Source organism: Vanessa cardui, chromosome 5, assembly GCF_905220365.1.
Source record: "Vanessa cardui chromosome 5, ilVanCard2.1, whole genome shotgun sequence".
NCBI lineage: Eukaryota > Metazoa > Arthropoda > Insecta > Lepidoptera > Nymphalidae > Vanessa > Vanessa cardui.
Genome location: NC_061127.1, coordinates 6,154,565 through 6,298,743, shown reverse-complemented (window position 1 = coordinate 6,298,743; position 144,179 = coordinate 6,154,565). Strand labels below are relative to the sequence as shown.

Genomic DNA, 144,179 nt, shown 5'->3' with positions numbered 1-144,179 from the left:
CGAGCTCAGTTGGGAAGAAAAACATCGTGAGGAAATCTGCATGTCTGTATTTTCAACGAAATTCTGCCACATCCACAAACCCGCATTGAAGCAGCAACTCAGCAGTGGGAAATTTAAAAACTATTTCTATTATCATACTATTATTAAAAATTGCCGCGATGACCGAAAACGGTTAAAAGGATAACATCATAATTTTATGAGACAATTCGTGTCAGCTTTTGCTACTCGTCGCTTATATGACCTGTTTTAATTTTAATTATCAGGGCCAAACTCTTATAAATAAAATATCTAACATAACATAATTAAAAAGTTTTTATTATATTTCTGCCACTATTTCGTGGTGTCATTTCTTTTTAATTACTAGATAAAGAAATTGGTAAATTGAGACATTCATTGGTATTATAAGAAATAATAAATATTATTAATATCGTTGCCAATTAAATACCGCTTCCAGTTTTAATTTGGACAAGTGCTGTTGATATTTCTATTATATTATATTACACGATGTTTCTTAAAAGTCCTGAAATTAATATTTGTGCGTACGATAAAATAAGATCGATTATTTGGTTGACGTTGATTGTTTAAAAAAATATTTATTCGATGAATGATCTTTAAAATTATAAATGACAGATTATATATATTTTTTTATATTTTTTAGATTAAAATAAGAGATTTTATTTGATTGATTTTTGTAGCTAGTAGTAATATTATCATATTCTCGGTCTTTCCACGCATAATTAACTACATTATATAAAATATAAAATGACATTTTAACTTAAACTTGTCTACGATACAATATATGAATATAACATAATTAAATCAATATTATGTGTAATCATTGAATTGTTCATATAACATTCTGCATCTATACTAATTGGTCTTTGGCCGGTATGGTAGATAACCCTCACACATCTGTTATTCAAGCGCTAACCAGCACGAGTATGTATTACCGAGATCAAATTAGAATGGTTAGCGAGTCACTGTAATTAAAGACTAAAGCAATTAATAGAACACTCGACTTCGTATCTTAGATCTATTGATTATAATAATCAAAATCAATTACATAATATACTTGAATTAAGTGGTCTAATAAATAAACAAAGTCATTATCCCATGAGGCGGCATGAAACTTAATAATAACACTTTTTACACATAAGATACAAAAAGATTACAGACTATTATTGACAATAGTCCATTATCAACTATAGTCCATTTCACTATTAAACCGCGAAAGAGAGAAAACAACATTTGACATCGAATTGACGCAGTATTTGGTCGAGCGCTTGAATAAAATTTAAGATTTGTGAAGGCGGACAAGTATATGGTCACAACCTCTCATAAACAATGGTGTAAGAAATATTGACCATTCCTTACATCGTCAATGCACCAACCTCTCGTACTATCATGTTATCCCTTGTGCATGTAGTTACACTAATCACTCATCGTTCAAACTGGAACACGACAATACTGAGTACGGCGGCTTAGCGGTAGAATATAATTATGATGATTATGAAATTTATAATTTACACTCAGAATTCTGCTTGCATTATTAACTTGCACAAGGCCCTGACACCAAGTGAGTGGCAGGGCTTAGTGCTAGCCCGTCTGGGTTAGTACCACCCACTAATTAGATTAGTGGGTGGTACTAACCCAGACGGGCTAGCACTAAGCCCTATGTCCAATTGGGACAGTGCTATATTATAAATAAAGACATATGAGTCGTGCATACACCGTGGTCGAGTAGTGTGAACACCGCTTTTCGTTGGTGCACTCCGAGGTCCCGGTTTCAATTCTCGGCCAAGTCAATGTAGAAAAAGTTCATTAGTTTTCTATTTTGTCTTGGGTCTGGGTGTGGTACCGTCGTTACTTCTGATTTTTATAAGTGTTTGTGGTACACACGATTGTTTTAGCTACTTACATTGGGATAAGGACTCTAGCGTAATGTAGGGCGACCTCCGACCCGCTGGTCCGGAGACATTCACAGGATCATCGGAAGAAGCTGGGTGAGGGAAGCAGAGGACCGAGCAACGTAGCGCTCTCTGAGGCCTATGTACAGCATTGGACAGCAGTAGACTGATGATTATGATCAGAGAAATGTATTTGATGTTTTCCATATGTGTACATATATTCACGATTACAATATATGCGTCAGTCCTATTCCATATGATCATCATATCATTTAGTTATCAGTGTGTTCATCGTACGATAAGGGCGTCTATTAACCCGTGTGTTTCCAAATCCTACTTAAGATGTAGCCATCACGGGATGCTCTGTAAATGTGGAACATCAACATGAATTGTTATTGAATGAATTTATGATGCTAGAAAATTGATATATTATTATTAATGAGTATGTCAGTCTTGCCGTTAGTATAATTAAGAATAAGAAGAGAAAGAAAGCTTTTGCCTTATGTCTATGTTTTAGTGTGTTGTGTGTTGCTTTAGTTAAAGAGTTATATTTTCCAAATCTAATAAGTAAAATAAATAATAGATATCATACTAAATCTTCCAAATTTAGTATGATATCTATTATTTTAATCTTCCAGGTTTAGTATGATATCTGTTGATAATACATAGTTCAATTGTAAAGTATATGCAAAAATGGGTCGATTTTGGTCTACAACGAATTTATGCAGATAAATCGGTTTGATGGCGTTTTGCGTACATGTTCGGTGCCAGAGATAGCTCCTAATTTATTGCGTGACTTTATTGCGTCAGTACACGGCATGTACTTCTCTCTAGATTAGCACACATTGCGGTTTAATATTGCTCTTAATGGATTGTTTACGTTATGGCCTTATTAACGTTCTGAAGTTAATGAAAATTTTTACTTTCGTAATTATTTACCTATGTACATATTCAAAAGAGAGTCGAGATGGCCCAGTGGTTAGAACGCGTGCATCTTAACCGATGATTGCGGGTTCAAACCCAGGCAAGCACCGCTGATTCATGTGCTTAATTTGTCTTTATAATTCATCTCGTGCTCAACGGTGAAGGAAAACATCGTGAGGAAACCTGCATGTGACAAATTTTAAAGAAATTCTGCCACATGTGTATTCCACCAACCCGCATGTGAACAGCGTGGTGGAATATGTTCCAAAACCTTCTCCTCAAAGGAAGAGGAGGCCTTTAGCCCAGCAGTGGGAATTTACGTGCTCTTGTTGTTGTTGTATGCAATACTATTCAACTTAGTAGTGCTGTTTTGATTTAAAAATTGAGCGATCGAGTTTTATTTGACAAGTGACATTTGAATCCTTTGGAGGCAATCTGATAGTGTAACAAATGGCTTATCATTAATCCTTACCAAACTATTGTCTTCGAAAAATAATGTTTGCTGGGCTAAATATAAAATTTTAAGCCTCTAAGCCACCATCCGATCTAAACTCGAAATCATTGATGTCACTCGGAAAGCTGAGTGCCTTGAAATGGAACTAGGCTAGATCTATCTGTCCACGATCTTTGGTGATAATTGTCAACGACGATGCGGCGAACTTTGATTGGCATAACAAGAACAGTGGAAAACGAGTAAAGACCTACTTAGTATTCGGATACACTGGCTGATAATAATCTTTACATTAGTATAAAATAACGTCATTTACCGTCTGTCCCTGTGTATACTTCGATCTTGTAAATTACACAACAGATTTTGGTGTGTTTTTTTTTCAATAGGTAGAGTAATTCGAGAAGAAGGCGTTTGTATATAATAAATGGACAATAGAGTTAACACAGAAACAAGACAAAACCTGTCGTATATATAGTTTCACAATCACAGTGTTTTTATGTTACATATCATCATTACATAGTATAAAACAAAGTCGCTCACCGCATTCTGTCCCTATGTGTGCATAATTTTTTAAAATTACACAACAGATTTTGGTGTGGCTTTTTCAATACCTATATTTATTCAAGAGGAAGGTTTATATGTATAATACATGCACACCCCCCGTCCGTCTGGATGCGAGTAGCCCAAGAACGATCTCAGTGGCGTGCAATTGGAGAGGCTTATGTCCAGCAGTGGACGGAAATGGGCTGATGGATTGGATTGTATTGGATACATGCACAATAAACTAGAGAAACACTGATTACTTTAAAGATTTCTAAAAAGATATCGTAAACAAACGCTTTTTTTTTACAGATTAATGACAAAAAGCTGTGAACTATGTAAATGATGAGATTCTGTAGTACATGTGGTGTCAGTCGCTGGTAACCTATGAACTGAAAAACTGATGTCTTAGATAGATAGATAGATAGAATATACTTTATTGTATACCACAAACAATAAACTTTACATGGAAGAAAAAAAAATAATAAATTAAAATGTACAAAAAGGCGGTCTTATCGCTAAGTAGCGATTTCTGCCAGACAACCTTTATTCTTATTAAATACAACAGCGCTAATATAATTATTTTATTTAAGTTTCAACTGCGTAACCCGTTTTTATTTTCAATTATCTGTCCCTGATCTAAGCTCTACGGTAATCAATAATATAGGTATAATTGAAAACCAAACAAATTACGTAATAATATTTCATTTGTTTCCCTGGGAAAGACCTTTTCGTCGGTAAAATTTGATACAATAACGTTTATTTCTCGTATAAAGACAATATCGCGACGCCGCGAGGGAGCCTGATATTTTAATCATCAAGCTATTATATACGTACATTCCCAATGCTCGAGAGCTCGAGAAATATAAATATATCAAGGTGCCTTTGTAATACGAGTTTCGTGAAGTCAAACTCGACGTCATATTTGTACAGGCATTCGAAGTTCTGTGCGCAGTAATACTTGATCATTTAAATCGTTTTGTGTTATTCTTTTTCATTTATGAATGAGCATAATAAATGAATAAGAATTTATGATTAATTGTTTGATTTATATATTATGATAGACCAGCTACCTCGATCGCCGCTCGCCGCCTCGACCGCTTCGCACGGATGCAATGCTCATACTAAGTATACTATAGATTTTTTGTTGCTTTATTATAGGTTTATACAAAAACGTTCCTCTCAAATCACTCTCTATATTAAAACAGCCGTATAAAAATTCGTTGCGTAATTTGAAAGATCTAAGCATACATGGGGTCAGACAGCGGTAAGCGACTTTGTTAAACACTATGTAATGATTTATAAATTACCTATACAATCGTTTATTTGTATTATTATTATTTGTAGAATAAGACATATTTACATACAACCCATTTTATCAATCTTCAGAGAATATTTTGCATTATTTGAGAGATTTAATATTAATATAATATAATTTTTTTTAAAAAAAATGCATTTTTCAATCGCCAAATATTGCATCAATAATGCCCTAACTGAAGAATAAATCCATCTGCCTCTTTGACGGTCGGATAACCGTTTGAATAGATATCTAACTAGATCCGTTTGGGTTAAAGTTATTTCTTCGTTTTACATCTGTGATACCTACATACTTTAACTTTATGGTCTTTCATATTCATATATTCGATAATTGACACAATTTAAAATAAAAATATTTTTTTTCAATCTTTATTAATAACCAGTAACTTTCTTCTTATTTTCAACAACATGTTATGTAAGTCATGTCATGAATCGACTAGACTAACGAACAATTTTACTTAAGCAGTATTTAAATAACTAGAGCATTCGATCACTATAAACTATAAATTCACCACACAACAATTGACGATAAAAAAGAATGATTAGATGAACTGCCCGAAATATCTTTTAATCGTCAAATAAACGAAAGTCGTAGGAGTTGCTGTCCTTTTCTATCATACATTACACTGTATGCATGTTTCTCACTCCCACAAGATTAGGTGGTAGTTGGCAGCTAAAATCCACAGATAGCTTCTAGCAGATTTACGATGACGATTTAGGCAGGATGGCAGGCAGAGGCTGGATGCGAGTAGCCGGAGAAAGACCACAGAGGCGTGCACTTGGAGAGATCTATGTCCAGCAGTCGACAAAAACAGGGTGATGATGATGATGATGATGATGCTGACCTGAACTATTGAAAATACTTAAATTTTATTTATCCTTTTAATAATGAGCCAAATAAATATAGATGCATACTATATAGCTTTATGCTAAATGTAGCTGAGAGCAATTACCCATAACACCAAAAATATAGAATCATAACATTTAACGTTTATAAATACTACATTTAAAATCATAATAGAAGGTGCGTAATTTTATATGATCATTTTACATTTTAAAATATTAAAATAAAAAACGAAACAAAAAATTAACTTCGACACTAATTGAATTTTCACAGATTATAAATAATCACTCACGAAGAAGACTTTGAATATGTCTTCGTTAGCTCATCGTGCTGTAACATATCAATTTCTATACCGTTCAAATAATTGCCATTAAATTGCTTGAATCCAAACATAACAAAATTGCCAAAGGGTCTAGCAGACTTACTATAAGGAAATCGGACATAGTTTAATCTTTTAAGTATTACATCTTCAGTCAGAGTATTTGTACTCGTGACTTTAGATCTCTGGTGCCACTCATAATAATAACAATAACAGCCTCTGAAGGTTTTTTTTTTCCTTAGAAAATATGACAGATATTGAAATGAATCCTACATATAAATAAAAGTTCATAAACAAGAATCTCGATTGCATAAACTTAACGTCAATCATTAAGCATTAAATATATTGACTTCTGAATTGCTTTAAACATTTTTATCCAAATGTATACTGAAACTATTATTGATTGCTTACAAATTAAAAATGTCTAGGTGTTAATTCTGAACTATTGGGTGGGTGAACCAACGATTCGAATGCGCATTCGTGTAAAACATCCATTACAACTTCACTCTTGCGAAGACGCGTCCTGCAAAAGCGTTATACTTCTGAAAGCACGTAGCTAATATAGAATCGTAATGCTCTCTAGCGACTTTAATCCCATTTCATATTATAAATATTTTTGATGTACTTTCAATGTAATTCTTAACATCTATATGTAAATAGTATACATATTTATTGCTTGATTATACTTATTTTGACTTAAATTTTGACTCTGAACATAAATTTTAAATTGAATTATCTATATATATAATAAAATTGTCTGTTTTTACTCAATACATCTGTATGTTGACACGGTACATGTACCAAAATAACATTATTTACGATTTATGTCTGTCTCTCTATCTGTTCGTTCCGGCTAATGTTTTGAACGTCTGAAGCGATTTTGACGAGACTATCACTGGCAGATAGCTGATATAATATGTACCTTAGGCTACAATTTTTTTTTTTTGTTAAATTCAAACGCGTACAGTGTCGCGGGCACAGCTAGTATGGAATATAATTGGATTAATAAATTCACAATATATATCATACATAATTTGTTATGAATAATCAATCAAGGTACGCATTTGAATTAAAATGAAATAAAATCACCAATTATAATATGTATTTCAATGTATTATATAAATTCAACCTGAATCAATAACCTAGATACTATTTAATGAAGAGTTTAATATTTTATACCGGTATGATTAAGAATTAATTCACTTTCATATTTCGGAACGATCGTTGAACATAAATCGGACGTTAAAATTTAAAGTGAATTCCGATATTAATTTTAATATATATTACAGGATAAGCTACCGAATTAATATTATTTAAAGTGCGTCGAGTGCTTATAAAAATAGGGTATATAATTTTAATCTGAAGGCTGGTGCTTAAAACGCAGTTCAACCTATCATTTTTTATTTTAGCTTTGTAATATTTATATACATGATTTAAAGAATAAGTGATCCAGTGTTTTAAAGAGCTTATACATAACACCATAGACCGCGGTTTTCATTGATGGTAAATTAAATGCTACTTTCATTTAGTATCGGCAGAATAGTAGAGTAATAACTAGATGTGCACGCGACTTTGTACCCGTTTGAATTATAAAAAAAAAGTTATTATACAATACGCAGATTTTTATATCACTTATTAATTCTATATAAGGGAGCTTTTGTGCCTTCATATACCTAAAAAAATATGTATACGTAAGCACTTTAGGCTATTATAATGTTGTCTCAACTGATGTTGATAACTGAAAGACTAAACGGGTCTTTACTAACATTTGTAATCCTTACACGTTTTGAAGATTAACCCACACACACAGATCGAAAAAAAGAGTTGTGTTTTTGGTAATTTGTAAAAAAGCATACAATAGATAGACAATTAAATTGCATTTAGTATACACAGTTTGTTATACAGAAAATAGATTGTTTTAATAATTTCCAACGCCATCTCCGCTTTCATTTGTGTCACGTGACCTGTCATTTTTATTTTATTTACTGACAGCATGTGCTACATTCGCTACACGACGTTTTACAACACATTTCAAAAGTAAATTCTCGTTTCTTTGACGTCGTCGTTCATTTCGTAATGCCAGTTTGGTCAACATGAAAAGTTAAACACATTTACGTAGCGTATTCCTAGAAATTCTTACTGGTTAGAGAACTCGTTCAATAGGCAGGTAGTATGGGAGGTAACGAGTCGCGGCTCCTTTGATCCCGGCAGCGTTCGCGTCGTCTTTGCGTTCTTTGAGAGCTGATTGAGCGCAGCACTCTGTGTGCATACGAAAACGTCTGCGCCCAACTCTTGGAGATTTACTCTATTCCTCTATCAAAGAAACTGTTTACTTTTCGGCGATTTTCGTGCCGAAGTTTTGGCGCAAAGTGTTTCTTATATTCGTGTAATTGTAGCTTATAGGCTAAGGCAGATTGTTTTTGGAATGCAAGAATCGACTTCGTATGCTCTTTGAGTATGAAGTGAACTTTAAAATTTTCGTATCCTTTAGTATTATAAAAGTTTTTAGTCAAAGTTTCTGGAATCACATTTAATACTATGATACAAATTACAAAATAAGTATTTTCATCCTATTATGTTGAAAAATACCCTTTGGTGATCACGTTAAGTTGGCTGCGTAGATTTAAAAATCAATTACTTACTTTATATATACGTACGTACGTACATATAATATATTTTATTATACATACGTACGTATAATATATTTTATTTTATATATACGATACGATATCAAGAACTCTCTCGACGGAACCTTCAAGAAAAGAGGTTTATCATTTCTTAAAGGTAACTCCTAAAAGGGGGCTTGCAAACAATCTGCACGTTTCCGGGGAGCGTGCAGATTTCCATAGGTAGAAGTCAATTTCTCGAAAACGTCAAAGTATTGCATCTAACATCTTATTAAATTATGAGAATGTTGAAATAGAGAGTGCATACATGGCTACAGCGTACATAATATGTTATGTCGTATGTAATTGTCTAGGCCGGCGTAGCTGTAGTCGGTCAGACCATTTTTTTCTATATAATAAAAAATTAAATTAAATTGTTAACATGTTTAAATATCCTGTGTGAAAGCGAACTAATACCTACGATTTACAAAACTATATACACGAGAGTAGTGGGACGTAATCAAGTCTCCTAGTTATAGCGACTTGTAACAGCTCCATTATCCATCACAAACTGAGATCGTCTGAAATTAACTTGCTCAGTTTCATTCTGTTCTTTGTTAATTGGTCTGATATTCTCCTTGTTATGTAACTTTATATATTATACCTTCATTAAGAGCTTAGTAGTCTTGAAGATTATTTACTGAAATATCTTAACTATTAAATATTATATAAAGATTATTAAAAAACTGATCAAATACATCTACAAAACAATTTTTCAGTGTGTAAAATGCGAAACGCATTTGCTTATATTTATATGAGTATAGTAAAACCTTCTCGAAACGCGATTAATCGTCTAGTTTAATATTAATGTATATGTTTTTAAATCGATAAGTTTTTTATTTTATTTATTTTCAGTTATGCATTACAAAACAAACGTTCTCTTTTACTAGTGTTTTTTAGTTCCAATGATCTTTGACGTCTTCCACAACTGCAATACTATATACGAGTATTTATAAATTTATATATTTCCAATTTTAAAGCTAACAAATAGTGTAGTATTTAATATAGTTTATGTTTATCTAATTGCGTCAACATATAGTGATACTCTTGACTTAAGTACTTTTTTATTCCCTTAAAACCTCTCTAATAATATGTGTAATGTTTGATGTGATTGATAACTTATGTTTGAAGCAAATTTTAAACCTAAAATATTCCTAAAAAAGATCAAAATCGTTTAGTAAAGGAATAATATTAACGCGAAATAAGTGAAATCCGTTGTTAATATTTTAATTCACTTAACGCAAAATCCCATTTTACTTACTCTCTTTAAGTTTATTTATATGTTTACTTTAAGGATAAGGTTGAAATATTAAGCGGTCTTATCCCTTATCTACAAAACATTAAATTTAACATGTGAACGGTAAGGTTTATAATAGATTTCGGAGAGCTTTTAAGTAACTATTTTCAATTTGAACAAGCAAATTTTAATACGCCATATTGTATAATATACTAGAGAACAAAATTTGTTAATTTCGCAATTTTCAATTACATAGCATATGTATAACTTTGTAAAAGACATTTACAAATACCTTCCTATGTTTTATTTATGTGATATTCAAAAAGAAAGCAGTGGGCTCAGGCTTTGCAATTTACTTTTTTTTATATAAATTAGGCCGGCAAACTGGCAGTTTGATCGTCTGATGGTAAGTGGGTGGTAAATAATTCAAAGTTGTCTCGTTCTTTTTACAATTACTTTTTATTTAATCATGAACTTTTTTTATTCTCATAATGTTGCCACACCACTATTTCACGGCCAAGCAAACGAGTTATCACCATCGCCTATCTATGTATACATAATAGTACAACTACATTAAGAAGTATTTATCATTGACAACCAAACTTGTCAGCTAAGATGTTTTATCGATTGTGCCTATGTTTACACTGTTTATCACAAAGGTGAGTGCACCTTTCAAACGCGAATAGAATAAATCTAATATAGGTATTTGGCTTGGTGGCTCCCAGGCGGGATTTCATAAAGTCCTAAAACTAAGTAAATAAATAAATACTTGGTGGTAGGGTTTTGTGCAAGCCCACCTGGGGAGGTACCACCCACTCATCAGATATTCTACCGCTAAACAACAGTACTCAGTATAGTTGTGTTCCGGTTTGAAGGGTGAGTGAGCCAGAGTAACTACCGGCACAAGGGACATAACATCTTAGTTCCCAAAGTTGGTGGCGCATTGACGATGTAAGGAATAGTTAATATTTCTTACAGCGTCATTGTGTATGGGTGATGGTGACCACTTACCATCACGTAGCCCATATGTCCGCCAACCTATTCTATAAAAAAAAAATATTGATATGATTTTATTATAATGACATAAAAATATTTATTCAAATCCTAGGTAATTTATTTGACCCAGAATTTGACATTTATAACCCCTTTTCCATCTGAGATCCTACGTCAGAGGTTGAGATATAAGCACAACTTGCCTTCTCCATTGCGCTTTACATATATAATTATTTTTAATAAGCGAGTGCTACATATGTTAGCTTTAGACAATTTAATTATAAATAATTATTTATGTGGGTACATACACCAGATTACATATATTCGACCGTATAGACGATTATTTAATTTTTGTAGGTGGACCTTTTGAGTCGGGTTTCAGAAATCCATAAAATTATATAAGTGACATGTACATATAACATTTAATTATATAAACTATAACCATTTTTTTCTACAACTAAGCTACTACCATCCTAAATATATACCAATAGATATAACATTAGAAACCGGAAGTAGGAAGAAATAAAAATAAACAACACTCGACTAATCTTACAACTCTTACAAAAAAGTAAAGTAACAGCCTGTAAACTTTCTATTGCTGGGATATGGCCTCCTCTTCCATTAAGAAGAGGGTTTGGAACATATTCCACCACGCTGTTCCAATGCGGGTTGGTGGAATGCACATGTGGCAGAATTTCGAAGAAATTAGTCACATGCAGGTCTCCACACGATGTTTTCCTTCACCTCCGAGCACGAGATGAATTACAAACACAAATTAAGCACATATATATACATATTGGTCCTTGCCTAGATTTGAACCCGCAATCATCGGTTGAGATGCACGCGATCTAAAAGCTGGGCCATCTCAGCTGGGCTATCTCTTATAATTCAGTAAAATAAAAATACGCTATTAACAGGTTAACACTATTTCTCACCGCCACATGTGTAAGCAACATGACTATTTAATAAATTAAAATTATTACGAATTACGGAGGATTACATTTATAAATACATACCATTCGTGATAACTTACCAAGATAACACGGGATACAAACTTCCGATTTCCAGACTGGGATGCTACTGAGAATGTTTCGACTGAAAACCCCGAAACCTTTCAGACTTATCGGTCCAACTGAATCTATGACGTCGGAATCGGCAGACTTTAGACCAATGATACGATTTTAATGAAAAACAAAGATAAAACAAAAATCTATTTATATCTATATTTTCATCTGTATCGTCTGTTCTGTTTTTTTGTTTTCTACACTACTGTCGAAAATATATCCATTTATAATATCTATTTAATTTAATTGGTCTTATCAGAGTTGCAAAGACTGTGAGAAAAACTCAAAATTTTCTGTACGAATTACGGTGAGTAATATTTCCAAGCATACCTCACTCAACGGACTTCATATCCAGTTCTTATCATTTGTTCCAAGATTTGAAAATAATCTTCACAGGATGTTCGATTTGACAATTTAAATGACGGAAAACGTGTCATGAATTTAGACTGTATGAAAAATTCTTGGTTGACAGCGTTAAAAATAATTTCTACCTTGGGATAAATATATTGAATTTTTTGGAAATCATATGAAATATATAGCAAACTTACCAACTTACTTACTTAAACTTTGGGATAAGGATGGGTGTTTATTACGATAATTAGTATATATATATATTATTGCTATGATTGCAATTAAAGTCCAAAAAACCCCCATTAATACTTAAAATGTAAACATAATGACTTTGAGTAGTATTGTGGGCTATTTATTACTAAATATTAAATAATAGATTTTCGTATAAATTCGTACCAATTCTTGATAAACGAGATAAGATCGAAATAAGAACACGGGAAGTTACAAAGAACTTGATAAAGAAATCGAAGACACAGTAAGACGGGCTGAGCATATATTCTGAACTGCTTTATAGAAAAATATTTCATTCAAAATTCTTTCAAAGTAAATAAAAGCGGCTTAAGATCTCGTCAGATTCCTAAGAATGCTTTGCTCTGACATTTCATTCTTTGAGAACATAGCGGTTCCATTTTGTTTACATTTATTTATTATTTTCACTTTACAAACAGATAATACAATATACAAGGCTGGATTAAGTCTTGGTGACGGCTCTAAATAATGCAAGACTAGACCAGACTCTTCCCCATTAAAAGACATTTTTATCTGTAATGTATTTTTTTAACATTTCTATACAATATTATGACACAATGCTTCAATTTAGGATTAAAGGGGCGTCTATAGATTTCATTTCGAAATTTCGATCAGATTAGGAAAGAGTGTTATAGACCCGGCATTGTTTCATAGATATTTTATTTTGCTTAGGCCGCGAGTCCCCCGAGGGAGGCGGGGCCCATAGGCATTTGCCTACTTTGTCTAAGGGATAATCCGACTCTGGCAATATGTCCACATGAGCGCAAACCTGAAGTTTTAACTTATACACTTGTGTATATACTGTTGTATTTTCAGTCCAAACGTAAAGTACAAAAAGGGAAATCAGTAATATGATAACTACACGTTCCAGGAACTTAACATCTTGGATCCTAAGGATGATAATGGATTGGGGATGTAAGCAAAGATTAAGATAATGGCGAAAATCTCTATGAGCAGCAGTGATCTTTCGTCATCAGGTGGCTTATGTGCTCGTAAGCCAACCATGGTGAAATCAAAAAAACACACCTATTTTCTAGATTAGGACAGCATATAAAAGTAAAATTAATGTTTATTTAATTATTAAGTTTAGAGACCCTTGTTCACCCTTGTTGTTATGAATAGTTGTATATATTCACATAAATATATCACGGCTCAAATATAGCCTAGGCAAGTACCAATTAAAACCAAAATCTTGTCAAAAAACAAAACTTAATTTACATTTTTATTCTTCTGAGACACATAAAATATACATTTATGTAAACAAAAATATGTTATTTTTATACTATAAGGTTAATAATTACATCTAGCAGAATTTAATAAGGTATCAGTTCGGCTTATTGTGTAAATGTTTCTTTATAGTTTCACAAATTGTCGACATATTCTGGTAATCCTGATTTCATTCGAACTGTTACACATTTACAAGTATATTTCTTAATTAACTTGTGAATGTCTCACTCGTTATGCATACAATGCAACATCGCCCGATATTCTCATATTATAAAACCAATTTTAATCAAATACATGCAAATCCACGAACAGTAAATGCAAATACTATTCGTAATTGGAAAATTAGTGAAATCAACATTAACGTTTTGTCTGTGTTCCTAGTAATCTTCGCTAATTGTAAATCGGTGCTAAGTTAGATTAGGTGTTTGTGGAAAATTATCTTTGTTTAATGAGTGCTGTACAACATATGAAGCTCGCTAGGAAGAGTTTGATCATGCAAATGCATGTTACAATTTTTTTTAACAAAAACTTATTTTCACAACTTTAATGATAACTAAATTTTAAATATTATATTCTCGAGCAAAACCAACATCAATCACAGATACACACAAAATGTACTAAAATTTTTGGAAGAAAGCCTCTTTTAACGATAGAGTTTCTGTATGAAAAGGTTTCGATGAACTGTTATGCTTATAGTGATATTTCACGTAACAAGAGTCTCGTTGATTGTCAATTCTCGACACATTATAATTTATAATGTTGTTATTATAATATGAATACTACTACAAAAATGCAAAGTTTCATTATACATATAATTGTACAATAACAAGACATAGCAAATATACATATATTTGTTTATAAGTCATGTATAGCCGAAAATCATGCATTATACTATTTAGTTCAATGTTGTTGAGTAAAAACGAAATGTGATTTATCAACACAGTAAAACTACAAATACGTATCTTAGTAACTCATACCGATAACGGTAAATGGGTTTTGATATTATAAGGAAATTGAAGCCGGCGGCTGTGGTACAGAGACGTGAGAATCTGCTCAGATAATTATCCATCTGGGAACTGCTAGCAACATCAATGTAGCCTTAGGTATTTAAGCTCGTGAACACTGTTTTATTTACTTTTTTTGCATAATTATATTTCAAATAGTTTATCGTGATAATCATTTAAATAAAATGTGTAAATTTATTCGTTTTATTTTTTAGTTAGAAGTGGCCCATTAGTTAGTTACTAATGACCATTAATATTGGTACTTTAAGAAATGTAAATATTTCCTTATTTTAGCAATGTACTAACCACTTCGGGGAAATAAGATGTTATACCTCTTGTGCCCTTTGTTTCACTGGCTAACTCACCATTCAAACTAAAACACAACAATAGATACATATAAATTATAATAAGTGGATTGCATTTGCACAGCAGACTTGCACAAAACTGTACCACTAAGTAATTACGAAATTGTAAATATTTTCGTCATAATAAATGCGATGAAATACTCGTGAAACACAGGTTGTATCGTTGTTAAATATTTATAAAGTTCCTTTGTTTTCAATTAGGAATTAGTGGTAATTTTAAAATTACCACTAATTTCTAAACGCCATTGTTTCTGTTTAATCACTAATAATTAAGCCGATACGATGGCGCATACCTATATGACTCAATAGTTTATCATTTTCTATTTACCTCTGATGGTATTATAGTGAAATTATTTAATATAATAATGGCCATAATTGTAATGGTATTAAGTAGGTTAGTCAATTAAGTTAGTTTAAGGTTACAAGAAAATAGAAACTAATTTAATATTTACTTGAGAAATTTATGACCAGAGAATACTTAATTGTTCGCTGCGAAAATATTCTTACACCTGGTGTCGAAGAACGAAATTTGGAAATTTTGTAAAATTCGCATTCGACCAAGTGAGTTGTAGTCAATTGTCCGTAACTTAGTGAGCGAACTCTCAATACCAAACAGCGCGTCTAGTAGCATACATATAAGACGATGTTATTACTTCAGTTTTATGTGACCAGTGAAATATAAAATTGAAATTAGAAAAATTTTGTCAATTCGATTTTTTCTTTAGCTAATGAATCGATTCGATATTTGATTTATTAATATCGAATTCCAAAAAGTGCCCTCTCTTGTTTATTCGAGTTTTATTCTTTTGTAAATTAAGTATCGAAAATGTTTTAGAATTCAACGATTAGTTTAAATAACCCGATTAGATTTTAAATGTGGCTAACTTCGACTAGTTTGTGGTTAGGAATTACCCGTAAATTTATTTGAAACTAAATAAATATAGTGTTGTAAATTTTGTGATATATTATTTTTATAAATGTGTTTTTTGTTGTGCTTTAGTTTGGTGAAGGAGCGTACGGGTTACCTGATGGTAAATGGCCACCATCGCCCATAGACAATGGCGCTGTAAGAAACATTAACCATTCTTCACATCGCCAATGTACCACCAACCTTGAGAACTAAGATGCTATGTCCCTTGTGCCTGAATGAGCCAATGTAACTAAAATTGGCTCATTCACCCTTTAAGCTGGAACACAACAATACTGAGTACTGTTGTTTAGCGGTAGAATATCTGATGAGTGGGTGGTACCTACCTTTCTGGCTTGCACGATTCTTTCCAACTCATAATCGTCACTGAGGAAATTCGAATTAAAAAATAAAAAAAAACAGCAACTACAACTTTGATTGTTACACTACCTACACTCAACATTATTCTTAATCTTCAGAACTGGCACGAACGATTTCACACATTGAAACGGTAATCACGCATTTCCGTTTCTAATTGTGTTTGAAAAGAGAACCCAATGAAACAAAATATCGATTTCTAACAATCATCTATCATTCCATCACTACTGTGTATTAGTAGTAAGAGTTGAAATTGGCATGCCAAGTATGAAATTATTTTATTATGAAAATAATCGTCCCACAATAATAATTGGTTTATTTGCATTAACTTTTTATTAAATGTTTTAACCTAAGATCCGACTTGTGACTTCAATCATCGGGCAACCAAATTATAAATATTTTTGGAATTTATCGATAAAGGATTATTCTAACTTTATCCGAGAATTTTCGTTATTTTTTTTTTATAAATTTGGTAGGTTCTCATTCTATCAGATTCTGCAAACAAGAAACCCAGATAGAATATGTCCATCGAGGTTTTACTTGATTGTGAGTTTTATATTTCACACTCCATTTTTATACTCAAATATATGCTCCAAATGAAATAAAATTGTAAAGAAAAAATTGAAATATCTTCATTTTTGTTTTAATTTGAAATATTTCAGGCAAGATTTACTTAAACTTTGTTGAAGTTAATCTTATTAGAAATATTATTGAGAGACCATCTAAAACTTTGCTTGAACATCTTGTCCCTTTTTGGGCTAATGAAAAGCCAGTTTCGGGTGATAAGCTTATCAACATTTAATCCATTTCACATCTTGTATCAGATGCCGCTCAAAGCTTCAAACACAGCTCTGCTTCCGAAGATTCCATAGAAGGATTAGATACAACAGATATTGAATATAATTACGTTAATTCATACTTTTCTTTTTTGTTTTTGTTGTTTTGATCATAATTTAATGTAAGTTCAATAAAACTAATTTCAATACGACCTTTTTTTTAATATTACCGACGACGACTTATTTTTTATTACTCGCAAACATCCGAACACAAAATCCTTCACATACATAGATAAAATATTTGTGGAATAAATGGTTCTTTTTGGTTTATGTGATACCTTGTAAATAGTTTGATGTAAAATAAAACCAAGGATGGTTATATAAGGTAAGTATGTATTGCTTTTAAAAAGACAGTCAATATTGTAAGTAAATATTGGTCTATAATATTGAAATGTTTTTTTTTATGATGTGACTATCACCGTGCTGGACTTTGCACCACCGGGGGTAAATGAACGAGTCTAACTACAAACCAAAGTAAAATAAAATAGTTCCCAAGTTTTATTGCGGATTGGCGTTTTAAGGTTTGCTTAATACTCCTTAACAAAATCCTTGAACAATGCCTACGTAATTTAAAAAATAATAAAGAAAGAAATATTAGCCGTCTCTCAATATCAAGATAATTTAATTGCAATTTTTTTTATGAATACTTTATTGTTGTAAAAAATAGTATAGGAGATGCGTAGAACTAATTTAGTTGTAGAACGAGGAGCAGTTTCATGGTTAGTGCGACATTTGATTCAGTCAATCAAGTCTATCGACTTGATAAAAGATACATTAAAACAGAGACTGTGTAGGTGGTAATATACAAATGAATACATATGCAGTAACGACTAATAAATATTCCAAAAGCATCGTATCAACTGCTTTACATATATAATGACAAAAATAACGTAATAATAAAACTTTCAATAGCAATCGAAACTGTTAACGACTTCGAAATATATATGTACATATTCATCAAAATTAAATAATTATTCATGTAAACGACTATACTTTAAACTTGGTAAAGAAAGGACATTTAATCAAAATCTTAATTATTTCCTAGACTAGTCGAAAACCGACGCAGCCTTAGAAGTTAATTAAATGACTTTCATTGGGTACGTCTTCATTATTGCTTCGACGCGGCTTCGCTAATAGCCGACTTTAGTGCCCAAGTTTTACTTTCAAACAATTTGACTTCTAATCCCGCGTCGCTATTTATATCATCTTGCGTCATTCGCAAGTGCGAGGGCAGTTTGTTCTCAATGAATTTTACAGCTTAAACGCAATTAATGATATCAAAAATCAAAACATTCTTTTTTCAAAAATGCTCATAAAACGTTTAAATTAAATGTAAAGCTAGCGCCGAAAAGTAGATTATACCAAAATGAACCGACAAGAAACTCAAAGGTAATTCTTTCCTGCTATATGATTTTAAATTTTTTAATCGTATTAATTCATGGCTAACGATTTGCTCACTAATTGATTTTTTCAATAAGACGATAATATTGTCCTGATCGACTTCAGTTACGGCTAATCTTAAGGAGGAACATTTATATTTCATAAGTATGTGGTGCACTTTTGATTTTGATTTGAGGAGGAAAAGGCGCTACGCGCACCTTCTCCCACCGCCTCAATAGGCGCCGCAGGGACTAGGGGGGTCCCAGTACCCCGGGAATCACCCCTAGGTGTTAGAGGTCCGCATAGGTGGGCCGACCGTCAGGGCGTCACGGTAGCATGCGTAAGCGATCCCGTGGCGTCCATCGAAAGACGGAGAGGGTACCGCTGGTTTTTTAGTGGGTATACCCGGCTAACTTGGGCGCACTCGGCGTCCAGGGCTCCGGGGAGTCCCACACACCCCCCCACTTTCCATCACGTGGGGGAAGGGCGTAATGCGTTTTTCCAGCGAGAAAAAAAAAGGTGCACTTTTGATTGCCAAGCTCATAACTCGATAGGACGTCAAATTCAACACGACCAGATCTTTAATAGCTTTAGCTGTAGCAAAATGTAACAAATAATCTGAATAGGATCATTTAAATTGTCAGATCTCGAAATAAACGATACTCTGCTAAAGGCAGTTGACATCAGACGATGAGAAGTTGGAAACTTCGATTAACGAGTTCGAAGATTTAGTGGCGTCGTAATCGCACAAGAATTACGCCCTTTTTCACTTCAAAGGTCATTACGTTCAGTTAACAAATTAATATAAAAATAAATCAGTTACGTATATATTTCATTGTATCTTTTTTGTGGTATAGGTTGGCGGACGAGCATATGGGCCACCTGATGGTAAGTGGTCACCATCGCCCATAAACAATGACGCTGTAAGGGACTCGGGTTACAGCGTCATTGTCTATGGGTGATGGTGACCACTTACCATCAGGTGGCCCATATGCTCGTCCGCCAAACTATACCATAAAAATAAAATAAAAATAAAAATGTAAGAAATATTAACTATTCCTTACATTGTCAAAGTGCCACCAACCTTGGGAACTAAGATTTTATGTCTCTTGTGTCTGTAGTTACACTGGCTCACTCACCCTTCAAACCGGAACACAACAATACTGAGTTCTGTTATTTGGCGGTAGAATAACTGATGAGTGGGTGGTACCTACCCAGGCGGACTTGCACAAAGCCCTACCACCAAGTATCTCTACAAAAATGACACAGAACCGTAACTACGACAGTTTGACTGAACTCAATTGCTAAATATGTTACATCATTGCTGCCGACTATTTAAAAAAAAAAAACATACATGAAAATTGCGAGCATTATCTATAATAACACACTTCCTCGCTTTATACCTAAATTTTTTATTTATTATTCGGTTTGCTGACAAACACTTAAACCAAACATATTTATATAAGGATAAGACAAATGTAGTGAATAAGTTAAAGTCATGGATACAATATTAAAAATATTAAACGTCACAGATATAATATAGAAAATAATAAAGTTAAAATACTGCGAATCTGAAAAGCAGTAATAACTGAAAATAAATAAATATTTTACGTTACATTGCTTCAAAACATATAAAACTTTACGAATTGTTTTATTACCGCGCAAAGAAAAGTAACAGTCTACAAATGTCATAGTGTTAGGCTGAGGGATTTCCTGTTGACAAGGCTTGGACCTAATTCCACCGAGCTGAGCTATCGCGGTTCGCTCAATAATTCCGTGTCAGAATTTCCCACACATGTATATTTCTTCACGATGTGTTACTCCACTCCGATTCACTGGCCGGATTTGAACCTGAAATCTTCTGAAACACATGTTGTAAATTGTAATCGCTTGTTAAATAAAATAAATAAATATATATGAGACATCATCACATACATTATTCCCAATTTGAGTAGCTAAAGAACTTGTGGTAAGGAAAATCAGAAGTAACGACAAGCACCCAAACCCAAAACAACATAAAAATCTAATTATAATTTGCATCGACTCGGTCGGGAATCGAACCCGGGATCTCGAAGTGGCGTACCCATGAAAACCAGTGTACCCACCACTCGACCTTGATATTATGGAGCTCTTAATAGATATATAATCATATATGTATATAATGTAATATAAAAAAAATCACCTGCTTAAAATATTCTCCGGACAAGTTAAACTAATACATATTAATCACACGAGATTGCTTCCATGTGTAATAAAAACTAATTGTTAAGTTAATTTCGACTAATTCCTTAACTCCGGTCTTAGACTATCTCATACCAACGCAATGCTTTGTCATAATTATGAGGGAAATTCATATTCGTACGACTCTATTCTTGTAATAAATTTAACACTGGTTAATTAGTTTATATATTTTAAGAAATATTTTCCCAACACGAGTAATTTATTAATGCACATTATTTTTGTCATTTTTATTATTTAATACATAATAAATGGCGAAAGCAAATTCGTTAGCACCAGGTGTCCTGCGATACCTACCGTTTTTAATTTACTTTAAAAACATATTTACATTTTTTTCATATGAACACGAGAAACAAATTTCAACTTCAAAATCGACGAATCCACGAAATCCTTGGTTTTTCATCGGCTGTTCCGGATTCTAATAATTACTGACGATTAAATATTTTCGAGAATTTTAAAAATAAATCTTGTTATCAAATGTTAATAAATAGAGTGAAAAATTAAATAAAAATTCACACTATTTTCATCTACTAGTTAATTCTGAATATTAAATAACTTCATACATTACTTGAACTCAGAAATTATTGTATATTTATAACAAGAGATGCAGAGTCAAACTAAATAAATCGTCTTATATATAATATACTATCTAAACAGTATTATATAACAAACATATTATATAAGAACCTATATTACATAATAAACATTTTTATCAATGTACTATTGACAAAAATTTAGAGAAACAGCATTTCAAAACGAACTTGTGATACGATTTTGATATTTCTTTACTGTAAGTCTTACATAAGTTTTCTTATTATGTAAATAAGATAATTTGGGTCGAATGATATCAATAAATTAAAAAATATTGGCTTCGCATGACGAATATAACAGAAATCCAAGATATTTATTTTGTGGTAGTTAACATTTAAACATGAAAAAACAAAAAACATTTAATAATTGTTTGAACATAGACATTATAATAATGTTTTATAAAACCACTCTTTCAATAATACTTTTATTGTAAGTAAATATTTACGCGGCTAAAGTCGTTAGTATAAGCCTGTAACATTATAACAACCATAGTAGTTACTTTTATAATTAATATTCAATATATAATATACAGAAATACTTTTATCTTAACACCATAAACAACACATTAGAATATGCATATTAAAATATTTTAAATGCTATATTTTTTTCTATTTGTATGGAATGTTACAAATTCTCATTACGAAGAATGTGTTTCATATATTTAATTACATATATACATGACACAACCTATAAATATACAATTAAACTTCAAGGCACCTCAATTCGTTATTTGTTTAATGCGAGAATAGCAAAAAATATTTTAACAATAATTGTATTTTATGTACAATATTTCGTAAATGCAATTATAACAATTTATTCCAAAATTCGAACAAAAAATAATTAGCTCGAATAATAAAAACGGTAAACAAGATACAATTCATAAACATTCATTATTATCAGTGCTGTGTTTATGTGTCATTGCTTGTTACAATGCGATAAAAGTGCACGCTATTAAACAAATACCTAATTATTTGAACATAAAAATAGTGTTAATCAATTATGGTTAAACAGCGTGACTAATCCAGAGAAATAGTTTCGTATAATTTGCTTTTATAATCATTTAAAAAAAAATGTAACTTCTAACATGGGCAAGCCATATAGATGAACAGGCATGAATAAAATCTTGTTAAGATTTTAAATTAATGTGGTTATATTTATTATGACAGTTATTTACCATGTTTTTTATTTTTATCCGTCGATATTTCGACATTATCTACGAATGTCTTGTTCACGAAAAACAAATATCCCATAATTAATAACTATAATAACAAAAATCTTGTTAAATTATGCAAAAACATATTTAAAAAGTTCTCTTGTCTTATAGAAATTATTATTAAAATTTATAATAGTCTTATTATATGGAAAACTCTCCAGTAATATTTTGTGAACTATTGACCGATGTCAATGAATAAACATATTATTATTTCTATATCAAAAGCCATCACCTTACGTAGGTGAAAGTTCAACAACAACTGCACAATATTTTAATTCATTCGGTATATGAATAGGTTAGTAACTCTTGTAAATAAACAATTACATAATATATATTTATTATGAGATATTATTATACTGATACTTAATTAACATGTCTGTTTTACTTTCATTTAATTACGGAACGGAATTTGATGAAATTTTGATATAAAGCAAAGTCGAAAGGACATTCTATACCTAAAACCTGTGATCGGCTCCCTAAAGCGTTAAGGCTAAAATATAAAATAAATCGCGACCCGCTCCGGCTTCGCACGGTTGCAATACTTATACTAAACATTCTACAGAATTTGTTTATCATATTACAAACATCTCAAATTATCAGTGTTTCTTATTATAGTGTCCATGTATTATACACATAAACATTCCACTAGAATCATTCTATGTAAAAAAAACGCATACAAATCCGTTAATTAATTTTTAAGATCTACGATATATATATAGGGACAGACAGCGGTAAGCGTCTTTGTTTTATACTATGTAATGATATGACGATATCGTCCTGACTGACAAATCCAGACCAAACCACTAAAGTCATATCATATTGCACATATACATATGTTCGCAAAACAGATGCTCTAATTATTATCTTACTGACATCACTTACGAAAAGTCGGGTCGGATTTGCCGTCCAATTAAATGATGAATTCAGGCTAAGAACCAAAGATTTTAAGTACTTTCCGAGATACGGAAGACGACACTCTTCAAGCAACAATCTTTGAAGGACAGCAATAACTTATTAAAGCCCTAATCTGTTCCTTGAACCCAGAACCAGGATTTGTGGTGATATAGCTACTAGACGAACATTCAAATAACATACTTACTAAACAACTTAAGAAAATTTAAATCATATACAAATACTGGCGGACTAACGGGGGTGAGAAGGGGGATACCCACTCTGATCCTTTGGGTTTCCATACGCCTCCATGATCCCTTGATCACATCTTAATACTTTAAACATATGCTTATTACCTAGAGATAGTCAAGAGTTGGCAGGTCTGTTCACATATCATTCCATAAGTGGATAAACAAATAACAGCCTGAACAACTACGATTTCAAAATAGTATTTTTAAATTGTAGTCGTAGGTTCAAGCTACAAAAGTGAGTCAAGCTACAATGAATGGTGAATAATGTGAAAGGTAACCAATTTAAACTTACACCTACAAATGTTATAAAACAAGAATCTTTCTGATGCCTACAAAGTTCTAGTTCAAGTTTCACTTACTCGTATGCATTGCGCTTTGAATTTTTACTTACTTTAACTAAATATTATTTTGTCGATTCATATGTTTTTCCCTCATCCACATCTTTTTTTTGTGTACGTTTAATTAAACTGAATTAAAATTTAGTTCTAACTATATAAATTTTCAATAAATACTAATATATATGAATTAGACGTAAATATAGTAGGTACTTGTAAATTTAATCTTATTCAAATTTGTTTTGCGGCCCCGAGCCTCTGCTACCAAACACGATAGGATAGGGCATATACCAAGGACTATAATTAACTGTTTAATAATTCAATGTACTATAAAGATTAGTTGTTTTTTTATTCCAACATCGTGCATAAATAGGCCAGGCGACATCAATACTTTTTTCTAGTTGAAGCGCACAACAGCCCGGCGACCTGATGTGAGCGTTTCTCGAGCCACCCACAGAAGAGTGCCACTATATGCAGTGATTTCAAATATAGAACAACATTTCATTTTAAAATGATGACGTAACACCTACTGATACGAGCATCTTAACGGATGTACCTAATTTGTTTCAATCAGATATGCATTCAGAATTTCTGATATACCACTTACTTCACATCAATTTACCAATTTAAAAATCCGAATATGTGCCTATAGTATAAGTTCATTACTTTCCTTAATGAATAAAAAAAATGATTCAATTAAAGAAGAAAACTATTGGCTTTGCGCTCTTCGAGGAAATGCTGACAATACTACATAAAGACTTACTGAGAAGTTGATGAGCAAAATGTTTCCATAAAAACAAACGATCTTTTATATATAAGAGACAGTGCCCTTTTATATTCGAAGAAAACAAAGAAAAAAAACAGTAGGTAACTCATCAGTATATATTACGTAGCTATTTAAAAGATCTGTTGAAAACAATTACCAAACACTGTTTATTTTAGAGCAGTGCTGTTGGGGAAAACCTCATACAATATGTACGAATAAATAAAGGAGCTAAAGTGATTCATAGTTAAGTGAATAAACGAGACTGAAATGAAGATCATTTTCATTAATCAATTCTTCTTCTTATTCAAAAGTCTTAACAACAACAAATAAAATGTAAATTGTAACAGTAAATTTCCACTGCTGGGCTTTCCACTCCTCTCCCTTTGAGGAGAAAGCTTGGAACATATTCCACCACGCTGTTCCAATGCGGGTTGGTGGAATACACATGTGGCAGAATTTCTATGAAATTTGTCACATGCGGTTTCCTCGCGATGTTTTCCTTCACCGCTGAGCACGAGATGAATTATAAAGACAAATTAAGCACATGAATCATCGGTGCTTGCCTGGGTTCGAACCCGCAATCATCGGTTAAGATGCACGCGTTCTAACCACTGGGCCATTTCGACTCGTCAAAAGTCTTAATTTGAGTTTATATTGTGAGAGACTTGGTATCCGATACATGCACTGCATAATGGTAATTATCTGGTAATGCCAAATTTCTACATTTGAATCTAACAAGTGTAGGACAGTCTCAGGGACGGTGGAGTGACGATTTACGCAAGACGGCAGGCAGGAACTGGATGCGAGTAGCCGGAGAACGACAGTGGCGTGAACTTGGAGAGGCGTTGGAACGTAAGAAATGAGGGTGATCTGTGCATAATTAAAAGGTTTACCTACGAAAACATCGATAATAGATGAAAAAAATTTTAAACCTAACTTTTAACTTCAAGTTATATTATTCCTTTCAGGCAATATATCACATTATTTACAAATTTTGTCTTATAATAATGATTCTATATTTCATTGCCAGACAGCATCACAGTATGAATCATTGGATTGCAAATTAATGTTGGAAAGTTTGCTTTGATATTTACGAAGAAGATTACTTCATTGACTCTGTTGAACCACTTTTGTTATATTAATCTTCGTGGTTCTATATTCCTTGCTTGTCTGGATGACATTCGGTCAGTTCCTCCATGATCTGGTCATATTTATCGCCATTCTGAAAATGCAATCCAGAAACTCCCCAATGCTTCCCACTTATAGCGTCATATTAAACTTTTTAATTGAAATCTCTGAGTAACAATGAACATTAGGTACATCGTTTGGGAGATGTGTACCTCCCGTAGTTATCAGTGTTATATGAGACATAAATAACATTTTTGTGACGAAATATTTACTGTATATAATAAAACTACACAATATTTCATTTAAAACTGTTTCTTTTTACTTTTCATACAACTTATTTTTAGCTAGAACATCGCAGTAGATTTTAATATTAAAGTATAAACCTAGCCATTTTAAAGATCATTTGTTATAAGTTCTAAACAATAAAAAATATCGAGCTGGCTCTTCAGTATGCCGCCTCGCCTCGACAGCAACTGTTATTGACTTATTTCAAAGCATCATAAAGAACCGCATATTTAATACAGCACAGGCTTTTACTATGTTCAAGTTTTAAAAAGCAATATAAATTATATTAAATATTGCAATAACATAAGCATTAATTTAAAATTTAATCATATTGTTAATTTAAATCGTTACCAAATATCCGTAACTATAATGAGAAATGTGAAACTAAGAAAATTATGACAATAATGTATATTTACACAAAAAAAAACATAATTATTACATCCAAAGCTTGCACAAAACTAAGACATACTCTTTTATAAGCTGTTGAATAAAATTAATTAGTTATCGAACAAATTTTACAGAAATTTTACGATCAGTTTTAAAATCATCATAAAATTCTGTCGATCAGTTTTTTTTTACTTACGAGAATTTAATCTACTTTTATTGAATATATCTACGTAATCTTATCAACCTATTTCCTTCCATTGTTCTTATAACAGTTACAACAAACGACTCAATACAATCCAACGAGCAAAAGTCTCACACAATTGTACTTAGTTCAAATAATGGAGGGGCAAATTGAAAATCTATCTAGAACATGAATCGTCCAGTTTGATCCATCAGACTAAATTATTTCGATTCCTTGTTCTATTCTGTGAATAACTTCGAAATTCAAAATACGTGTCGGTATTAGACCTCTAGTACTGAGAACCGTTACAGACATGACGTCATAAAATATTTATTACATGCAAAACCGGTGGCAGACGTCAGCCGTGTGTTCTTATATTGGTTTAGTAGTTTTTTCCTTCAGGGAACACAAAAGCTCTTCCAATTTATTAATATGCCATATGGTAATATTGTTTTGTTTGGGAAATATGGAAGTATTTAATATTTTATATTAATTATATTTTTTTATTCTGCGGCTTTTAACGTTCGAAATTTAGAATTTTTTCCCATAGTACACAAACCGTCACCGCTCATTTCAATCCCTCAAGAATTAAAAAGTCGCCAATGTTCCTTCCGAGGACTCGAACTATCTCCATACGAAATTTCATCAAAATAAAAGCGATTTAAGCATGAATAGGTATTATGAGTATATAAACTCTTAGGTTCTATTTATACTTATACTACAAACACAAAATTAACTCAGTCGTTCTATTTACAATACAAGTTTAATGTAAAAATACTCAGTAAAGTAGTAAAAACTAAAAAAATGTAGTATATACTAAACTACTAGTTATATGAGGAATATTATAAAAATAAAAACAATTTATTGTACTTTTTAATTACTGCTCAAAAGTCTCCCTTCCTTTAAAGGATAATATTTTAAGGCTTATTCCAACACATGTGAATTCCATACAATAGTATGTACGTTTCGCTGCTAAACTCAAAATGAAAAACTAAATCAAATTGTAATTATATATTTAAGGCGTAAAAACTCAGCTGTGTTTACCCAGACTTCGAATACAAATCTAAATTAAGATTCATGCAGTCCAGGCACTGAGTCACCTCAACTCTTGAATCACTACAATGAGATTAATATGTTGCAATCTATTTTTTGATTGTATAGTAATGAAGTGAATTAGTCTCACTTATTAAAAAAATATTATCTGCAAGTGTCGTTTTTATTTTCAAATTGCATGTTAAATTACGAAATATATATTGAATTTTGAATAAGTGGGTTAATTAACATTGTTAGTCATTGGCGTTTCTTTGCTAAAACAATTAAAATCTCCCATATATATCTATGTGTAATATATTTCTTGTTCACATTTTCCTTAAGCGCTATAGCGCTTAAATTCAAATTTAATCATTATATTAAAAGAATCACATTTCACTATTATTGATAGTGGAAAATAAATAATATAAAGAAATAAGAATTTCCGATTTTCGATTCGAATTTTAAATAAAAAAAAAGTAATCGAAAACTAATAATGTAAATTATTTATCTGTGGGCATGCAGTTACGAAGCAAGTGTGTGTATATTTTGTTTGTACGTGTGCAAGGCCTGTATGAGTTATCATCGGCAATGTTATTAACTGCTTTTACATAGCTGATAACGTTTGTCATACAAAATAGCAATTGCCTAATGAATTGTGTTCTACATTACATTAATATGTTTCATTTATAAAATTATTTTTTTTGTCGCATAATAATAATAAAATAAAACAAATACAGGATATTAAAACTTTAATACAATTTTACATTTTTAATATTAAATAGCACTGTCATTATATCGTATTCTCCTCTTAAAGCCCGTCCTTATTCTTTCTTTTTTTCTGAAATAAAACAACATATTTTTAAAAATATGTAGTACAAATTTAAACTTTATAAATATATCCAAACAAAATGTGAATATACAAAATGTAATTGTTTAGAACGATTTGGTTAAGCTATAACGGTCAATTGTATATTATTATCGTTTCGAATATAACGAAAAATTCATCAGTCTATTATTTTTTTTATTTGTTTTCAAAACGCTCGTTAAATAAACAAAGTAACAAATAACTACGAAATTATTTAATTACTAAACGATGTAATTTAGACGCAAGAATATTTTTTAATAATAATTGTAATATATAATGCAACTCACCTGGCAATCTTAAACCGAAGAGATGTTTCTTTTCATCCGGCGTGTAATCCGCTAAGTGGTTTATATCGAACGTCGCAGTGGACTGTTGCGCATTCGCCTTATTTATTGTCTCTAAGGACTTCACGAACGCCTCGTAATGGACAGCCTTATCCGCTTCATCTTTGTATTGTTTGTTAAAATCTTTAATAAACTTCTCGAAGAGAGCCGGCGCGTCGGTCAATTGATACTGCGGTCCGTTCCCGCTCGCCATTGCGACGACGACAAACAGTGCAACGCAACTGATCAGTCTCATCGCGTGTTTTGTTTTCCTCGTAACGGTCAACCGGTTCGTAATGAAGGTTGGAATGACCAATGCGATTATCATTCTAGCCTTATATAGCTCATCGTCTACGTTACTACATAGATATGATAATATATATACAACTTTTAAGACATGTTTATTATGATATTGTATATTTTATTTTTGTTTTATAAACAGATGATATATTAAGGTGTCTTAAAATACATTATAATTTTTCCTTATCCGATTGTTTGAGGAATAAATTAACACACTTATTTTATTGACGTGCGTTTTATTTACTAATGTAATATTATTATTTATATAAATTTATGTATGTATGTAAATTTTTTCTTACATAGAACCTTCTTTAGAATCGTCATATCGAATGAAAAAAAAACAAGGAAACGTATATTATATTAAAAAAAATCACATATATTGTGCGACATTATTTAAAATATATGACATGGATACCATAGGAAGCGACCATTTCTATTTTGCCATAAATATATTTAAACATATAATATATTAATTAAATATTAACATAAACAAAAAAATAGAATTAGCAATAAAAACCAGTTGACATCCGGTGTGAACATACGACCGTACATCGACTCATAATCACTTATATTATGTAAGTTTTGATATTAAAATTATTTAAATTATAAAACATCATAAATAAAGCCTGTCAATCCGTCTTTAAAAAAATCCTTTACAGTAGATCACGCCTAAATATACCCATTTCGAAATCCCAAACTCAAAAGGCCTAGTAGTAGTTTAGTACTGATTTAGTCGTGCTATTGTAATCAGTGTGAATTACCAAAGGCGTATCTACCGTAATAATTTATTTTCAACGTAACGCAATCAAATCTAACATGATATTGAAAACATTTTCTTAATCGTTAAAATACAAGTTGAAATTTAATGTACGTAGTAATTTCGTTCATTTTCAAATAAATCACACTTAATCATAATCAATCAATTTCACGTTTGTGTTTTTCATTTTTGGCTTGACTAATTTAGTTTCCAGATCGAAATCCATTAAAAGAATTAAATTAGAGAAACAGGCTAAGTAATACTCTTTTAATGTGTACAATATTCGTCATGCGTACGTTTGGTGTACTGATACGCACACAAAGAAAAAAAAATACAAATACATGCTTACATGCCTACAATACCAGTTTTATCGCTTATTTTATTTGTATTGTCTGTAAAAAAAAAAAAAACATTTAAAACTTGCGGTTGACCCTGCAAATTCCCGTTGTTCAAAAATGTATGCATTTGTTTTGTTTTTTCCTCTTAGAGTTAAAACATTTTTTTGGAACATTCATTATCGTTATTAATATAAAAAATGTAATGTTAGTATACATAACCTAAAAATAATTAAATCGTACTCAAATAATAATCAGTATATTACTTATGAGGGTCAGAGGTTTACAAATAGCACGTCATTTGATAGGATTTTGCGAATAGAAACCTTTCAGTTTCTAGAACATTTTACGAGGGTATCACAAATCCCCGGAATGGTCTCTTCGGTGATCAAACTTGCCGATTCTCGCCCCAAGCTCGACTTCAATTTACCCTCTCGTCGCTTGTATCGATGTAAACTGATACTTTTATTTTTCAACATTGAATGCTATATTTGTTACGATTCCTGGTACTCTTGGAATATTGATCACATTACAGAAATATTTGTATATATTGTTTAATTTATCCTGACATAAGAACTTAATAGAAAAATGTTTAATATAATTAAATATTTTCTCCTATTATATTGTCTCATGTTAAATTAAAAATCAAGTGGTATTCAAAATTAATAAATGAAATTAATATTATTTGTACTGAAAAGATATTATTATGTTTCAATTTACTGTTCATTCAAGCAAATAGCTTTACATGCTAAGTATTCTTTGAGTGTAAAGCTAAAGTAAGTTATAGTCTAATAAATAGCTTTAATATAACCATAGGTTTATCTTGCTGCTTGACAAATGACAAATTCGTTAATTGGCATACAAAGTGTAGGATAATTTAATCTTTTATAAGCGTTTATCATTTAGTATAAATTAAAAGATTAAAACCTAAATGAAGCTTAACTAGGATTGAAAATAAAAATGAATATTTCGTTTTTTTATATTCAATAAGCTACTTATTTTTAATACGGGATTTATGCTGAGTTTGTTAAACATATATGTATATAATAATATTTATTTATTTGTAATCGATAACATTTACAATTACATGTTCGAATTTAGGATTAACAATTTTAATGTTTTCATAGACTATGCTATTTTGATAAAAGAAAAAATATCTATATATAATAACAGGTAGATCGATATAGGCTTTTTTTGCCAGTTAAAAGTACGTATTATATCCTTCATAATTCATAATACATTATTTGGTTAAATGGATACATATGCTTCATAAATTCCATAATACTTAATAAAATGTGATTCCATACGTAATCTCACATCTCATGAATTAAAGAACCAAACCTTTTAAATAAACGTCATCGGATTTTAGCTCAAGTTTTAACTAAAAACACAGACCACGTTCGCTTCACGAAAAGTTTAGTTTGAGTTAAAATTTAATTATTTCTCTTAAGTTTATCTAAGAATAAGGTCACTGCAAATCAGTTCGTGACATCCGTCCATTCGACAATCTCCGGGCTCATTATTATTTCTCGTCACAAACTCTAAGCCCATCCACCGCAGGATCATTTTCAAGTAAATTTAATGGTTCCCATCGACGTCTTCATTATTGCCTCTACGCGGTATCGTTCTTAGACAACAGCTTCAATACTGAAGTTTTACTTAAGAAGTTGACTTGTCTGCCGGCGGCACTAAGTGTTCCATCGTCTATATATTACAGAACTACTGTTAGTTAACGGACTAAAGTTCATGTTAATGAACTAATTTGATAGACGTATTTTAATACGTATGTAATACAGTTAAATGTCTGTTTGAGTTAACATTGTTATAGTTCACATCGTTTATATTCCACATTTAAACTTTTTCCACAGGTTTGTTTTAAATGATGGCAACTAATAAAAGTTAAAATTACTGGCTCAACAATTCTTTAGCAAAAATATTGTAGAATTCTAATTATTATAGATATTTTTGAATACGAATCTTACTAAATTTTAATTTTTAATTTTTTAATTTAATTTTTTTTAATTTTATTGTATAGGTTGGCAGACGAGCATATGGGCCACGTGATGGTAAGTGGTCACCATAACCCATAGACAATGACGCTGTAAGAAATATCAACTATTCCTTACATCGTCAATGTGCCACCAACCTTGGGAACTAAGATGTTATGTCTCTTGTGCCTGTAGTTACACTGGCTCACTCACCCTTCAAACCGGAACACAACAATACTAAGTACTGTTATTTGGCGGTAGAATAACTGATGAGTGGGTGGTACCTACCCAGACGGGCTTGCACAAAGCCCTACCACCAAGAGACTAAATATTTAAATCACGAGAAAAATAACCAACCACATCGCTCTATTTATAACGGATAGAGTAAGGAATTAAGACATAAGAGGAAGTGTAAGAGTGGAACTGACAACCGAGAAGCTATGTATAAGCCGGCTGTTATGATATGAGTATGTTATGCGGAGGAATGCAGACCATGCTATGAGCAAGGACTTGAAAATGGACGTTGATGGATATATAGAAGTGGGGACAACCAAGGAAACGATATATGGATTGTGAGAAAGACAATATGGCTGGAACGAATGTTGCTTGTAAGATGGCGTCAGACAGAGAAGTACCTATGGTAGGTGAAGACATGCTGCGCGGATCCCAATTAAATTTGGAAAAAGGCGGGAGGATGATCATCACTTATAATATTAGATGAAAATCATTTGTGACTTAATTGAGTAATTAAATAACAATTATCCATAACCTTCATGTTTTCATCGTATGTGGTGTAATTTATAAATATAAAATAAAGATCATATTTGTATATTGTGTAGGTTTATTTATATGAGCAGCAGTGTAAAACATTAATTAAAATACAACACCTCACCTTATTACCTGGCGACAGTAGTTGCTTCTTATCTGTAAATAGTTAAGTCCTTCATGTTCATAAAAAGTAATAATAGAGTGTCTTATATATAGCAAATTATTATTATTTAAAATATTAACAATACTCGTACTTTATATCTGTATGATATGACAGCAAAATCCAAAGGCCTATACAATAGAACAGCAATTGTATCAAATATAACGATTTCACGAATGTATTATCCAAACCCATCCAATTAATCCTAAGTTAAATTGGAAAGTAAATACTAAATTATTTTAATTCAAAATTAATGAAGATATAACGGCCAGTGTCATCAGGCCAGGCATAATTTTGTCGTTAATTGAACGAGACCATCGTCGTGATTGCCTCCACACAACCTCATCGCGAAATTCGATTATGGTATCCTAAATTTTAAACACCAAACTAAAAGATAAATATAAAATTAAAACAAATTGTTAAAATAAGAAATACTTTTTTAACTAGATTTTTTAGTAAATCAATTCAAAGATAAGAAAATGATAATTTATATTTCGTCCATTAGTGTACCTGCATAAATAAATTTACGTAATAGGTTTTTTTTTAATTATTCAATGACAGCCATCATCGTACATCACAAAGTAGAAACCTCCTTTCTTAAAAAAGACGATATAATATTAACACGTAAAAAAGTAAGGAAATATAAGTTACTTTTATTTGACAGTTGTCAATACGTATTAAAAATCCGTTAAATATTTAATGAAACATTTGTCGTTTTAAATGTATTTGATTGTTTAAAAGTATAATATATTCTATAATAAATCATATATTAGTACACGAAGAAGAAGTTTTTGTGCATAAGGACACTCTTGATTAAATGTTATATTATGGAGTAACATCATGATATTTCCTAAACACATATTATAATATGATAATTTTTTTCGACTTCATGTACTTTACAGAATATAAGATTTTAAATTAACATGGTTATTTTTATTATTACTATTATTAATTTCGGGATATTTAGTTCAATCTCGTGAACAAGACATTCGTAGATAATGTCAAAGTATCAAGCTCCACCGGACAAAAATAAAAAACATGGTAAATATCCCGAAATTAATAACTTTAAATTCATTACAGAAGTCTGGCTTATCCTTAAACACTGATGTGTCGACTAGCTTTCTCCAGACCACTCTGTCCTATCTGGACAGGCGTAATGTTGAGCCCTGTTATAGTCTGGATCTAGTCGGACCAGTTAGTAGGTAATCGACCGCGTGATATTTTACCTTAGATTATCCCTAATGAAACCAGTTTATCCAGACTGTCTGTTATCTCCGTATGCATGAACAAAATAACTTAGGATTTGTAGCATATAGTAGACAGTCTGATGCAGCGAAGATCTGCTGATGTTAAGTAAACATATAAAATATAAGTGTGAATGTTGTAAATTAAAAAAAAAGTAGACGGTCCCATAGTAATATTCAATTGGTTGACAATAGACTTGGTTCTTTTAGCTATCCACGTTATACGCAACATTTTTCTATGACATCACATTTTGAAAGTCTCGGTCCCTTCATTCGATCAGCAAGGTTGACCATGATTCGGAGCCGTACAAAAATATTTAGAATACCAAAGCTCGTATGAGTAAGTTAAGTTATAGATGATTTGTCGAAACCTGATTGCTTATAAGTGATCCCCGTTACACAATTACATGATTATCATTTACAATTTGATAATCATGATAATAGCACTTTATTGCACTTACTCTAAGATAGGTTTTTGTGCATGCCTTTGGGTTCCGTACCACCCAGTCATCATAAATTGTACAGCCAAACAGCAGTATCGTTATGTTTGAAGGGTTAGTGGGCCAACGTAACTGTGGTAAGGTAATGTGTGGAATCATTAATATTTCTTATAGTACCAATACCTATGAGCAGTGTTGACCGGTTACCATTAGGTGACCAATTTACCAGTCCTCCTACATGAATTAAGAAAAATGTTACACATCTAACATAACTCATTGCTCGGAAAGTCGAGGCTATATTTGATTGAGAAAACTTTAACCATCCATTTGAACTTGAAAAAAATTAAAAAGTTTTTATTGTAATATTTAAAATACTTTTCTAAATTTCCTAGTTTCAAGATATAATGTTTTAGCTCCCATTAATATATACGTGTAAAAATATATCATTTAAACGAGTTTATTATGTAGTATGTAGGTATATCGAATGGGTACAATGTAAATCACATTTGTATAGCCTATTACTATCAACGTTTACAGCCTCATTTTTCATTATAAATTTAATTTTACATTTGACCAATTACTTCAGCTTTCAGTAATTTTCGGCTAATTTAATTATAATAACGACAATTAGTCATACGACGCGTGAAATATATTCAGTCTACAGCGTGCTGCTTTTATATATTTTTACAAAGTTATGTTAATTAATCTAGGAAAAAAAAGGTATATACACTCAACTAAGAATTTTCGTCATGAACTCCGTAAATTTAGATGGTTCACTAGTTTTTTTATACAAATTTGACTCATCTGATATTAAAAGCAAGTAGCATATATTTTATTAATCTCGATACAAATTAACAAAGTATGTCCTAAAGGTGACGGGGAATACGCGTATGAATTGTATATAGCTTAAATTTTAATAAATATCATATAACTATCCCTTACATCACCAATGTACAACTAACCTGAAGGAGTAAGATGTAATGTTACTTATGCTTGTTGGTACATTGGCTCACAGATCAACAGCAATAATAAGTATTGCTGTAGAATATTTCAGAGTGATAACGCCGACTAAGCTCTACCACCCAGTCAGTAGGATTAATTTGTTACATCATCTATATTATTGTATACGCGTATCACTCGATAACCCACAGCCACGCTAACCTAACATAAAACAAATACGCCGAACGGATTTAAAGCGACGCGACGTGACTGACATAATTGGCTTACATAAATATAGAATTAATTTACAGGACAATAACAATACGAAAATAGTACGATAATGCAGCTAGTTGTGTGTTCGCATCAGGTCAATGCGAACCGCAGACCGCGACTCAAATCACATGCATGTTGATATCGAGACCGCAGCCCGTTTTAATTTTCGCCTTTATTCCACAGGTCTGAATAACGATCGCGATGTGCGCTTACCGAAATCATGGAAAACTACGCTATTATTGACTTTATTGAGAGAACAATAGATTGTTTATTCAATGTTCGGTTTAAAGTAAGTGCCTTCATTGTTTTGAGGTTTAACAGTTTTATTATATTGTAATTAAGTGTGACATTTTATATTGAAAATAATGTACGAGCTACCACTGATTTAAATGTTTATTTATATTATTGTAATTTTTAGGAGAACTATTTGATATAATACTATATCATAGGTAGAAATATATCTATCTCCCTCTATCTCTCATATCTCATCTAATTTCATAGTGTAAGCCCTCATGTTGTGCGCCTAAATCGCCTAACAGGCGATTAAACCTCAGTCTATTTCTTTGTAAATTATGTTTTACTTTTATACAAAGGTTTCTAGCTAGAAGCTAAGTATCTGAACAGATGTCAAGAGAAACAAAAATTAACATGAGAAATTATTTTAACACGATTTTAATGCCCTTATAAATTAGATAAAGATAATAGAACTAAGTAATAACTAGACTTCACAGGACAAAAAGACAAACCCACGAAGAGAGTATTTCAATTACGTTCATTATTTGAGAATAGCAGCCGTATAGACGTATATAAAAAATAATTTTGACGACAAAGGAAACCCTATTTCTCGATGTTTCAGCCTAAAAACCCTTTCCACAGAAAACGTACCTTAGTTATTGTTCCCTATAACGGATTTATGTTTTCCTTTACGAGAGCACAACTCTGTTAGAGAAATTAAAAAATAACAATAACGATAGATGTTTTTTTAGGGCGAAAATACAAAAGGTTCTTTGTTAATGGAATTTATTAAGCGATGGAAAATCTTTTGAAGCCATTTCCCAGCTGGTGCAAGTGTAAAGTTTTCTAATGATGGTGTGCCCGAGACTTTGTTTCTCGCTACTCGAATTTTCTGAGAATCGAATAATCTACGAGTAGGCGGTATATTGATTTAAGCTACAATTCTGTCATTATTCAATCGCCAGCCTTAACTAGTTCGTCGGAGAGGAACTGTTTATTTATTATTTTCTATTCAACTTACTCGAATTCATTGAAATTTGACAATCATACAATATTTCGTAAATACTACAGTAGTATTTTAGTATTAAAAAAAATAGAAGTGGTCTATGGTCATTGCCGATTTGTTTGTCATTTGTTGCCCACGTTCGTAACTCGTCGAAGACAAGCTGGTGATAGGTTTTCAGCCTATCCTTTCATACCTCTACTTATACATTCTATATGTATACGACACGTGTATATATGTATAATGTACATATAAATTGTATATGCATGATATAACTTATCATGCTAAAAGAAATTTTTTATTGTAGAATTGCTGAAATAGCTACAGACAATAATAGATTTTGGAGATCACAAATACAGCGACACAGGAAACAATGAAAAATCATAACGTGAAATTGGCAACGTGTTGTTACAAAGGAAAGTTTCGTTGATGACGCATTACTCACTCGTTGACGCTTTGTTGTCAACAGAGGGCCATCGGGTATAATCGCCTTGTTGATAGTGAACTAAATGTTTCAGTTCGAACGGTGTTGGGTTGGAGTCTGCGTCTGTGAAGACGTTAATTCCTGTGACATGAATTCACTTTCCTGATTTGTCTGAGCCGAGAGCGAGTGGAGTGAATGGTCTTGGAGTCAAAAACGGAATCTCTAAAATACCTTATCACACTTGAACTTACTATACTTATAAAATCATACTCCGAAGGTTGGTGGCGCATTAGTGATGTAAGGAATGGTTATTAATTCTTACAGCGCCAATGTCTTTGGGTGGTAGTGATAATTACCATATGGTAACCCATTTGCCCATGCACTTACCCAATATTAAATTAAAGTTAAATTATGTTCAAAATTTCACTCAATATTGAGAATATTAATAATGGTAATTTCAATTTTTGTTGTTTCAATAATAGAATCAATCATACATACATACAATCATACGTAGCACACGAATACATGCATAGCACAGATAAAAGCAAAGGTAATAATTGATGATTATAAAGAGTAGATGTACGAATACATCATTTATAAATTAGTACATTACAAAATTTTTAAAGGACAAAAACGAAGAAAAGAGTACGCTCTTTTCTTAAAGATATGTTAGGTCAGTAGCTACATTTAAGTACTTTACTTCTCCTAGCCTTTACTTATAAAGATTCATGTTTTAACTACGAGCAAGCACTACCGAACATACATAAAAAAAATTCCATTTCATTCATCCTGCTCTTGTACATAGAGAAGAATATGGAATAACATAACATAAAATCTGTAACATGTATATTCAACCTGCATTAAAACAGACTTATGAAATGAGCTTCTACATTGCAGTAATCTTAATATGTTTTTGATTTGTACCTCTCTCTCTCTCTCTCTCCTGTGCATTTATTATTCCCATCTGATGGTGGGGTCTGCCTTCCTAATCTTTTGCTCCCACTTCGCTCTATTTGACGTGTCGTTTTCAGTAACATTGAAGGAACTAAATTTTTTTCTCTGGTTTTTTATCTGGTTTTTGGTCGCCCTCTGGGTCTTGGACCCTGTAACGTTAAGATTGGTCACTAAATTTCGTATGTACGCTGGAGATTTTCTTCTGATGTGCCCAAACCAATGCAGTCTGATTTTTTGGAGCTTGTCGGCAATTTGGGAGTACGTGAAAAGGCTCTGCACATCCACCGAAGCATCTTCATTTCAGCCACTTCCAAGCACTGGACATGGCGATGAGTCAAGGTTATTTAATGTTTTTCATTTGTACCATTTCGCATTATATATTGTAAATCAGACTTGTTTTCAATTGAATTTGCCGGCACAATACAAATGCCATACCAACAAGCAAATTATATAGCTGTTTCTAAAATTAAACATGCAAAACCGTGAGCATAAGTAGGTATAAGAAAAATAATAATAACTAGCGACCCCGAGCCCCGACTTCGCACGGGTACAATAAATATATTAAATATACTACATAAATTGTTAATTTTGCAACATCACATTACTAACTTCTAAAATTATTCATATATCTTTACCATATTGTCCATGTATTACATACAAAGCCTTCTTCTCAAATGACTTTATCAAAAAGTCAAAATTAAAATAAACTTTATTCAAGTGTGCTTTTACAAGCAATTTTGAATCGTCATTCCAGTTCGGAAAGTAGATTCTACCGAGAAGAACCGACAAGAAACTCAGTAGTTACTCTATTTCAACATTTAAAAAAAATACAGTCATTTCAATTAATACAATTATTTAAATTATTATATCCTGCCTGGAAGTCAATTCCACGCCTCTTTATTATCTACAAAATGTTGTTTCGAATAATATGCCTTTTTTTATAAACGATTTGAATTTACGAAACGGCAAAATTAAAAATATCTATTAAAAAAACCCACATCAAAATCCGTTGCGTAGTTTTAAAGATTTAAGCATACAAAGGAACATAGGGACAGAGAAAGCGACTTTGTTTTATACTACGTAGTGTATAAAGCGCATTAGTTATGAGCATGCAAGTTGGAATTAATTGAGGAAAATTCTGAACAAATTATGACTTGTTTAATATGCTTAGGACAATACTTTGTTTAATTTATGATAATCATAAATCATTTTTTATTATTGAGTACTTCAACGAACAATACTTAGTTTTAAAGTTATTGTATGTTATAACTTATCTATACTTATAATAAATCTGTAGAGTTGTCAATTCTGTACATGAAATATTTTTACAAAATAACTAACAGGGGGTGATCAGGAGTCGATACTGATGGCAAAAATGCAATCAGTAAAATTTTTGTCTGTCTGTCTGTCCATATAACCGTTATAGAAACAAACACTACTACTCGACGAATTCTAACGAAACTTGGTGCAATTATTTTTCATACTCCTGAGCTGGTTATAGTATACATTTCATCACGTTAAAGTCCATAGGAGCAGAGCAGTGAAGGTAAATGTCTGAAAAACGGGAGAAGTTACCCCATATTTTGAGCTTCCGTCGCGTGTTTAGCCTTAATGGTTAAAGCTACACAGAAATCACGTACTACGAAAATGTTCTCCTTAAAATTATACAAAAAATATCCCATGACAGCCTATGTCTATCTTTTATGGTTGACTCACAATAACACGTGTCACTCCCAATAGCGTAGTAGTTCGAAGCTTTCTGATTATATTTGTCTATTCCTACGATTATAACACTCTCAATCATCCCAAATTACAAAAGTTAACAGTATTAACTATTCCATAAAAAAATGATAGAAATCGGTATAGAAACACCAAAGTTATACATAAAATACGCTAATAATAAAGCTATCGCACGTCAGTACTAAATCTATACTATCATATAAATCTCTAGAGTCTGTCTGTACACTTATTTTTGTCGTAATTCGTCATAACTGTGTTCTTTGACTGACTTAATTTTTACCATTTTTGAAATTTTTGTGTGTCTGTATCTTTATAAAAATTGGCATACAGGAAAAACATGTACTTGCGCAAATCATACGCGATCTATACATACAAAAGTATATATAGATAGCCAAAAGGATGTTTTTGTATGTGTGTCATCGATAAATTCAGAAACTATTTGATGGATCATTATGAAAATTGGTATGTTTATCTATTGTTTTATGGAGAAAGTAATTATTTCATCCGTATCATTAAAAATAACCAACAGATGGCCGGCCCTTACGCGTATCACGATGCACTTATATTCCGATCAACCGATAATTATAAAATCTATACTTATAATAAATCTGTAGGGATGTCAATTCTGTACATGAAATATATTTCCAAAATAACTATCAGAGGTTGAAAAGGGGTCGATACTGATGGCAAAAATGCAATCAGTAAAATTTTTGTCTGTCTGTCTGTCTGTCCGTATAACCGTTATAGTAACAAAACTACTCGACGGATTTCAACGAAATTTGGTACAATTATTTTTCATACTCCTGAGCTGGTTATAGTATACTTTTCATCACGCTACAGTCAATAGGAGTAGAGCAGTGAAGGGAAATATCGGGAAAACGGGAGAAGTTACTCTATATTTTAAGCTTCCGTCGCGTCTACAACCTTAATGGTTAAAGCTACACAGAAATAGTGTATTAAGGAAATGTTCTCCTTAAAATTATGTAAAAAATATCCCATGACAGCCTTTGTCTATCTTTTATGGTTGACTCACAATAACACGTGTCACTCCCAATAGCTTAGTAGTTCGAAGCTTTTTGATTATATTTGTCTATTCCTGCGTTTATAACACTCTCAATCATCCCAAATTAAAAAAGTTAACAGTATTAACTATTCCAAAAAAAAGAAGCATAGAAATCGGTTTAGAAACACCCAAGTTATACGTGAAATACGCTAATAATAAAGCTATCGCACGTGAATACTAAATATCTATACGTCTATACTACTATATAAATCTCTAGAGTCTGTCTGTACACTTATTTTTGTCGTAATTCGTCATAAGTATTCTTTTTGTGATTGAATGACATAATTTTTACCATTTTTAACATTTTTTTCTGTCTGTATGTTCTGCTATAACTCGAGAACAGATGCGCCGTGCAAATTTATAAAAATTGGTATACAGGAAAAACATGTGCTTGCGCATGATAGGATATCTACAAACAAAAGTGGATGTTTTTGTATGTGAGTCATCGATAAACTATTTGATCGATCATTAAGATTAAATGAATAAAGAGATTATGCTATCCCCATTGATGTAACTCGCCACCAGGTAGCGCTGCGATATAAATATATTTACACCGTTCAACCCATTGTCACGAAAATGAGTACGTACATGTATTTTTTCACGGAGAAAGTGATTATTTCATCCGTATCATTAATAATAACCAACAGATAGCCCTTACGAGTATCACGATGCACTTCTATACCGATCAACCGATAAATATAAAAAATCAAATAAATAATCAATAAGCATAAAATAATCACAACAATAATAATTGTCATTTTAAAATAAAATAATTATAAATTACATACACGGGAAGAAGTTATAGCTGTTTTGATTATAAGAAAGTAAACTATAATCATAATTGGTAAGTATACTCATAACTCCAATAACAATGAATCTTTAGTATAAAATATAATTGTAAGACAACAGCCAAAAAGCAACTACAAAAGAAACAAAAGATCGGAACATCAATAATATATGCGCAGATTCATCCAAAAGTTCCAGATCATCGAACAAGCATCTTCATCAAGAGATACTGAAAAACCTGACGAGCGAGCCCAACGACTGGATGATCACCGATTAAAATAGACTCAGTCAAGAACTAGAACCAATCTCAATAAATCCCGATGTGATCATTGATTCAATGAATATAGTTTGCCCATATTGTCACGCTATGATGTTTAAAATAAACTGCTGGTATAGTGCTACTCCACTGGCAAAATATATGTATTTACCACAACTGGTTGAACCACCAGAACCTCTTCTTACTGAGGCACTACTGAGGAGTCTGAATATTTCCTTAAGCATATTAGAAATTACAATTCTTGCTTTGAAATGACATCATTTAGAGCAACAAATATTGTACATTTCAATAATTTCGCGTCTACGTTTAAAGTGTATCATATGATTGGTTCACCTCTTCCAGTGTCTAAATTAAATTTCCAGTTTCTGGACATTTATTCCACGGACAACGGAGAAAAAGACTGATCTTCGATGCATGTTCAGTACCACAACTAATCGAGAAATTGTCGCTAAATTTAGGATTATGCTTTATGAAAATTATTGTTTAGTTAATGATTTTAAAACTGCTCTAGAAGGTGAAAAAACAAATGATTCAAAGTTAATATCAATGCAGATATAACGCCATTGAATGCAGAGCACGAAAGGCGTTTTAATGTTCTGCATTCAATGCTCCTGAAGCTCCTGAAGTCACAGCTGTAGTTGTCGGTACAGAAATTACAAAACAAGGTATTGTTATCACTAAGGGACAGAAAAACAATCAAGGTGTCGCTGAAACACATCAATCGTATGACAATTATTACGATTATCCAATTATTGATGGATATCATCTCGGACTGTATCAAAATATTCTCACGACAGGTTCTGTGACATCGAAGAGTTAGTTGTATGGATTTTTTTGTGTATCGTATAATGATTAGAGATAATCAATCTAACCATATTCTGAAGTGTCGTCAACTGTTTTAACAATTCATTGTTGACATGTACGCTATGGTCGAGAACGAACTTTTAAACTACATTCGATACAACCAATCAAAACTCTGAGCCAAAGAGTACATTTATTTACAAGATACCGAGATATCGAATGATAAAGTAGCTGCTGATATTAGACAAAGATCTTCGTACAGTGGAAGTCCAAGACATATGCACGAATATGCTTAGGATGCTTTGACGTACGTTCGCAAGTATTGACAAGGTTGCAAATGTAATAACATCGATATTCGATATAACCGGACGAAAGAGGACGTGTTGGTTTGATGCAAACTTTTACAGACTATAGAAATTTAATTAAAAATCAATCAGTCATCGTACCTTTATAACATCGTATAAATTTATGGGTATTATGACCAATCTGCAGCCTATCGAGAATATCATTGAAGAATAAATATATATTTTTTTTAAGAATTTGATTAGATCTCGAATGTTTCTTTATTTGTTTCTTTATTATTTGTACATTGTTTACGATCAGTAATTAATTACAAAATGTTTTTTTTTTCTGCGACTAATGCCCAGCGAAGCGGGTGGGTATAGCTAGTTAACAATAAATATATCAAATTTCAAAATTAAATTAGCATATTCTACCCTGAATATTAAGCATGAAGTATCTAACAAAAGAATACAAACGAATTGATAACTTCTTCTTCGTTTTTGAAGTAGATTAAAAAAAAGAATTTATACATGTTGCAGGCATCTGGTTAAATTGTCTTTTAATTAACCGACGGCGCCGTTCAACCAGACGGCCTGAATTACATATATCTAGATAAGAGACTTGCATGTAAATAAAATTTATTATATACTAACAGTTTACGTTGGATCTTAATTTTTTAGATAAATCCTAAAAATGGATACTATCGCGCCTATATGGAGACGAAATTTATTAAACGGTTTTGACGAATAACTACTCTTGTCACTAACGTAAAACATAAAAAGCAAAAAAATCACTGCACCAATTTTGGGAAACAAAGCGTTGTAATCAGGGATTACAAAAATATGCTTGTAGTGGTTCCTTTTGATTCTTTTTCCAGAAGACTAAGATTCATACATTTAATTGCGCAATATTGACACAAAACCGACTCAGTTCGACTCTGACTCAGTATGATCTTCGCGATTAAGGATCGAGTGTTTTAAAGAAATCAAAGGCGCAAAGGGGTTACAGCACCCATCCCACTGTACCCACTATACAAAAGTGCAATAGCGAAGGCAATTCGAAATTGTTTGAACAACCTAATTTTAAGGTTAGGTTTGGATTTGGGGTCAGGCTGAGAAGACCAAATACAGTTGGAGATTAGCATTTTTAACCAGGTTTAAAAAGGAGAGTCTATAGTAATTTACCCCATTCTATAAACAGAAGATAAATTGCCTGTGTGTCATTGAGAACGCCGGTTGAGCATCGACGTTTATTGGATGGCTAAATAAAGTAAAAAGTAAAGTAACAGCCTGTAAATTTCCCACTGCTGAGATAAGGCCTCCTCTTCCATTAAGGAGAGGGTTTGGAATATATTCCACCACGCTGTTCCAATGCGGGTTGGTGGAATGCACATGTGGAAGAATTTCGATGAAATTAGACACATTCAGGTTTCCTCACGATGTTTTCCTTCACCGCCGAGCACGAGATGAATTATAAACACAAATTAAGCACATATACATATATAGCGGTGCTTGCCTGGGTTTGAACCCGCAATCATCGATTAAGATGCACGCGTTCTAACCACTGGGCCATCTCAGCTCTTGGATGGCTAATTAAGCTAATTCCCTGCGACATATAGATATAGATCTAAAACTAAAAATACGTTTTAGAATAGATAAATGTGTGTGTGCTTGTATGAGAAAATTATATTTTTTAATAAAAAATGTTCTTAGAGAAAAAAATCCTACACTTATCCACTGTTAAGTCTTGATGTTGCGTTTATGATATTATTTTAAATAAAAAACATGTAGTATAATTATATTATATTTTATAAAGAAATACTTATTTACTTTTCTCATATCTGGAGCTCTCAATTCTGAAATAATTATTCTTGTTTCTGAAAACAAAACTTTCTGTTTTAATTTTTTTAACATGTTACTTAACTTCTTAATCGACTATTGATGTATAAATAACAATTTTATGAAATGAATAATATAATAGATACTATATAAATAAATTATACATATTTTATTAAATATATTATCTATAATATTATAACTCAGTAATTTGAAAATTAATTGTCATGTACTGGAGATAGAAATCCAACTAATAAACAAATTTTAATAAATAATATGATGCATGATAAAATTAAAGCACACTTACTGTAGGGTCGAGATATCCTGTGTAATGTGTCGTAAATTCTTCATTTGTTAAGTCAGTAAATGGCCCAATATCATAAACAGCACTGTCTAAGTTGTTTAATCTGTTTATTTCTAGTAAATTTTCAACGAATATTAAATAGCGACGCGCTCTCTCGGCTGGACTTGAATAGTGTCTCGTGTAATCTCTGATAAATTTTTCAAATAAAACCGGAGCGTCTTTCAAATCATAATGCGGTTTTGTCGCACATGTGAAAGCGACCGTAATCAGTAGAAAAGCAAAAGTTGCAAGTTGCATATTGTACACTTTATATCGAATCCTATGAAAACAAAGTAGACTGAATAAATTCAATCGATGAGAGCTCTTATATATCCACTCACCGTAATAACGTCAAAGTGAATGGTAATAATTATACAGATTCTACATGGTATGATATACATAACGGCATATAAAATAATTGACAAGTATGTTTGTTTAACTGCTTAACACGGATTTCCATAACTCATGGAGTCACAGTACCTTATTGTAGAAACCAGATTAACGTAACAATTCGGCGTCAATAAATAAAAATGAGACAACATTACATACATTACTCTGATCCCAATGTAAGTGGCTAAAGCACTTGTGGAAAATCAGAAGTAACGAAGGTAACACAAACACCCAGACCCAGGACAATATAGAAAACTAATGATAATCTACATTTACTCGGCCGGGAATCGAACCCGGGACCTCGGAGTGGCGTACCCATGGTCGATACAGAGGTCGTCGTTAGATACTAAGACCAAAATATTTACAGATAACAATATAAAATGAATAGAGCAAATGTCATCGGCATTATCGGGAAAGTTGGGTAGAAACATCAGAGCTGTGCATCCAGAGCATGCGTTCCATTTTTATGGGCTTAGTATCGTATCACAACAATCGCCCTCGGATATAAACTATCTGTGAAGAGCAGTATCTAAGCTTGACTCGAGTTCCTTACGTCAGAATATCAGCCACATAATCATCATTAATCATTGCTAAACATAAACTATCAAAGTTATGGCAATGAAAATTATATTATATGGTTAGGATCGTTTTATTGAGTAGACACCACCACAGGAAGGAATTTTCGACATTCTATCCCCAAGGGGGTAAAAAAGGTGTTGACAATTTATTTGGAAGTCCGTCATTTATGCCATTTCAGAACCCGTAGCGCTGAGTTGCTACGTAGGTGATTCTTTACTCTTCTGTAGCTTATGGAAACGATGTACTCAATATTATAAATAATTTAACTTCTGATCACTGTGGTCAGAAGTTTTCTTTAGAACACAAAGAAATTATTCATTCAAAAAAAATAATGTACAGGCCAATAACTGCTCATAAAGTAAACTGTTTTAAAGATATTGTGGCGTGTAAATTAGCTTATTTAGATCTAACGACACAAGATCCAAATAAACTTTATAATTTATTTTTTGAATTAATATTAATAGAATTTAATAGAATATTCAAAATGAAATCATTTTATAATAATACAAAATTGAAGTTTAGTGACTGGGCTACTATTGGTATATATAAAAGTAGAAATAAATTATACGACCTATATGGTATGAAGCAGTGGAATCAAAACGAAGCCTTTCTAGGATATGTCAATAAATATTCCAAAATATTTAAAACAGTATGTATTTATGCTAAGTATTTATACATAAAGAACAAAATTTTGACTTCCGATAATAGAATAAAGGCCACTTGGGACATTATTGGAAGTGTTAGTGGAAAACCTAAAAAGGAAAGTATACCTATCAAATTAAACACAGGCAGTAAATACACAAATTCTGATTTGGAAGTTGCAAATTTATTTGAAATATTTTTTGATAACATACCTAATAAAATAACATCTCATTTAAAATCATCTACATTAGATGCAGCTAGATTTCTAATTCCTTTCTTTGTTAAAGGTATTTGTGATATAGTATTGTTTGCTGACGATACTTCACTGATTTTTAAGGTTGACAGGAAAAAAACTGACTATGACGATGTGAACGGTGCCTTTTCACAGATACAAGATTGGTTTAATGTAAATAATTTGGTTTTGAATACTCAAAAAACAAAATGTGTAGTTTTTACCCTACCCAATGTTAGGAAGCAAAATTATAATATATCTTTAAGCGGTGGCTCGCTTGATGTAGCCGATACTACCATGTTCTTGGGAATAGAATTGGATTCCGGACTTCAGTGGAGTCCCCATTTGTCGTCCCTAACAGGGAGACTCAGCTCCGCAGCATACGCGGTTAGAAAAGTTAGACAACTAACTGATATTGATACCGCTCGTTTAGTTTATTTTGGTTATTTTCACACTATTATGTCATATGGCATATTACGTTGGGGTAACGTTGCAGACATTAAATCTGTCTTTATTTTACAAAAGAGAGCAATTCGGTTTATTTATAATCTTGGAGCTATAGACTCTCTACGGGATGTTTTTAACAGAGTAGGAATACTCACTGTTGCGTCGCAATATATTTACAACAATATCATGTATATTCACAGTAACATTGATAACTTTGATAAAATCAGTGATAATCATGGAATATGCACTAGAAGTAAGGATAAGCTTATAACGCCAAGTTTCCGACTCCGCAAAGTCAATAAATCTTTCTTGGGGCAAGGTATCCATTTCTATAATAAAATTCCACAGACATTTTTAACTTTGCCGTCTCGTAAATTCAAATCGTTTATAAAAAATACATTGGTAAAAAAGGCGTATTATTCGATACAAGATTTTGTAGATGATAAAAAAGCATGGAATTAATACCTGTTGACTTCCAGGCAGGATATATTAATTTAATAATTGTATTAACTTAAAAATTAACTAACATGACTGTATTTTTTTTAATGTTGAAAAAGAGTAACTACTGAGTTTCTTGCCGGTTCTTCTCGATAGAATCTACTTTCCGAACCGGTGGTAGCTTCACTTAATTGTTAAATGACGATTCAAAGGTGCTTGTAAAAGCCCACTTGAATAAAGTATACTTTGATTTTGATTTTTGATTTTCTAATGGCATCCTACTCTGGGGTAATACAGCTGACATTAATACCATTTTTATATTGCAGAAGAGGGGTTATTCATGCAACTTAAAATGTGGGCCCATAAAATTCGTAAGATATAAATTTAAAGAAATTAAAATAAAGACTGTCACTTCTCCATTTGTTTTTGTTAATATCATGTATGTATTGGTTTTTCGAATAGTATTTATGTTTTGTCACAATGACCGAATTTTTGCTCGTTAAACCTGAATATAAAATTGTAAATTGATATGATGACAGAGATATGCACTCTGAAATGGTCTTGGCATCAGCTGTTATCTTTATATGCTTACGATTTTTGCTTTACGGTCAATTCCGTAGTCCCACTAACTAACCTCTCTTTTAGTTGTTAATATATCTTGACTGCGAATTTAGAATTTACATTACTTTCTTTGAAACTAGCTACCCGAGTTGACTTCACCAGTGAAATTTATCAATATTTATTAATACTTAACACTCAATAATAATGCAGCTTTTTACCAGTGAAAAGAAATAGATCGCTAGCGCTAGATACAAAAATCAAATTTTACTTCTTGGTTATCAGTTAAATGAGAAAAGTGGATGCATCGAAGTAGTTCAAATTTAAGAATATCGGAATTACATTTACACTGAGTCCATAACGTAATAGAAACATTAAATAAATTGACCGTCACGGAACGCCCGGCTTACGTGAAATATCGAAACTGATTCGTATCAAAAGAAGGTATAATTACATAAATAAGTGAAAATAATCAGCGAGTTCTACGTGCTGAGGCCAACATGAGAAATCCAATTTTATACGAAAGCCGTTTAAAGTTTTTAAAAAAAGATATGTATGTATAAAAAGCCCTCAATAGATTCGCTGAAATTTGGCATTGAGTTACAATGTTTTAGTAGCACTTATTATTATTACAGCACTATGCTGGGACACAGTGTCAATATTAAACACGGTCTAGATATAGAACGATCAAAGAGTTATAAACGATTTATAATCAAGAGATTAGTAGGTATCGTTTCTTTCTCTGGATTGGTGGAGCGCGTGACTGACACCGAAAATAACAATAATTGTAACTACATTATATAAATGTAAATCGACTTTTAAGCAGTCTAATATTTTTCATTTAATTTTACTTAAGAGAAACTTGAAAAATATTTTGATCATTGTTATTCATCGATCTGTGTTAAATTAGATTTTAAGTGGTAAGGTCCCTAATTATCATTTGGCGTGGTAAATTCATAGATATGATCAATGAATCAACCATACATATTAATAAGTAGAAAAAGTAAGTTTATTATTAATTTGTAGAATAATACGCAATATTTTTTTTACTCTAGAGTACATATTCATTTTTTTGTTTTGTTTGAAGTCGCTTTATTTTTGTTAAATTTTTTGTTTTATTTTTTTATTTAAGTGAATCAGATGTGTATTAAGTATGTTCTCTCTTTAAATTTCTTTTAAATTATACAATTTATTATTTTTGAACGTTCACTGGGATCCTGAGTAACAAATTTATTCTTGTTTCTAGTATTAATAGAATATAAGTACGTCATAATTTCTGGAAAAAGCCATTTAAATTTTTATATAACATAATATCTTAAGTAATCTTTTGGTGCCAGATTATACATTGCACGAATAGCCCTATTCTGCAATACAAAAAAGGTATTTATATCAACGGCATTACCCCAGAATAGGATGCTATAAGACATAATTTTGTGGAAATAACTAAAATATACAAGGCGAGTCCTATCAACATTAGTAAAAAGTTTTTTTTTTACCGCAATCACTGCAAAGCTGACTCTATTCGCCGATCTATTAGGTTGGGGAAAAAGTCTTTTCGCATATAGTATGTATGAACTTGTAATAAAATCTCTTTGGCTATACCATTTGTATCTGGCTGGTTTTGGTATCATTAAAAAGTTTTAATTTTAAAGAAGGCACTTCCAAATTCAAATTTGGAATTTGTGTGATTTTCATTTGTTTTTGTTGTTGTTAAAATGAGTGAATCTAAAGAAGAAATTCGATACATTTTAAAATTTTACTATAAAAAAGGTAAAAATGCAACTCAAGCCGCGACAAAAATTTGTGATGTTTATGGACCTAATTCAGTATCTGTGAGAGTAGCGCAAGTTTGGTTTAAGCGTTTTCAAGCCGGAAATTTTGATATCAAAGATACATATCGCTCTGGTCGCCCTGTTACGGACAAAATTGATGCCATTTTTGAAAAAGTGGAGCAAGATCGGCATATTAGTAGTTACGATGTAGCTGAAGAACTGGCAATTGACCACAAAACGGTTTTGACTCATTTGAATAAAGCTGGGTACACAAAAAAGCTCGATATATGGGTGCCTCATGAACTCACTGAAAGAAACCTAATGAACCGTGTACTCATTTGTGATTCTTTATTACGACGTAATGAAACCGAACCATTTTTGAAGAAGCTGATAACTGGTGATGAAAAGTGGATCACATACGACAAGAACGCGCGAAAAAGATCGTGGTCAAAGGCCGGTCAAGCTTCACAGACTGTGGCAAAACCCGGATTAACTCGCAACAAGGTAATGCTGTGTGTATGGTGGGATTGGAAGGGCATCATTCATTATGAGCTGTTACCGCCCGGCAGGACCATCGATTCAGAACTGTATTGCGAACAATTGATGAGATTGAAGCAAGAAATTGAGAGAAAGCGGCCAGAATTGATCAACAGAAGGGGTGTGGTTTTTCACCGTGACAACGCTAGACCTCAAACATATTTAGCCACTCAACAAAAATTACGAGAGTTTGGCTGGGAGGTATTAATGCATCCGCCGTATAGTCCTGACCTTGCACCTTCAGATTTTCATCTGTTTCGGTCTCTGCAGAATTCCTTAGGCAGTGTCAGGTTAACATCACGAAAGAATCACAAATGAGTACACGGTTCATTAGGTTTCTTTCAGTGAGTTCATGAGGCACCCATATATCGAGCTTTTTTGTGTACCCAGCTTTATTCAAATGAGTCAAAACCGTTTTGTGGTCAATTGCCAGTTCTTCAGCTACATCGTAACTACTAATATGCCGATCTTGCTCCACTTTTTCAAAAATGGCATCAATTTTGTCCGTAACAGGGCGACCAGAGCGATATGTATCTTTGATATCAAAATTTCCGGCTTGAAAACGCTTAAACCAAACTTGCGCTACTCTCACAGATACTGAATTAGGTCCATAAACATCACAAATTTTTGTCGCGGCTTGAGTTGCATTTTTACCTTTTTTATAGTAAAATTTTAAAATGTATCGAATTTCTTCTTTAGATTCACTCATTTTAACAACAACAAAAACAAATGAAAATCACACAAATTCCAAATTTGAATTTGGAAGTGCCTTCTTTAAAATTAAAACTTTTTAATGATACCAAAACCAGCCAGATACAAATGGTATAGCCAAAGAGATTTTATTACAAGTTCATACATACTATATGCGAAAAGACTTTTTCCCCAACCTAATATATCCATACGTCACCCGGATATCCAAATTTCAACCATACAGGAGAAAGTTTATTTTATCAACTGTACTCTTTTCAACTCACTTGACACATACTTTTGCTTATTGTAATCGCCTGTCATTTTCAAGATTTACAATGTATAAACTACATCCTATTGAATTTTAAAGCTTTGAATGAATACGTTTTTTTAATCAATTTAATTTACAATTTAAAAAAAATAGGGATGATGATGATTACGTGCAAATTTCTAACCTTACTGGATCTTCCGGAGGCTCACGTTACATGGAAGGTTCGCTTGCTCGCCAGCTACAACCGAGACAACGAAAAATCAAAGATTGTTTACACTATATTCCACATGGCAGGAATATTAGTATGTTTTTGATTTGTACCATTTCTCATTTTATATTATAAGTATGTAAACAAGAGTGTGTTTTCGATAGAATTTGCAGACTAAAACATTAGTCCTAGTAGCAAGCAAATTATATACCTACTGAGATGTCTTTAAAGGTAAACATACAAAACCGAAAGCATAAGTATAAGAAAACTATTAAAAAACCGCAGTAGTAAAATGAAAGTCTAAGATAAATACTATCCTGTGTTTAATATAATATGTAATATATGATAAAATGATGGCTATAAAAATCATCCATATATTTATAGAGCTTATAGATAATGTAAAAACACTTGTATCGGAAGACTTCGCTCTTCTATACGAAACGAATAAACTACTACTACTATTGCATCTTGGTATTTTGTTAATTGTATTATTTTGAATAAAAAACATATACTATGATCATATTATATTTGATACAAAGAAGTACATTTTTGTTTTTCGACTTTGCTCGACGATAGATTTGGAGCTCTCAATTCTGAAAAATTAATTAAAAACATTTTACTTTTATAAAATTTTACTTAAGATGTTAGTCAACTATTGATACACAAAAAAACGACTTTAAATAATGAAATAATAACTTATCTATTGGAAAATTTAATCAATCTATAGGTAGACATGTCTTCTTTACATATCTTTATCTTTACATGGTATTAAACAAAGTTTTTTAACGCTGTCTGCCGCTATGTATGCTTAAATGTTTTTACAGTTTTTTTTAATAGATTAGATAAATGAAAGTGACTCAAGAGGCAGTTTTTTGTATATAATACTCGGACCATATGGTAAAGAAACACTGACAATTTTAGAAGTTTCTAATGTGATGTCGAAAATAAACAAACTCTGTAGTATATCAGCATTGGGTCGCTAGTATATTGAAAATTAAATGTGATCTACTAATCCCACCTTAAAAATATAAAAATAAAAACTGTACTTACTTTAGGTAAATATCCTGTGTAACCGTTTATAAATTCTTCTTTTGTTAAGTCAGAAAATTGAGTAATACCAAAAACTGCACTGTCAGATCGTGCGTTTAAATCGTTTACTTCTTGTAAATTTTCAACGAATATTAAATAGCGACGCGCTCTCTCCGCGGGACTCGAATAGTGTTTGTTGTAATCTCTGATAAATTTTTCAAATAAAACAGGAGCGTCTTTCAAATCATAATGCGGCTTTGTCGGACTTGCGAAAGCGACCGTAATCAGTAGAAAAGCAAAAGTTGCAAGTTGCATATTGTACACTTTATATCGAATCCTATGAAAACAAAGTAGAACTGAATAAATTCAATCGATGAGAGCTCTTATATATCCACTCACCGTAATAACGTCAAAGTGTATGGTAATTAATGTATCAAATTATACGGCTGCTATATGGTATGCTATTTATAACCATAAATAAATCAATTTACTATTATGTTTGTTTAACTGCTTAACATGGATTTCCATAACCTAAATACTTTTAATGTAGAAACCAGATTAATCTAACTATTGGACGTCAGATACAAAGTCGGAAACGTTTATATGTATAAAAGAAATTCGTATTAGTTACACTATTTATAACTCCAGAACACCTGAACTGATTTGGATGAAATTGGTGAGGAGGTAGCTTATGTCCTTCTCCTGGGAGAAGGACATAAGATATACTTTTAATCCCGTTTTGAAACGCGAATGTGAATATGATCACCAAGAATAAGGTTTAGTAGTTTATATTTATATTTCCTGTATGCCCCTGGTGGAAATGGTAAAATATTCCTCACGTCAGTAGTTTTAACTACTGTTCGGGCTAGATTTAACATTGCGATTGCAGTTGTTTCTTCTTGAATAGCAGCCACATTGTTAGAAGGATGCTATACGGCTCATTCAGTATTGAAATTGCCATTAATTCCTTAAACTAGTGAAAAACCAACATGTTATATTGCAAAACATTCCGCAATAGCCAAAGTTTTATCAGCATCAAAAGTCATCAACTGGGGCGAATACACAGTGGCGCATAAACGTGGATTGAAAGAACTTTACCGAATATTTAAATATCTAAGCAATGCCTTGAGATGTTTGGGAGACACAATAATTTTATTGTCTGGCAATTTCCCCTAAATACTGCCAGTAATTCCAAGATCAACTCGTCTGAATCTATGACGCTATGTAAAGGAACTTCAGCTGACAATAAACATGAGAACCGCATTGCTGAACGATACATCTGCTGAAGGTTTCTTTACTTTCTTTGAATATTATCTATTTATTAAAAATCTGTGAAGTCGATGCATCGAAGTAGTTTAAATTCCTATAAAATCGGAATTACATTTACACTGAGTCCATAACGTAATAGAAACATTAAATAAATTGACCGTCACGGAACGCCCGGCATACGTGGAATATCTAAACTGATTCGTATCAAAAGAAGTTATAATTACATAAATAAGTGAAAATAATCAGAGGGTTCTACGTTCTATGGCCAACATTAGAAATAAAATTTTATAAGAGAGCCATTTAGTTTTAAAAAAATTATGTATGTATAAAAGCTCTCAATAGATTCGCTGAAATTTGGCATTGAGCTACAATGGTTTAGTAGCAGTCATTATTATTATAGCACTATGCTGGGACGCAATGTAGCAAACATTAAAACAAAAATATAGTCAATATTTCTTTCTCTTTGGTGAAGCGCGTGACTTACACCAAAAATAACAATAATTGTAACTACATTATATAAACGTAAATCGACAATCCTCACAAGTCAAAATCAAAGTCATAAATCTTTATACAGCGTAGAAGTGATTACACTTGCTTATTGAAAGACGAAAATCTCTCACCTGCTCGGAATTTAACACCTCGCTCCAGAGAAGAACCGGCGAAAGAAACTCAGCGGGATATATGTATATTTTAATTTCATGTTTCACGTACAATTATAATACGCATATTTTTGTTATTTGAAATGATTAAAGATTCTTTTAAATTTTACAATTAAATATTATTGAACGTTTTCTGGGATCCTATTGTAAAAACATATTCATTACTCCAATAAAGAGTTACTCAACCTGTGTAATCGGGTACTTGGAATAACAAGTTTAGTCTTGTTTATGGTATTAATATAATGTAAGTACGTCACAATTTCTGCAAAAGTCATTTATGTTTTTATTTAACAGTAGCTGGGCCCGCAACCTCGTACGCGTTTGAATGTAACAAAAATAAAATATTATTGTAGCCTAAGTTACTCGTTATTATATCAGTTATCTGCCAGTGGAAGTTCCGTCAAAATCGGTCCAGCCGTTCCAGAGTTTAGCCGGAAAAAACAGACAGACAGCCCTCTTCTGCAATACAAAAATGGTATTTATAGCAGCGGCATGACCCCAGAGAAAGATGCTATAAGACATTATTCCGTGGAAATAACTTAAAAAAACACAAAGCGAGCCTTATCAACATTGATAAAAAGATTTTTTACCACATAGGCTTCAGAGCTGACTATTCGCCGATCTATGTACATAAAGTACATTCATTGCTATGCATTGATCGGTTACGATTTTAATCAGTCTTTTTTTAAAATGAGCTCAAAACCTTTCCAAATAAGGGGTTTTCCAATAGGGACTTGACAATTTTGAATTTAGTTTGTAACCGCACCTCTTAACTTAACATTGAACTATGACTATCAGTTTATTCAGTAGACATAACTTCTATCATGCCGAAGTAATCGAACGACCCACGTCTGCAAATCATAAAAATTTGCTATAGAAATTCGGAGTCGGTGGCCGCTACTTTAAGAGCGGTAAAATTTTTGGCCCAAATTGGAATATATGGACTTGAACAGCATGTAGGGTTTCAAAAGGACGGCGCCACATGCCACAAAGCACACGTTACCATCGATTTATTGAAGAACAAGTTTGATGAGCGTGTTATCTCAAGAAATGGACCAGTCGACTGGTCGCCTCGTTTGGGCAATTTAATGCCTCTAGATTTTTTTCTTTGAGGCTACGTCATATCATTGGTCTAAGCTAATAAGCCTATAGAAGCCTATAAGCCCGGGGTGACCATATGAGCGAAGTCGAGTTCCATTCATAAACATTTTGAATGTACTTCAACCTGAAAATAAAGTTTTTTAAATATCTCAAATGGTTCTCATTTTATTTTGAAAAAGAGTTGTCAAGTTCTTATTGGAAACCCCTTTATATATCCAATAGCTTTACCCGCCAACTTCGCTGGGCATTAGTTGTAGTAAAATTTATTTTTTATTTTGTTATTAATTTTTGGTCATTAAAATGTATAAATTAGAGAGGAACAGGCCAAGCATAATGTGAGGTGAAATTAAATCCCTAAAATTATTTAATTTAATATTTGTCATCTATTTCATTTTCCATAATGTTATCGATTGGCTGCATTCGGATACACATAAAATCCATACAACTAACTCTCTTTGATGCCATAGAGCCTGTCGTGGGATTGGGTTGATACAGTTTGAGGTAACATCCGTCTTCTGCTCGCAGATACGGAATTGGATATTCGCAATAATGGACATATGATTGGTGTCTTTCAGTGATATCCTGCTTGTTTTTTTTTTCGCTTAGTGACAACTGTATCTCGTTTTATAATTTATGTACCGACAATGACAGCTGTGACTTCAGAACCCATGGCATTTGAATAATCATTCAATGACGTTCTATCTGCTTCAATAATTAATTTGAAATCATCTGTTGTTTCACCTTCTAGAGCAGTTTTAAAATCTGTAACTAAAAATTATTTTCATGTAGCATAATCCTTAATTTAGCGATGATTTCTCGATTAGTTGTGGTACTGAACATGCATTTTCGATCAATCTATTTTTCTACGTTGTCCATAAAATAAATTTGCAGAAACTGGCACTTTACTTTAGATACTGTAAGAAGTGAACTAATCTGTTGATATACTTGTCCTTGCATATGTAGACGCGAAATTATGTTATTGTACAATATTTGTTGCTCCAAACATGAATTGTATTTTCTAATATGCTGAAGGAAATATTTAGACTCCTTAATAAACATACCAGCCGTTTTTTTGTTAAACTTCATTGCGTGACAATATTGCGGTATACTATATTCATCGAAACAATGATCACATCGAGATGCATCTTGTTGACATAACCATATCTTAATTACAGGCAGATTTCTTGTGATTGGTTCAAGTTCTAGATCAGACTTAGTCTCTTTCAATCGTTGGTCATCCAGTCTTGAGACTCGTTCGTTAGATTTTTCAGTAGCTCTTAACGAAGATACTATTATTCAAAGATTTGCAACTTGATCATTACGTGGTCTAACTGTTTTATGAGCTCCCAGAGAAGAAATTCGGTTTCCATTTCCTTCTAACCGTATTTCTTGCTATTTTCGTATTTCAATAGCTCTTTTGGTTGTATATCAATGGGAATAATAACATTCAATCCTTCTCAGAGTAAAAATACATACGCATAACAATTTTCAAAATTCAAAATGGTCGGTCAATTAAGTTCTGAGTCTATAGATGGCTTACTCACAAACACATATATATATATATATAATATTTTTATATATATAAATAGCCGATCAATTGCGCAAGCACATGTTCTTCCTATACCAATTTTTATAAAGATCGGTTCAGCCGTTCTGGATTTATTGCTGGACATAAAGACAGACAGACAAAAATTTCAAAATGGTAAAACTGATGTCAGTAAGTCATAAAAGGAATATTTATGACGAAATACCACAGAAAAATTAGTGTACACACAGACTCTAGAGTTTAGTGTAGATATAGATATATTATCCGTATATCCAAATTTCAACTATTGAGGAGAAAGTTTATTTTATCAACTCTAATCTCTTCAACTCACCTGTCACATACTATTAGTAAAGTAAATTAAAGTAACAGCCTGTAAATTTCCCACTGCTGGGATAAGGCCTCCTTTTCCCAATAAGGGAGGGTTTGGATCACATACCACCACGCTGTTCCAATGTGGGTTGTTGGAATGCACATGTGGCAGAATTAGACACAATGCAGGTTTCCTCACGATGTTATCCTTCACCGCAGAGCACGAGATGAATTAAAATATAAACACAAAGTAAGCACATATATATAGTGGTGCTTGCCTGGGTTTGAACCCGCAATCATCGGTTAAAATGCACACGTTCTACCCACTGGGCCATCTCAGTTTTTGCTTATTGTAATCGCCTGTCATTTCACATTATATAAACCACATCCTATTAAATTGTGAAGCTTTGAAGAAATATTTGATTTTACTCAATTAAATTTTCAATTTAAAAATAAAGGTTGATTACGTACAAATTTCTAACCTTACTGGATCTTCCGGAGGCTCACGTTACTTGGAGGGTTCACTTGCTCTCCAGCTACATCCGAGACAACGATAAAAATATGGCAGGAATCTTAATATTTTTTTTGATTTGTACCATTTCTCACTATACATATATTATAAGTATGTAAACAAGAGTGTGTTTTCAATAGATTTTGCAGACTAAAACATTAGTCCTAGCAACAACCAAATTATATGTAGGTATATAATTTGGTTGCTGCTAGGACTATACTATACTATACTATAGATGTCTAATCTAAACAATATTAAAAATCGCAGTAGTAAAATGAAAGTTTAAGTGGAATTAATTGATTAAAATTGTTATCAAATAGTATCCTATGTTTAATATAATATGTAATATATGATAATATGATGACTATAAATCATCCTCTATATTTACATAGCTTATAGATAGTGTACAAACACTTGTATCGGAAGGCTAATCTTCTATAATAAACGAATAAACTACTACTACTATTTTTTTTTTTAACATAAGAACTAAAAGCATTAAATGCTTAAATATATATATACAAATATGAACTAAAACTAGTAACTGTATAAATCTTGACCGCGTGGAATGGTGGCAAGAATGCTAGCAGCATTTCCCCGTTGAATCGCAATTCCGATCCTCTGGGCAAAAAACGAACCAGCCCTCCTGTCACCAGTGGAGGCAATGAGGCGAGGTGTTATACTACTACTACTATTGTATCTTGGTATTTTGTTAGTTGTATTATTTTGAATAAAAAACATATACTATGATCATATTATATTTGATACAAAGAAATACATTTTTGTTTTTCGACTTTGCTTGACGATAGATCTGGAGCTCTCAATTCTGAAAAATTAATTAAAAACATTTTAATTTTGTAAAATTTTACTTAAGATCTTAGTCAACTATTGATACACAAAACAACGATTTTTAATAATGAAATAATAACTTATCTATTGGAAACTTCAACCAATGTATGGATAGATATTAAACAAAGTTTTTTAACGCTGTCTACTATAACGCAACATATTTTGATGGAGATTTGTAATAGATAAAGTGATTCGAGAGGCAATTTTTTGTATATAATACTCGGACCATATGGTAAAGAAACACTGACAATTTAAGAAGTTAAGGTTAGGTAATATGATGTCGAAAATAAAAAAATCAGTAGTATATCAGCATTGCAACTGTGAAAAGCCGGGTCGGGTCGCTAGTGTATTATAATTAAATATATCGAAAATTGAATGTGATGTACTAAATATAGAAACCACATATATAATATAATAATACATATAAATCCCCAACTTAAAAATAAAAACTATACTTACTTTAAGGTCTATATATCCTGTGTGATTGTTTATAAATTCTTCTTCTGTTAAGTCAGCAAATTGCCCAATATCGAAAACTGCACTGTCAGATCGTGCGTTTAAATCGTTTATTTTTTGTAAATTTTCAACGAATACTAGATAACGACGCGCTCTCTCCGCGGGACTCGAATAGTGTCTGTTGTAATCTCTGATAAATTTTTCAAATAAAACAGGAGCGTCTTTCAAATCATAATGCGGTTTTGTCGGACTTGCGAAAGCGACCGTAATCAGTAGAAAAGCAAAAGTTGCAAGTTGCATATTGTACACTTTATATCGAATCCTATGAAAACAAAGTAGAACTGAATAAATTCAATCGATGAGAGCTCTTATATATCCACTCACCGTAATAACGTCAAAGTGTATGGTAATTAATGTATCAAATTATACGGCTGCTATATGGTATGCTATTTATAACCATAAATAAATCAATTTACTATTATGTTTGTTTAACTGATTAACACGGATTTCCATAACCTAAATACTTTTAATGTAGAAACCAGATTAATCTAACTATTGGACGTCAGATACAAAGTCGGAAACGTTTATATTATTACACTATTTATAACTCCAGAACAGCGGATCCGATTTGATGATACTACATGACAATAATGAAGGCAATGCAAGTTTTATATGATACGACATCAAGTTCCAAATTGGTCTTGAATTCGCCATGTCCATGTGTCATGTTCATGGGTCAGAAGACCGTCTGAGTTACTTGTTCTTAAGCCTGATAATAATAAAAAATGTCGCCTATCACAAGATGGCTCCACTGAATAGTTCAACCTATGCACCAAAATACCTCGCGAAAATAGAATCATTCAAATACTTGAAATTTTTCTATTCATATTTATTATTTTAATAAAAAATGGAACTCAATTGAATCAAAAATCTGCTCATCTATTGCTTCTAAGGCGGGACAAAGTTCGTCGGGTTTACTAATATAGTATAAAAGATACGGTGTCATTTACATTTGCTTTTCGGTCAATATCGCATTACTAAACTCATTTCTTTTAGTTCTTCATATGTCTTGTTTTTTTTTAATATTGTTTATTAAAAATCAGTGAAGTCGATGCATCGAAGTAGTTTAAATTCCTGTAAAATCGGAATTACATTTACGCCGAGTCCATATCGTAATAGAAACATTAAATAAATTGACCGTCACGGAACGCTCGGCATACGTGGAATATTGATACTCATTCGTATTAAAAGAAGTTATAATTACATAAAACCCATAAGTGAAAATAATCAGCGGGTTCTACGTAGTGAGGCCAACATGAGAAATCCAATTTTACAGAGGAGCTGTTTTAAGTTTTTAAAAGAGATATGTATGTATAAAAGCCCTCAATAGATTCGCTGAAATTTGACATATGTATAGTGTTAGGCAATGAGCTACATAATTATTTACAGTTTATTGAATTTATCTTATACATTTAAGCTTATTTTGATATATAGTGTTGCATTTATATATTTTTTTATCTAAATATGATATTTATTGATTGATATATTTTAATTTGCATCATTGTCACAGTATCTGTTTTTTTTTTACAAAATAGTAACAACGATTTAGTAAGAATGAAATCAGTTTGCTTTTCTTTGTAAAGGTCTAGCAAATTTTATACTTTCAGTACAGAATCAGGTAGCGTTTAAAATTTTGCCAGATTATACATTTTTTATTCCTTTTTTAGTATCAAAGCGAAAAATTTACTTGAACAACAATGTTGATAGCAATTTTAATCCTTTATTGATATTATATTGTAATATAACATGAAGAAAATGCTTCCATCTTCTCTATTATTTATTATTATATTGATTACACTGGTCAACAAAATATTAACTTTGTCGTGCCACACGGACATTTTCGATATTTTTTACTTTAATTGGTGATTGTAAGAAACCCTACCAAGTTAAAAATTTTTTGCTAGACATGGATTTTATTCTATTGAGTAATTTATAATATTAAGAAAAAACACAGATCTCGTAAATCAAAATTCAATTTTTTATAAAAATTAATTAATTATCTAAGATTTTATTAATATTTATCTTCTGGATGGAGCTTTTAATGGTTCAGCCGTAATCTGCTAACATATTTGGGTTCCATTTGCCCTGGTACCGCTTTTCCACAACAGAAATGTCCTGATGGAATCTCAAGTCGTGCTCGTTGCTGATAGCCCCTAAATTGTCAGGAAAAATTTTTACCAAATAAATGTATAAATATCTATACTAATATATATTCATACTAAAAAAATAAAAAAAAAGAAAAAAAAAACATCCAGGTGCTAGTCTAAAAAATGGATCTTTACTGACATGTTGGAACCCGATGCTTGATAGAACAATAATAGCTTGCTTACAAAATCTATGAGCTCTCACTGTTGTGGTTACCCAAAAAATTTGCAACAATATTTTTAAGTCTTCCATGCAGATTTTTCCAAATCGCTTATTGTTTTTTTCAAATATTGAATCCTATATTATCTACCTAATTTGAGGGCCAACAAAAATACCTTCTTTTGTTTTTGCATTAATTGTTACATCGTCATCGACAACACATTACCTGAAGTGGACGGTTGTGAATTGTCGTTCGCAATAGACGTACGCAACTGGAATTAGTGCTAAAAATTTTATACAATGAGAGACTGGTCTTATAGACGAAGATAAGTTAGTGTAAATAACTGTGCTTTTTTTTGAGTAACTTATACCTTTTATGTCAGTGAAACGAAAATAGCAATCTGAAACGTGATTTCGCTGTTTAGTCCAAATCATGGGTACAGCAACCGGCATAGGTCGTGTAAAGTTCTTCCAGACAGTTAAATTTTTCACACACGTTAAGTAACAGATATGACGGACCCAAGATTTGTCTTGCTGGGCGACAGAAAACCCAAAACATAGGTAATACCACTCTACTCCTACACAAGATTCGTAAAATTGCATCGATTATTTTTGAATATAAGTTCTCCGGAGACATAACAAAAACAGTTAGGATCGTTATTACACTTCCTCGACATGTTCATAGGGTTAATGAGTCATAAAAACTATTCAAATTTAACGACAATTATTTTTATAACGATTTACTTGTAAGCGTTTCTGTTAATTTATTGCCGAAGTACTAGTAATGAGTATTAACGTATCACAACAAATTTGAGGCTAATTGACACATGAAAACTGTGATTTAATAATAAGGATGGATTGATAAAACAAAATTAGTTAGCAAAGTTTGTGTGGCAAAACCAGTTTTGACCAGTGTTATCAGTGTTTTGTTGTATAATTATAAATAAAATACATATACTGTGATCATATTTTATTTGATATATATAAATACATTTTTGCTTTTCTCAGCGACGTTAGATCTGGAACTATAAATTCTGAAAAATTAATTAAAATAATTTTAATTTTAACATTTTACTTAAGATTTTAATCATCTATCGATATGTAAAACAACAATTTTATTCTTTGATATAAGTAAATATATTTTGAAAATTTTAAGCAATATACCTTAAGATATAAAGTATAAAATAAATAAATAAATAAATATGAGACAACATCACATACATTACTCTGATCCCAATGTAAGTAGCTGAAGCACTTGTGTTATGGAAAATCAGAAGTAACGACGGTACCACAAACACCCAGACCCAAGACAACATAGAAAACTAATGGTAATCGACATCGACTCGGCCGGGAATCGAACCCGGGATCTCGAAGTGGCGTACCCATGAAAACCGGTGTACACACCACTCGACCATGGAGGTCGTCAAGTATAACAAAGTAATTTATAAATTAAATATAATGTACTAAAGTAAGGACCCAACCATTCATATTTTTAAATACCCAACTTATCATTACTTGGTACAAAAATAAAAATTTTAACAAAAAGAAAAACCGACTTCAAACAAAATATATATGCACTAAAAAGTAATAAAAATAATTGCGTATTCAACATATTTTGAGTCCTCCTAAGGAAAATGAAATGAAAAAATATTACATTACTTAAAAGTCGATTTACGATTATATAACGTAGTTATAGTTATTGGTATATTTGGAGCCGGTGTCCCGGAGCCCCGTAGACGGGCCCGGTCGTTAGAAAACATATAAAAATAAAAACTATACTTACTTCAGGGTTAAGATATCCTGTGTGTTTTTTTATAAATTCTTCTTCTGATATGTCAGAAAATTCCCCGATATCAAAAACTGCATTGTCGGATCGTGCGTTTAAATCGTTAATTTTTGTTAAATTTTCAACAAATGTTTGAAAGTGCTGCTCTCTCTCAGCGGGACTCGAATAGTGTCTGTTGTAATCTCTGACAAATTTTTCAAATAAAACAGGAGCGTCTTTCAAATCATAATGCGGTTTTGTCGCACATGTGAAAGCGACCGTAATCAGTAGAAAAGCAAAACTTGCAAGTTGCATATTGTACACTTTATATCGAATCGTATGAAAACAATACAGAAGTGAATAAATGTATTTGATGGGAGCTCTTATATAGTAAGCCAACCATCGTAATAACGTTTAAGTATACGGTAATTAATATATCAAATTATATGGCTGCTATATAGTTTGCTATTCATAACCATAAATAAATTTACTATTACGTTTGTTTAAACTTCAATAACTCATGGAGTCACAATACTTTAGTGTAGCAACTAAATTAACGTTACATACAAAGTCAGATACATTTACAGAACATAGTATAAAAATGAATAGAGCAAATGTCATTGATATTATCGGGAAAGTTGGGGAGAAGTAAGAGACATCACAGCTGTGAATGGCTTAGCGCCATATTACAAAAATCGCCCTAGAATATAACATATCTGTGAAGAGCAGTATTTAAGCTGTACTCGAGTTCCTTACGTCAGATCATCAGCCACATAATCATCATTCATCATCGCTAAGCATAAACTATCAAAGTTATGGCAATGAAAATTAATGATTAGGATCGTTTTATTGAGTAGACACCCACATAGGAAGGAATTTTCGAAATTCTATCCCCAAGAGGGTGTAAAAGGTTTAATTTATATGGAACTAGCATTTGCCCGCGACTTCGTTCGCGTGGACTTCAGGTTCGTCCCGTCTAGTCTAGTAATCGCTTAAAATCGCTTCGTAAATAAATGTATATAGTTAGTAGTTCTCGTATACAAAGTAAAGGATAAAAAATGGTTATTGTGGGTTATTCCTAAGAGATAAACATATACCATCACGGACTTTTTTGTAGACCTTTTTAAGTTGTACAATACTGTAGTACATTGTTTTGAACTATCTTGTAGGATTCAGTCAGCGTTTGCAATGTAAGCGCAAAAAATGTGTTTTTTTACGACCTCACATTATAAACCTCAAAAATTGTAGCCTATGTGTTATTCTGATGTATAAGCTATATTGTGGTAAAGTTTCATTCAAATCCATTCAGTAGTTTTTACGTGAAAGAGTAACAAACATCCATACATCCATACATACAAACTTTCGCCTTTATAATAGTAGTAGGATGGCAATTTATATGGAAATCCGTCATTTCTAAATTAGAACTTATGGTTCTTCGTTTTTTGGATACTAATTAAGATATAATAATAATATTGGGTGAAATACAAAGAGGTCTTTAAATAATGTAATTTTTTACATTAATCTATAAATATTTTCGACTTCCACGAGAGCAAAGCCACGGGCAACAACTTTATTATAAAGAAAACGATATGACATAAATATAATGTATACCTATCGATTGGAATCATTAGATTATGATATAATTGGATCATTAGTTCCGGAGATTAAGAGCTAGATATAAACTTTATATCAAATTTTACTTTTTTTATATTAAAATTCAGAGGAGTCGATGCACTGAAATAGTTTAAATTTATTTTAAAATATATCAGCAGGTTCTACGTACTGAGGTCAACATGAGAACTAAATTTTACATTCAGGTTGTTTATCAAATTTATCATACATTCAAACATATTTTTACACAAAACAATGTTGCCCTTATATGTACTTCTCAAATATTAATTGTAAAGAGTTTCATATAATATCAAGAAGTTTCTTTTTTGCGATGGATCACTCCATTCTGTAAAATGTTTTTTATTTCTATGTAACAGCTTAACTGATTTGTAAGACATATTTTTATAGTTCCCAAGGTATAGGGCGCATTGACGATGAAAGGATTGGTAATATTAACTATAATGTTCGCGTGAAGAGATGGGGGGTTGGTGGGAGTTGCCGGTGCCCAAAACGCCGGGTGCTAAGAATCGCTTAACCGTCTATACGAGTCTCCAATTCCTACGAGCGATTCCCCAGGGTACTGAGAACCCTCCTAGTAGCGTTGTATTCTCCTACTCGGTCTTCTTCAGCGAATCGGGTCTGCAGCACCGTCCACTGCCCGCTCCCATTCCGTTACCCCCTTCTGCGACATGACGTTTTTGTAGAAGGACCGCATTTCGGTCCAGCACGCCTTGCTACTGAGCATAGCGTTGATAACGCTAGGTAGCGTGAGTATCGCCACCAGAAAATGCCTCTGAGGCGACCGCGCAGCACACTCATTCAGGATGCGATACGCACCACACTCATAGCAGGAGGGCGATCACGATATCCCGTGGAGGTACTTACCGAAGCATCCGTGCCCGGTAAGGACCTGCGTCATCCTAAACGTGAGTGTGCCGTGATTTGTCATAATCCAGTGACTCAAGTGGGGAAGCACAAGCGACCCATTTGCCTAATAATGCTAAAACATACTGAGAAATAATTCGATAGGTTATTTTTGTTGATTGAGGATAATTTTGTGACATCATTCATTACTCGTTACTGAGTAATAATTTAAAAAGTACTAGTTATTTTTGTTGACTGAGGATAATTTTGTATTGTCATTACTCATTACTGAGTAAGACAATACCTAATTTAATTATATGTGTTAATTTAATGGTCAATTGTTTTTATTGCTGTTATGATTTAATGTTTTGTGTAGATACATTTTTTAATGTTCAATTTTTCGTATCATGTAAAATTTTCGGTGGCAACATGAAAATTATCAATTCAGAAACCTTCATATACCACATTTTATTGAGAAATAAATATTGTGAGGCGTTCAAAATTGTAATAACCAATTGTATCAAAAACGTTATTGTTATTTTTAGATAGAGATGAGATAGATTTATAGAAAAAAACCTTGTAGATGAGACTGGTAGGTAGACATACCAAATAAAACAAAAAAAATAATATTAATAAATAATGACAAAAAAGGTAAATGAGGTAAATAGTAAAAATGATTTGCTTTTTACAAATAAAAATATACACGTTATCAAACTTATCTTTCATTTGATTGTTATTTAATATATTAAAAAAAAAAAAAAACATTAAATAATACAGACAACGAAAATAGTATGTAAACCAACATTGTTTTAACATGAAAAATTAATTCAACTCTAAAGTCTGGTATCACTGGTATTACCCGTTAGCGTTGCCATTGTTATTTCTGAAACAATAAAATTCAAATGAGCGGATATTATGAAGCATATTAATTTTAACGCGAGTTATTTTAATAATAAATTGTGTTATTGGTGCCTTAAATGTTAATTTTCTAACAGTAATAAATATTGAATACCATTATAATAATAGAATGTTTCGGACGCTACGTTTTACTCGTCGCTTAATTGTACAATACAAACAAGATAACCAAGGCGGTGTATTAAAATTATTAATATTATTTGAAATGACGGTATATTAAAAATATAGCAATCGCCTGCGGCTTCGCTCGTTTTAGAGTGTTCATTGTCATGTGTTAGGCAACAAAAGCCTATGTCCCTTCATACCAAATTAAATCAAGTTCGGTTCATAGGTTTGGTCATGAAAGTGCGACAAACAGACATACATAATTACTTTCACATTTATAACATTAATATAGAAATAATATAGATTAAACTTTGTCAAGTAATCATATGACCTGAATATAAATAACATAAAATAAAAGAGACAAATCCTCAAACATAGCCAGCAACGAATCCGTTCCCTCGACAGACATTAGAAGGCGAAACGTGAACATCGCCTCGGGCGTTAGGTTAGTTCGTTATTATACACGGATGGAACACGAAGCAAAATAATTGCCCCGTTGAGATAGTTTCAAAAGACTGTTTTGTTTCTTCCTCTAAGAATATTCTTTCGAAAATCTTATCTACGAAATGTTAAGAAAATTGCCCTAAGTTACACTCTTTTACATATAATACCAGTATACTGGCGTTAGTGATGTGTGGTTGTGTTGTTATGTAAGATATAAATAATTCAAGCGAGTTGTATCAGACAACGCAGATGCTTGAGTTCCGTGGTCATGCAAATTACGCAAAACGAAGTTATTTCGGTTATTTGTGTTGTACGAATATATATTTCGTATGGTAATAACTGCACAATAACTTTGTCTACCATATCTGTCTCCCAAAGTTGAATAGTTGAAACGTTGATTTTATTATTCAACTTAACAATCCTAATTTATTACGTACTGTTGGATTATTATTTCCATAGTAATATTAGCGTAGTATCATTAGATAGATAAAAAGTAAAAACTAATTTGCTATTTATTTTAAAAGCAGGACAGACCCCTCGTAGGCAAATTAAGCTATGGTATATTTAACCTACGTACAAAGTAGAATAAAAACACAAATTTTTTTTACTATTGTAATTATAATCAGGTTGTACGTAAATTTTAATATCGCTACATAAATTAAAAATAATTGATTGACATTGACCATATCTAGGATTAAAATAGATAATGTAATAACTATAATTAAAATATCGTAACGTTATTTTCTACTACATTTTTAAATATAGTATATGCAATTTATAACGCGATCGTAGCTTTTTTATTACTTTGCCAGGACAGTTTCGACACAGTCGCCGTTGCTTTTTCACAACCAAACCACTGAACCAAATAAAATGAAATTGGGTTCAAGCAAATTTCAACTCCAAGGAAGAATATAGGCTCGTTTTTTATTTTTCTAACCTAACACTTGACGATCATACTCAAACTAGTGTAACATAAACACTATTAAATCTATAACGAGTTTTTGGGCATACTTTTACTGCACTACGAATATCTTGACTAGCTACGATACTTATACCTAAAGAGATACGACATTTTTTTAGTTAAGCTTCATAGAAAATAACTTATCTATACTTATAATAAATCTGTAGGGATGTCAATTCTGTACATGAAATATTTTTCCAAAATAACTATCAGAGGTTGAAAAGGGGTCGATACTGATGGCAAAAATGCAATCAGTAAAATTTTTGTCTGTCTGTCTGTCTGTCTGTCTGTCCATATAACCGTTATAGAAACAAAAACTACTCGACGGATTTTAACGTAACTTGGTACAATTATTTTTCATACTCCTGAGCTGGTTATAGTATACTTTTCATCACGCTACAGTCAATAGGAGCAGAGCAGTGAAGGGAAATGTCGGAAAAACGGGAGAAGTTACTCCATATTTTAAGCTTCCGTCGCGTGTACAACCTTAATGGTTAAAGCTACATAGAAATAGTGTATTACGGAAATGTTCTCCTTAAAATTATGTAAAAATTATCCCAGGACAGCCTTTGTCTATATTTTATGGTTGACTCACAATAACACGTGTCACTCACAATAGCTTAGTTGTTCGAAGCTTTCTGATTATATTTGTCTATTCCTGCGTTTATAACACTCTCAATCATCCCAAATTAAAAAAGTTAACAGTATTAACTATTCCATAAAATAGAAGCATAGAAATCGGTATAGAACCACCCAAGTTATACATGAAATACGCTAATAATAAAGCTATCGCACGTGAATACTAAATCTATACTACTATATAAATCTCTAGAATCTGTCTGTACACTTATTTTTGTCGTAATTCGTCATATGTATTCTTTTTGTGATTGACTGACATAATTTTTACCATTTTTGACATTTTTATCTGTCTGTATGTTTTGCTATAACTCAAGAACAGGTGCACCGTGCATCTTTATAAAAATTGGTAGACAGGAACAACATGTGCTTGCGCAAATGATAGGATATCTATATACAAAAATGGATGTGTTTGTATGTGTGTCATCGATAAACTCAGAAAGTATTTGATCGATCATTAAGATCAAATGAATAAATAGATTATGCTATCTGCACATTGATGTAACTCGCCACCAGGTAGCGCTGCGATATAAATATATCTACACCGTTCAACCCATTGTCACGAAAATGAGTACGTACAGGTATATTTTCACGGAAAAAGTGATTATTTCATCCGTCTTATTAAAAATAACCAACAGATGGCCCTTACGAATATCACGATGCATTTCTATGCCGATCAACCGATAAGTATAAAATATGAAATAAAAATTGAAAATCATTGATCATCATTGAATCAAATAATTTATATAAATAGAAACCACCATGCCATTGAAGAAACAAATAATCGGAACATCAACAATATATGCGCAGCGTCATCCAAAAGAGCTACGGAAACAACATACCAACAAGAAATACGTTTAGAAACAAATATAATCCGATTTCTATTTTGAGAGTTGCTAAAACAGTAAGTCAACGTAATGATCAAGTTCCAGATCTTCGAACAAGCATATTCAACAAGAGAAACTGAAAAACCTGACGAGCGAGCCCAACGACTGGATGATCAACGATTAAAATAGACTCAGTCAAGAACTAGAACCAATCTCAATAAATCTCGATGTGATCATTAGTTCAATGAATATAGTTTGCCCATATTGTCACGCTATGATGTTTAAAATAAACTGCTGGTATAGTGCTACTCCACTGGCAAAATGTATTTACCACAACTGGTTGAACCACCAGATCCTCTTCTTATCTACGTTATGGGAACTACTGAGGGGTCTGAATTTTTCCTTAAGCATATTAGAAATTACAATTCTTGCTTTGAAATGACATCATTTGGAGCAACAAATATTGTACATTTCAATAATTTCGCTTCTATATTTAAAGTGTATCATATGATTGGTTCACCTCTTCCAGTATCTAAATAAAATCTCCAGTTTTTGGAAATGTATTCCATGGACAACGTAGAAAAAGATTGATCATTCATGCATGTTCAGTACCACAACTAATCGAGAAATCATAGCTAAATTTAGGATTAGGTATGCTTTGTGAAAATAAATGTGTAGTTAAAGATTTTAAATCTGCTCTAGAAAGTGAAAAAACATATGAATCAAAGTCATTATTAATGAAGATAGAACGTCATTGAATGCAGAGCATGAAAGGCGTTTTAATGCTGCCGTAGCTCCTGAAGTCACAACTGTAGTTGTCGGTACAGAAATTACAAAACAAGGTATTGTTATCATTAAGCGACACAAAAACAATCAAGGTGTCGCTGAAACACATCAATCGTATGACAATTATTACGTTTATCCAATTATAGATGGATATCATCTCGGACTGTATCAATATATTCTCACGACAGGTTCTGTGACATCGAAGAGTTAATTGTATGGATTTTTTTGCTGTCATATAATGATTAGAGATAATCAATCTAACCATATTCTGAAGTGTCGTCAACTGTTTTAACAATTCATTGTTGACATGTACGCTATGGTCGAGAACGAACGATTAAACTACATTCGATACAACCAATTAAAACTCTGAGCCAAAGAGTACATTTATTTACGAGAAACAATATCGAATGATAAAGAAGCTGCTGATATTAGACAAAGATCTTCGTACAGTGGAAGTCCAAGACATATGCACGAATATGCTCAGGATACTTTGACGTAGTTCGCAAGTATTGACAAGGTTGTAAATGTAATAACATCGATATTCGATAGAACCGGACAAAAGAGGACGTGTCGGTTAGATGCAAACTTTTACAGACTATAGAAATTTTATTAAAAATTTCATCGTACCTATATAACATCTTATAAATTTGTGGGTATTATGTTATTGGTGTTACTAATCTGCAGCCTATCGAGAATATCTTTAAAGAAGATGAAATAGATGACGAATTTTTTTTTTTAAGAATTTGATTAGATCTCGACTAATGCCCAGCGAAGCGGGCGGGTATAGCTAGTTTGTAATATAAAGACAAACACACCTATTATTATTAACTAAGTAGCCATACATTATATAACAAGCCAAACGAAAAAAAAAATTGATACAGATTTACTAAAACAAACCTATTAAAAGCACTCCAAGTTGTTCCGTGTCACAGTATAAGGGCTCTTGAATGACTGTGTTGAGTTGTTGCTTGATCAAGGGGCTCGCGTCACACCATACCACTCGGCCATTACGCGACCACTCCTGTACGAGCATCTTGAGACTCTAAACAACATTACACATAATTAAATTACATAATCTATCAACATATGAAAAAAAAACTAATATAACAACATATACAATTAATTAAATATACTTAAAATTAACACTACCTTGTTGGAAGGTATAGAAAGATGAATACGCTAGCATAATAAAAGACAAAGGCAAATATGCCATGTCTCACCTTATCGTGAGATGAGTAAACTACATACATTTATTATGTGTATATTATTAACAATACCAAACAAGGAAAGCTATTTAGTTTGAAGTGCACGTACTCTTGTTGGTAAGGGATCGCCCACCATCAGGATACGTGATAATCTATATATGGAACTTAATGTTTATAAGAGGTAAACAGAATTTTCTAATAATTTAACTACCTCAAATTTTAATTAATTCAGGTAATTGTAAATCAGTACTGCACATATGACCAGGAATTGTGATTATCTGATTATCCGGACGTAATAGATCGAATGGGAATAGATAAGCTATGGATTCCAAAATGCCTGCATGAATTAAAGAAAAATACATTTTCGAGGAAATCTAATACGTTATTATTAGAGTTTATATATTTATTCTTCTATTTAATTAGGTTTATGTTTACTAATATAACTACACACTGTGAATTGAGACAAATAAATCAATTATATGTATAAGGAAGCGTGAAGTAATAAATTATAATTTTTCATTATTATTTAGCATGCAATATATAATTATACAGTTATATGTTTATAAACTACGATTTCATTATACATTCTTTGATAATATATTCAGTGCCTAAGTTTTTAAGAGAGTATTTATTCACGTATTATTCTTTATAGCAATAAGCCGGGCCGGCAAATAGTCCACCTAATGATTACTGGTCATATCTATTTATATGTATTGAATTTGTAACTAATATGAGTATATTTATTATGATGATATGATATGAGTGGTTAGAACGCGTGCATTTTACCCCATGATTGCGGGTTCAAACCCAGGCAAGCACAACTGAATATTCATGTGCTTAATTTGTGTGTATAATTCATCTCGTGTCCGGCGACGAACGAAAACATCGTAAGGAAACATGCATGTGTTTAATTTCATAAAAATTCTGCCACATATGTATTCCACCAACCCGCATTGGAACAGCGTGTTGGAATATGTTCCAAACCTTCTCCTCAAAGGACAAAGAGCCCAGCAGTAGGAAATTGACAGGCTGTGGTTTTTGTTGTTGTTGTTGTTGTTGTCATATTTAATCAAGTAACGCACACCAGATTATAAAATATGATATTAAATGGGCTAATGTTAGCAATAAAAGTATCATAAGCAGAGACACTAAAATAAACAATTAATGGATTAATCTACCACTGCCACCTTCAATTACTACAGTATACTGCACTAAGTGAAACTTTACAGCAGCTATTTATAGCTGTACAGTCTAGTCTGCTAGCAATCATGTTCAGGTTTTTGTTGGAGCTGACACGAACGTTACGGCTTCAGGATCACCTTTTTCATATTATTGCGTAATAAAAATAGTCAAATATTGACTATTTTTGCTTCAGTGACTATCTGTGAAGCATTTGAATCATTGGAACTATTGAAAAGCTAATAAAGTTGTTTAATTGTGTATGATTTTCGCTAAATTGACTAATTCACCTTTCAGACCGCAGCAAGTACCATAAACAGTTTATGTTTGTCAGGATTCGATCGAACTTATCCACCATGACATCTTACTTAAACAATATCCGACCAACCGACCACATATTGACCGACAATCAATATGAATTAAGTACTTTTTTTTTCTTAATAGCTTTTTTTTTCTTAAAACTTCGTACTCAAACAACCAAATGGTAAAATCGAACGTGTGAATTTCACATATGTTTAGATAAAGACTTCCTCGTATTAAAAGGAACGAAAAGGTCTCGAGAAATTCTGTACGTCTCGAAATAAATTCTGAGAGCAACATAATATGTGCACACGTACATATACGCGCTAACTCGCAGTGCAGTGGCAGATTTAGCTCTTAATCCTTCGCCTTGATAAAAACCTGCTCTAGCTTTTCAACAAACACATATCCTATATTTTATTTAATGATATTATAATGTAATAATAAATTTTACCTATTACACATAAGTGTATATCTGAAAATATTTTATGGTAATAGCATTATGTCGCAGAAAATGTCAAATAATTGACTTTTATTTTTAACATAATGATAAGATTTTTGAGAGGGAGGCCAATAAAGAATACAAAAAAGTAAAGTAAAGTAACAGCCTGTAAGTTTCCCACTGCTAGGCTAAGGCCTTCTCTCCTATTGAGAAGAGGGTTTGGAACATATTCCACCACGCTGTTTCAATGCGGTTTGTGGAATGCACATGTGGCAGAATTTCGATTAAATTTGTCACATGCAGGTTTCGTCACGATGATTTCCATCACCGCCGAGCATGAAATGAATTATAAACAAAAATTAAGCACATGTAAATATGGTAGTGCTTGCCTGGGTTTAAACCCGAAATCATTGGTTAAGATGCACGCGATCTAATCACTGGGCAATCACAGCTAAAAAGTAAAGAATAAATAAATATGCTATCTGATGGTAAATAGTTTTCACCGCCTTAGACATGGACACTTCAAGGCAATTTTAATTTATTTAATTCAATTCAATTTTAAACAAATTGGAATTAAAATGGAATGTATATACTCGCACAATTCTCAAAACGAAAACCTATAATACAAAATATTAATTTTTAGCGATAGAGTATAATTATGTTACCTTAAATATAGATATATTTATTACACAGAAAAATAGTAAATGAGTTATTAAAATAAAATCTCATAAAAAACCTAAGTTTCTGATAAAATTACATTGATAAACACAAATTTTTAGATTTTGTTATAAGGCTAGTGATTGCAACACATCCCATTGGGAAATATATGTGTAATTCAGTCATGTTTTTATTTCTGAAAGAACGAGATTATTGAGTTATTTTTCTTTTATTTCGTGTTAGATATTTTCTGTTTTTCTTAAAATATACATTTATTTTATTTCAAGTATTATTTCATTTCTATTAACAGAAGCATTCAGATTTATATCAGATTTTGATACCGAAAATTCCTCGTACTGAACATCTCTCCAATTTCCCGATATTTTACAACTATTTTGGTACTGATTGAATATCCATTTCTTAGTACTACGGTTACCGTCACTATCAATTGTCTGAAAAATATAATAGATATTTATATAGATATTTATCACACTATAACTGTAAAAGGCGTTTATCAATCTTATCTCCATATAATTTATTTAAGCTATATAACTGTTTTATTTAAATGCAATTAATATAATTTGTGTATTTTTTTCGTAATAACTATCAACATTGAAACGCAATGCCCAATTGGCATTCCACGTCGACGGCGCACAAAGGCAGGATGTATTAGTCGTGGGCGCATGCCATACACGCTTAAGAATATCTAATTTATTGATATGCAATCTCTCAGTATTTTTTATTTATACAATTTTCCGCTGTAAAAGTATACATTATTCTGTTGTCCTAAAGAAGTAATTTTAGTATTTCAATAAATATTTTATATTTAATTGAAAACAAAATCTTAAGAAGATTTAATAAACTATAATAGGTGTGCTTTCACACGTACACACTTTCACACACAAGCTCAAAAATGATAGATAGAAATTGACAAGCGACATTGGCATAAGCGCCCTTAAACGCGTTAAAATCCTTACATTATATCGAGTGAGACTGGCTGACACGAATAAACCTTCTTTATAATTTACAGATCAATATTTAATTTTTGAATATCAAATTGTATATCAAAATAAATTGAATATCAAAATATGTTGATAAAATAACTTTCATGTACAAACCTTTGTAGAATAACCACAGAGATTTTATTGAGCAACGTGAAAATTTGGTTTCGATTGTCCTCCACTTAAAATTAGTCACTTCGTATTTTTAAAGCAATATATATTTTTCACTGCAAATCTACTATAATCTAATAATAATCTATACTATAATCTACTTAAGCAAACTTTATGTTTATAAATTTCATGGAATTCTATTGCGCACACAAATAAAATAAATAATTAAATTGATATCCATGTAAACGCCTCTATGCGAAAGCTCTTTGTCAGTTACGAAGAATTTTTTGTTTGAAATTTGCTACAAAATCGAGTAATACGCGCCTCCAATATTATAAATAAATGAAAAAATGTATTTATTCCCTTTTCTCGTTTTCATTAGCGTTCAACGCTCGATATTTCCCCGCTTTAACTTTTATTTTGCGTTTGAGCAATTACGTCAGCTTTCCAATAATTTTATTATAATAACGACAATCAGTCATGCAATGTATAAAATATTCCATATTCAGTCGATGGTGTTATAAGGAGATATATGCATAATACGTTCCGAATAGTTCATTCAAAAAATGTATATAAACCACTAATAAATGTGAACAACAAAATTAAATCTATTTTTGCTTAAAATATCATGTCTGAAAAACGAAATGATAATTTTATAACTTTAAATTGATGTTATCAATACGTTACAAATATTTATATCCATAGGATATATTTAAGCGTATCGTTCGATAACCCACAGCTACGCTAACCTAACATAAAACAAATACGCTGAACGGATTTAAAGCGACGCGACGTGACTGACATAATTGGCTTACATAAATATAGAATTAATTTACAGGACAATAACAACACGAAAATAGTACGATAATGCAGCTAGTTGTGTGTTCGCATCAGCTTAATGCGAACCGCAGACCGCGACTCAAATCACATGCATGTTGATATCGAGACCGCAGCCCGTTTTAATTTTCGCCTTTATTCCACAGGTCTGAATAACGATCGCGATGTGCGCTTACCGAAATCATGGAAAACTACGCTATTATTGACTTTATTGAGAGAACAATAGATTGTTTAGACAAAATTCTATTTAAAGTTATATAATACCGAGAAAAGACTCGCCTTCGTTTTGATGTTAAACCGAATTTAACGGTACTATATATTATTTTGAATTAATAAAGAGTAATCTAAGTTTCATTGATTACAATATAATATACGTTTTCTCTTAAATAGTAATACTAATAATAGTTTATAAGTAATATTATGATCAACAAGACTTTCGTGCATTTTATGTACACAAAAATGGTGTATAATATTATTTAAACAGCTCGATTTTACAATGCAATTATTGAAATAGTTCGTCGCTGGAGCTACCATTCGAATTTTATTCAATAAATATACCGGAGGAGATAATAAATAAAGCAATAACGTCATCTCATTCGACGTGAAGTACCTTAATGAGGCACACTTAAGCCTTTAATGAGGTTATCATCATCGCAAATACAAAATATATATGTTTTTTTTTTTGCCACATTTAAAAACCGAACTCGTAAACAGTTAAAGAATGCATGTTATAAAAGGGACTTTAAATATAAAAAAAACAACTAGTGTTTATAGTAGCAGGGTGAAATTATTATCAGGAGTTCCTAATTAATTGTAAAATTCATCTCCCAACTGGGTTAAAAGAGGATGAAAGTTAGTATGCTCGTACGTCATTTTTATAATTAGATTCAATTTAGGTTTATTTTCAGTAAAAGACAGTCTTTACATCTATTCTAAAAATGTATCATGTAAGAGGATGAAATATGTGGATGAATGACTTCCGGAAGTTCTTATAAATGTTATAAATATGGAAAATTTACTAAGGTATTATTTTTGAGTAAAATACAGCTATAACAGCTTATAACAAATAAAAAGGGTGTCATTGGGGATGAAAGTTGTATAAACAAAAGTTTTTCATTGTTCATTGTGACTCAAATATGGATATTGGTCTGTATGAAAATAAAAAAAACTCCTTTACCTTTATTGCTTATAATATAATGGATTTCTGTTTAGTATTTCCTCTCTTCAATACACGGCTTTTATTTTTAAACGATTAACAGTTAGGAGACAGTGAGCCTTCTGTCTTGAGTTTATAGGCTCTTTGATTGGTGGGACTCTGTTTATCAGCTAGTCTTGTAGTTAGTATCGTGGAAAATAATACAAATTGGTATCCAATGAAACGGTTGCTGGTTTTGTAAAATAACAACACTAAAATATGGAAATTCTCTTTCTTAGATTAGAATGACATTTTATAAGACACCAACAAAGGTTTTAGTATACATTAATCCTAAGCCACATCGCAGCCGTACCAGCGTCGCAAGTTACCAGCGAATTCCCTACATTTAACAATAAACCGACGATCATAGAATATAATAGATAATAATTCAATTAGAAAGTCGATGTCTATTTTTAAAAATATTAGTAGAAAAGACTGACATACATAATCAACAAACAATGGCGTGTTTAAGCTAACAGGCGCAGTAAAGACCTCCGTTTATTGTGTATGCTGTTTTTCATATGATTTTTGAACATTCTAAAATATAATTTATAACAATGTTTTCTTAAATACATTTATTAGAGAATCTGTACTAATTAATGTATAATAATTATAAATCGGTTTAAGCGACACTAATACGTATCATTTTCAGTTTGTTCAATTGAATATAATACATAAATTATCATCATGAAATGATAACGCGATTCAGAAAATCGAGCTGCAAAATGTTATCGTTGAAAATATATATAAATTTTATACATACAATAAGCATGTATGCACCTTTGTAAAAAATAACGAGTTTCATAAAAAACACATGGTTTTACAGCAGAAAGGACCACAAAAGCCTCTATCGGTATTTACCGACACGGGTAAAAAAACTTTTATAACGGATATTACATTTCACCGCTCCTACTATTCTTTATTCATATTTTTAATTTTGCTGCATACTCTCATTTTAAAGCATTATAATATTTTATATAAAGAGCAGCTTCACTACATATGTTTATAATTATGTAAGAAGAAATATGCTTTCAAATACTTTCACCACGTATTACATAGATGCATATAATGAATTATAATATCGTGGTGTGTATTGAAAACGAAGCATTGTACCTATTACATATCTATTTAAAAAAATAACAGGAAACTTAATATAATTATATCTTCGCTTCTCTTCTTAGAAACAGTATAACTGTAATTATAATGATTTTGTATGTTTAATATTTTCAACCGACTTCCAAAAGGAGGAGGTTATCAATTCGTCTGTATTCTTTTTTTTTTTTTTTTTTTTATGTTTGTTACCTCATAACTTTTCACTGGGTGGACCGATTTTGATAATTTTTTTTTTTTGTTTGAAAGGTAGTGCTTTCCGTGGGGTCCAATCCAATAAAACCCTACAGTATATCTATCAAAAAACAATACGAGAATACTTTAACAAATATGTTTTTTACAAATTACCTTTTATACAATAATATACTGGATCAATCAAGGGGCTCGTATCGCTTCTTTCTTTTGATTGTTGGGGCAAGGGCACCGTGGCTGACACCGGCTCCAAATATACCAATAATTATAACTACATGATATAATCGTTAATCGACTTTTAAGTAGTCTAATATTTTTCATTTCATTTAACTTAGGAAGACTCTAAAAAATATGTTGAATACGCAATTATTTTTATTACTTTTTCGTGCATATTCATTTGTTTTAAAATAGTGTTTTGTTTGAAGTCGGTTTTTCTTTTTGTTAAAATTTTTATTTATTATTCATAGGTGCCAATTTAATAATAAAAAATAACTAATTTTAATCTTATCATACTTCATGGCTGTACTGAAGACCTTTTTTTAATTATTAAGTAATCTGTCTTGCAATTTGGCCATCTAGCGTTATAAGAAATATTTGTCAACCCTTACATCCCTAATGCACTACCAACTTATGTGATGAACTGAACATAACAATGTAGAATATAATATAGACCATGGTTAAGATCCAGTCGGAAATGCACAAAGGCCTAATACCAAGTAAGAAGTAGACTTAAGGCATCAAAACATGAAAAAAAAAATAAAGTCGAATTGAGAACCTCGTCCTTTTTAAGTCGGCTAATAAAACATACGCTATCAATGTCGCGGGACTGACTCAACGTTAAATGGTATTTTTATCATCGTATTATTCGATTCGTGTTGTTTTTCGGACAATGTCTGTTTTAAATATTTTCAATACTACTACATAAATATTATGTGATGAACATAATTTTTATGTGATGAACATAATATTTATGTAGTCGATTTATTATTCTTGTTATGACGTTCTTGTATACACCAATACACCATATTACTGTTCTCTTTACTGTATTCAGTGATACTATAGTGTCCGATTGGTAGCAAACATATTTGTATGGGAAAACTATAGCTCCGAATTGACCAGACAAATTGATACGCTAGAATGCTGAGAACTTACAGTTAGAAAACTAAGTTTTTTTAGACCTGACCCGGTATTGTAATCGAGAACTACCGGAGACCACTAGACCAATTAAGTAATGTAAATCTAAACAATATGTGCAATCAATATACATACAACTGTAAAGATTTTGTATAACTTTAAAATACAACACTCAAAAAGGATTTCACTCAAAAGTCTGTAAAGAGGTAATAATTCTCATAACAAGATATCAAATACACATGCAATGGAGTGTAGCAGCGAGTTGCAAATCGAATTTAAACCTGTTGTGCCAAGAATAATGTTCGCTAACAACTACTATTTCATTATAGCGTCAGAATTTCTCTTGTTATTATAAACTAATACTAAATTTTAGATTAGAATAAGTTTCCAGAACGCATACAATGCCTTGCGGTCTACAAACGGTAGTGAGTGAAACAATCGTCGTTTCTAATTGCAATTTGTTACTTTGACGTTAATCAATCTTTCGTTTGATCGTTTCGAATTCTAATATTATTATTATAAAGAATATATTTCTTTATATTTAAACATGAAAATAATAAAGTTGTAAAAAGACAGGTTTGAAACGGCTCACATACATAAAGCAGCCTAAAAAGCAGCATAAAGCCCATCTGGCTAGGTAACAGAAATTTTCCAGAAATTCCGCCACCAAAACATCAATATACATATTTTTGTTGTTGTCTAATTGAACGACGTTTGAACCAGAGTTACTCATCGCAGGAGATTCAATGTATCTTAGTTTCCAACATTGGTGAAGCTATGTAAGGAGTTACTTTACTTTACTTTACTACGTTAATTGAAAAAGCACCAATTTTCAAGTGCGACTACTTTCCAACAAATGGCCTATTAGTTAGATATTCTTTATATATTAGTCCACATTATAAAGTGTGTATATGGAATACATTTAAAATTATGGCACGCAAGTAAAGTAAATAAATATAACATAATAGTAATTATAAAAAAAAATGAAGTATATTTTTTAATTTTTGGCTTACATGGGTAAACCAAAATTCCAAGCGGAAAATATAATTGAAAATCTTGACGACATTTAGTGTCTAAACTTTTTATAGGCATTTAGCAAATTGTTCATTAAGAGTTCTACAATTTCAGCTCAGTGATTTCCTAAAAATATTTACCTTTTTCAAGTCTTCAACGCGGTTCTGAATCTGGGTCTTTGTCATTTAGATTTAAATGAATTTTAGTCTTTAATTAACTGACGTATTTGTGAATCGCTGAATATATTTTATATCTATTTTATTAATTTCTCTTGGGCTTTGCATCTTTTAATCCAATAAAATTCAGTTTAATTCATCGTTAAAATCTTTCACAGAATTCTTCATTACTTTAACTGAACTTCACATAGTATAGTTTCGTGTTTACAAAAAGGAAATAGAATGGGTATCCTTGACGTACATAAATACCATATTATATTTTTTTCTTACGTATTGATAGGTGGACCAATATCACTTAGGTTGACAATAACGTGATAAGCGATCACCACCTTCATATTAAGCATTCCTTACATTTCATTTGCGCTACCTAGAATCCGCGCGAACTTAGAATGAGAGATTATTATTTAGCTCTATTATGTGTATAGTTTTTAAAATGTATACCTATAGATAAACGTTTTAAAATCTATTTCGTGTATAGAGAAAATATTAAAATCTAACTGTTCTCCTGCATATTCTGTCAAAATTTGTCATTGACATGCAGAAAAAAGGAAAAAAATGGATGCTGAATGGAATGTGCTAACCATGTACCATATACCTACATCCAAATAACAAACAAAACTTTTTTTTAATTTTAAAAGCGATTAATATTTGTTGTTGGAGCAGAGATGGCCCAGTGGTTAGAACGGTTGCATCTTAACCGATGATTGCGGGTTCAAACCCAGGCAAGCACCGCTGATTCATGTGTTTAATTTGTCTTTATAATTCATCTCGTGCTCGGCGGTGAAGGAAAACATCGTGAGGAAACCTGCATGTGACAAATTTCATAGAAATTCTGCCACATGTGTATTCCACCAACCCGCATTGGAACAGCGTGGTGGAATATGTTCCAAACCTTCTCCTTAAAGGGAAAGGAGGCCTTTAGCCCAGCAGTGGGAATTTACAGGCTGTTGTTGTTGTATGTGTTGTTATATAATCAATATTGTCGCACATATATTTTATTGTATTTTTTTATTATAAGTATAACAGTGCAGTTTCTGTAATAACTATTAAGCACTAAAATCAATTTATAACTGCATCTAAATAATAAACAAAACATTTTCATATTAAAAGCCTTAATATGTGTCGTTAATTATCTATATTATCGCTATATATATTTTTTGATATGTATGACATTCTAGTTTCTATAATATCTATTAACCACTGGTATATTATAGTTAGTGCCGCGTTTTCAATAACTATAATTCTAATATATCAAAGAAACCTTTTAGCCGGAGAGTCGAAGTAGGAGAGTAATCGATTCTGTCGAGAGCACTGCAATGCATCACCGATGTGTTCAAAGACTTTGTGACTCTTACCGACTGTGCCATATATCTAACAATCCGATATCTTACGATTTCCTTCAAAAACATTTAAAATCTTAAAATGTAATATCATTTATAAATGCATAATTAGAAATCTGTGATAAAATAGGTAATTATTTTTTTTTTATTCGAGCGTCACACTAAAACTTCTGAATCAATTTTGATCAAAATCTATCCTCCTATCTTCTCAATTAATTGTATGACAAAAATAATTCCAGCTGAAATAGGTTACTAGGTGTCAGAAGCTAGTTTTAGTATAGATCTTATTCGGTTGTCCGGACGTATAAGTCAAAAATGTATACTTTCATAAATATACAAACACTACTACTAAGCTTGTTAATAGATAAATAAATATATAATAAATAAATAAATATATAATAATAACCTTACATATACAAATATTTTGTGTCTTTTTCAAATGACGTGGAAACTTTCACGTAACGATATGTTGTAGTGTTTAGCCGTCATTAGCTACATTGGGTATGAAAATATAAAAACTTTTTACCCGACCTGGGATACTGTAGTAGTGTCTCATAACTTGTTGCTATACAAGATAGCCCGTAGAAAAACAAAACAAGGAAATAATAATAATAATTACGTAAACAGTTTATCAATAAAAATATAATTATTCGTGTATTGGCCGTGCGAACCCTGCGATAAGCTTTGCAGTTTATAGTGATTTATCTGTAATTGTATACAGTTTTAAGTATATCATTAAATAAACAACAAACAAAATAATGCATTTTATAAACAGATAGCATATAGGATAGAATTATGATTGGGTAGTTATTCACATTTAGTATAACATTATAATTACTCTAAAAGAAAAAATAATAAATTCAAAGTAAAAATACTTTTTAAGAAAGCTTTTATTTAATTGCTCTAAAAAGAGGAAAATAAAAATTTCCGTTAAAATTTTAACTATCAATTTATAACCTCATTATACACAATTTCTTTAATCATAAAAGATTGTCGCGAGATTTTCGTAAGTACATACATAGAAGTATTTAATTAAGTTGATATTAGAAAAAAAAAAAATTAGCAGATTAAATTATATGGTTTAGTTAATTTACGGGTTAAGGTTATTACCAGACAAGCTTTAATGATTAAAGAAATTGTGTATAATGAGGTTATAAATTGATAGTTAAAATTTTAAAGGAAAATTTTATTTTCCTCTTTTTGACGGAATCGGGTTGCAAAGATTCCATCCAAACATCCTTACATACATACATTGCAAGTTAAATAAAAGCTTTTAAAAAAGCGGTAAATATTTTCAAAGCTATTTTCAAAACCTATTTACCAGTGAAAACGTATCATATCGAAGCCTTCTATGGATAATTTATATAATTAACAATAGCAGTATTTTCCTGGTATTCCATTCAATATTAATTGTTCTAATGATGCAAACGTCTGCCTTACATGAGATGATTCTCCGAAATCTAATATAATATTATTAAATACAGGAACAATGGTTCGTATTTAAAGTACAACATACCTGTAGAAATGTATAGTCCAGCCTGCAAATCGTATCACAATGTACCACGAGGATGTTGGATCCAGTTCTGTGTTCCGCGACACCATTCGTTACCCCATTCGGTATCACAGTGAGATTACTTAATGTTGCTAAATGATTATTATCTTTTAACGACATTATTTGAGATCGAAGTCTCTCAGCACTCGCGAAGTGTAATCCACCGATGGGTTGTATTGAATAATGTGGAGGATAATTGCTTTCCTGTGAACAAATGATAAGTGTAATGTTTCTTTTTTTAAGTCATATCTTACCTCACTAATTGCCCACATAAAATTAAGCGTCTCCTTAAAAAAATACCATTCCTTACATCGCCCATGCTCCACCAACTCTGGAAAATAAAATATTTCAAGCCCGTAGCTGTATGGCTTGTAGTTACTAACTCATTTACTCTTAATACCAGGTCACAATAATACTAATTAATTGCTGTTTGGCGTTAGAAAATATGGATGCTAGGGTGTAACCTAGACGAGATTGCACAAGCCCTACAGCCATCTGGCATAATAATAACTGTAAATGTTCTAAAGATATTCTAAGGTCTGCGGATCAGCTCGGGCTGGTGAAAACATATTTCATATATTTTAGTCCAATATTCGGTTTCCTTACGATGATTTCATCACCAAGCATGATATAAATGATAATAAATATATAGTATTAAATACAAGAGAATGCAACGGTTGTCCACATGAACTCCAAACGAAAATATCGAAACTTATTTCATTTTATTTTGTTGTATTTCGAATCGGTGTTTCAACGACACATCGGCTCTTTTAGATTAATAGGAGTTAAGATAAGCACAAGCTATTAACACAAGACGTATAATAATCGAATGTATCGATTAATTAATAAATATTGTAACAAATGCATGAATTAATTACAAATTGTTACTTTTTAAGGGCTTACATTTTAAATTTAAGATTAAAATTATTAACGTCAAAAAATATAAGTTAATTTTTTAAGTAATAGAAACCACGAACAATAAAATCATAATTAAAATATCATTTTCGTTATTATTAACTTAAACATAATTCGTTTGTATCTAAAAAGTACGAAACGTAATTAGAAACTTTACCCTGAAAAGGTTATTTAAATCATTATTTAATTAAATTTGAAAAGGATACATTTATTTACAAGTTGTTATACGATATAGGATAGGAAGGTTAAAACCCTTTATTTGCCATACTGTTAATATAGCTATATAAAAAATATTTACAGAAGACTATCGGATCCCGCGGCTTTACCCACGCATAATTTATAAAACTTCATAGCATACAAATCTTCATAGTAAATTTCATAGTCTCGAAGAGTAAATTAAAAAAAAATACTCCGTACCACATTACATACAAAATGGTTTTATGCAATATGGTACCTTATTATGTAAGTAGCTAAAGCACTTGTGTTATGGAAAAATCAGAAGCAACGACGGTACCACAAACACCCAGACCCAAGAAAACTTAGAAAAGTAATGAACTTTTTCAACATCGACTCGGCCGGGAATCGAACCCGGGAGACCTCGGAGAGGCATACCCTAAAAACGGGTGTACATACTACTCGACCACATAGGTCGTCAGTAACTTACGTATTCATAGTATGCATATTATGAACATCAGAAGAATACAATAAATTTTCGTCATTTTTCTGTACTCAACTACTCATAAATTAGCTTAGAAGCATTCAAATTTTATTTATGGTTCGTTTAAAAGCTTTTTTTAATGAAATTATTTTTTCGAACGAACGCTCCTAACTTTCTTTTTACTTTCATTGATACCGGATAATATTGATTTTAAGTCTAAAAGATCCAAAAAGTGGTATCGATACTAACAAATATCTAACAACTGCATTTAGTATACCTACTATAAATCCATCAACGAATAACTCTGACAAATGACGCTACAAGTAAACCCATCGATACCTAACCAATCAGCTAATATGTTCTAGTTCAATAATATATACATTACAGTAATAATATATAATTTGCTGCATGCAATTAATAGAATAGATACCAATTTAATTACAAATATGGATTGGTAAATATAATTTTGGCATTAAGCACTACGTACATTGATAATAAACTTCGTTAGAGCTATAATTTGTGTTGTAGGCGTTAAGTAATTATTTGTAGCATATTATAATTTAAGGAAAGAAAGAAGAAATTCATAACATTCCAGTTAAGAATGGCATTGTTATCAAATTTAAATAAATAAATAAATTGTAAATACTAAAATGCTTGTCCAAACTAGAAATTATATATAATAAAAGGTTTTTTAAAGGCCGAGATGGCCCAGTGGTTAGAACGCGTGCAACCTAAGCGTAAAAACAACGTGAACCTTCTCCTCAAAAGGGGGAGGATGCCTTAGCCCAGCAGTGAAAAATTCAGAGGCTGTTGTTATTGTTTTTGTAAAGTTTTTTAGTAAATTTATAACGGAAAACGTTGAAAATGTTCATTATGGGCATAAAATGTGGCCATCCTAGCAACTTACCTGAAAATAATATATGTGAAATGCTAAATGTTGCTTAATACTATGATTTTAATTGACATCAAGCTTGGTTGTGGATATTAGCTGCTATTTGTGGTACAAATTTTAGTATAAAAATATACCTATTTGGAATAACAAGGCAGAATGGTAATATCTAAAAATATTTTCTTTATAAGATAAAAGGCGGTATTAGCCTAACAACCAATATTTCCAAGCTTTTAACAAAGTATGGATGGCATCCCTGTTGCTCTAAGCGTCCTTATTAGATAAGTAAACATTCCTGATGTTTATTTAGAATTTAGATGAATATGAAATGTTTCCTTACTTCAAACACAAGGTAACGTTTATTTCGCGCTTCAATTCATCATTAAAATAAATAAGGTAACTACTGTTAAAGTTATAACGTCTAATTTAGAGTTAAAAAAGCAAAAGTAAAACAATACTAATTAAAATTTACATTTAAAATATCAGCTAGCGAAGAATTTTTTATCTAGTTACCTGGAAACGATTACTTCATCAATAAATCTATTCCTTATGTAATTTTTTTGTATAGAAATAAACGACACGATAATGATATGAAATAAGAAACGAATCGAAGGATAACAGTATAAACCAAGTTCATGTACAATTTTGCAAATAATTAATACATACATACGAATTGTGTTTCAATTGCAAGAAAATCTATACATAAAGTTTCAGATAAAATAAGACAATATATGCTTCTTTATACCAAAAAGGCAAATCGAAGTTATAGTCTTAAGAACTTGTGAAGCTTCATGTAATCTAAAAATGCAACACAATTCAAAGATTTTTTCCTTTTCGTTCAACATTTCTCCAAATCGAATACGGTTTGGTAATAACGTTGGCTATTGAAGAAACTTTTAGCCGTGACAAATTGACACTGGCTTCGAAGATCACTCGCGGGAATGATTTAAAATTGCATAAGATTGACATAGTACTAAAAATATGTATTTACATTTATACGTAAGGCAAAAATTCGTATGGTATTAATTTAAACGAATGGTATCCTTATGAAAACGACATAAGTCTTAAATTTGCATTATGTATATGCGCGACAAATAGGTGAATAACTGAAAATCACGTTAACCAATTTTGATAATTCTTTTTTTATTATAAAATATACTTCAAGGGTAATTTGGTGAAAATTTGGTAAGGTTCTGAGCACAGGATCCATGACAAAGTAACGGAACGGAAGGGAACGGAACAATTCTGAGGAGCACGTTAGCGATACTCAGTCGAATCTTTTATTTATAGGTTATTTGGATATTTGAGTCACCTTCCGTAATGTGGTTATGTTTATGTAATTATCATAGTCGAATATTATAATCAACTAGCTACCCACCCCGGCTTCGCACGGGTGCAATACTGATACTAAATATACTACAGAATTTGTTTATATACGACATCACATCGCAAACTTCTGTTGCGTAGATTTAAAGATATAGGGACAGAGAAAGCGACTTTGTTTTACACTATGTAGTGATGGAACTCCTATACGGCTCGCAGTTAGGGTGCGATATGGGGCAGAATTTCTTACTTTACTTTTAATCAAATTTTGTGTATGTGATGTGATGTCATATGATGTACGAAATATAGTTGGTCCCATAGCCCCTTGATTGATCCAGTATATTATTGTGTAAAAGGTAATTTGTAAAAAACATATTTATTAAAGTATTCTCGTATTGTTTTTTGATAGATATACGTAGGGTTATGTAGGGTTTTATTGGCTGACACCGGCTCCAAATATACCAATAACTATAACTACATGATATAATCGTTAATCGACTTTTAAGTAGTCTAATATTTTTAACCGACTTCAAAAAAAGGAGGAGGTTCTCAATTCGTCGGGGCCTTTTTTTATGTATGTTACCGAATTACTCGAAGATGGCTGGGCCGATTTTGACAATTCTTTTTTTGTTTGAAAGGGCATGTTTTACAGGTGGTCCCATTGTGGAGATCCTGGAGAAATCGAGGGAAAAGGTGATTAAAAAATCGTAAATTGGATATGGATGTAACTGATTATTTTTTTCTTTTTAGTTCATTTTTGAAGGCGGTTTTTTTTTATTTATAAAAATTTATTCATTTCATTTAACTTAGGAAAACTCTAAAAAATATGTTGAATACGCAATTATTTTTATTACTTTTTCGTGCATATTCATTTGTTTTAAAATAGTGTTTTGTTTGAAGTCGGTTTTTCTTTTTGTTAAAATTTTTATTTATAATAATTAAATTTGAATTTGAAGAATGATTATATTCCAGGGCCATTATTCCATTTATTTGAACTTATAAGGTCCGATAACACCATTTTTATGTATCTACGCTACTTATAAAACAAAATCAATTTACTTTAAAAACTTTTCCAGCAACAACTAGAAATACGTAAAAACTGATTGTTAATTGTTTACGTAGTTCACAGCAGAAGTCAGATTTAACGAACAGAAATACTGTTTTCAAATCAAAAGTAATGACTTTGTAGGAAAAAACCTAGTTACTCAAATTAACTATCCGATTCAGTTAGACAAACTTTTTTGTAGGATAATTAATTCACTATACAGATTTTGTTAGTATCGTAACATTTAAATGCCTCTAGAAATCTTAATTAATATAAATTATTTGTACATGTTTTACTGCTATATGCAAGTTGGTCTGGTTTATACCGCATACTTTCCATCAGTTATTTTAGACCTAAGACGTACTTCAAGACTATGGTATATTGGTGGACTTCCTTGGTGGAGCGTTGACAATATAAAGAATTACTTACATACCTAAAAACGAATGGAGATTGCGCTTGGTAAGCTACGCCTCATTGATAGTAATAAGGAGAAGTATTCAATAAGCAAAAATATAAAAGATTAAAAAAGAAAAATAAGTTGTAACAATTGATACTTTTATAAAATTCATACGTACATTCACATATTTTATATCCAGTCTCGGTCGAGATTGGTAGTACAGTAGCAGCAAGACGTCTATGGCGACACCACAGCCCAGACCCAGTTCCACTCCCAGAGCGAGGCAAGAAACAAATGTGCCCAACAACGGGATTAGGTCGAGTCCTGTTTAACAAAATATGTATTTTATTCACTACTTGCAGTTAAAATAACACGGATTACTTCAGTTAATGGACAACTAATATATAAGGAGCTGTCTCCTTTCATTTATACTAATTATATAAATTGGAAAGTAAATCTGACTGTCCGTTGTAATTTCAAATCCGAATCGCTGAACCGAATTTCATGTATTTTGGTATGAAGCATGATTGAACTCCAAGGCAGGACCATAGACTATTTTTTTAACATTTGACGACCAACCCCTTAGACGCGAAGGAAGCCGCATTTGAAAATTAGTAAGCTATAGAGTGTTATTAAATGATAGCTATTTGTGAGTGTTGGGAGTGAGTGAGTGAGTGATATTTAATTAAAACTATTTCACCAGGGGCGTCATTTTGGTTCTCCATAAACATTGTTCGTTAGCACCTTTATGCCTTGCTTTATGCATAAGAACTAAAGGACAAGAAACATATAAATGAATCGCACAAAAATTAACGCACGTTACGTTACGCACGCAAATTATAAGTCCTTCTTACATACCATGATACCTTTGATATAAGTACAACATAGTAGTAACATTTCTTTCAATATTTTCTCAGTTTGTGTGTATATGGGATGGAAATTGGACTTATATAGAATGGAAATAATTTTTAGTTCCTACTTAGTTCGATATAGTTCTACACTAATTTAGTAAGGTATTTGGTACGTATCATTTCGAAATATTGATAGTATTTTTTTACCAAATCAAATTGATCATGTTATTGATACGGTGTTCTCTTTTTCATACACGTTAGCAAACTGTCTGGAACATGTTATGTATATATAAAAATTGTGTTGATATATCTGGTCGAGTACTTGCGGCAGTCATCGGAACTGCACTCGAGAACCACTTAGGTTTTACACGCACTACACAAACATATATGTATGTACAATTGTTCAAATATAGAGCATATATAGAACGTAGGTTCATTTAACTATTATCGAATACGGTGAAACGAAAACATTAAGTTACATATATAAGTAGGTGCATATTATAAAATTATAATATACTTCTTATATTAAGGTCAGTATTTAAACAAATACTGATTAGAATGATATGAAAATGAAATACGTTTTAAAAAATGCTTTAATACGGTAATTACTAAATGGTATTAATCTCCGTTACACTATAAAATATCGATTACGCTATTGATCATTTTATATCGTAAATGATATGGGTACTATTCTTATTTGTAGTTTGCATTAACTCTTATGTTTCTATACTACGTTATTAGCTTGAATGATAAATGAAAATATTAAGTTACCATGCGATTTTTAATATTTTATAGTTTACGATATTTCTACCTTTGTGTGATAAACCTTATTTTAAAAGGCGAATCATTTTCGACAAAACCATCACCCTTGTTTCTATGATACGGTACGGTTTGACACGATAACGCAGACACATCGATTTATCCAAAAATAGCAAACTAACAGTACCTATGTTAAAATAACGTCTTACGCAGCCGAAAAGGTTTCGTATTAGACCGAAAATCGTATTGAATTCAGGAAAAGCTTACAAAGGGCTATGATTGGGCTCCATCGAACCCGGCGACGTACAAAACTGTTTGATGCAAACCGACGCTCGCTCAATGAAGTTATCTCCTCAAATCAGCGAGTAAATAGACTTTGTTCTTTACGTTGTGTCGTCGCCGTCGTCCGTAATTTGAATCTTCAGACATTTTAAAGGTCGTTCGAGCGCCTAATTCTGTAACGAATTTTCTCTTATCCTAAATCCCTATGCCCTTATCACTTTACTATGTTCAAATGAAGTGCCTTGAAGTTAAATATGACTTAAGATATTCTTTTCTAATTCTGTCCGCACATCAACATCATTACATTATTAAGTCGATTACCGCTGTCTGTCCCTATATATGCATAGATATTTAAAATAACGCAACGGATTTAAATGCGATTGTGTTTCGAAAAGGTTTTTGTATATACCTATTATATACAAAAACCTTCTTCTACATGGAGAATATAGTAAACCACGACCCAAAAAAAATCTGTAGTATATTTAGTTTCTGCAATACATCCATGTGAAGCCAGGATGGGTCGCTAGTTATTGCAGATGTTGAATTACAATGTTTTAATTATTTTGATGGAATGACGGACAAATGTTCTATTTGCTTGGCAAATGTCAAAGTTCCAGTTAATGTGAAGATTTCTAGCATTTTCCACCTTTCTAAAGATTCCACGTTACGTTACTGATCCGTGTGCTCCATTCACTAGATCCTAAAAGCTGACCGAAGATCTAAGTTCTACACATCCTATAAAACCACGACATTTTTGACTATACCATTCAAATCCAGTAGCGTTCTAGGTTGTAGAGTAATGTAGTAATATAAAGTTTATCTCTTTCGTTGCTTATAAACATATCAATCCATGTAATATACAACAACAACAACAGCCTGTAAATTCCCACTGCTGGGCTAAAGGCCTCCTCTCCCTTTGAGGAGAAGGTTTTGGAACATATTCCACCACGCTTTTCCAATGCGGGTTGGTGGAATTAACATGTGGCAGAATTTATATGAAATTAGACACATGCAGGTTTCCTCGCGATGTTTGCCTTCACCGCTGAGCACAAGATGAATTATAAAGACAAATTAAGCACATGAATCAGCGGTACTTGCCCGGGTTTGAACCCGCAATCATCGGTTAAGATGCACGCGTTCTAACCATTGGGCCATCTCGACTCATACATGTAATATATAATAATAAAAATAAAAAAAATTGGCTCGGGCTTAGGCTGAATTTAGTAGTACATCCACGGTTTGATAAACGATAATCCCAGTTAGCTTATCATTATATTATATTTACGAAGTATAGGAAATAATAATTAATATTCCAATATGTTTTAACATAATCCATTCCATAATTGAGAAGTAAATAATAATAATACTAGTGATGTTACACGAAAGCTGCTTGTGTTATAAATCAGACGACGTCAGGAGAAACGATTAAAGAGAGTACTAGGGGTCCATAATAATGAATTATTTATTTGAGGCTTGAAATACGGATGTTCCGTGCGTTCGTCGTTCGTCGTTCGTCGAACGGAAGGGGTGAGACAACATCCGAAGCGCGTAAGGGAATTTACCAGAGAACCGTAAATGACAGTTTAATTCTTTATTGTTTCGTTCGCTATGATTTATGCGGAAGCTAACGACTTTCTTTTGATTCTTTCGGCTTTGGTTCTTGATTTATATTTTTGGTTAAAATAAGATTTGATTTGATTCATTAATAGAATAGTCTTAATTATTATTAATTAAGGCAGTTCAGAAGAGACTATGTATATTCAATAGATAATTCATAGTAACAATGTTTGCACGACAGGATAAAGTAATATGAAGAATTAGAAAATATAAATGTCAGTGTATTTGTCACGCAGTATGTATTTTTATATAGCATGTATTTGCGGACAATGCGCTTAGATTGGGGACTAAGAAGTTATGTCCCTTGTGCCCATAGTTAAACTGGGTAACTCATTCTTCAAATCAGAAAACAACAATACTAAGAATTTCTGCTTGGCGCTAGAATATATGTTGAATGCTAGTCAGACTCGCTTACAAAGGGTTCTGTATCATTATCCAGAAAACCAGTAATTAATTGTCGTGTTATATATTGAAATAAGTTTAAGACTATCTTCATATTTAACTCTCAATACTCAATTTTATTTAATGAGCTCTAGCATCTTACATTATGATAAATAATATAAGTATTTACAGCGAGTCTTGTTTTCTATTATATTTACTCTTTAACAATTTCTGAGGTTGTTAATAAAAGAACATTAACCTTAGAAAATAATAAGTCGTGCACGTTCTTGGTCTCTATTTGTATTTCTTATAAAATAATACTTTGTACTATTTTTGGTACAACTAACAAAGTAGACAAATAACGTCGTAAACTTTGACATATGTATGTTATATTTATAGCACACATACGTCATAGTCGTACAAACGATAATTACGAGTTAAGCAGAGAGAGAGATTTTGCAAAACCCAACTTACCGACCTGACAGACAAATAGCGAAATTCACTGAAAATTAATTTACAACATATCTGTATATGTACTGAGCAATGTAGATTAAACAGCAGTTAACGTTTTTTCGATATCAACGTGTATGCAGATTATTCATAAATTAATACTTTTTGGTTTTTTATTTTATTTCATGATTTTATAGAATGTTAGTTATCTTTTAATATCGATTTTATTAATAATAACCAGATATACGCTAATTTGTTCCTATTTCAAGGCGAAGTTCTATTTAGATCGATAACGACTCAAATAGTGGACAAAACAATAATATGAAAAAGTATTTAAACACAGATAATTTAATTAAAGTTAACGAAAAAAATATTGAAATGTTTTCTATTTAGATACATTTAATACGAGTATTACACGCCAAACATTTACAAAGTCTGAAAAGAATCTCCGTAACATATCCCTTGGATATGCGACATCACGATTCGCGGGGATTAGATAGGATCCGCTGTAATCAAATGAGACGTCAAGACGACGATCTTAGAGAATTTCAACACAAAATTACCTGCTTACTTATGTATGTAGTCAAATTAAAGTCTGATACAAGAATGTCGTATCGGTTTTCATTCAATTTTCACTATAAATATAATGAAAAAATTTAATAGATATGCGTTTTATTGAATTTGAATATAAATTTTTATTTATATATAATATAAATTGAGTCGAGGTGGCCCAGCGGTAAGAACGCGTGCATCTTAATCGATGATTGCGGATTCAAACCCAGGCAAGCACCGCTGATTCATGAGCTTAATTTGTCTTTATAATTCATCTCGTGCTCAGCGTGAAAGAAAACATCGTGAGGAAACCTGCATGTGACAAATTTTATAGAAATTGCCTCATGTTTATTCCACCAACCCGCATTGGAACAACGTGGTGGAATATGTTCCAAACCTTCTCTTCAAAGGGAGAGGAGACCTTTAGCCCAGCAGTGGGAATTTACAGGCTGTTGTTGTTGTTGTTGTTGAATATAAATTTAATCAAAAATCTTAAAGTTTTATGAAGAATCAAATATTAGTCTGTTGTCATTAATTAAAATACCAAAGTATTTCCATTTTAGTTTTCTCGCTTGTTGTTTTTGATACAATCTATATTCTGAGCAGATATTTAATTGAATAGAACAGAACAATTCAAAGGCTAATGAGTTTTATTGAATATAGAAAGTTTTGATATAATTTAATCATTATTGATTATTTACAAATGATATCAAAGTTCCCCGCAAGATATAACAATTAAAAAAAAATATATTTCAAGCACATTCGAAGAAAATCTTAACCTAAGTGGGTGTCCGGAAGTTAAAAATACTGCCTTCTATATCTGAAGAATTGGACACTCTTGGAAAGTCCAGAAGCCAGAAGTGTGGTGGATACCACAGAACCTGAGATATCGCGCTGTCTTATGACCATTCTAAACTCAGCAATACGTTTGCTGCTGTTTTGAGGGACAACAATTAAAAATTAAAAAAGCGTGGAATTAATACCTGTTGACTTCCAGGCAGGATATATTCATTTAATAATTGTATTAACTTAAAAATTAACTAACATGACTGTATTTTTTTAAATGTTGAAAAAGAGTAACTACTGAGTTTCTTGCCGGTTCTTCTCGGTAGAATCTACTTTCCAAACCGGTGGTAGCTTCACTTAATTGTTAAATAACGATTCAAAAATGCTTGTAAAAGCCCCCTTGAATAAAGTATACTTTGTTTTTTTTTTTTTGAATGACAGGTATTAAGCGATAATACATATGGGATTTATTAATATATACACATGTGGAAAAATCTTTTCAGTTATCGCTGCAAGTCAAAGAAATGAGTCAGAAACAAAGAGAAGAAAGAGACTTAACAAAATATTAATCCGGCTTGATTTCAAAATAATCTAAAGTATAATCACAATACAAGTACTAGGCATAATCGATTATTTGAAACGAACTATGAGGTGACGTTTAGTTTAATCAACAATAGCCATTTTCTATGGCCGACTTTAATCATTTAATCGTTCAGCTTAGATTAGAATTTATTTGAATCGCTATCCACGTTAAATTTTGCTAATTTTATTAAGCAACGTAATGACAAGCTATAGGCGGAGATATTATAGTAGCTTAAACAAATGAAAAAGATTTCAATGTCTTTGAACTTGAAATATAATTGAACCACCAATTGGAAGGAATAACCGCCACTTTTCGACATATTCACTTTTATACATTCTTACATTCTTTAGACGTAGGGCTAAATATTATACATTTAAGGCAGGTCTGTCGGTGAATTAATCGGGATTAATATTTTCTTAATAATCATTGATGTCCTATAAGTTTATAAGTTGAAAGCAAAAAGTTATGAAGTTTTTTTATTATCTCCGTTCCTATTTTTGGGATTTATTCCCTTCTTCCAATTGGTGGTTCAATTGTAAACAAAACAAAATTTATAGGCTTAATATGTTTTACTATAAGGCTCAGTAGTCTAGTGGCTAGATATAAGGCAACATATCAAACCTCAATCAAACAAAGTTTGTGGGTTTGTGGTCGAAAAAAATATCATTAACAGCCTAAGGTCTAGAACTTGGAAGAGTGTACATTCCCGTGACTCGGAAAGCACGTGAAACCGTTAGTCCTGCTCCTGACTCTATCTGGTCGTGTCGGATTATCCGGCCCATTGGGTTACGAGAATCATGTAATAAAGAGTGCGCCTATACACACATGCATGCTAAAATGTCAATAATAAATAATAAATGTCATATATCCCATGTAGTTGGCTAGTCCCTTGAGGTGCACCATGATCAAAATCAATTAGGACGACATCATCACCCCTAACTGATTTCGGCTATGATGATGATTTTAGAGCACAAGTTTTTACGCAAAGACATGCCGTATTATCTATTTCTGAGTATTCAACTCGACGCGATAAAAACAAACGAATTACGTATTAAATGAAATTTATATGTTTATTTTGTTACCCACTTGTTAGTAACCTTGTATTGTTCGCAAATACTCATTCAACATAAATTCAGAACAATCGATGTAATAATTAAATAGAGTGCTATACCAATGTAAGTGAATTTCGAGAACGCTCGAAACTTTTAAACTTACGGTGAGATATGGAACCTGAAAAGTTCTTCGCCTGAGGCTATACAATCTATGTTACTTCAAAAACATTTAACATAAACAAATTTTATTTACCAGTTCCATTTATTAGATACAATTGGCAATTACCTGTACATTTACAAAATTTAATTAAATAATAATAATAAGAGAAAACGTAACACTATATATCTACTACTTAACGACACATATACACTTATATGCTAAATAGGCCACCTCATGGGGATCGGTCACCATCTATTACTCACATTGGATACTGAAAGAAATAAAAACTATGAGAAGTATTATAGCAATATTATATGAATGTTTAGTAGTAATACTTCAATCAATACCAAAAGTATCTAAACAGACGACCGTGTACCAATTCGGTATTAAAAACTATATATATGTTCTTATAGTTAATAAAAAAATAGATTATATAGGATGAATCTTAATTACGACCTCAAGAATATTCACATTAAGTTCCCAATTTCATAAGGATCATTAGCTAGATTTATAATATTAAGCAATATATATTAAATTAGTCCAAAGTAATAATTTATATTCTTCCCTTTTTGTGGGCCTTGATTTACGATTTCAAGACTTTTTAATTGCTTATTTTTAAGCCTTTAAGTCAAACGTTGTACTAAGAATAACGTTATTTAATTATAAGAGATTTAATTTAGATAAAGGTTCAAGACGGCAAAAGGTGTCGACTATATTGATTACTATGACGAAGCAAAAGAAAGTAACGCAATTAAACCTTTCTATTTGTGATCCTTTAATTTGAAATGTTGACATGATCTATATCACTAGACGCGTAATTGGCAATTGATAATTTAGTCTATTTACTATCACGTATTTCATGAGGCTAATTTAAACGTTTCGCATCAAACCTGATTTAATAGACTGTGCCAAATTGCAATCAATCACGTAAAACAGTACTAGTAGAGCAAGAAACTTTGAAAAAATGACCTTACATCTATAAGTTAAGATAAACCTTTTATTTATATAAACTTATGTAATTGGTAAACAGTTTATTTGGATAAATATTTGTAACTCAAGTAAATTTAAAGAAATATTTTATTTTTTTATTTTTAACATATATTATGCATTAGCCAGCTTAAAAGATCCAAAAATAATTCTTCTATTCTGTAAGTTTAAATTACAGCTTACATTGCTTGCATCTAAAATCAACAGCGTATACAGTTTAAGTCCCGAAAAGAGGTTTTCTTTTGCTTTTTCAATGTAAAATTTCAAATAAGCCGCTGCCATGGCGCATATAGACGTTATATACGGGTACATTAAAGGATTCGCTTGCTGCGGAAGTCAACCTCGACAAACTCTAATAGAGTCATACAACCAAAGTAATCGTCCCCTTCCTTTAGACGACACCACACGAAACCATATTGTTACATTATCGTCTTAAAAATATTAATTAAATATTGATACTGCGCTCAATGAATTGAAAATTTATTTGATCTCTTCATATTTATTCCCATGAATAAATAATATATTTCATTTTACGAGAATTGAATTTAATCACGGCCCATGTTGCGAAAATGTCTAGTCAACATTTGGTAAAGAAAAAAAAATGGAATAACAAATAATAACAAAGTTAAAATCAGCATTGTTGAAGATTTTCAGTGAGAGCAAATCAAAATATAATCTTTACAGGCAACCTATAGAGCCATAGAAATAGTCTTTTCGCTTTCTCGAATTAATTAATTGTTAAATCGTAAGAATTTATTAAATTCCAATCAAGAATCTTCAAAATAAGAGCAAAACTGATCTTCTCCGTGCAGCTATCGTCCCATAATGAGTGAGATAAAAGTCAGCTAACGCTATTAACAAATAAGATACCTGAGTTATATAGGTATTAGATGATTGAAATTCATAATGTAGCCAGCAGATCTAAAGTACACACGATGAGAGAAACAGCGATTGAGCGCGTTATTTTGTTGCGTGTGTTTCTATTCACTGTACGAGTTTCATGTTAAGCCTCCGGGAGTGTATTCACAATGACAGGCGTCACGCAGACGCGATGCAGGATGAATCTTCACCCTCCCTTTATACGGTATTATTTTTACGAAACCATGATGCCGGGAATATGGACGCATTTGAGATACGTAATTAAGGGATCCCGGTTATATTCCGTTGTTTTTTTCTGATTCGCTTGAAATTAATCAATTTAAAATATACTCATTTTTCGTTTATATTTATATGTTTCGAAATATGAACAATTGTAATTGAATAAATAAAATGGCATCTAGTATTCAATTTTTTCAGTATTGAATATATAAAGTCTGCCTTCGTTGTTTCGACCTGGTTTTGATTTTCAGGAACGATTTTAAGAAATAAATAAATAATGAGGTAACTTAACGACGATAAAAGTAATTGAAGAAATAAAGAACATATAACCAGATTTTTATTAAAGTATTTAACATAATTGAGACATATTTTGTACATGATAAACTTAAAATTTTGTAACAATTAGTCATTTTTGCATTCCATTCTGAAATCAATAGTCGGGATATGGATATCCATTTAATTTAAACTAGATCTAAAAAAACAAAAGATACCTAATTAACATTTCGTATTGAAAATAATATTTATAAACCCCAAATAAGAATTTAATTTAAATTTTGTTCAAATTCACTGTATAATGACAGTCTTTTATCAACTGAATTTTACATAGCTTCGGGCGTGAATAATATTTGAAAGCAAATATTATACTTAATTAACCAATTAACTACTCGCAGGAGCTGTCAGTTCATAATAATTATTATATATAAAATGAAATCGTCACTATATTTAAGAGCGTTTGTTTATATATTTACTTTTAATCAAGATGGAATAGCAGAAAATTGGACGATCGCGATCTGCTAATTAAGTAAAAATTTGAAGGATAGTCAGCTGTAATCTATAGTCTATACTATAATATTATAATTTGAAAATCTGATATGATCTCTATCTGTCTGTCTGTCGCTGTTTCACGACCATACCGCTGGACCGTATTTGTTAAAATTGGTTATTCAGCAAACTTGATCTCCAAGAAAAGACATAGGCTACTTTTTTGACAACTAGCCCCCAAAACGCGATCAAAGCCGCAAAAGAACTAGTAGTATTACATAATTATATTAAATTGGTCGAACCATTGTCATGGAAACATTAAAGGCCGGAGTCACAGCGGATTTGCTGAAGCGAGAAAACAAAGCAAATATTCGTCTCTAAATCCAAATCACACTCTCGTTCCGGTTGCAGTTATATCACTTGGAACTTAGAATCAAAGGGAGAAAACATTTCGAAGAATCTGTGTGCTAATGCCACTGGTGACTTCATTTTCTCCTAGACTTAGAAATGCTGTTAGTATTATGGCTTTAATTATTAGTCATGATTTACACAGTAACTTTTTTTTTATCTATTTGCATATAATTAAGACATCTCCCTAAATAGTTATTAAGAGAATATCAATAATTCAATATTGTTGCGAACTTATCAAACAGAAACAGATTTCCAAAAGTTATGGTTAGTATTCCGATACTTTGAAAAAAGAAAAAGCATTTGAAAATCACGTTGAAAAAAGATAAAGCATTTAGCAGATATTAAAATATCTGCTAAATGCTTTATCTCGCTAAATGATGTACTATGTACGGCTTTCGCAAAAAACCAAATAATATTTTTTTAAATATGTTAATGGTTTTATTTATAAATATCTTTTTTTATTATTGAAATAACCTTTTTTCAAGGCATTTACTTGAACTGGCAACAAACTCATTAGTTACTTTCCAATGTATTCTTTTATCATTCTTTGTATTCTATTTAAAAGAGAAAAAAGAAACAGATTGAAACAGACTTAAGCTTAATAGATAGTCAACTACGATTTACAAATATAACTAACTATACCTACTCAAACATCAGGTTAAGTCTCTATTTCCTACTTCGTTCAAGGTGTCCGATTATGGAACAAATACTCAAACATATTAGAAAAGCCATCTCTAAATTTACTTTTAAGACGCACGCCTACGTGAGCACATATTATTTTCAGAAAACCTCTCATGACTTCTATTATGCACTATTATTATTTATACATATGTTTTATATATAAATATGTATTGTCAATTATTAATTCCCGTCTTTATGGTGTTCTGTTTAAGTCCGTCTTTTGTTCCATTTACTTTGTATTGGTCAATAAAGTATTTAAATAAATAAAAATAACGATAAAACGATATGCTCATGAAACTGGTACATTCAAATTTCATACATAAAGAACAGTACAAATAATCCTACATTTCAAAAATAAATTTCATTTCGAGCCAGCAATTAATTTAAGTATAAGTTACTTACGGTTGCTTTGCCATAGTCTCTTGAGTATTGCGATGTCTACCATGTGCAAAACAGCGCACATGATGACGGCGGCCAGCGCTGCGCGGGGGATGAAGTAGAAGTAAGGCGTCAGCAAGCCAAGCGTCAGCAAAACTATGATACCTATTGATGGAAATGTACATTTCAGTTTATTGGAGAAAGACAGACAAGCTAAGTGTCCATAACTGCAAATTTAGCAGTTTTCAATAACCGAGTCGAGATGGCCCAGTGGTTAGAACACGTGCATCTTAACCGATGATTGCTGGTTCAAACCCAGGCCAGTACCGCTGATTCATCGTGAGGAAACCTGTATGTGACTAATTTCATAGAAATTGTGCCACATGTGTATTCCACCAACATTGCATTGCACCAGCATTGGAACAGCGTGGTGGAATACGTTCCAAACCTTCTCCTCAAAGGGAGAGGAGGCCTTTAGGCCAGCAGTGGGAATGTACAGGCTATTGTTGTTGCTGTTGTTGTTGCAATAACCTATGTTGTTAGGGCAAATTGGTCATCTCATTGTATGACCACTGCCCATAAAAAATGTTGTCGAAAGGTCCTTTTTTCGCATTACTAACCTTGTAAACAGATGTTAGTAGATATTCCTTGTGCATGTAAATACAATGGTTCTCATCCTTCGAACACATTCGTACTAAGTGTTGCAATTTAACGGTAGAACATATTATTATGACTGGTTCATAATCAGACGAAATTGCACCGAGGTTTTCACCAAGTAGTTCAACAACTAATACAATTATCAACATAAACACTAATATTTATTTTGGTTGAATAACAGACGAATGGGTGATATCCATCCAGACAAGCGTCCACTACTCCCATTGCCTGATATGACACTATATATTTATAATTGAGCCGAGATGGTTGCGGGTTCAAATCCAGGCAAACACCATGTGATTAATTTGTGTTTATAATTCGTCTCGTGCTCGGTGACGAAGGAAAACATCGTGAGGAAACCTGCATGTGTCAAATTTCATAGAAATTCTGCCACAAGTAAATTCCTCCAACCCGCATTGGAACAACTTGGTGGAATATGTTCCAAAACCTTCTCCTCAAAGGAAGGCCTTAGCCCAGCTGTGGGAAATTTATAGACTGTTGTTGTTGTTGTTGTTGTTGATATATGATTAGTACTTGCAATTCATTACCATTATGACAAGGACAGTTAATTTACGAATTCCCATAATTTTAAATATTGCAAATATTGTGTAAGTTATAAAACTTTTACTGAGATCATATCACTTAGTTATTCTGAATCACCGTGAGCAGCGTGGTAGCACGTGCGATATTATCGTTGCTTTTTTGGACTTAATTAAAAATCGACGCGAACGAAAAATGTTAATTTTTATTATTTTATTCTTTACATATTAAAAAATGAGGAACACAAGAGTTCGTTTTAAACATTATTTCCAAACGAACTTGTAACAATTACTCAGTTCTTCGTGAGAAAATGTACTTAAAATAACACTGTTATCTGATATGTAACTAGAAACATAAACCGAGTAATTTAATTTCTCTCAGTAACCGACGTTTTAATGTAGTTCCTAAACTTTTAGATAACAGAGCTGTAGATTTAGAACTTGATGCGAGTAACGGAGTGTGCTTTAAAGGAGTATATCAAAAATTTTGAAGTCGGTGCGACAGTAAACTATGCTGGAAACTTTTAGATTTATGGAGGACCAGCTCCCCGACTCGACATCGCTGTTTCGAAGCGAAAAATGATCGCACTTGTGTTGACATGAAGAGTAATACATTTTATAAACCTTATAATTACAATATCCATATAAAATATAATAACAAGACCATTACTATTACTAATTAAGATTCTCGTTGCAGTAATGTCAAAATAATCTATAATATTCATCAATTTTTCATTCTCGATTCCTTTAACTTTTGCCGCATCCCTATGACGTAATTTTGTATGACAATTAGATAAATCTTTATCATAAGTATCAAAATACGCCAATAACTCGTATCGGAAAATTCGAAATAAAAGAACTTTAGAATGTACAAATAAGTGAGTTAATTGAAAGAAAGATTATAAATACCAGTATAAAATCCAGCAGCAGGGGTCCTGACTCCCGATGCGTCGCTGACAGCGCTTCTAGTGAACGAACCGTTCACTGGAAATGAGCGAAAGAAAGCGCCAATAATGTTGCAAGCGCCTAAAGCGACTATTTCTTGAGTGGCGTCCAAAGTCCTGCCTTTCGCTGAAATATATTGAGTTATCAACTTTCTTAAGTCATCGAGATAGGTTTTAATGTCGTTAGACGTTGAGCTTTTGACAGTTTATTATTATGAGACATTGAACGAGGACAACGTTAGATGTGAAATTTATTGTATTAACAATAATAAAAACCACAAAAAATATGATAGATAAAATTGAAAAAACTTATATAATGTGATATATGTTTTATTAATGACTATTGGCTTATTATGACTTGTATTCATATTATATAACAACAGGTTATCTTTTTATATAAGTACTGTTGGAATAAACAAGCAACATCAGCGTCAAGTCACACAACATCCCTTTAAAAAAAAAAGGCGGGTGATTAGATTCGTAGTTGACACATTGAGATCGCGAATATAATTATTACGGTGTAATGTGATTATCGATGGTTATTTGTGTTGTAGACTAAATGTTTTTCTATTTCGGTAGATTGATTGTTATTTTAAATTAAAGATAATTGTTTTAGAGATTAACCAACTTCCTACTTCTGGTTCTAAAAGTACATATATTTTGTGCCTGACTGCCTATTTGTTCTAGAAGTTGGTATTGTGTACTCGTGGTTGAACTCTTTCCTGTGGTGGTGGAATTACCGTCTCATTGAATTGATGAATGTTGGGAATTAAGAATGCACAGACTTGTGCACTATTTCCTGCAAAGTTGGGTCGTTTCCCTTGAGATTACCCTCCGTGCCGAGAATCAGTTAGGAAGACACTATTATCACTATCAAATGTCATGTCATCTTACAATTACTATTATTTTAGTTGAATTTACTATCAACAATGGTTTTTACTACTCGTACTTTAAATTCGAACATGGCGATGAATTTATGTATGTAATGTTTTGGTGTTCTCATATTATTTAACTTGCATAAATTTACTCAATACACAAACTATGTACACACAACCGATGTTAATTATTTATATTATATATAGATATTAATTATATTAATTCCTATTAAATCTTCATGAAGATGCTGCAACGACAATTGTATCAGTTTGTTGTCATTAGTTTACAGCTAACATTTTAAATAAGGTTTTTTTGTCTTCATGGAAAATCATCTCTTTAAGAATGATATACATATTTTAAAATTATTCCTAACTTTTGTTTACATGAAAATTCATAAAAAAAAGTCATAAAAAATAAACATAAAAATTAAAAATACTGATTGATGACGATTATTTATATTAAAATAAATAATAATGTAAAACCAAATACATATTTTCAAACATACCGATGCAACCTGCAATATTACACGGATTAGAAATCCCTTTGTATTTTATCTATTCTATAACACAAGCGCTATTGAAACGTGTCGGAAAATACAATAGTCTAAGCTTACTTTCAAACAGTGCCGTGAAAATTTATAGAGCAAAAACGCTCAGTAATCGATTGTAAGTATTGCTATACAGCTGCATTTTTGCGCTATAAAAAGTAATTGTATTAACATTTATGATATTTTAGTATCGAAAATTACTATATAAATTTCGTTTACAAAAATAAAAAAGTTATTTTAGTTATAAGCGGTAAAAACTTATATTATTTTTTAAAATTAGGTATTTGGTATATTTTTTATTTCATTTCTTATGAATTCACCGTCTTATAGTGCCATATTGCAACTCAAGTAATAAGAAATGAATGACGGAAAACTATCGAAAAAATAATAAAAAGTTACATTTCTGTTTAAAAGAATAATTAAATCTAAATACTTATTTTAAATGGTCTTATGTTGTTATTTAATTTAATTGGTGTATAGAAGCATATCTCTGTATAGCATTAATTCCAGGATGAGTATTTAAAGCTTTAAAGCTAATAATTCAAATAATGGGACAGAGAAATTCCATCCATTTACATCAACTCGACTCACTTGGAAAACATGCAATGCATTTTAACCAAATTATTTCGCGCACGATTTATGTCACTGGCTTTACGTACATGGATAATGACAGTTGCCATAAAAAGTAACACAGGTTCGCATAACGACAGCTTGATACTGATTTCAAACAGCGACAATTATGTTATAAGCCTCATTACTATTTCATACTCTATTCGTACCTGACTATACTCATTCGAATTTTCTGGATTATTATGGGATTATTGTTAAGTGTATTAATGAGAACATAAGTTAAAATATGTTAAAGTAAGATTTCATTTAGAACATTTGTAGCGTGAAGAACGAATATTTTTTTACAAGATGAATGAATAAACTCATTTTTAACGAACAAATCCGCTAACATAATCTTGTATCATGATAATTTGTCAAAACACACTTAGTATTTAGTGAATGACACTGACCTACATTACGGTAAGTCTTTTTGCATTCAGGTTTTTAGTGTGTAATGTGTACATATATTAAAATACAAACTTTAAAAATGTAAAGAGCACCTTTTTACTTTGAATTTATTTAAATACAAAAACTCAGTACTCGCTCGTTACAGCTCTTCTTCCGTTGATGAGTGGAATATGAAAAGTAATCCATCTCGCTGAGCCACTGCGGGTTACTGCATGTACACATCAAAATTTCCTCCGACTCATGCAGATTTCCTCACGTTTTCCTTCAGCGCTGAACACGAGGTGAATTGTTATGACGTCTCAGTATTACAACGATTACTTTTATATTCATTCAGGAAGATTTTTAACCTCATTAATCAACGTTATCAATTTTTCTTACAATGTAAGTTTAGTCGCAGGATCGTACAAAAAGGTCACATTCAATTTCAATGGAGTAATAAAGCATTCGTTCATTCGTTGCATTATAATACAAATGTTGACAACTTCACTTTACTATAGATAAATAAATAACTTTATTCCTACTCAACAATATATGTTATATGGGATTAATCTCTGGTTGGGTTGTTCTCCTCTCAAATTAATGGATGAATAGATTATGAGCTTCAGAATGTCATTCTTTTTATACCTAGTAAGTAGTTTAAATCACTGTTTATTTTATCTAGTAAGTAGTTTAAATCACTGTTTATTTTTATTAAGATCAAAAATAATGGTTGTTAAGGAGGTTTATTTAAGGATTTTTATATTGATTTATTATTTCCAAATATCAAATAAGAAATATTTAGGTAACGTTTCCAACATTTATTGTAAAATAATGTGTCAATACACTTGGGTTTCACTATCTTTAATCAAAAGTAAAAATAATTGCCGTCCACGTAAAGTCATTAAAAACATTATAATAAATTCGATTCTTTAAGCAAAGCTAACTTATTAAATAACATTGATAAAATAAATGCAGGTACATCCTTTTTAAGCTGCCCCGAGGCATGCAAAACACTTCTAAATTCTAACAAAATAAAAACCAACGATTGCCTAAAAATTTTGACACAAAATATTAGAAGTATCACCAAAAATATCTCAGAATTTGAAGTTTTCCTGGCTCGTATAGATATTCCGTGTGACTTATATATTCTAACCGAAACTTGGAATTCTAAAACTATAAATTTTCCATGCTTATTAAATTACAGCACTCACTACACTAAAAATAATTACAACCAAAATGATGGTGTCGTAGCCTACATAAGACATGGTTTAAGCTGTTCTGTCGAGGAAATAATGTTATCTGACGCTACTTGCTTAGTTATCAAAATACAGAATGACGCTATTATTATAGGGATTTACAGATCACCTTCACATAAAAAACTTGAAAATTTCAAATAAGCCAGTTGTCAGACAAAACGCGTAGTCTTATTTATATTTTCAAAACTTTACGACATATAGCTGATTTTAGTCTTATAAAAACAATCTACTTTGCATTGGTGGAGTCAATTTTGTCTTACTGTATTACATCTTGGGGTGGAGCCAAAAAAACACACCTCATAAAACTAGAAAGGGCACAGCGAGCGTTATTAAAAGTTATGACATTCAAATCTTATATGCACCCAACAGTCGCCCTCTACTCCGAATGTGATGTACTAACAGTAAGACAACTATTTATTAAAAATACAATAATGTCCCAGCATCAAAAAATAGTATATAATCCTTCAACATTACTCACTCGGCGAAAATACAACGCTTGTCCTATCATTCCATACAAAACCGACTATATAAAAAAATTCCAGTGCTATCTCGGTCCTATGCTTTATAATAAAATAAATAAATTGTTAAATTTTTATCCACTCAATAGAACCAAATGTAAAGGCACACTATTATCCTGGTTAAAAACACAAAATTATGAGGAATTGGAAAAACTGTTTGTTACTCTAAAATAAATAATACTATAAACATATAAAAAATCAAAATTTTCAAATCTTTTATAAACCTTTTATTACAGTTTTAATATTTTATTTTCTTCTATTTGTTAAACTAAGTTAAAAAAAAACATATTTTTTCATATTTACGTTTACAATTTAAATTAAAGTATTACATTTTATTCTTATGCTTAGTTCATAGTTTTTGTGGTCTAACCTATCAAATTGTAAGTTTGAAGGTAGAAATAGAAATGTCGCTGATGTTGTTTTGTATAGAGTTTTAACTTTTACCCTCATTCACTAATTACTTTTGTAGTTTATTTTTAGAAATAAGATATAATAGTGACATCGGAAGAGTCTAGCGTTTAAGATACAGGCTCGGCCTAGTTTAAACGCTAGTGTTTACTAACCTCAATGTCAACATAAAATCATGTAAAATTAGGTATTATAGGTTAAGACTAATGTACATTTCTTGGAGTCAATAAAGATTATTATTATTATTATTATTATTATTATTATACCGAAAAATGCGTGGAAATGTAACTTAGCCAGAATTAAAAACATCTTCCAAATTATTTATGATTAATTCAAAATATATGCATTTAATATAATCAAAATAAGTACAGACGCTACAAACGATGTTTGGTCACCATAAAGATGAGACCTTTATTGGATAAATTCAAACTACATTTACCGAACTCATATTCACGTTTTTAAAAAAATGCATTAGACCCATCATTCAAACCACTTACTCGTACTCTACAAAGAAGCACCACTTGGTTTTTTAAACAGCTTATAAATATAGCTATGAATATATAGTTAATATATAGATATGTATAGAGACTTTAGAGAAGGATACGCTTCATATCTCAAGTGACGTCGCGTTCATTATTTTTAAGTACTTGTATCACAACTGTACTCTTAATCAAGTCTCATACGACTCTCAACTTCCCACACACAAATAACTATTTTATACAGTAAATACATTTAATTGCCTACTTGATATCTTGTCTAAATTTATGCGTTTATTGCGCATAGGATTGTGAAACTAGATTTATAAATGGCTTACATATATGGGAATAGAAAAAGAGTTATATTAGATGAAATGAATGTATCTTTTTTACAAATTGTGCCAATAAACTGGTTCATAAAAGGGCTCGTATTAAAAATTAAATTCATAATAAATTAAATTAATTATATATAATATTTATTTTTGAAAAGCTAGGAAACGAATGAACACAACCAGACCGTCGTACAGTAAGCCTCACCACATAACTGCAATAGACACGTAAATTTTTTATATAAGGTCCCCCAAGTGGAGAGAGTAACTGGTATCTTCTGGTGAGGCCTGGTATTTGATTGTAGATTGATTGCAAGCGTCGGGATACTAAAGATTTATGGCAGTATTTATTTATTTATGGCATGGTTTCAACGACATCAAACCGTGCAGACATAACACGTTAGTATGGCGTGACCGCAACTTTTACATTGTGCGATGTTAGTTTCTACGACACGACGTCGTAACATTACAGAATACCTTGTTGGCTTGTTTCAGTAATGTTTTAGTTAAATTGTATTAAGTACGGCCTCCAATATTATTCAATTACGTTCGCGTTCCCTGTTAAAGTTAATTTCAATTATCTTACTACTTAAAATAACACATTTCTGATACAAAAAAAATATGATCAATAGCTAGAACAGAACTTTAATTCGATCCACTAACGCAAGAAAAAAAATTACAAAAAAAAATGTTTAAAATTCTTCAAGGCCACTGATTTCAGAAATTCATTCTTTCGTGATACGTAACAAATATTAATTGATTATCTCATCTTTTATCCGGAAATGATCAAGTTATAACATTTACCAATACGATTATACGAGCTTCTATTAGGGCCGTGGGCAATAGCGCGTACATTATAGATAATTTATCTATTATTATCGGCATGAATAATTTCGTATACTTTGTCGACCTATTATAAACTTACATCTGTTCAAAATTATCAAATACCAATTTAATGTAACCGTTCCGATCCCTGTGCATGGGTTAATTAAAGTTGAAAACGCGTGTGCGTCTCGTTATACCCGACAGATGTGATAACTTACACTGTCTGAAATACGGCTAGCGTTATAGGTTAGAGTGAGAGAGGAGCCTAATTTAAGATACCTTTTAGAGAGAAAGGGATGCCAGATAATCTGGTGCCGTAACGCGTTACGTTACGAAGCAGTTTACGTATAAAAAGTTATCACTTCAAAAATATCACTTGTGTTAAAATATGATATTAGGAAAATTTGTATTGTATATATTATGTATACTCCTAGTCCAAATTGCAAGATGTATAAAATAAAAATATCGAAGATATGTTTACTATATTATTAAAATATTGCGGTACATATAAGTGCTGTGTGACAAAACGATTTATTACACATTTTAAACGTAAAAAATTTAAATGAATTCTAGTTAATATACTTGTTGTTGGATCTTAAGACATTTTGAAGGCATCTACAAATATATTAAATATCAAAGTTTTCTTATATCTCTTATAGTCTTTCGAGAGAGCGAATGGGTCAACAGTTTTCTCTTCGACTATGTTGACATAATGAGCTTATGTCAACTTCACACCTATAAAAAATACGTACTCGATGTTGCATAGAAAATGTGTGAAGCATGCATGCTTTCTCTTCTAATAAATATAAAAATGTAATCAGCGCCAGTCTACAATGTGCGTGATCTCAGACGACCTGCGTTATTAAATAAATTTTGTTAAGTCATCATCAAACGAAGACTTCAGTAAATAAAGGGAATCATACTTCATAATTTCGTTATATTATCTGTTGTTAAAAATTAAGAACAAAATTGACGGACACGACAGAATGACGGATCTATTTCAAATTAAATCTCCGTAAAATGGGGGAGTTTCCCTTATTTGAATATCAAATTTAGGTTTGTTATTATAACAATATCTTATTACGATTCTTCTTTAAGTGCTCCGTTACTCCGGAAGTTTGGCCGTTAACGTTTTAAATGACTCTCTATCTATTTCCAGTTGAAATCGTTCTTCTAAGGCACCACGCAATTTCAGCCCATTCTAGAATATTCACTGACCACGATTTCATTTTCAGATCATAATCAGAATAATTATAAATAAATTAAAGAAATACGACGAAAAAATTATTGAAATCAAACAAATCAGAGAATTATTGAACGTTAGATTTTATCATAATACGAAAATGGACCATATTTGCAATTTAAATAACAATAAAAATGTAAACAATATTTTTTATTATTTTTAAACATTTAGCTACAAGTATGTTTTTAATTACATCGTAATGATAGATCTGTCCAATGTCCAAAGACGAAAGGCCAACACAATTTAATTTATTAACTCCGCTCAGAAATAAACGCTAGCCAGTCCAATGGCGATGGATATATTCGTTGTATGCCTTACAGTCACCTTATGAATATTGCAACGCTATGCAGAAGCTTGAATTTTATTACCATAGCTATTGCAAATAAAATTTAGTACGATTTTTGAATGCAAACGATATACTGAATTTAACTAGATTGGATCCTTATGAGAATATTAAAAATAACAACAAAATATATATCTTGTACTTGAATTAAGTAAGTATGGAAAGTGTGAACTAGCAACTATTTGACTGGCCTATGCTTAAAATTTAATTTTTTCAAATTTATCCCTGTGATTAGAAATGTATATATAGGTAATCTAGCTAATGTGTCATCAAACTATTTATTTTTTTATGAAGAAATATTCCCCGTACCATCAAAAAGAAATCAGTTTTATGTATCCTGTAATCCACATATAGAGCACATATACAAATATACCTAAGTTTATATAGTTTGAATAAAAAGTTGATACCATTAAAGTCGAATGTAGATGTAATAAAATATAACGTAACAACACGTTAAACAAACATAAAGGGAAATATATAGCTTTAGAACAAATAAAACACTTTAAAACAACGTAAACACAAGTCTACTTATTTTAGAATCTTCGGAATGTTCCAAGTTTTGTATATATCAGCATTAGATATTACTACGACAAATTGTTATTCGCCTATAAAAATATCGCAGCAGTAACTCCAGAGCGATGAACTATCTAAGACAATAAATATTCTACTATAATGTGCAGTACGGATATTGTAATAAAGTCTAGTTTTGTGTAAAGTGTCTGAATGTTTCGATCAAACTCAGAACATGTGCGCCTCGAGCTACTTTTAATGGAGTGTGTTGGTCATAATTCGTTTCTGCAATTTGAGTCACCTTTTCGCGCTCCGTATGCATTTTACCCGCTCTTTGTAAAACTATATGTTCTCTTTTAAGTTAACAAAAGAGATGCAGCAACTCTTTTAATGTAACATGAGGACACATTAGATGGAATATATGTATTTCGAATTTTTGGCCACTCGTTTCGTTTAAATTTCTCTATAAAGACTGTTAATATAATTTATTAATTTAATAATATCTATTAAATAAATATAAAAATTGAGCCTTCTTTATCCCCCGAGGATTTTTACTTCGCAAATATATAATAACGATCTATACGCAACGTGTACGTCACACGATATTATACTTTATATTCATAGAAATAAAGACTAATTCATTCGATTTGCTGTACTACGTCTCATTACCGTTGTTAATTAGTAAGCACAACCAAAGACCACTCAAGTCGTTCCAAACGTTTTCATCGTTTACTCAACATTACTCTTTTAACTTAAGACGACTTTCATGTTAAAAGTATTTTAAATTCAAAAGAAATTAAGAGCATCGTAAGTTTATTTCATAATGTGAATGAGGCATAAATAGTGAGAATGTATTGAAAGTCCTATTAAAATTTTAACCAAACACTAATTGAAACGAATTATATTTATGTAAAGCATTTGCTAGTCTTCAAAATAATTATAAGAACACAATATTAAACGTTGTACACAATTGGTGACGTACGCGATATTCAATCTCTCAGCATGTCATAACCTAACCAATCTAATCTTAGGCTCTTGTTGTTAGTACACATACCAACATGTATAATGTTAATTCTGAGCTTAGTCATTAACGTCTATGTTAACAAGTCAATTGTTGAAAACTAACAAGTTATAATTAAACATTTACTAGTATATATATTATATAGTAATAGTACCAACTTGCAAAACCAAATTAATTCAAAAGCGAACGATATAAGATTCAGAAGCGTTCATGAACCCAAATTCATATATTTTTTAAACAAATCTATGTATAAAGCTATGTAATATATCGATTGTATACTTCACTAGAATACTATATTTTAAATGTCAATATAAATAGTATATATAAGTGGTTAGTAATAAAAACATGTAATTTAATGTTCAGTTATGTAACGAAGTTTATAAATTATTTCATCGTATAATTCGATTTTTTACGTATTTTTAGCTGTTTATTCGTTGTTTTTTTTTTTGCTTCTTTGTTTGCTTTATCTATACATATAATTTGGAGTTTCTGTTTGTAATATTAAAAGAAACACTTTTTACTAAATGCATAATTATGTATGTATAAATGACGCATTTTTTTACAATTTTTATATATCTGTCTGTCTGTTTGTTCCGGCTAATTTCTTAAGCGTCTGTATGTGTTTGACGGGACTTCCACTGTCAGAAAGCTAATTTAATAAGGAGTAACTTAAGCTACAGCGATAAGTTTGTTGTTAAATTCCACCGCACAAGAAATCACGGGCGCAGCTAGTGAAATCATAAGCATATGCACATGGTATGTACTTCTTATATTAAGATATTTTTATTGTACAAAAGAAATTTAAATAAATAAATAAATGTACTTACAAAAAGCCTTCGCGATGGCAACGTTTGATATGATACCAACAAGTGGGACCACCAGGAGTCCTGAGCCGAGGTGTGACAACATGTCACCCGCGGAAACTGTCGTATTTCCAATCGTCGTGTAGAAAGGGGGAAGCTGCGGCTTCGGCAAACCTGGCGTTATGTTACCTGCATAAAAAATTAAAAATAATACGATCATACTAATTAATTATATTATTCAGTCGATGTGACTGATGAATAGAACACGAGCATCATTACAGAGCTGGCGAAAACGATTAATTTTTAACTATCAATTTTTTGCTAGAAAATATAGCTAAAACCATCGTGATGAATGTTCGAATAAATTTAAGAAATTCTAACTCGTGATATTTCAACAAGTCGCATTATATCGAAACATTACTAATAAATAAATAAATTATAAATTTGAGACAACATCACATACGTTACTCTGATCCCAATGTAAGTAGCTAAAGTACTTGTGTTATGGAAAATCAGAAGTAACGACGGTGCCACAAACACCCAGATCCAAGACAACAAAAAATATTTATGATAATCTACATCGACTCAGCCAGGAATCGAACCCATGAAAACCGGTGTACACACCACTCGACCACGGAGGTCGTCATAAATCTTTTTTAATAATAAAAGGGCGACCCGCAGGGTGATTACCTAAGTGATTTACTTCGTATTAAAGTTGAAAATGATTATCGCGTTTACAGTTGATTGCACTTACTACATTTTAATTGTGTTCTATAATATATTTTAAACGTAAAACGAACTTTCACTTCAATCATTTATATTTAATAAATAATATCATGACACAGCGGAATTCAAGTATTTTAGAATTATCTTTACCATTTAAACTTTATAATGTCGAAATTTAATACAGAAATTAAAAGAACATAAACTTTTATAAAATTTATAATACCATATAATACCAAAATGGATCACTTTATAATTTACGAAATGTTATTGTTAAAATATAGAAGCTTTTAACGAGATCCAAGAGCTCATTCTTAGGTAGTTCTAAGACTACTCGTTAATATTAAATTGGTGTTAGGGCTCTTTGCAAGCTAACCTCATCATATATTCTAGGTAGGCCGCAGAACTTAGTTTAACTGTGTGTCGATTTAAAGGTTGAAAAAGACAGTGTAACACGCATGAATGGCAGAACTACACGTGAACCTATTTATAATTTATTTATTATAGATAGGCGAATAAAAGCAAAACCAGTGTAAGCGAGTGCCCCTAGATACGGTGTTGTGCCATTTCGTTCTGTTCCATTGATTGGCATATAACACTATATCTTATTTTAAAAATGATTGAGCTGCCTTTAGAAAATTGGGTGATTGCGGGAATTGTAACAAAATATATAAGAAGATTGGAGTATTATTGTAAAACGTGATTATATATCTACCATCCCGAACTACTGAATTTACACTAGCTAAAATAAGATACAACGTTACCCATCCTTGCTATTACAATGCTGCTTGTCAATTCTACTACAATGCTTCATGTAATCCGTTATTTACCGCTGACGGTAACTGTGACAACGCATACCTTTCATAATACCATTATCATCAAACTAGTTATCGCCCCGGTTTCGCTCGGTTTCAGGTTTGTCATGTGTTAGGCAAAAAGTTGTCGATGTTTTCCAAGGAGTTCAAATTTGCTTCATACCAAATTTCATCAAATACATAGTAGAAGACAACAAAAGACAAGGGGGATGGATTGTGTGAAAGAAAAACTGTAGTTAGGAAGAATGTTACTTTTGCGATGACGTCTGACAGAGAAGAAGAAGACAAGCTGAACCGACCCCAAATGAAATTGAGATTGGGCATGAGGACGAAGGACATATTTCATCAAATTCGGTACATAAACAGACTGAGTTGCTTTCACATTTATGGTATTAGTATAGATAACAAACATAAATTGTTAAAAAAAATCTCGATAATCAGATTCTATTATTTTTAAAGGTTTTTATACTACTCGTTGTTTATTGGTAATTCTGTATCAGTACTGACTTTGAATCTCTTCACTCTAGATAAAATACACGAATATTTCAGTATAAACGGAATAAATGAACCAAACCGATTGCAAAGTTTCGATCTATTAATCAAATGAAAAACAAAATGTAATGGTCTGTAAATATCTATAAGATTCTATTTCCTACAGGCGGATATGCGCTCCATTATTTATATGACAAATGTACAATCTATACGACCTATAATATGAATAAATATAGAAAAATCTTATTCAATTTGAAATATTCCGTACGTTCTTTGAGTCGATATGGCCCAGTTGTTAAAACACGTGAATCTTAACTTCAGGTTCAATCCCGGGTGAACTCTACAGAAATCCATATGCTTTTTTTGCGTTTATATTCGTTTCCTGCTTTATCTAAATGTTTTATATGAAACTCTGTCAAAATTTTACCCATACATTCGCATTGGAGGATTGTGGTGAAATAAGTTTTAAGCCTTCCCCGAGAGAGTAGAGGTTTTATAGGCCGTTGCTTTTTTATTACTATAGGTTATTTCATCGATTTCATTGAAAACATATAGTTTATGTGTGGTTTATTTTTGTCAGACTTTGAAACTATACTAGTTAGTATGGAAATTGTAGTAGAAATAACTGCGGTATCAAAAAATTAAACTCATTTATGTATCCTTAATATTATAATTATAAATCGATTGTACGTTTGAGTAAAAATATTTTCTTTTCTGCAAACGTACACAGCAGTCATAAATTGTACTCGAAATGTATACGAAATTATTCTGGTACACTGTAGAACAAAAAAAATACAAAAAGAACATTAATATGTTATATTTTTATTAAGTATAAGTTGTGTTAAACAATATATAATTATTGAAGATATTTATAATATAAATTTTAATTATTTCATATAAAAAGAATCAATCATGCGGAAATTATACAAATATCTTTACAATGTTCCTGATAATATTATATTTATAAACTTCAAGTACGTCAAGTATTTAAGTAAATAAATTAACGTATACTTGGAAATATACAGAAATGTACTTCTGTAGTTGTCATATTATATACATGTTGTTATGTTGTACATCTGTCTGAGATTAAAAAAATGTTAAACTGCCACAAATAATTATAGAATTTTATATTTCGACAAAAGCATTCAAGCAAGCGCCCGATCGATCAAGGAGTACTTACATTTTTTTCTGAATGTATGGGGTAAAATTCACTGATTTGTAATATAGAAAGCTATATAATTCCTGAGTGCTGTAGGGTATAAAATATTGTCATATCATTTTCTTTATTAATAAACTACACAACTGGTATATACGAGTGTTTATATGCACCATCATTATAAAACAAATGTAGCGAAATTGAAAACTGGTGAAAATTTTTTTTACATACGTCATTGCGAATATTTTACCCTTACCCACCGACTATGCCTAAGACTTATTAGTAGTGAATTTGAGTTAAACTATGAACAAACTTCAATATGTGTAGAAGGCATTACACACTATTATATACATAGTTAGCATACTTAACGAAAACTTGTACGCAATTTAAAGAACACAACGCAGTAATGCTTTACATAGAAATGCTATTGATCACGTAGCACTTGTACAAGAAGCAAAATAACTTCGCAGAATGTGAACATAATATATCACAGTTATGTGACAGGCCAGTGCAGCTCTTGAATCAAACCGTAAATAATTTTTAACATCTGGTTGCCATTTTTCTTGTACTGAAATAACGTTATATATCAACTGATTTTACATAACACTTAAACGTCTGAATGCTAGAGAAAGTTTATTTCACACATCGAGCATAGAATATAGATTGCGATCAAAGTTTTATATACATATATAACAATATTTTTTAGGTATTTCTATACACTATACTCGGGTACAGTAATGTTAAAGCCACCACTAAACATGAGTTCAATCACTAAATATTATAAAACTAAAGCCCCCAGCCGCTTCTGTCTCTCGGTAGATTCGCGATAAACTCCAAAACTACAGAACGGATTTTCATGCGGTTTTCACTGAGAGACAGAGGGATTTTAAGAAAGACATAAGTATATAATTTATTAAGGTTTTTATGTAAATAAGTTGAAATAGATTTTGTTTACAATTGTTAACCACGTCGGAAAAATAACAACAAAAAATATAAATCTAAGGAAAAAATATTAAAAAAAAAACACTTCTGTACACCCCTGCGAAGCCGGTAAGGGATGCTACTAAAATTGTACTACTAAGTAGTTAATCTTTAATGTGCTCAAATGTAACAGTGATTCTATTAAATCCTTTCTTTTTTCAATGACAACACAGTAAAACAAAAAAGGTATTACTGTTTTTTTTGCTTATGCCTTGAACTGGGGGTAATTACTCAAAACAATTATAGACAATTTAAATCGACTAATCGGTTTTGTAAAGAACGCAGTTTTAGTTTTGCAATTCAAAGAAAAAATAGAAGACCTAATTCTGAATGTAAATTGTCAATCAATTATATAAATATAGAACTATTTACTTCTCTCACTGTATACACAAGCCGATACATTTAGAGAGAGATTATTAATTATCATTAATACAGACAATAATAAAACATTACCAAATAACTATTATATAGGTACATTATGAAAAAGAAAAACATTCTATAACAGGAATAATATGAAAATATTGTTAATTTATACTTAAAGTCCATACAAATATAGTAACGTGGCCACATGATGCTCGTACTGTGTAGTGCTCATCATAGCTTGTGATGAACGCAACTGAGTGTGAATATAGGATAATATGAAGCTATAAATTCAGAAGATACAATCGAAATAGATCACCACAATGCAGCACTTGCAACAGCACTAAATCGCCAGACGTGTCATACTTTTGTTGATAAATTGTTACATCCGCCTTATTATAGCCTAAGACCATTAAAGAGCTTATATAATATCTGTTCCCTCGCTTATATTCGTACATGGCTAAAGATCTACATTGTTACTTATAACGGTATGCAGCTGACTACGGTTTTACACGACCAGCAGTAGCTAATGTAACATTATCGCCGATATACGAGGTGGCGCATAAGGCGCCACTTTTGTAAGGTTTTGCTGAATTGCCTTGTGGTTTCTTGTAAGAATATAATAAAAATGAAATTTATTTTATAAAATATTGAGTTCTTGATACTTAGTCTAAATTTATTTTAGTAAAATACATCAAACATTTTTATGTCATTAACTATTATGGAAAAATGAAGGACAACATATTATACGAATTTGCATGTTTCCAAATATATTTTATGATAAAATAATTATCTTTCATTATCTATCGAAAAGCTAGATACTTTTAAAACATATCAAGAGTAAGTAATACTAATATTGCTGGTAGTTATTATCTTTATTTCACATAACATAATATATATATAACTTGATAAACTTGAGAGGCTACAAAATTTATGCATCCGCTTCATTTTTGGTCTACGCAAATTTGATCATGTCTCTAGATTTCGAGCTGAACTCAAGTGGCTTCCTATACGTCTTCGCAGGGATACTCACGTTCTATGTCTCCTTTATAATATACTTTTTAATCCCTTATATCCCAATTACCTTCGAGAACGTTTCAAGTTCTTGCATCCTCCTGGTTCTCCTTGCCGTCCTAATGTCCAGCTCCTACTACAAATCCCTTCTCATAATTCTAATTTTTACACCTCCGCTTTCACAGTGCATGCAGCGCGTTTGTGGAACGCTCTGCCGTGCACGATTCGCACTTCTAATTCAATTCACATTTTTAAAAAGAAGTTAAAAGAGCATTTCTTATCAGTCTCCTAATTTTGGCATATGTATTTATATGTATGTATATTATAAGCATTTGTATATGTAAACTTTAATGTATTATATATATATATATATATATATATATTTATAACTTTAATGTATTATATATATATATATATATATATATATATATAATACATTAAAGTTTACATATACAAATGCTTATAATATACATACATATAAATACATATGCCAAAATTAGGAGACTGATAAGAAATGCTCTTTTAACTTATAATAATAAAAATGAGAAATATATATATATATATATATATATATATATATATATATATATTTCTCATTTTTAGTTTAGTATTTGTTTTAGTTTTATTTTGTAATTGTAAACTCTTGCCTGTCTACCTTTCACTGTTCTGTCTATTCTCACTCTTCTGGGTATGCTGGAAGAAATCTCTTATAGGGATAAGCATACCTTTTAAATTTTGCTTTCCTGAGACTTATATATTTGTATCTGTACTGTATCTGGCAAATTTTAATAAACTGTTAAATGAAATAACATACATATATAACTGATATTATAAAGGGATTGAATTAATCTATACTAATATTACAGATGCAAGGCAACTCTTTCTGTATTACGTTTTCACAGCTCATCTATTGAACCGAATTTGATGAAATTTGATATAAAGCAAGCCTGAACCATAAGGAAGAACATTTGCTTTGACTTTTCTGAATCGAAAATTTACGATTGTGCGGGTGAAGTCACGAAAATCTGGTATATTATATAGTATTCAATTATTTACGCATATTATTAGTAAGTAGGTATTTTATGTACTGTAACAAATATAACCTACTTCAAACACCGCGAATGCAGCATCAACCATGGAATCTAAATAATCATGCCCTTTGTGTATATCATTGAACTGAATAGCTCTCTCTGCATTTACACCTAAACACCAAAATACCAAGTATTGCAATTTGGCAGTAGAGTGCATGAAATCATCTTTATAAAAATAATACCATATAATATTTTATAGTCATATAATTTGTTGCTATTGGTCAAATTAATATCACTAATACATTTAATTAAAGTAATTGATACCGATAATTAAAATAAATTATGTAGTCTCAATCACTTAAGCCTATACAATTACGCAATGCATAATAGCATTGATCATTTTGATAGAATCAGTGATAATCGTCGTTGTATAAACACGAGATGTAATTAGAAGCATATTTTGTTAAAATAACGTTGCTACTCACAAGATCATAAAATATATTAAATAATGTACAGTTGTTTGTTTGTTTGCTTTCAGGCTGGATATATATGCACTTGTGTAATTAAATGTTATTTGATTGATATAGCTGTAAATAAAATTGTGCAAGAGTATCTAGTTTCTTGCCGGATCTTCGTATCTTCTTGGAAGAATCTACCTTCGAAATCAGTAGTAGTAGTAGTTACATCAGTATTTTATAAAACAAAGTCTGCTGCCGTTGCGTCTGTCTGTCTGCACTCGATTAATTCAGAAGCTACCGAACGCATTTTCATACGGTTGCCTCCGAGGAATAGATTAATTCACGAAGAAGGTTTAAATGTTTAATTCATTGAAATTGTGTGTGAATTCAATCCATTTAAATAAAATCCTATAAAATTACAAAACAAAAGTTCTCATAAAACCTTCTTAAATATAGTACATTTTCATCTGTACAAAATCATCCTAATGATTACTAAGTACCTTTCAAATATACTATAGAGAAACTTCCCTAATCATTTGTAAATCAAAAGTGTCAAACTGACCATAAATAATAGTAGAGTTACGAACTGAAACTGTCAAAAGCCATTTATCATAATTTACGAGGGTCATAAATTTATCACATCTCATTAAATAAATCAAATTAGGATTATATGATTATTAAAGTTCTTTGGTAAGTGGGTACCCTCTCATCAAAATATATAAGTGCAGTTAAGCGAATTCATTACACCCAAATGTTTTTAGTCTGTTTGATATTACATGTTATAGCTAAACAATTATTACGACACAGCTTAGATGTAGCATCGGCAAAACTCGTAAAACCAAGATCGGTTTAATTTATAAGTTTAATCTGAATTAGTACGCTATCTCAAATTATCAATATTTATTTCTTACGTAAATATGATCTTTACACAAATGTAATAACTTGTAATATCATATGACCTAATATATTCGACAATTTGACACGTCGACATGGTTGAACTGACGCGAGAATCTATAACAACGAATAGCGTCGAATGGCGCGATATGGAGCTATTTCTATTGGTTGTGTGAAATGACAGTAATCGGTTTCATTGCATTTTCCGATCCTTCATCTAAGTTGTATTGTACTATACATAACAAAGTTTACGTAAGAAACTTTTGACGTTTATGAGGACTTTATTTGAAAACTTATGATACCGTATTTGTTAGAATGAATGTAAACACTACATAACTTCAATCCCTTACGAATATAAGACATACGATGTTAAGATTTTTTAAAGTATCAATTATGAGAGTCCATATCATTCAGTAGCCATTATAAAATATACATGCACGTAAAAACTACTGTATCTTGGTTATAGTGACTTCTTAATATAAATAGTAACGAAAATATACAAAACTTTACCATAGGAAGGATACAAGGAGAAACATTAATTTATTATTTATAAACTTTAAGTAATAGTATAATTTTAATGACGATGGAAAAAGAGTTGTATTATGTTTAATTCAAAGACCAGAACTCCAATTTGAATAAAGATTGCCTGTCTGTTGTTGCACACAGCGCCCGGAAATTACTGAAACTGCATTGTTTGTGTTTCTCCTGCATTCACAAACACAGCGGAATATAAAGTTTTTTCTAGAAGATTTTCTAACTCTTTATTCAACATTGACGTGAACCAAATCAGCAGATTTATTTTCGAAACAATTACTAAAACTATCTATGACTAAAATTGCCGATATTATAACAGAAATATATATTATTAGATTAGTCTAAGCCGAATGACTCTACATCGTAGTATAAAACAAAGTCGCTCACCGCAGTCTGTCCCTATGTAAGCTTAGATCTTTAGAATTACAAAGCCGATTTTGATGCGGTTTTTTGTAAGGAAGGTTTATATGTATTATACATGCACAATATAGGAAAGGAACACTGACTTTGGGTTGCTAGTAATGTAATTAGTAGTGATGGTATTTTCGATAGCGAAATATCAATGATGATAGAAATTAAAATATATTGTATAGAAATATACTTAAATATTTTGATAAAAGCGCAATATTAATTGAAATTAAAACTCGTAATTTTTAGTCTGTATATCACGTGACTTATAAAACTAGCCACCATTGTGTAGCGTCAGGTAAGGAAAAACTGTCATTTCAGTATCATCTGGCACTTCGATAAACAACGTTTCCGGATTTTTAATGCACATTACACTCCACCGACAGTGACTGTAGTTAATTTCAAAAACACTGTGTATTTATAGCTGTTAACGTTGAATGAGTGTCAGTCTTACATACACAACTGTTGTTTTTATTAATATGACGTCATCAAGATGACTGACAGGCTTTTTGCGGGTATGAAAAAAGGTTTAACATTTAATTTAATGGCCGGCCGAAATTTATTTTTTCTGGGTTTTTTTTAGGAAAATCAACATTTTAAAGTACTTTTTCAAATATATGTACCTATAGTATAGTAGAATATTCTATTAAGACTAAAAATTATGAAAGAGTAATAGCAATATGATTTATACAAACGATTTTTGTACAAAAATTATTAGCAACACCCCAAATAAGTTAGTACTTAACCCCTAAAACCCCTAAAACCCCTCATTTTACGCTTACATAAATCATTATTCCTATTGGAATATTAGTAAATTAGTATTTACTAATATTCCAATAGGAATAATGATTTATATAGTATATACTAGTAAATACTAATTTACTAATATTCCAATAGGAATAATGATTTATGTAAGCGTAAAATGAGGGGTTTTAGGGGTATTATACCTCCTTTTATGCTTACAACTTATATTAGGAATTCGGAGGCCAATAACCCAACAGGTCAGAATCTATCCTGCGATTTTTAGATTGCTAGGCGTCATATTCCATTTCGCATTTGACTCTTCAATCTATTTAATTCGAGCAGTTATGAACATGATGACCATAGACTAATCACTTTATGTATCGAAGAATAGTCAATATGTTTCAGTCTCATAGTCCTTCCGAAGCATGTCATTATAATGATGGAAAGGTAAATCCTTGTAAATTTAGTTGTAAAATATACGTACTTATTTTAGATACTGGATATCAGAATTATTTAAATTGAAGACTGTTCTAAAATATACCAAAACGCAAGTATGATCGCCGTAACTATTGCTTGCGAATAATTTAATGGTACCTTGTGTATTGCCAGTGTGTTAAAGCTTTAAGTCAGTCATAAATTATTAAAGGCAACAACATTTTTCTGTCTATATAAGCTCTTTAAACTTAATCACCGTAGAACTTGAGTGTTATAATAACATTTAAGTAGAAATTTCGAGATAATATTTGATACTGAAAATTTTCAGAACAAAACGTAGATTAAAATATAAATAGTGTATCAAAAGCTTACCAGTGAGTATCAAAGGATTATCTTTGTCTTCGTGCACGAAGAAGGCCACAACAGACGCGATCACGACAATAATGGCGTTCCGCGAAACGCCCACGAACCAAAGGCTGCGCTGCAGTGCGAGTATGCGTCCACCCTTCTCGTCTTGTGATTCTTTCAAGCGAATATCCTTCAGAGCCTAGAAACATTTCATTAAAACAATTACTTACTTGCTAAAAAAAAATATAAGCTAAACTTAACTATTTTTTTTTAATTTTATTCATCACATACATATATTTACTATAAACATACTTAATATAAACATACTAAGTCGACTAGCACTTTTTTAATAAAAATAGGTCACCACCACCAATGCTCCACCAATTTTCAGAACTAAGATATTGTGTCTATTGTAATAGAAGTAACAAGTTTGTCAGTAAAATATCTAAAGACTAGAATGATTCTATCTAGCCGTGCATTCCCAAAGCACCAAGTAAATACCATAGTAAACAGTGTATACTCATAGGAATAATAAATTTCTATATCTTTAGATCTAAATTCAATGCAAACGAGAGCACGTTACCATATAAAACTTATATATGAACTGAGGTTTATATAAAAGTCTATAAAATTATATGACGTGGCGAAGAAATCGTATAAAGAGTAAAGACGCGACCTAGTTCTATTCGATCTTTGTACCTAACCTTAAATAACTGCAAATATAAATATAATTATATACATACATATATGTATAAATAAATCACATTACATATGTAAAATGTAGCGTTATATAATTAAAACGACTGCATGGTGCATAATGTTTTTAGTTAAGCTTAAATATTTAGCAACGAACTAAATCCGGATTTACCATACGTAGCAAATATTAACTAATTAAAACAGTGTACACGCGCTCTTACTCGCACCGCCAGAATATTCCGTTCATTGTATGGCAATCTGCGACAGCTGTTACAGGTTTAGGAGCACAATGCTCTAGGTAATTTATGATTCCATATTACCGATGAGAGTTACATTGCGAATATTTGATTTTAGTACTGCTATGCTCTTATTATTAAGGAATAAGTATAATTTATCATTTAGTAATAAAATCTTACTTGTCTTTGTTCATTGTTGATACTCGGAGAAATATTTTTTAGTCTTCTATTTAAACAAATCGACATTAAATTAAATTACTAATAACTTCTTGTCACTGACTAAATACAACATCATATATTTTACAATTATAGTTTCTATGAGATTCTAGTGAGTATAAATTATGAATAATATGCTTTCTAATGTAAGTACAATGTGCAATATTACCACAAAGGCAAATTAATAAAGGTAAGCAAAGTAAATAACAGTGGATTTGAACCCACTATTGACAGTAAAAATTCACGTTCTAAACACACTAACATTAAAGTAATTATGAAAACATCATGTAACACCAGGTTTCCGTCTCTTTAATGTCAATTCGATTGTTGTTCTCTTTTATAATAAATTTTCTCAAATACTATCTTATATTATTATTTCAGTTTTCCCAAGCCTTTGGTAGACCAAATTATTAATTATCTTTAATTTATGTTTTTTTTGTGTGCCTGCATGTTTTACTCACCAAGCTGTATCCTAATTTAAGTGTTAGGATTTATTCTATTTTTTTTATTTGAAATTTGATATTCTTATAACATACAAATATGTATATGGTACCTATACATATATGTATTGTTATATTATATATAAACCATATAGTAAGATAATATGATTATAAGAAGTGTAGGTTTGATATACTATGATTTCCATGCAGGATACTTTCAATTATTATATTAAATAAAATTAAAGTAGAATTTACATTCCGAACTGGAACAAGCTTTAAATTTAATTTGATACTTTAAAATGACGATTCCAAAACCAATTTGAATTAACTAAACCGCTACCTCAGTAGCGATTCATTTGTGTATTACATAAATTAATAACAGCTAAAGAAATATTAACTTTGAAACATCACACTGAAACACAGTAAAGCACTAGAAACATCCCTGTTACGTATTCAAGCAAAGTTCTGAACCGACGTGGCAATACAAGTTCACAAAGTTGTTGCCATAACAATAATCCGGAAAGAGCAAGAGCAATTACTTTTTATTCGTGTTGCAACACAGATATTTGCACAGAACTAAAATCATTATAAAATGGCATATGAGTGCTGTTCGAATATGTATCTATAGTACGCGCAATATTTTTAAACCCAACCAACTATTCAAATATTTCGTATGTATTTTCCATATAAAACGAGAATAAAATGCATTTTATCGGGTTTTCACAAATATACGAATATACTTGAAAACCAACGCCACTTCCAGTAAGGGCGTGATCTAAGGATACAACGAAGTTATTAAGTGGAGTCGGGGAATTGAGATGTAACCAGTTGTAAAACTAGTGTCTACAAACAATGGAACGGGCAATTATAGTCCTCGACAGAGTTTAATATGTGTCGGAATTAGCCAATGTGGAATTGGTATTGCGTTTAGTTCACAAATGCCTTTGTATTGTTCTAGTGATCTGCGAATAACTCCATCATTTATAAAATAACTTGATTCTTCGTCGTCGTATTTCAAAACTTATAACATTCTAATTAATGTAAAATGTATTCGTTGTTTATATTCTATGTAACTTCATTCAATATAGTTGTTATATGGCGATTCAAAAGTGCTTGTAGAAGTCTACTTGAATAAAGTATATTTACATTTTGATTTTTTTTACATATTCTAGTTTAAGAGTTACCAATTAGTTATGATTATAAATTATTATTACTATTATTTACATATATACTTTGACGAAATTTGAAAACGAATTAAATGTACCAAATTATTTAGCTTAACCTGTTATTAGAAATAAATAAAATATTAGGTAGAGTTATTTAAAAAAATAATTTTCTTGTCCATTTTTTTCTTCGGCCATTTGAACGTCAGTTAAATATAAAGTCACGATCGTACCAGAGGTACTTGTAGGATTATACTGAGAAAACTCGACAAGTGACTAAGTGCTTAAAGTTTTTATATTTTATTCTATCGAATAACAAATAATAACGTTTCAATACGAATTCGTGTATGTTTTATTTACAACATACACATAACAAATGATTCATACTTCAGAGAATATCAACTAAATCACTAATGTCATCTATATAATAACATCTATAGAAATCATTATCGAATCTTATAATGCTATTTTAATTACAATAATGTTTCGTTCTTTGTATCTTTCATTACTTCATTGTATGTATTTAAGGAAACTTTATTGATATTATATGATTAAAGTTGGTCCGATAAATTTTAGCCAATAACGGCAATCATACATCTCGTACTATTATTATACAAACATATGCACTTTCTATACCTTCAATTTCATAAACGGATGGGATGGCAATTCGACACGAATGAGTTAACAGGACCAAAAATTTTACGTGCCTTCCAAAGGACGAAAGCGTAACACTAACAACTCTTTTATTCAAACATAGTATTAACCATAGCATCGACCCGACTCGGTTTTGAACCAAGAACATCTGGATTTCTAGCTTTATAATCTAACAAATAGACCACGAGGCAATTACATTATGTAATTAGTTAGCGTCCCAACGACAAGGACAGTTTCAAATACGTCTGAGAAAACATTCGCTAACAATGTACCGGTAGTGAGTAGTTTATGTCAATTACGGAATTTAACTATCACGATTACGATGTTTTGATGCCTATGTACTGCAATCAGGGTCACAACTTCGCTGATAAACAATTATGTTCTTTATAGGAAGCGCTATAAAGTTTATTTTTGTTTACATTCACATTAAAAATGTGGTTTTATGAAATTAACACAAAAAACATCATCTTCAAGGAGGTTTTATTATCACACAATTATTGATTTAGACTTCGCCAATAATAAAATACTAATTGCTCGTAAATTTATATTATAAAAATAGTTTGTACTTTATCTATAACAAAATCAAAGGCCCTATTTCCAGCAAATATGTTTCCAATAGACGTATAATAGTCTAGTAGCTATCACTACATGAGGCTATTAAACGTAGTTATATTGGTTTTATTTTCCTCCTTTAAAATTGAAACACATAAATGGAACATTTTTATGGAAATTGGATTCTTTCTATGTAGCATTATCGCTGGGTTAAGCTCCTAAAATTCTCTTTTATTAAACGTAATTTTAGAATTTAATTGAACGCTTATATTGCTTTGATATTACTATTGGTAACATAAAAACTCTTTAATAAATTGTTTATTTCCTACAATTCCACTAATTACTCACTATAACTATATGTCTCATATTACAAGAATTGCTGACATTAATTAATATTTATTTATAAAACATAAGCAAAACCATAAATTTTTAGATTTTGTTGTAATTTTTTTTTTATTATGATTCAGTAGTTCTGGAGATTACCCTCTACAAACATACAAACTGACATTGATTCTTTTATCGGTAAAGTGCAAGCAATTTAAAAAACATGAACCTACATGTACAATTATATAAAATACATACGTTTAAATGACACATATTTTAATAACTAGCTATATACACCCGCTTCGCTGGGCATTAGGAGCAGAATTTTTTTTTTTAATTTTTAATTTTGTAATTAATTACTGATCATCAACAATGTACAAATAATAAAGAAACAAATAAAGAGAAAAAACATGCGAGATCTAATCAAATTCTTAAAAACAACACGTCCTCTTTTATCCGGTTCTATCGAATATCAATGTCATTACATTTACAATCTTGTCAATACTTGCGAACGTACGTCAAAGCATCCTGAGCATATTCGTGCATATGTCTTGGACTTCCACTGTACGAAGATCTTTGTCCAATATCAGCACATACTTTATCATGCGATATTGTATCTCGTAAATAAATTTACTCTTTGGCACAGAGTTTTGATTGGTTGTATCGAATGTAGTTTAATTGTTCGTTCTCGACCATAGCTTTCATGTCAAAAATGAATTGTTAAAACAGTTGACGACACTTCAGATTCATTACACTTCGATTGATTATCTCTAATCATTATATGATACGCAAATAAATCCATATAACTAATTCTTCGATGTGACAGAGCCTGTCGTGAGAATATTTTGATACAGTCCGAAATGATATCCATCTTCTGCTCGCATAAACATAAATGGATAATCGTCATTTCATCACGATTCGTCACGATAACGGCTTTCGTGCTCTGCATTCAATGGCGATCTATCTGCATTGATAATGACTTTGAATCATTTTGTTGTTTCACCTTCTAGAGCAGTTTTAAAATCTTTAACTAAACATGTATTTTCATAAAGCATAATCATAAATTTAGCAATGATTTGTCGATTAGTTGTGGTACTGAACATGCATCGAAGATCCAATCTTTTTCTACGTTGTCCATGGAATAAATCTCCAGAAACTGGAGATTTTATTTAGATACTGGAAGAAGTGAACCAATCATATGATACACTTTAAACATAGACGCGAAATTATTGTATTGTACAATATTTGTTGCTGCAAATGATGTCATTTCAAAGCAAGAATTGTAATTTCTAATATGCTGAAGGAAATATTCAGACTCCTCAGTAGTTCCCGTAACGTAGATAAGAAGAGGTTCTGGTGGTTCAACCAGTTGTGGTAAATACATTTGCCAGTGGAGTAGCACTATAGCAGCAGTTTATTTTAATCATCATAGCGTGACAATATGGGCGTACTATATTCATTGAACCAACGATCACATCGGGATTTATTGAGATTGGTTCTAGTTCTTGACTTAGTTTATTTTAATTGTTGATCATCCAGTCGTTGGGCTCGCTCGTCAGGTTTTTCAGTATCTCTTGACGAAGATGCTTAATCGAAGATCTGAAACTTGATCATTACGTTGACTAACTGTTTTGTCAACTCTCAAAGTGGAAATTCGGATTCTATTTGTTTCTAAACGTATTTCTTGTTGGTATGTTGTTTTCGTAGCTCTTTTTGATGACCCTGCGTATATATTGTTGATGTTCCGATCCTTTGTTTCTTCAATGGCATGGTGGTTTCTATTTATATAAATTATTTGATTCAATGATGATCCACGATTTGCATTTTTTATTTCATATTTTATACTTATCGGTTGAACGGCATAGAAATGCATCGTGATACTCGTAAGGGTCATCTGTTGGTTATTTTTAATGATACGGATGAAATAATTACTTTCTCCGTGAAAAAATACTTGTACGTACTCATTTTCATGACAATCGGTGGAACGGTGTAGATACATTTATATCGCAGCGCTACCTGGTGGCGTTTTACATCAATGGGGATAGCATAATCTCTTTATTCATTTAATCTTAATGATCAAGCAAACAGTTTCTGAGTTTATCGATGACATACATAAAAACACATCCACATTTGTATATACATAGCCTATCATTTGCGCAAGCACATGTTCTTCCTGTATACCAATTTTTATAAAGATCGGTGCATCTGTTCTTGAGTTGTAGCAGAACATACAGACGAACAAAAAAGTCAAAAATGGTAAAAATTATGTCAATCAATCATAAAAAGAATACTTATGACGAATTACGACAAAAATAAGTGTACCTACAGACTCTATAGATTTATATATAATAGTATAGATTTAGTATTCACGTACGATAGCTTTATTATTAGCGTATTTCATGTATAACTTTGGTGTTTCTATACCGATTTCTATGCTTCTTTTTTATGGAATAGTTAATACTGTTAACTTTTTTAATTTGAGATGATTGAGAGTGTTATAAACGCAGGAATAGACAAATATAATCAGAAAGCTTCGAACTACTAAGCTATTGGGAGTGACACGTGTTATTGTTAGTCAACCATAAAAGATAGACAAAGGCTGTCATGAGATATTTTTTATATAATTTCAAGGAGAACATTTCCGTAATACACAATTTCTATGTAGCTCTAACCATTAAGGTTGTACACGCGACGGAAGCTTAAAATATGGAGTAACTTCTCCCATTTTCTGACATTTCCCTTCACTGCTCTGCTCCTATTGACTGTAGCGTGATAAAAAGTATACTATAACCTGCTCAGGAGTATGAAAAATAATTGTACCAAGTTTCGTTAAAATCCGTCGAGTAGTTTTTGTTTCTATAACGGTTATATGGACAGACAGACAGACAGACAAAAATTTTACTGATTGCAGTTTTGCCATCAGTATCGACCCCTTTTCAACCTCTGATAGTTATTTTGGAAAAATATTCCATGTACAGAATTGACATCCCTACAGATTTATTATAAGTATAGATAAATAACAACGTCAATATGAAACATAAAATAAAATAATCCTTCACTCACCTTCATTCCCATTAGAACAATGCAACACGATAATCCAAGTAGAGTATCTTCAAACCTCGTGCTTCCTATATTGTAGAACACTCCACGCCATGTCGATGTGAAAGTCTCAGCGTTAAATTTAAGACCTAAGAGACCTTTTATCTGGGAAGACGCTATCGTTATCGCAGCAGCCGACGTAAAACCAGACACAACTGGTAATGATACAAACTCCACGAGGAAACCTGTAGAAAATATGTGGATGATTATAACATTCCATTCAATTTCTCGTACTAATAAGTAGGACCCAGAAAATAAGGTATATTTCATGAAATATTCCATTCAAAATTTACACATATTCAAGAATTCTTCCGCGTGATAAGTTATTAGAGAAAAATATCCTTATTTAACTTTTAGAAGGCAAACAAATCTTCACATATACATCAATGATCCTTAACCATACCAGTATTTTTAATGCCAGCTTTCGTCGACAGTTTTTCCTTTTTTCTTTTTTTTTATGGTACAGGTTGGCGGACGAGCATATGGGCCACCTGATGGTAAGTGGTCACCATAGACAATGATGCTGTAAGAAATATTAACTATTCCTTACATCGTCAATGTGCCACCAACCTTGGGAACTAAGATGTTATGTCCCTTGTGCCTGTAGTTACACTGGTTCGCTCACCCTTCAGACCGAAACACAACAATACTGAGTACTGGTATTTGGTGGTAGAATAACTATGACTCCGAACCGATATGACTTGGGAACCTTCAAGAAAAGAGCATACTCCTTCCTTAAAACCCGCCAAAGTACCTGTTTATCCGTATTGTGTTAGGCCTTCACGACAAAATCGGTGTACACTGAGTCACTCATCCTTCAATCCAAAATACTCCACTATGAAGTAATATTTTTAACAGTAGATTTTTGTACAAACTCGATTGAGTATGAACCACACTCTCACCTCTTATAGCAAAAACAAAACTACTTAATATTGTTGCACACGCCTATGGTGAGCGTTAGTGACGTAACGAATTGTTAATATTTTTTACAACGTCATTGACTATGGACGATGTTTCTAAATTTTAATATTCTTTTGTGAGTGGAAAGCACCCCAATATTCTACAAACCCTAAAACATATTCCTCTATTTAGTGGGTTACTTTAGAAACGCTGTTAATATTAAATAGAAATGCTTCAAAAGTGAAATTTAATTTCATCATAGTATATAAGATTACACGTGTATTATTTGTGTTTATGAAAACCTGTCAAAACTTGTAAATTCTGAAACATTGAACTGGAGCAACGTGGAAGTTTAACTTTCGAATCCAACTCGTTAACACGAAAAGCCTTTTCAAGCCAAAGGACATTTACAAGAAAACTTTATTTCACATGTTATTACTTTATCTAAGTACTTGCAATTTTAAGTCATATTATCAAGCCTACTTAATATACATGTCAAGTGTAATATATTGAATTTGAAATAACCGGTTAATGATATCGATTAACAATATAGCATTGGACTCGTTATCACAATATATTTTTGAATGTAATACTGCAAAAATGCTGCATACTTATTAAGAATTTGAATAGAACAATCAAATGACGCCAAAAAAGCATATGTACTAAAAATAAATGTATAAATTTGATAGTCTTTTCAACAACGAAAAAGTTTTTTTATAATATTATGTATGTATGTATAATACAGACAACTTTCAAACATGTATCCAATATTACTTATTGTTATCGTTATATTAAAAATGCCCTAAATTACTTCGTGATTTATTTTAATAAAGATTAATAATTGATTTCGAAATGAAACTTTTACTTAATAAAAGGATCATTATAGGTGCCATTTATTATATATCCTACTCTTAAACGGCAATACTGCGTATTAATGTGTGTCGGTTGAAAAGGTGAGTGAGTCAGTGTTCAAGGGACATAATAACTTGGTTCCTAAAGTTAGTGACGTGTTGGAGATACAACGAATAGAATAATTAAAATTCCATACATAGCCAATATCTATGACCGGTGGTGACCACTTACCATCAGGTAGCTCATTTTCCCGCCTGTATAAAAATAACCAATACTTACCAAGTTGAACGATCCCAGCTAAAAGTTGAATAATACCACCAATGAAACAAAGCAATACTGCATAGTCAGGATTTGTGCCATTCGTGTATGTGAACGTAAGGAGGGAGAGTAAAGCAGTCGGTCCGATATTTATTTGTGGGCAAGTGCCCATTACAGCATAGACGAAGCCCCCAGCGAACGACGCGTACAGACCATACTGAAAGGTTTTGGTTATAAAATAAAATTGAACAAGTATATTTCAATCCTTTTCATTGATATATCTTTCGAGATAAAATCTTAAACTTATACTTTTCTAGCTACCCGCCCTGGTTTCGCACGGGTGCAATACTGTATGTGTATGATGTATTTGTATATAATACATGTATTATATACTAAAACCTTCCTCTCGTATAGGTATATTTCGGATTTTGATGCGGTTTTTTTATACATAGAGTACAAACTATTAAAAAAAAACCGCATCAAAATCAGAGATACCTATTCAAACAAGATGACTTTGTTTTATACTGTGTGATTAGTATAAATCGTATCTGCTAAACATTGTTTCATATGGTAGCGTTGCACTGGAATTTCATCTTAATTTTTACACATAATACACTTTTGAGTGGAAGTCTAACATAAAAAATGTCGATCAAAATAAATAATAACAATACTTTGTGAAATTTAATTTAAATTAAATATATATAAATACGAGTATATCCAAGATATTTTAAAACTACACGTTTATTTTAAAAATAAAATTTTCCTATAAATTAAGACTAACGAAAGCTGTTTTTCACCAGAAAGAAATGCAAATTTGTAACTTGCATAGAAATGAACTGGTTACTATTAACATAAGATTTTCCGTCGGTAACTGGATATTTGATTAAAATTATTACCTTAAATAATTAACTCGACGTGTTTTGTTCGACAAATATACAAATGCTATGTAAATTTCAACCCATATACATAAATTTAAAACTAGACTTTATAATTTAATAAATAAATATTACGTCATTGTTAATAACTCGTGTTGTGTTTGACGCACCGTTGTTAAATAAATAAATAACGAAAGGAATCCCCATATTAGCTTAATATATTAAATAACCAACACTGTACATACAAGATATCTGTATGAATGTATTACTCTTCTTATATATTGTTCTTATTACTTTTTTTCAATATACATATTAAATGCAAAGTAACTCTGAGTCAGTCTTTTAAGTATCATTATGATTACATAGTGTAAACAAAGTCGCTTACCACTGTCTGTCTCTACGTATGCCTAAATCTTTAAAATAACACAACGGATTTTGATTCGATTATTAACAGAGTGATCGAGAGGAATGTTTTTGGTATATAATACATGGACAATATAGTAAAGAAACACTGATAATTTTAGAAGTTTATTATGTGATGTCGTAAATAAAACAATTCTGTAGTATATTTGATATCAGTATTGCATCCGTGCGAACCCAGATTGGATCGCTAGTGAATTATCAAATTTCATTTATAAATAGCATTGACGTTTTTAGAAATATTAACGGTTCATTACATTTAAAATGTTCGAACAACTTTTTAAACTAAGATGTTATGTCCCTGTTACGTATTGGCAATAACTCACTTACACTTCAAACTAGAACACAACAATTGTATTATTGCTGATGGTAGAATATTTGAGAGACGTATGGAATCTATTCTCGCAAAAATTCTTACCACCAAGTCATTCAGAATATAGTGATGCCTAAGAACGGGCTTCGATATAACTTTTTAAATATATTTTTAAGTGATATGTAAGTAACACGAAGTATAGTATTGGTATATTTATAACGCTTTTCTATCTATATATCTTAAATCATGAGCTATGAGCAAAAAATGTGGTAAAAATTGAAATCTATGTAAGGTTTTGATGATAAAACCATTAAATTATTTCAAAAACTAATCAAGATATTATTATTATATACATCGATAGCGAACCTTCTTCTTATTAAAATGTCATCAAAAGTGAAAATCGATCAGATGTCATTTAATGGTAATCGTCTTACACAACGGCAGAATATAGATTTGAAAAAAAAATATATAAAATTAATTATCTGCATATATACATATACGTATAAAGCCAATCCTCACGTTCTTAACATCATCGTGTACGCGTGTATCAATTGTTTTTGTTTGGCAGCATTTCTCCTAAACCCCTTTCCTCTTCTTTGTAAAGACTGTTGAAAAGCCAACAGGAACAACAAATAAAACGAGTAAAGCAACTTTCTTGTATTTCAAAACTCAGACTTACTCTCACGCTTGATAAAAATCCATTAGACGAACTCAACTGAAACTAACTGATTCAGCTTCATAAAAGTTTAAACTTTCTTATTTCCCCGCTAGTTCCTTTGATTATAATATATAGTTCTAATTTAGACTTTATATTTATAAAAACACTCAAACTTAGTGTTCTACGAATATGTACTTAAGATAAATATATTCTAATTAATAGATTTAAAAAACCTCGTAAGCATTTAAAAATGGAACTTAAATATTGAAGTGTATATTTAAGTTCGTGTCATGACTACGATGAAGACTTAATGCAAACTTTACACTTAAAACGATTCAAAAGTAACAGTTATAAAATTAAAATAATGATATCTAGATATGCACAGTAAATCTAGGTCAGATTTAATACGGAAGAACAAATAATTTGCATCGTTTGCAATCAACAAACATCGATGTTTATCAGTGTTTCAACCTTGCTATCGATCCGTAGACAATAGTTTGCGGCATCAGTGTAAGCTACTGTGATCCCGCCAATTAAATCCCTAATCCCTCTGAGCAGGTTTGTTGCTACTCTACAAACGTAGGACGGAGTACATTTGTTCCATTGATTGTCGAACAAATAAACAATACGATTTTGTTTTGCTTTTTGTAAAAACCTTTAAAGCAAAGGATATTTATAAAATTATACTGAAAATCATACAATTATTTCTGTCAACGATTAATACTTATAAGCTATTTAGGTAAATACCCTAAAAATAATATATGTACAAAGAATAACTCAGAGATAAAATAATTTCAAAAGACACAGATCAAGACACATAATGTGATCTGGGGGCACGACAGTGCCCCAGCCAAGTCTCGAGCAAAATAGGCACGGCCGTACTATCTTTTCTCAAAGCGATTCACGGCTGTTTCGCCCCCCCCCCTATATCTTCGACGTCGATAAAGCTAGGAGTTTAGGTTTTTTCACTATAATTATAATATAAAGAAAACTATTTATACAATTACTAAATGTTGATTTATAACTACAAAATAATTTGAATAGGACTTGGCTTCAATGAGATTCCAAAACTTTTTACGATGGAAAGACTGCGTCGAGAAACTTGGCATTTTTTTTACATTTAATGTTTTTGGTGGGATTACGAATTTACTTGAAAATTTGGAATCGAACCACAATATTAAAATAATAGTTATGTGCCTTTTCTATGGTGGTGAGTAGGTAGATTGCTAGGTTTTTTAAAATAAACAGAAATATGTATTCTGTATTATAATATGATTATATTATTTATTTTACAAGAAAACTAATCAAGACTTATTTGTGTATTCGATTTTCAAATTTGTCTTTAAATAAAACGTCTTTAAGTAAATCTTGGGTAGGTAAGGCTCTCGACTAAGCTCCTTTAGAGGATTTTGTGTTCTTAAATATTTAATATAGAAATCCCAAAGTTGTTACGTAAGCCTCTACGATAACTACGATAAATAAAAATTGAAATATTCTAATTAATGCCGGAACTATATAAATTGTTTCTTATCGAAGAAAGTGTACTTTATCACAGTACATAAATTATTTATAACTCGAAAAAATATTTCAAGGGAAAACAAAGAGTGAAAGTTATAGATGTAAAATATTTCATGTTAAACTAAAATAGAAAACACGTTACAATTTAAACCCGGGTTTGACTCTGTTTTTTTACTAAGAGAGTTACTATACGTGCTTGGAAGGCTGTATAAGGCATTTGCAAGACAGTCTTGTGTAAATTATTTGTGTGTTCGTTATCGTCGGTCTGATTGTTTATTTACCTGTGGCTCGAATCCTGCTAGAGAGGCGTAAGCAATGGACTGCGGGATTAACGTAAGGGCTACTGTTATACCAGCGATCAAATCCCCAATTCCAGTCCTTACATCATATCGTCTCGACCAACTCAGTATGGGGAAAACCCGCCCAACAATTCGCCGTGGCTCCAACAACATTGCCCTGCAAATTTTAGTTTATTTTACATTTCACTAAATTTATGATATACTTTTTTTACTTTTTGGCTTTTTTTATGGTATAGGTTGGCGGACGAGCATATGGGCCACCTGATGGTAAGTGGTCACCATCACCCATAGACAATGACGCTGTAAGAAATATTAACTATTCCTTACATCGTCAATGTGCCACCAGCCTTGGGAACTAATATGTTATGTCCCTTGTGCCTGTAGTTACACTGGCTCACTCACCCTTCAGACCGGAACACAACAATACTGAGTATTGTTGTGAGTAGAGTTATTTGGCGGAAGAATAACTGATGAGTGGGTGGTACCTACCCAGACCACCAAGTATATTTTAGCCTTTATTATGCTATTTGCCTTTTGCTGAATAAATTATAGAATCAATAAAATATGGTATGTGCGATTTGATCTCCCAATATTACTAAACATATATTTGAGTTAAAAACGAGCATCTTCTCTTCTTGAGGAACATACAACATATTCATTCCATACAATATATTCATGTTCCAAGCCTCCTCCTCCTCCTTTATGGAAGAGGAGGCCTAAGCCCAGCAGTGGGTAATTTACAGGCTGTTACTTTACTTTACTACTTTTTTGATAGGACTCAAATTGAATGTAGATGAATTGTTTGCGACATTCGACAGATTTCCTCACGATGTTTTCCTCCATCCTATTATTTAATCAATAATAACCATTGGATCGAATCTATTTACCTTGAAGTCAATATCAACATACGAACATACATACACAAAATTATCCTTCTCAACAATAAAACATTTGGATACCAGTAATGAATTGTCAAAAGTCGACTATATACTGCCGACCGTACCTTATATAGTCGTATTTTTTTATACTATATATAATACCTACATTACTTCCTTGTAAAATAAACAAGAATAATAGGTGTTTTTATTTCAATTATCTATGTTTTTTTATAAAGAGGAATATTTATTTTGTCATTCCTAAAAAATATGCAAAAGTTACGATAGTTTGACGTGAACTTGCAATTACCATATTATAACTAATTATAATCACACGTTCATACTGCACTAAATATATACTTATATTATAAATACGAAAATATCACTGTCTGCCTATTACATTTTCACGGTTAACCTATTTTGATAAATGGAAGAACATACTAGCTTGTTTTTTATACCTAACACCTGACTAACAATCAGGTTAAATGAATGGAAGAACATATTATGCTACTTTTTATACTATATATTTAAACTGACTAGCACTCAGGTTAAAAGAAAACGAGAGTGAAACCGCGGGTGCCAACTAGTATGTTATTATAATAATCGCTATATACTAAGAAAATTCGATATATCACATAATTAATATCAACGTATATTCAAAATTCGTACATTCGTTCAGAGCGCATTATTTAACCTGAGGATGCCCTATAAATATAATGTAACAATTAAAGATAATGAGAAATAGATAATAATATTTAAATAATTGCCCTCAAGATTAAAAAAAAAGATTAGCACTCAAACTATAGACTTTAGTTGTATCTACAAACTATAACACTTTAGTTGTCATCAATGTTATGCAAATTTTGAACTGTAATCACATATATTATGAAATATTACCTGTTTATATTCACAGCCCACACCATGAATGAAAAACGTTGTTAAACTACGAGTATTTTCATAACCACATACACGAACAAACATATATCTTATTAAGACTAAAATAACGGTAAAACATTATTATATTTTGGCACATTAGAAATAAACAATATATTTTCTCGCGCTTGTCTTGACGCATGCGCGCGAATTCTTTTTTAACCTGCGCATTCGGCAACGGTTTAACGTAAACTGCCTCAAAGTACTAAGTGTTAACATAATTATCTTATGATCTATTCAATTTCCCGTAGTTACAATAAATTTTACATACACAACAACAATATGTAATAAATTATATAAACACCACACGTCTTATAATTTTATTTACACCTTTTTTTTAATTTTAATATAAATGACTTCACAAAAATATTAGAAAGAATATAAATAATATTTATTTAATTGATTATATTCAATTTTAACATCCACGTCTTAGAAATTATATTTAAATCATTTCTGGACTAAAATCTAGGGTGTGTAGGTGAGTAACTTTAAGTAACATAATTTTATTTTTCAAAACATTTAGATAATGACCATCTCTATTTTATTTCCTTAAGGAAAAATCCTTCAAAATGTCGAACTAGACTTTGCTGTTCGTACAAGTATCATAGATAGCTAAAATTATGAGTCTAGACATTGTAATGGAAAGTATTTTTTATTAAAATCTTAAATATTGTGCTAGTAAGGATCCAATAACAAATATATCTTTTGCAATCATTAAAAACAAAATGAGATTCAAAAAAATAAACGAAGAAGCAACCAAGATGGTTTTGTTCAAAAATATTTATTTATTTTATTTCTTTCTCAAAACTGGTTACAATAACTTAATTGATAATTTGTGTTGTGAAATTATTCTTACATAGAATTCTTATCCAAAACGCATTCATTATTATATTTTCACAAGGAAAATTAATTATTATTTCAAAATAAGATAGATAATAATTGAATGAAGAAATTGTAATAAGAAAACCTATTTATAAGTTTTACAATTGGTTTTTTTCACGGACGAATAACTTTGAATGCAATGAAATAATTTGTCAGTACGGCTTAGCAAGGTTATTGTCTATTTCTTTATTTACTTTATTAAATTGCAAACATTATTAACAATGATTTAATAACGTAACTGTATATGTACAAATGGCACTATTGATAAAAATAACAAGTAATCACCAAAAACCACTCAAAGTTTATTTTTATTTTATAAAACTTCAAATTTTGAACCTACCTCAGCTAATACTGATTTAAATGTGTCTAACCTATTTATAAAATAATATTCGGAAATGTTTAATATACAGACAAGACAAACATTTATTTTAGAAATATGTGTTTCAAGATAAAACGTATAAATTTCAATAAATATTTTTCCGATGTTTATAACACCACCACATTGATGCGATTCTTTTTATTAATGACTAAACTTTAGGGTTAACGGAAATATTTGACTTAAGTTAGGTATTTACTTAAGCTAAAAGCAAAATAGAACGAATGAATATTTGTATATGCACCTTATTTACAACAGGTTTAATTAATTGGTCTTTTACCTACGTAATATAAGTAATTCAATTTATAACAATTAATTTAAATCGTTTTAGGTGATTTAACTCTTATAAGAATTTAACATTACTTTTTCATATTTCTGCATCAAAATCGTAACAAAATAGCTTGCTTTAAAAAAGAACTACGTTTTAATATTTAAAATTCACTCATTGTATATAATATATGATATTGAAATTTGATTCGATTGTCAAAATTGTTTTAAATAGTAATTTTATATCAGAAAAAGATGAGTAACGCTATTCTACCTTTCCAGTGGAATCGACGTTACAAATTGGTATGATTCAATAAATCACACAAATATTTCTATAGTAATGTAAGAACTACAACCTCCTCTAAATTTAAGGAGAATGTTGTTTATTGCATACAACTGCCACTAAGGAATATGTCACAATATAACCAAGTATTAAACTCTACATAATAAATAGATGATATAATATTCAATGCATAATTAAACGATATTTTCATAAGGTGATAATGCCTACTGCTAACTGCTATGCGACATTGACGTATGGTAAAGCCTTGAATCCACTTCACGCGATGAGAATTAAAATAACGATAATGTAAATAAAATAACTGCTGGCAAAGGCCCCTTCTCTTAAAGTACTATCACGCTACTCGAATGCAAGTAGTAAATGCACTCGTGAATTCCTTGAAGAGATTTTCATCCGGGCTTGAGATGTATACAAATCTATAGTAAAATTATAAATGCGAATATAATTTGATATGAAGATAGTTTGAGTTCCGAGAAAAGACATAAACTAATTTTTTTAATTAACCTCTCGAGGGAGTAAATTTTCGGGTGAGGGATTCTATGCTATTGGTATTTTTTATAAATTTCGCGCTGGTAAACCCTCAGGTTCAGATATTTAAGTACATGAAAACTCAGCTTATCCGGATTTACTTCGAACTTTTGATACGAACCGTGCATTTTAACCACACGATCATCTCAGTTGAACAATTTGCTCAGCAATATTTATTTATAGACTTTAAACATACAGCAAATAAAAAACAAGGTTTTTCCATATTACGTACGTGTCAGAAAAACCTTAAGTGGTACACACAACGAATCTCGTAAAAAAGAAATCAAACAATATCAGCTGGAAATGCCGCAAATCGTCCTTGAATTAATGATCTTATAAAAATGATTAATATTATCTTGCTTAGCAAACTTAAACTTAAAATATTATGTGCTGATTTTTTTTTGTAAAGATACAGAACAAATGTCAAACAACCGTGTGTTTGTTTTACTAATTAAAAAGGAAAAATATTCAACTACATATATGCGTATATAAGTTAAGCTATGTAATTAGTCTATGAACTTCTATTTTTGTTATCAAAATTAATTTCATTTCTACAATATACTAACAAACTTATTGATTAATTTAAAGAAAAATGCTTTATTATAAGGTCAAGTACTTGTTTTTTAGTGATCTGAGTACAATGTGCATACTGAAATAATTTACTATGTGTATCAATTATTATAAATAATTGAGAAGATGTTTTTTGTTGTTCCCTAAAAGAAAAAAAATGCTAAAATTACATAACCCCTATATAAAATTGTCATATATTCTGAATTTTTTTTTTTTTAAGTATGACGTTTTTTTTATTAACATAAGAATTATATATACCACGTGTTTTAAGCCTGTATACATAATTAATATATCTTTATTACTGTCATATGCATTCATGAACCATTCATCCGATTGACCAGTTACTTTGTACAATTGTTACTGGCACGTGCGTGAAGGCTAGTGGCGTAGCGTTTAGCGGCCATTAATAGAATACTATTAATTATGAGACGTGGGCGATTATTGTTTATAATGTATAGAACCATTACAATATCATTAGCTCGTTTAAGATAAGGATTTATCAAAGATATTATCATTCGTACGAAAAACTAATGTAGTATTAAATACATTAAATATAAAAATAGGGATACAGAAACAGATAGAATATTCTGATTCGATATGATTTCGATATATCTACACTTAAGTGAAAGAAAAAAAAATTTAGACGCTTGAAAATATCTCGAACCGTAAGTC

At 31.4% G+C, this 144,179-nt stretch overlaps 3 protein-coding genes across 4 annotated transcripts; all 3 read right to left on the bottom strand.

Annotated features, from left to right (window-relative positions):
* Positions 1-28,993: 28,993 nt before the first annotated feature.
* LOC124530072 lies at positions 28,994-29,770 on the bottom strand. Its single transcript, XM_047104060.1, has 2 exons — positions 29,410-29,770; positions 28,994-29,095 (listed from the first exon to the last, which is right to left on the bottom strand). Exons 1-2 carry the CDS (start codon positions 29,699-29,701, stop codon positions 29,079-29,081), a joined length of 309 nt encoding a protein of 102 aa, XP_046960016.1. The 5' UTR covers positions 29,702-29,770; the 3' UTR covers positions 28,994-29,078.
* A 16,281-nt stretch (positions 29,771-46,051) lies between these two features.
* Positions 46,052-54,517, bottom strand: LOC124530037 (fruit bromelain-like). Of its 2 annotated transcripts, none has more exons than XM_047104013.1 (2): positions 54,203-54,517; positions 46,052-46,068 (listed from the first exon to the last, which is right to left on the bottom strand). In XM_047104013.1, exons 1-2 carry the CDS (start codon positions 54,494-54,496, stop codon positions 46,063-46,065), a joined length of 300 nt encoding a protein of 99 aa, XP_046959969.1. In that variant the 5' UTR covers positions 54,497-54,517; the 3' UTR covers positions 46,052-46,062. The 2 variants fall into 2 exon arrangements, with proteins under 2 accessions (XP_046959969.1, XP_046959968.1); XM_047104012.1 differs by lacking the exon at positions 46,052-46,068 and adding an exon at positions 53,664-53,745.
* A 13,686-nt stretch (positions 54,518-68,203) lies between these two features.
* On the bottom strand, positions 68,204-140,771 carry LOC124530003 (sodium-independent sulfate anion transporter-like). Its single transcript, XM_047103975.1, has 12 exons — positions 140,548-140,771; positions 138,758-138,932; positions 134,714-134,909; positions 132,647-132,867; positions 125,327-125,501; positions 114,934-115,098; positions 104,724-104,885; positions 102,643-102,783; positions 91,007-91,152; positions 85,566-85,805; positions 73,054-73,198; positions 68,204-68,365 (listed from the first exon to the last, which is right to left on the bottom strand). Exons 1-12 carry the CDS (start codon positions 140,571-140,573, stop codon positions 68,316-68,318), a joined length of 1,842 nt encoding a protein of 613 aa, XP_046959931.1. The 5' UTR covers positions 140,574-140,771; the 3' UTR covers positions 68,204-68,315.
* Between the last annotated feature and the right edge of the window lie 3,408 nt (positions 140,772-144,179).

Excerpts from the sequence above, each read along its gene's own strand:
- LOC124530072 (XM_047104060.1), bottom strand. The coding sequence starts at position 29,701 with ATGAGACTGATCAGTTGCGTTGCACTGTTTGTCGTCGTCGCAATGGCG.
- LOC124530037 (XM_047104013.1), bottom strand. The coding sequence starts at position 54,496 with ATGCAACTTGCAACTTTTGCTTTTCTACTGATTACGGTCGCTTTCGCA.
- LOC124530003 (XM_047103975.1), bottom strand. The coding sequence starts at position 140,573 with ATGGTGTGGGCTGTGAATATAAACAG. Across the intron at positions 134,910-138,757 it reads TAGCAGGATTCGAGCCACAG|TATGGTCTGTACGCGTCGTT; the intron begins GTAAATAAACAA and ends AAAACCTTTCAG. Across the intron at positions 68,366-73,053 it reads ACTTGGAGTGCTTTTAATAG|AAATAACAATGGCAACGCTA; the intron begins GTTTGTTTTAGT and ends TTATTGTTTCAG.